General features: G+C 37.7%; 7 protein-coding genes and 1 long non-coding RNA gene across 16 annotated transcripts; 6 read left to right on the top strand and 2 right to left on the bottom strand.

The window, feature by feature from the left end:
• The first annotated feature begins 32,012 nt into the window (after window positions 1-32,012).
• On the top strand, window positions 32,013-32,798 carry LOC141641721 (transcription factor MYB73-like). The gene has a single exon (XM_074450373.1). The coding sequence runs from the start codon at window positions 32,013-32,015 to the stop codon at window positions 32,796-32,798; it is 786 nt and encodes a 261-aa protein (XP_074306474.1).
• Window positions 32,799-41,937: 9,139 nt separating this feature from the next.
• LOC141643514 (cytochrome P450 81Q32-like) lies at window positions 41,938-44,201 on the top strand. Its single transcript, XM_074452699.1, has 2 exons — window positions 41,938-42,796; window positions 43,491-44,201. The coding sequence occupies exons 1-2, from the start codon at window positions 42,776-42,778 to the stop codon at window positions 44,109-44,111; spliced, it is 642 nt and encodes a 213-aa protein (XP_074308800.1). The 5' UTR covers window positions 41,938-42,775; the 3' UTR covers window positions 44,112-44,201.
• Window positions 44,202-45,170: 969 nt separating this feature from the next.
• Window positions 45,171-47,658, top strand: LOC141643512 (cytochrome P450 81Q32-like). Its single transcript, XM_074452698.1, has 2 exons — window positions 45,171-46,208; window positions 46,715-47,658. Exons 1-2 carry the CDS (start codon window positions 45,306-45,308, stop codon window positions 47,333-47,335), a joined length of 1,524 nt encoding a protein of 507 aa, XP_074308799.1. The 5' UTR covers window positions 45,171-45,305; the 3' UTR covers window positions 47,336-47,658.
• Window positions 46,301-51,165, bottom strand: LOC141643516 (uncharacterized). Of its 3 annotated transcripts, none has more exons than XR_012543719.1 (3): window positions 51,093-51,165; window positions 49,842-49,915; window positions 46,301-46,521 (listed from the first exon to the last, which is right to left on the bottom strand). It is a non-coding gene; the product is annotated as an uncharacterized LOC141643516 (long non-coding RNA). The 3 variants fall into 3 exon arrangements; XR_012543720.1 differs by lacking the exon at window positions 51,093-51,165 and adding an exon at window positions 50,001-50,130; XR_012543718.1 differs by lacking the exon at window positions 51,093-51,165 and having other exon boundaries at window positions 49,842-50,130.
• LOC141626805 (cytochrome P450 81Q32-like) lies at window positions 47,618-49,392 on the top strand. Its single transcript, XM_074440444.1, has 2 exons — window positions 47,618-48,508; window positions 48,582-49,392. Exons 1-2 carry the CDS (start codon window positions 47,618-47,620, stop codon window positions 49,197-49,199), a joined length of 1,509 nt encoding a protein of 502 aa, XP_074296545.1. The 3' UTR covers window positions 49,200-49,392.
• On the top strand, window positions 50,224-51,631 carry LOC141643515 (uncharacterized). Its single transcript, XM_074452700.1, has 4 exons — window positions 50,224-50,679; window positions 50,824-50,922; window positions 51,124-51,282; window positions 51,380-51,631. Exons 1-4 carry the CDS (start codon window positions 50,446-50,448, stop codon window positions 51,416-51,418), a joined length of 531 nt encoding a protein of 176 aa, XP_074308801.1. The 5' UTR covers window positions 50,224-50,445; the 3' UTR covers window positions 51,419-51,631.
• Window positions 51,632-57,854: 6,223 nt separating this feature from the next.
• Window positions 57,855-120,246, top strand: LOC141643517 (uncharacterized). Of its 7 annotated transcripts, none has more exons than XR_012543722.1 (3): window positions 58,020-58,385; window positions 58,928-59,331; window positions 120,096-120,246. XR_012543722.1 is itself a non-coding variant. In XM_074452706.1 (2 exons), the coding sequence occupies exon 2, from the start codon at window positions 62,682-62,684 to the stop codon at window positions 63,831-63,833; it is 1,152 nt and encodes a 383-aa protein (XP_074308807.1). In that variant the 5' UTR covers window positions 57,855-58,010; window positions 58,928-62,681; the 3' UTR covers window positions 63,834-63,850. The 7 variants fall into 7 exon arrangements, 5 of the variants coding, with proteins under 5 accessions (XP_074308807.1, XP_074308804.1, XP_074308806.1 ...); XR_012543721.1 differs by lacking the exon at window positions 120,096-120,246 and adding an exon at window positions 81,609-83,246 and having other exon boundaries at window positions 58,021-58,385; XM_074452706.1 differs by lacking the exons at window positions 58,020-58,385; window positions 120,096-120,246 and adding an exon at window positions 57,855-58,010 and having other exon boundaries at window positions 58,928-63,850.
• A 14,973-nt stretch (window positions 120,247-135,219) lies between these two features.
• LOC141641722 (uncharacterized) lies at window positions 135,220-136,236 on the bottom strand. Its single transcript, XM_074450374.1, has one exon. It carries the CDS (start codon window positions 136,234-136,236, stop codon window positions 135,220-135,222), a length of 1,017 nt encoding a protein of 338 aa, XP_074306475.1.
• Window positions 136,237-144,179: the final 7,943 nt, after the last annotated feature.

Raw genomic sequence — 144,179 nt, forward strand, 5'->3', positions numbered from 1 at the left:
CGGAACCCAACTGAGGGGTACCCACAGCCAGCTGCAGAGCAGGCGAGGACCCAAAGGAGACGAGGAGGAGGGAGCAGGAGAGGGACCCAGACTTCACGGTGGTGGACGCGGAGGACGACGGTGACGAGTAGCTACTGGTTTACTCACTTCCCCGATTTTATGGCTGGTTTGGGGAAGTTCGTGTTTTGTATGTACATTCTTGCTCTTTTATTTATTTTGTCTCCTTTTTATTTATGGTTTTTCATGCATTTATTGGTTGTTTTTACCCCGTTCCCATATATATCTGCTGGTGTATGCTGGAGGACAACGAGGGCGTTGTTCGTTTTGGTTTGGAGAGGGTAATGCATCCTTTGAGTCTGTATTTTCATTTGTTTTTACATTCACGTTTCCTTTTTTTTGCTTGCATTGTATTTATTTTTTCAAAAATCATAAAAAAATCCAAAAAAAAAAATTAGAAAATTTCAAAAAATCAAAAAAATATTCACGTTTCATTTTGCATAGGTTGAGTCGGAATGGTAGATTTTTCGTGATGATATTGCACTTTAACTTGTCATTTTTACTTGAGCCTTGCATTTAATTGACAGTAATTAGCTTAGTCTTGCGCATATCTATGAGTTTTTGTTCAAATTTAGCTAATTGTGTAGAGTTGACCTGATAAATTGGCAACCTACTTTACAATTTCTGAGTTTTAGAGCCATATAACTGGTGACATTCATGACCAGTTCATTAGAAATTGAGAGTAGTACTCCTTGCATAACATGTTTATCACTTTTGCACATTTATGAAATTCGATTTCTTGTCAAATGCATACATTCGGGTTTGTGGTCGGTGTCACGTGTAGGGAGGTGCTTGCAAATTTTCCCTTTCTATCATTTTCACCCATTAAGCTCCATTTTAGCCAAATATAGCCTTTTTGACCCATTAGCTACACCCAAAATTTAGCCTGCCTGGTCAAGCTAGTTTAGTGTGACTTTTGTGGTATGTTTATCCTTGTGCTTGTTTGGCTCGTTTTTATTGTTTGGAGTTGGTGAAATGAGAAGGAATGAAAAAAAAAGGAAAAAAAAAGAGACGTGAAAGAAAAAACATGTGGAAAAAAAAATTGAAACTTCCGTACGTGATGCAAGAAGAAGAAAAAGAAAGAAAAAATTGAAAAAAAAAAAAGTTAGTTGTATTTGATGAAAATGAGACCATATTAAAAAAGGGAAGATTGTGACGGTCTCACTCCTCTGTTCTTATTTACATCTTTTTGAGGAGATAGTGTATTTGGTTAGTGAGTTGTGTGCCAATGAGGGGCACTTGCGCTTTATTTTCTAGTCAGCTGAGATTTGGATGGTTTTATTTGGTCTTGTTTAGGAACTGGCTTGACGCTTTACCTCCACATTTCCATAATCTGTTTTGCCTTTTCTCACCTGTAACCTCACTTTCCCATATTATTTTTAAGCCCTCGGCTGTGACGGACGTTGTTGGTTGGAATGTGTGCGTAGTACTTGAATCGTCTATCATTTTTGTTGCATGTATGTTATGTAGGTCGCAGTTAGGTGAGTGACTGTATTCTCTTTCTCTCTTACACAATTTATTCACCATTTGCTTCATGAGAGAAGAGTGGCCCCGTGAGAGTCCGATTTTGTTGGTCCTGCAAGGTTGATAGGTCAGCTTTATTTATGGACATCATAAAACTCGTTTGCGTATTGATTGTTGTAGCTATGACTGTTAATTTTCATTTGCATTAAACTGGTTCAAGTAGACAAGTTATAGCTAGCTCCGAGTTTTCATTTCCGTTCCATTAGTTTTCATTTAGTTTACTCGAGGACGAGTAAAGGTTCGGTTTGGGGAGATTTGATACGTGCAATTTATATAGTCTTTTTAGCCTTTTATTGCACGCATTTCTATGCCTTTTTGTACCGTTATGTATTACAAAATGTCCCGAATTGACTACTTTGGTTTGTTTTGTCTAATTTGCAGAAATGAACCTGAAAGTTGTGAAATCGTGCCTTATTCGTCCTGTTCAGCATGCATTATAAGGAGACGGGAATATTGAGTCATACCTTGGAGTGCGTGAAGAAAGGTCAAGGAAACTGCCAAAGACGAGTTAGAGGCTGATATGTTGGACATCCACTCGATCGAGAGGATTTATGGTTCGATCGAGTGGTTTGGTTGGACAAGTGGTCGATCGAGTGTTTCCAAGAGCTCGATCTGTAACGCCCCGTAAACAACAGGAGTACAAAATGGTATATTTTATTATTTGCATCGGAAATTACAGAGCGTTACCGCCGTATTTCCCCATACAGAGAAATACAAGGCTTACATTATTCTTTAATACAACCAAATAACTAGTAACAAGTCTTATTGATAAGATTATATTATTATGATACATTCTTCTCATTCTATTTTCTTGGGTCAACCTCACTCATGCCCTTCCCTGTTTCCTGTACCTGAAAAAGATTAATAAAATAAAGGGTCAACCAACCACAGGTTGAGTATATTTCCCGTAACCTCCAACTCAAATTAATATAATTCGGGTCATTATTATTGAACAGGGCCACATTACGGAGCCGAGACTCCATTAGGCTATGCCCTCCTCCGTGTACACAGGATAACCATCTTTTTCTCTTTTTCTCTTTTTTTCTTTTTCTTTTTTCTTTTTCTCTTTTTCTTTCTTTCTTTTTATCCGGATATAACGGGGCGGAGCCAATTGCCGAGCTCCCTGCCGAGCCCACTTCAGAGCTCACATCCATGTACACGGGATAAAATAATAATGTGGTCCGGTCCCTTCCAATAATAAAGTCCCAGATGATACATTGGCCAAATGTATATTTTAGCACTGGTATTTTAACATTAACATTATCATGTGAGAATTTATAACGTCAATTATTAACACAAACAGTACCACAGACATATCTCACGTAAACCACATTACGTAAAATATACAAGTATAACATAACTTTTATCACATAAACAATAATTCACGTACATTATAATATCAGTTAAGTAATTATAAAAATAATATACTTACTTATTATATTAACTTAAGACTAAGGGATAGGAAATATACCTTTTGCAATTGTTCAACTACTCCGAATACTCGTCCTTATGCTCTAACTAGCTAGTTGGTTATTTTTGTTGTGTGTGCATGCATTTTCAGAGGGCTTTACGTCCTTTTATAGTGAAAATAAGTCGGTGGCAATAGTGCCCTACCTTCCTACCTATGCCTTACGTGTGTTTTACCCTAGCCAAGTAAAACCTATGTACCATTCTACATTTGTACGTGGAAAGCATTCCAACCATGCACATATCTTATATTTTTTTTCCAAATTTGGACATGTGACATAGAAAGTCATATAATAAGCTATAAACTTTGTAAAATATCTAGATATTTTACTTTACGGGTTATTTTCTTTGAGATAGGTCTAATAAAAATTCTACGGGTGAAGTTATTATTGAGTTGGATTCTTACCGAACTATTTTAATTTATTCTTATTCTTGGGTCTTACCTATACTAGGTTATTATGCCTTTCGAATTTTATTAAGTCAATATCTCCCTCTAGGATGGATTCATTTCATTTGTGTACCTTTTTCGACTCTACTTGATAAAAAATTCTTTCCCTTTTCAAATAAAGAATTTTCTTAAATCTACTAGAAAATAGAAAATTTATCCGGGTATTACATTCTACCCCCCTTAAAATAAGTTTCGTCCCCGAAACTTGGATTATTACCTTATTGGAACAAATAAGGATATCGACTTCGCATTTCCTGTTCTGTTTCCCAAGTCGCCTCTGTGTCATCGTTATATGATCACAAAACTTTTAGCAATTCTTAAACCAGGTTGAAATCAAACAAGACGAACAAAATACAGAAGTGCGCATATTTTGTGATGCTGGAAGAATTCTTCGACCTCTTTTAGTTGTTAAAAATCTAAGGAAGATAAAGTTATTGAAAGGGGATGAATTTTCTTTTCAGACCCTTCTGGGCAAGGGGATACTTGAATTAATTGGGGTTGAGGAAGAAGAGGAATGTCACACTGCATGAGAGATCAATTATCTCTTTATGGGTGATAAAGGAAAAGGCCTTGAGAAGTACACTCACTGTGAACTTGACATGTCATTTTTATTAAGTGTAAGCTGCGGAACCATTCCATTTTCTAACCACGATCATGCTCGAAGGGTTCTTTACCAACTTTTACTAGTGGGATAACTTTTTTACGGAGAGCCTTTTCCTTATGATCTGAATTGAAATTTGAATCGGTTTCTTTTCGTATGTTAGATCCTCTCTAACTTGCACCAAGGATAAGTTAATGATGTGACTAGGCTCGGGACTATACTTCCTTAAGAGTGACACGTGAAAAACATCTTGGATTCTAAAAAGTTCTATTGGAAGGGATAGTTTATAGACAATATTTCCAACTCTATCAACTATCTCAAATGGTCATATGTACCTTAAGAAAAATTGAATCACCTACTTGAAATACCACTTGTCGTCTTTAAGGATATCTCAACTACTTTGAACAGTTCCCATTTTCCATTATATGATTTTCACTTTGTCTGAAGTTTCCTGGTTTGATCCAATGACCCTCAATTCATCAATATCAATTCAATATATTAGGGGATCTACATTTTCTCTCATATAAAGCCTTGAAAGCATCCATTCCAATGCTAGAACGATAATCATTATTGTATGAAAATTCTATCAAGGGCAAATATTGTTCCCAAGACCCCTGAATTTCTAGAACACATGCTCTCAACAATTCCTCTAAAGTTTGAATTGCTCTCTGTGTTTGTATATTGGTTTGTGGGTGAAAAGTATTGCTATAGTTCAAATGAGTACCAATGGCATTTTGGAAACTTTACCAAAATTTCGCTAAGAAGTTTGTGTCACAATCCGATACGATGGTTTTGGAAATTCCGTATAATCTTGCAATCTCTTTTATATATCTCTTTGTTAACTATTCAGAGTTCCACCTGGTTTCGGTTGTGAAAAAGTGTGTAATTTTGGTTAGTCGATCTAAGTCGTCCATATCTCATTCATTCCTTTTGGTGTCAAAGGCAACATTATCACAAAGTTCACTCCTATCAACTCCCATTTCTATGATGGAATGTCTAAAGGCTGTAAAAGTCATCCTTGCCTTTGACGTTCAATTTTCGCTTGCTGGCGGGTTAGAAATTTTGCAATGAATTCTAGCGCCTCGTATTTTCCTATGACCCCATCACATGTGTTAAATGTTTTTATACATATAACTTCCTTAAAAGGTGTACTAATATAGGGTACATGTGTATTATTTTCTCCTTCTTTCAAAATTTCCACTATTAAGTACACTCACTTCTCTCACAATCATAAAACCCGTCATCATACATAATAAGTCAAACTATTTTTTTTTTCTAATCCCGTATCTTTTTAAATCTTCTAAACATACAATACTATTTAACTAAATATAATTTCCCCTATCATCATATTGAATCCCGAATTGTCTAACTAGGGGTAGGTAAACAATAAAACAGTTACCACTAAGTGCCTTTACTACCACATATGTCCTACAAAGGGGGTATTGAATTCCTATATTACAAGCCATGAGAAACTTCGACTATTTTACCTCGTCTCATGCAAACCTCCCTTTCTCTTTTATCTAGGTAAAAAATTCAATAGCCTTTTCTAGTTTGTCCAAGAATCAACCAACTTCTGGTTAAAGGCGTCACTGTATAGCTTAGCTTCTATGCCTAGGAATAGGCGCACTGAATATTAAGTTCAAACCAACTTCTTCTGCCTTGTCCTAATTTATACATTATCACTTTATATAACTTAATTTATTGACTGTATAAATAGACTGTCTACTTATTTACGGTTCCACCGACAATTACTGTTCACTGACGCAACAGTACCCACTGACGCTACAGTAGTACAATACCCACCGACACTTTTTTTTTTTAAAAAAATATATTTTTTTTTCTATAAACACCACAAAAATTAACCATTTTATCCACCAACTTCATTTACTTCTTATCCATAATCTCACAAAAATCTTCTCTCTAAATTATGGATAAATCATCCGGTAATTCATCCAATAAATCACCCGATATCTCCTCCGATGGGCTTTATAATTCCGTTACAAAGTCCCTTAATGAAGTCAAGACGCTCATTAGCATGCTAATGATACTAATATGTGTATTAGTAGCGGTATTTGCAATAATTATAGTTTATATTACGAAATAAATAATTATTGCTTGTAATCCTCTCTTGATATTATTAATCATGTTACTAATCTAGTGATTTGTATATTCTTAGAAGTTTTATTATCGCCTTAACTATTTGTTAAACAAATAAACTACACATGTGAATCATGTTTAAAAAGATAAAAACTGGATTTTTTTTTTTTTTTTTTGCATTTATTAGAAATCGAACCTCGGATTTCTTAAACGATATGAGATTCTTGGACCACTTAGGCTCCTTTCCCAAGTTGACATCTCAACTACAAAATATTACGATATTGTCTTATGCTAATACTGTTTCAACATCGATACTTCAAAACAGTAAATGGCCAGCTCATCTCAACTGGGCTCTTTCAATTTGTGCTTCATAAAATATTCAAATGTTCCCCAATTAAAACATCATAAATCTAATACTCAATATTCCATTAATCCACAATTCCTTAGTAACCCACATTAATAATCCCTAATAAACCACTAATCCCACAAGATACATTCACTCATGTCTACTATATGATCTATAGATCCATGAAATAATTAATGTAATCACATGATATCACGATCTTATCATCTTATTCACAAGTAACTTACAAAAAGTGCATTCACTAATCTAGTACTTTCTTTGAAGCAAAACTCTATAATCCAAATTTCACCATCACCAGCATATTACCTAATTCCTGTCAACAACCAACAACTTCCAAATTTCAATCCCCAAAATCACAGTCATTCTCAAAATACAAATTAAAACATGAAAATATTTTTATCCTTTTCTTTTACCTCTAAGTATCTCAATTCATGTCAATCTCATTAGCATAATCCAAACGACTTAAGTACAACTCTATTAGCCATAAATCCCTTTATAGTATCATCCAAGTCCTCAATCCACAATATCTTCAAAACTCTAATAAGACTTTGTGACGCTCACTAATGACCCCCAAAGTCATTAATCCAACATTCTCCATAACCGAAATAATTATTCACTTCAACATTACAAGCCCCTAAAACTTTATACCTTCAAACCTCAAATTTGTTTTTTTAACATACTTAATATATTGGCTTGAAACCACAATATTCTGATCCAAACTTTAAAATTCTTCCTCCTTGTGTCTACCATATCCATGCCTCTAAAATTCGAACTCCGTTATGACTTACTTTGAATTCATCCTACTCAATTTCTTTTTTTTTTCCCACTCTTTTTCTATATGCCTCCAACGGTAAGCTTGACCAATCAAATAAAAATCGCATTATTCACTTCTTTTCTATACTCCTAACTCCTGCCTCTCATTCCTCTACAAAGTTAGGCACAACCTTTCTTTTCCCACAACAAATACAACAAACCCCCCCTTTTTTTCCCTTTTCCAAGTCAGGATTTCGAAAATCATGACAACCACATGACATAGTTCAAATATTACATCTCCTTAGTTAGAATAAACTATATCCTCTCAAACTAAATAAACTATTCTATTAACATACTCGTACTCAGACATTAAACTTTCACAACTTTCCTATTGAAAAACATCGACATTTTCTATGTCGTTGTCGTTAAGTGAATCAAGTGCACTCTACTTTGGACTATATCCATTAATGTCGGGCACTAAAATAAATTTATCATACCTCTATAATATTATATTTTTCTTGGTTAGGGACTCTAAATGATTAAAGCATAGTATCTCTATTTCACTCTGCATTTATGGAATTAGACTATATTTCTCACGCATCCTCTAATGTCTCTAACCTTGGGACATGACAGTAAAACTGAACCTAGTAGTTCTTTATACTTTTTTTTTTTCTTATGTAACCTATGATCTTAAAAGTGTGCACATATATAGAAATATATGTCCCCAAATACCGTATAAATAGTGCACTAACGATAAATACTAAAAGGACACAAACAATATCCTTAAGTCAAATAAAGTCTTCTTCACATAAGTTAACAAGCAAATAAATAAGATAAAATCCTATAAGCTACCCATGATTCCTAGGACGTCTACCCATCTCTCTCTCAATTTATGTTTTTTTTATCCATATATATTATTAATTAATTTTTTTTTCATTCTTTAGCCTAAGCTCTGATACCACTTTTGTAACGCCCCGTAAACAACAGGAGTACAAAATGGTATATTTTATTATTTGCAGCGGAAATTACACAGCGTTACCGCCGTATTTCCCCATACAGAGAAATACAAGGCTTACATTATTCTTTAATACAACCAAATAACTAGTAACAAGTCTTATTGATAAGATTATATTATTATGATACATTTTTCTCATTCTATTTTCTTGCGTCAACCTCACTCATGCCCTTCCCTGTTTCCTGTACCTGAAAAAGATTAATAAAATAAATGGTCAACCAACCACAGGTTGAGTATATTTCTCGTAACCTCCAACTCAAATTAATATAATTCGGGTCATTATTATTGAACAGGGCCACATTACGGAGCCGAGACTCCCTTAGGCTATGCCTCCTCCGTGTACACAGGATAACCATCTTTTTCTCTTTTTCTCTTTTTTTTCTTTTTCTTTTTTCTTTTTCTCTTTTTCTTTCTTTCTTTTTATCCGGATATAACGGGGCGGAGCCAATTGCCGAGCCCCCTGCCGAGCCCACTTCAGAGCTCACATCCATGTACACGGGATAAAATAATAATGTGGTCCGGTCCCTTCCAATAATAAAGTCCCAGATGATACATTGGCCAAATGTATATTTTAGCACTGGTATTTTAACATTAACATTATCATGTGAGAATTTATAACGTCAATTATTAACACAAACAGTACCACAGACATATCTCACGTAAACCACATTACGTAAAATATACAAGTATAACATAACTTTTATCACATAAACAATAATTCACGTACATTATAATATCAGTTAAGTAATTATAAGGGTTTTTTGTCAAAAACTACCTTATAGTTAGGGGTATTTGTAAAAATACTACCTTACATTATTTTTTTTGTTTTCGACTACCTTTGGTTTTCTTATTTTTGGTCAATAACTACCTATGCTAAGAGTCTAGACGGAATTGGCCAGATTTCTGGCTTTAACCTATCCCGCATGAGTCCTTTATGTTTCAAACTTGCTTAGACTCTATTTTGGGAAGTCATGATGTACTTACGCTTAACTTTAAGAGATGTTCATAGTTATTATTGAAATGTGAAAACATAAATTATGCTTATTTGAAGTTAAATTGTGGTTTGAACGCACTTGATCATTGTTGTTTTGTGTTAAGAGAGTAATGTGAGATAGGTTAATGTCGTTAAATCAACCAAATTTCGCCATATTTTCAGCATAGGTAGTTTTTGACCAAAAAAGAGAAAATAAAGGTAGTCTAAAACAAGAAAAATAATATAAGGTAGTATTTTTACAAATATCCCTAAATATAAGGTAGTTTTTGACAAAAAATCCTAATTATAACAATAATATACTTACTCATTATATTAACTTAAGACGAAGGGGTAGGAAATATACCTTTTGCAATTGTTCAACTACTCCAAATACTCGTCCTTATGCTCTAACTAGCTAGTTGGTTATTTTTGTTGTGTGTGCATGCATTTTCAGAGGGCTTTACATCCTTTTATAGTGAAAATAAGTCGGTGGCAATAGTGCCCTACCTTCCTACCTATGCCTTACGTGTGTTTTACCCTAGCCAAGTGATAGATGAACCATCTCAACCAAAAACTTAAGGTGATGGTTGAGGCCCAACTATTATAAATATTCCTATTACGCTCCCTCACTCAAATGCCCGTTGGGCTTGAAGAGTGGTTAGTTGTGCACCGGCTCCCCGCACCGTGTCTTTGGGTTTCCACTTCGAGTTTTTGAGGAGTTTTGAGGTTGCCAGGATTTGAACCCGTGACCTTCGGTCACACTGGCTCTGATACCATGATAGATGAACCATCTCAACCAAAACCTTAAGGTGATGGTTGAGGCCCAACTATTATAAATATTCCTATTATAAATATTCCTATTACCAAGTAAAACCTTTGTACCATTCTACATTTGTACGTGGAAAGTATTCCAACCATGCACATATCTTATATTTTTTTCCAAATTTGGACATGTGACATAAAAAAACATATAATAAGCTATAAACTTTGTAAAATATCTAGATATTTTACTTTACGGGTTATTTTCTTTGAGATAGGTCTAATAAAAATTCTACGGGTGAAGTTATTATTGAGTCGGATTCCAACCGAACTATTTTAATTTATTCTTATTCTTGGGTCTTACCTATACTAGGTTATTATGCCTTTCGAATTTTATTAAGTCAATATCTCCCTCTAGGATGGATTCATTTCATTTGTGTACCTTTTTCGACTCTACTTGATAAAAAATTCTTTCCCTTTTCAAATAAAGAATTTTCTTAAATCTACTAGAAAATAGAAAATTTATCCGGGTATTACACGATCGAAATGGCGTTTATGGGAGTTACTCGGTCGAGAGCTTTAATTGCTCGATCGAGAAGAATAGCTGGAGAAGATCTCGATCGAGTGATCTGAATCCACTCGATCGAGGGGTTTGCTGATATACGCGGGTTTAATTAAGCCTGTGATAGTTTATTTTGTTAAGTATTACGTTTCCCTATATAAGGAAGTCGTAATTAGGTCATTAGGCCAGCTTTCCCACACTATTTTACTACTTCTTAACTTCTTGTAATACCCGAAAAAAAAAACAAATATATTTTACTAGATAACTTTTAGTGTTGTAAGAATATTTTAGCCAAGATATTTATATATTTAGATAAGTTTGATTTTTTTTTTGCCATATTATCTAATATGGAGTAATAGGATTTGTATAAGTTACTTGACTTAGTGCCTAAGAAAGGTGTAGCAAAATTCAATTTGATGAACACTAACATAAACAGACATCATGTTGGCTATATAGCCACACCCCTCATCTTTTATTATTTTTTTTCATATGTTAAAAAATAAGAGTGACGAGAGAAAAAAGAGAAGGGAAGAGGGTACCAAGTACATACACACCACCTTTATTATTTCGTATATAAGAATAAGGTATGATTTCGGGATCTTTCATCGTAGAAATAAGTAATAGTGTAGTGATTATTATATATTACTATCGACCGCATAATGTTATATTATCATTATGTTACTCATATGTTATATTAACTGTCCTTATATGAAAATGTGACTGTCATGTCAGTACTTCTGTTATAATGTACTATTGGCCAATGGTAGCATTCGGGATACGATTACGGGAGAGAGAAGACATTATAAATTTATCCTGTGTACATGGAAAGGGGCACGTCCCCATGTGAACTACGGTTCTGATTATTACTGGTGAAAGTGCCAGGGGGTTTACACGGGTCTTAGACCTGGGATCCTGTGTACATGGAGGAGGGCTTAGCCTAGGGGAGTTTTCTACTCCGTAATGTCTATCTATTCAGTAATAATAGTCCGGTATAATTGTAAAGTGAGATATTGCATTTTAAAATGACAGGTTGTGCATGTCTATTTATAATTATTCGATTGTGTTCATGTGACTTATTTTTATACTTGTGCGACCAGAAAGAAGTTAAATATTAAAATGGAGGTAAGTAGGGCCGGTGGAGGTGACCGAAGTCATACTCAGCCCGTGGTTGGCTGATTCCGTTACCTTCATTCTTTTTCAGGTACAAGTGTCGGGGAAGGACAAGTGTGAGGAATTTCAGATAGGATTAATGACCTAATAATTGGATGAATAATGTAATCGAGTTATTAGTTCTTAGCTTTAACTAACAAGTGTATTTATCTTTATTCTTGTAAAAAGTCTTGTATTCTTCGAAGGGGGAATACGGCGGTGACGCCCTTATAATTCCGCTGCTGTTTATTAATAAAAAGAGTCATTTTGAGTTGCCTGTCTGCTTTTCCGGGGCGTTACACTTCTGAATCTCTTAATTACTCTTTCTTTACTGCTTAATCTCTCTCAACCTTTTGCTTTTCGGATTGTTCTTTACGCCGGAATCTGAAGATTGTAATCATTCTTCTACTCTTAATCTTAATACTTTGTTTGCATTAATATTTTGTTCATTCATTATTGTTCTTGCCCTAGTCTTGTTTATGCTTGATTGTTATCGTTTCATTATGCCTTTAATTAGCATGCTTGTTGTTATTATTGTTGACAACTCTAAGAACATGAGTAGCTAATCCTCTTTATGTTAGGACTAGGGAATCCATGGTAGTATTGGGACGATGTAGCGAATAGGCTAGATAATATACATGTGAGAATCTGTCCCCATATCAATTTAACTGTAACATCAATTTAGTTGAATGCACGTTTCTAAATTACATTAATCTGGTTAACTTTACTTCTGGATCGGAAGATTGGAATAAATAGACCAGCTATGAACAGTAGACTACCCTAATGAGGACGGAAGTTAAGTTAGTGGAAATCTAGGATAGAAAGTGGACCGGAAGGACCTTTCCCTTATCCATCTCGCAGTAGATTGCCTAGGCTATTTGCAGCTGAGTCGATGGACTACCATGGTGAACCGAAATTCTGGCATACCTTCTCTTATTTGATCTCTCTTATCATATTTTCTCACTCTTATTGCTCTTTCCTTTATTTCTCTTTCCTTTAAATCTTGTGTAGCTTAGAAAATCAAATTAAAACCCCCTATATTGTGACTTAGATAGACGAACCTTTAGACAGATATCTTGCCTCCCTGTGGAGAATCGACCCTACTTATCACTAGCTTCCGTTAGTATATTTAGGTTTATTTTTGGTACACAAACGACAGTATCAGTAATATATTGTTACTTCTGTTCTTGGGTTTTTTTTTATGTAATGTTGTTCGTAATCGTCTTATAATTCGACAATAGTCAGTACCTTGTTTCTTCACTAATTATGTTCTTCATAAATGTTGTATTTACCTTTTAAAGTAGCAATATTTCTCTTGTTGGACTGTTACGTGTTGCTTGAGATGTACCGCGAAACTATAAAGTTGCGCGGAGGGGTCGACTACCTTCTTGACAGCCATCCTCTATCGACAATTTAACATATTTTCCAAAGTTAAATCTTATCGTTGTAATAGAACTATATTTTTAAATCAATTAATAGCAGGGTGTAAGTCAATTCATAACACACATGCTACATATGGCTGTCAAGTTCTTATTATCAACTGGCATTATGAACTCTCCAAATCAAACGTTCAACTGCTAAATCAGTATTTTGTAGGAAAACATAGGAAGTAAGCCTTACACAAAAGAAAACCGACCACACGGCCAAAATATGAGAAGCTTTTTGTATATCCGTGTTCGTTTCATCATGCATGGTTTTTGGTTTGACAAGTTTATTGATCTTATAATACATGTTTATTAGTATGGGTGTCCGGCTCCGCCCAGGCTACCTCTATTTAGCATTAAAATATATTTTCAGTTAACTAAAACTACTTTAAAGTTGCATCACTCGTAAATTTATCATTAATATATTTTTCTATGATACGGAGTATGTCTTAAAATTACAATAAAATAAATTATGAGACAAATTTACTACTCCCACTATTAATATTTTACTTAAATCGATTAATTAGCTAATTTTTCATATATACTTCCTTTTGTTCATAGAATTAACTTTTATTACAATTGTTATTATTACTTTTACTTTCACTGCTCCCGCCGTAATTATTATTACTTTCACTACTTGTACATTAATATTGATAATTCCACTACTCCCGTTGTTATTTCGGTTACTTTTACTATTCTTGCTCGCTTCTAATTTTGTTACTTTGACTATTCAAATGAGTGATTACTATCATATTACTATATCCAATGTTACTACAATTCTTTTCACTACTAATATAATTACTTTTACTAAGTATCCAATGAGTGATTTACATATATGCATTAAACATATTACATATATGCATTAAATTAATTAAGTCGAAATAATTATGGAGTATTATATTTTTGGGAATCTAGCTTGATTTATTTACTTTTTAATAGTTTCCAAAATATAATATACTTATATCATATTTGTTTATGTTAAAATAATTAACATCTTTATACTAATTAATACCATAAGTGGGACATGTTTATTTTAAGGAAAATCATCATATTCCGGTGTTCTCTAAATTTATATTTCAACCAAAACTATATTAATTAAGACATGTTTTATTTAAGGAAAATCCCCATATTCCGGTGTTTTCTAAATTTATATTTCAACCAAAACTATATAATATTTACATTGAAGTCCCTTGTTCAGGTCCATCACACAGTGCTATTGATTTAAAACTATATAATATAATTAATTTGTATAAATTTATTTAATTGCATTGAAGTCCCTTGATTTCTGGAATTAATATATAATATTGATTGTTCCGAGTTTGGTTGTTTGGTGTGTGAAAGAGGTGGTTTATCGAATAATCAAGCATTCATAGCCCTTAATTGATAACAAAGGCTAAACGGTTTCGTTCTAAGTAATATTTCAAATATGAATGGTGGACTTTTACATCATTTTTGTTGGACCTAGCTTAATACTTCACAGTAACCAAAATTTGGATTATTTGTGAATTAACATGATGTTTCTTAACATGTAAGGCTAACTATATGTGAGCTAGCTAAGGGCCGAGCCATTTAATTTTGATGATGTTTGAAACTCGTCAATTTAGGTGTTTTATGTACACTACAGTGTTGCATATGTGTGTAGTTCCGCAACTAAATATCCATTTCTATGCGTTTATATGTGCTCGCTTCAATGGTTTTCCAAATTGCGGTCCCGCACCTGGTGCATCAACTAGTTTTTAAACAAGTTTGGATAAACAATGCACATTACCAAGTACCAAAGTACGTAGTATTGTATAACATGATTAGGGGGAACCAACGTATCCAATTTGATCCATTTGGTTCAGGAAAATAATACTGTAAGTTACAAAAATAGACCAACACATTGATCATTTGGATAAGGACCTAAAACTGATACTTTGAATTTAGGCGATTCCTCATTTCTTCAAGTACAATTAGAAATGATGAGTACGAAGATCCACAAATGTGATTCGGCAAGGGATTAGGTCGAACCATTATTGAGGTTACCTTATAATTAGGGACATTTTCCAATCTTGGGACCAAATTCATGATTCAACATACATGAACCCATGCACCCGCTAAACATGTTTTTATATGGAGTATTTCAGTTTTGCATTAATTTTGTTTGTTTTGTCTCGATTGATAATCTAGATACCGGATCTAGCCAGTCGCTAGTAGCGACCACGTAACAAAATGAGGTTGAGTTAAATTTATATAATCTTCACGCTAATCATAATGCTATATTTGGACAATACTCTGTTGGAATAAAATCGTAACAACGGAAGAAAGACAGAACAAGACGGAAACAAAAACAGGAAGAGAACTTATCGAAACAGAAAAGCAGTGCCGTGGTAATGAAGCCACTGACTTGAAAACAATATCGGCACGACTCCGGTGGTTATCGCCTACACGCCGTATGTTTCCCAAGGTTAACACTGCAGCTTTCGTACTTGACCACTAAAGCAAGAAAGCTTTGGAACAAACAGATACTGTACCCGGAAGCACTCAGAAGCAACAGAAGGAGAGCATATTTGAGAAGAGAGGAAGAGAAGAGAGTATATAGATGTGTATATTCTGTGAAGTGAACAGCTCTATTTATAGGGGAAAATAGAGCTGTTACACAGACAAAATCACAGTAATTAAGAGACGTAATTAAGGGATTAATTACGCTCCCTTAATCTCTGCAATCAATAGTCATAAAAAGATTTGACTGTCACAAATACACTGAACCTGGACAAAGACCAAAAACACACAGCCCAAAAAGAGAATAAAAGAGGGCCTTTGGCCCGCCCCGCAGGGGCTCTACCCGAGCCCGAGCCCGAGCCGGCGCGCGCGCGCGTGTGTTTGGATCAGACTCACAGGCCCAACACTCTCAACAAAAGCCTCCTTGGTCCAACTCTTATCCACTTGGGGAGAGAGTTGATATATAAATATCAACAAACTACTACTCCCCACCGATGTGGGATGAAGGCAAAACTCCAAATGAGTTTTTGGCTTTACAAGAAGCCATTACTACCAACATACTCCGTATAAGGTGAATCCGACTTCTTATGCATTTCTTCATTTTACGAATGCTAGAACAAATAGTCTAACATATAACTTACAATTTTTTTTGAATTGAAACTGACTAAACTGAACTGAATAGATCTGAACTAAATTTATAAGGAGTACAAAATTAAATTGAACTAAACTGAATTGATCTGAACTAAACTGAATTTATAAGTCAAAAACTAAACTTCGCTGTTAAACTAGAGGTTTAAGGAAAAAATAAATGAAAATCTTATGTTTAAGACCAATTGAGCAATTATTTTACCCATGCTTATCAATAACCTTGCTACATGACATAGGAGTAGTAGTCAAATGATTAGAATTGTGTTAACGCAATCAATTATTCAATTTGTGTTGTTACATAATGAAGTCGGTAAAGGACGGCAGAAGACAACACACCGTCCGGAGTTCCAGTCAAAAGATTTTGAAAAGTTAACGAAGTAGACAAGTAGTGAACCAGTGACACACAACTACCAAATACTCCACTAAATTAGTTATTATTTGTGATGATACTAGAGGAAACATTGTGATTTTTAGTTAATTTTGAATATGATTCTATCAACTCCTAATGAAATTTGGCTCAAACGCGATGCGCATATTGGTACTGAGTAATAGCGGATTTAGAATTTATAATATGGTGTAGCGAAATTATTACTTAATATTTTAGAGTATCAATGCAGAAGGTTAGGATGTTGATTGAACTTAACTAATGAAAGGTTAAATCTCTAGCATTTGCTACACATTCGATAAGGTGGACTTTCTCCTAGTTGTACACGCTTTTGTTATCGCAAAATAAGAGTAGTTCTTATATCTTATCTCGTTATTGTATAATTTATCCCCCTTACCAATTTGATAGCGCATATGCAATACATATGACTAGTTTTACAAAAAAAAAAATGTATTATAACACTAAGCAATATTTAATAAATACTTATGTACAATTAAATAATTTATACTCTTACAACCCGGTTATTTATTTAACTTTTCAACCTTTGCGTGTCGTATGCATTTGTTTACCTTTCGATATTAAGATTGTTTTTTTTATCGGTAATGTAATCATCCACTTGTATTGTTCGCTTATCATTAACCCGTTAATTTTATGTCGGATTAATGCTATTGTTCCGGGTGTAAATCCAGAGCAGATGTTTGATACCACTCGTAGCTAGTAGAATGATGTCCTTGCTAGAATCCTTCCTGCGGTCTCCTGAAACGATGAACAAACTGAGGGCTCGGCTTCGGCCGAGCGTACTCACTCCGACGCTCAAGTCAGTAAACTTAGAGAGGTAAGTCGTTGTTACTTGGCTAAGAGTGTATTGTAGAGAGATAAGGAAGATATTACCAGATGAATAGTGGTTATTAGGTCAATTTGTGGATCCTTTCCTCAATGAAGGTTGAGGAGTATTTATAGGCATTCACCTTTTGTCACGTAGTGGCCAAGTGGCCAAGTGGCTCATTAGGTGGAAAGACCGTTTTACCCTCGGCCGATGGACCTGAGGAGGCTAGCCGAGGGTCTTGGATATGAGTACGCGGATATGCGTCCGGTGGCTAGTTGTCCGGCCGAGACCCAGTGTGACAGCCGATGGATTGTGTCGGCTAGGGTTGTCTAAGTCGTTGATTTTGCTATGGATACCCTTGACCTTGCTCGATATGTTGACTTGGTCAGCGGTGCAGAATATGCCCCATCAATTTGCCCCCAGCGTAGTCTATGCCGTGGCATGGGCTCCGATGTATGTTGAGCGTATATTCTGCGCAAGTATTTTGCAAAAATTTTTGCGTCGGCTTCTTCTGATGCATCGGCTTGATCATTCGTAGGCCTACTATATCCCCCCTCCATATGGATGCGTGAAGGGTATCCGATGTGGGAAAGAATGATGATGCCGGCCGAGACCAGGGTGTGTGAGTGCGGTTATTTCGATTGCCCCGGCCGTGCTTCATGGCTTGGTCGATCGTGTGGCCGCGGAGAGCGGGAACTTAGGAATTTTTCGGGGGAGATGAACAGCGGAGAGATGTGAATGGGCGTGTTGAATACGCTTGGTAACTGTAGTATTGATTGACATTCCATGGTTGCATGTTCGACACGTGTTTGCTTGCTGATTGGTTGACGCTTCATGGGTCGTGCCCCGATTGGTCCTTCTTCATGGGCTTTTTCCTATAAATAGGGCAGTTATTCCGTGATTTTGGCCATTATTTTCATTTCCTCAAATTTTCGAAAATTTTCTCCCAAAATCTTCATCTCTCTAAACTCTCAAGGGCTTTCTATTCTTCAAATCTTCGGTTGTCGATCCGGCGAGCGTATTTCTTCGAGGTAATCAAACAACTTTTCTTTTATTTCGTTGGTAATTCGTTGTGAACATGTCTTCGCGATCTTTGGACCTAGCATACCTGCGTCGGGGGGCCCTAGGTCTCCTTCTCCTGAAGTTGATCCTCAAATTCTTGAGGAATGGGAGGATTCTGATTCCTATGGTGACCTTGGTGATGATTTTGGTGATGAAGTGGAAAGGCCTCGTCGTAATGAAGGGAGGCGATGCGTTATGGATCACGGCGACGCTGTAAGGCTCGTCTTGACCGTGCTTGGACTCATAAGCTCGATTGTTCAGCGACAAATTTTTCGAGGGCCATTTTTTCTTCGGTAGGGGATACGAAATAGTTATCCCCGAGGAGGGTCAGGCCGTCTGTTGCCCTCCACCGGGCCACACCGGCGTATATATGCACCATCTGGAGTATGGGCTCCGGTTTCCGCTGAATGGGTATGTTATGGCCATTATTAGAGCCATGAACGTTGCCGTTGCACAACTGCACCCGTTGGCTATGAGGACCATAATCGGCTTTGTCTGGCTCTGTCTCTTCAAAGGGGAGGCTCCAACGGTCAATTTATTCCGCCGGCTTCACCATCTCAAACCATTTTCTGGCCGCGTCGGATGGTACAGTGTGGAGATGGAGCCGGGTTATGTCTCCGTCAACAAACTTCCTTCTTGTAAGGACTGGCAGGGCCGGTGGGTGTACGTTAAGGTGCCGGATGACTATCCGCTCGCTTCTTCCAAAGACCGAGTTAACTTGCGGTGTGAGACTCAAAGGCGGAGCATGATAGATGGGTTTCCGGAAGAAGCTCAAAATGGATGCTAGCAAAGTGTCTACCTTCAATTGAATGAGAGGTGGCAATGAGGCTCTTCGAGACGGATAAGAGTGGGGTACCGAAAAAATGGATTCCCGACGCGAGATCATCCTTCGGGATGAGCCGCTCTGCCACGTGGGCCTCATACCGGCCCTAGCACAGGGTGAGTGGGGTCGGTGTGAGGCCCATCGCCGCTCTTAATGCTCTTGCTCCTTGGATTTTGGTTTATTTCCTCCTAACTCTTGCTTTGTTCCTTTCGCAGACCACTTTGGAAAAGACTTGTCTGAGGATCTTCTTCTTGGAGAATGGGACCGCACAAAGATGGGACCGTTGCTAACTTGCATCCGAAAGCTGTAGCCCACGACCGTAGGAAGTCGGTGAATGACCTTATGGAACAAAGGCTGAAGAGCTTGAGCGTGGAGGAGGCTCAGGCGAGGATCGTTAGCGGTGTAGTGCGTCGGACGCGAAAAACTCCATTGACCCCGGCTCCATCTCCTATCCCTCCCCCCAAGAAAGTGGAGATTGTTGATATTCCTTCTGAGGGGGACTCTGATGGGGAGGGATCTCCTCTCATCCGTAAGAGGAAGAAGACAGCCCCTCTCTTTGGCGAGGAGTTGCCTCCTCCGGTCAAGAAGGCCAAGCATGGTAACTAACTATCTCGTGACTCAAATTCAGTAGGGCTTTTCGATATGTCGATACGGGTTGATATCGATGTCTTTATTAAATTCTTGAGACCAACCGCGATCGGCTCTTGGTCTCGTTGGGCAGCAGGTAGGGGGGTCCTCTGCGCAGGTCGGTGATCAAGGCGTCACCGTCAACCCTTCATCCCAAAAGGCTTCCTCCTCCCAGCCGCGGGCTGGTGGTCAAACTGTCACCACCGTCCCTTCATCCCAGAGGGCTTCCGTCTCCCAGCTTATGGAGGAAGGCACGAAGTTGATTAGGGAGCTGGCAAGGTGGAACGTCATCACGGTGCTCGTCTCATGGAGCAAGAGAAGGCCGTGGCTCGAGCTGTTCATGAGCGCAATGCCACTAAGCGGGTGGCTGCGTCGGCGAAGCTTGATCTCCTCAATGAGCGGAAGCTTAGGGAAGATGCTGAGAAGGCGCTCTTGGCTGAGAGAAAACTCAGGGAGGACGCTGAAAAGGACGTCCTGGCTGAGAGAGCCAAGACCGAGGCGGCGGCAGCCGAAGCTGCGAAGTTGTTGGAGAAGTGTAACTTTGTACAGGGGCGTGCTGACCTCTATCTCCAGCAGAGGAACGAATCCGAGGGCCTGTTTAAGGCCCAGGCGGGGGTGATTCGGGGCAAAGAGGCCGTCATCAAGCAGAAGGAGGAGGACATTGAGATGCTCCGCACCGTCATGCTCCCCAATCTCGTGCGCCGATTCCGAGATCTGGCTGAAGGAGCCGCCAGGGAAGTGATCGAGGAGCTTTTTCCTCTTGAGGATGCCTTTCCGTGGGTCAGATATAACGAGCTGCTCGATGATAAGCTGGCGGCTAAGGAGAAAGCCATGGCGGAGAAGGCCCAGGAGGCGGTGAGGGCGAAAATTGAGGAAGAGGCGGCCGCGGAGAGAGCTGCTCTTGCTGAGAAGGCTAAGGCGGCCAAGGAGGAAGCTGACAGAATGAGGGCGGCTGATGACGCCGAGGCCAGAGCTGAGGCTGCTAAGAAAGCTGCTGGGTTGCCCAATGAAGAAGACGTGGCTACCGCTGCTGATGGTAAGCAGCAACAGGCATAGGGCTGCTTGATGAGAACAAGTTTACAGCAGATCTGTTTTAGCTGCTTGGGAGTCAATTGCTAAACCCTTCTTCCCTGTTATCCTTTGGTGCTTCAAATGATGCTTGTAATTTTTGTTTTTTCTTTGTATTTTGTACAACCTTGGTAGGTTATGTTTCGGCTTACCCCAATGGGGACGGCCGTTGTCTGCATTCTTTCCACCTGTAAGCTGTTATTATTAATAAGAGTTTGCTTCCTTTGCCTTCGGTATGCCGAGGTCTTTTCTCGTTTTTGCCTGAGTTGCCTTCTGACGTCTTAAATTGAGCGTCTCTTTTTGTTTTCGACTTAGATTGGCCGAGGCGGTTTAGAGTGTTTATCTCAACTTAACGTTTCAAGGTATTTTGATTTGTTTATCAAATGCGCTGGCCGCGTCTGTCGCGGTGTCTGCTTTCTGATGGAGACTGCCGCTCTTGTCGGTACGACAGTAAGAGTCGGCGTCCGGATAGCGTATTACGCGGCGTCAACCACTTTACGTGACTGCCGGAGTGTCTACTATTTGGGGTGACTGCCCCAGCACTACATTTCTTCATGGTGTCCACCGCTCTTGTCCAATCGACAGTATGAGACGGCGTCGGCTTCATTCTTTATAACTTTGCCGCTCTTGTCAATCGCTTGATGTGAGCAGCGTCGTCGTTTTCACAACGAACGCCGCTCTTATCCAATCGTATGAGGACGGCGTCGGCTTCATTCTTTATAACGATCGCCGCTCTTGTCCAATCGACAGATGTGTGAGCAAAGCGCGTCGTTTTCACAACGAACGCCGCTCTTATCCAATCGACAGTATGAGACGGCGTCGGCTTCATTCTTTATAACGACTGCCGCTCTTGTCCAATCGACAGTGTGAGCAGGCGTCGTCGTTTTCACAACGAACGCCGCTCTTATCCAATCGACAGTATGAGACGGCGTCGGCTTCATTCTTTATAACGACTGCCGCTCTTGTCCAATCGACAGTATGAGACGGCGTCGGCTTCATTCTTTATAACGACTGCCGCTCTTGTCCAATCGACAGTATGAGACGGCGTCGGCTTCTTGATGGCGCCTAGCCTGAAAAACTGAACATTTTGATGAAAGACTTGGTCCCTTTTTGCATTCGATATTAACATGCGTCGGGGTGCCCACAGCTGTTTTGGGCACCTCCGGCGCTAAACAAAGTCTATTAGTTTCCTAATGCCTTATTTAGAGGGATTGCATGCTCTTCCCACGTCAGCCGTCGGTTGCATCCATAAGGTCGCCTTTTGGTTGTGAGGATGAGCCTTTCCCTTTCTCCGACTGCTTCGCCACTTTGAGGGATTGCATGTTGCATCCTCTGGCAGATATCTGGATGTTGACCACCTCGTCCTTCTCGTCTTTGGAGACGAGCTTATGTGCTTCCCCCCGGTCCGAGACATACATTAGTGTCGGGGCCGGATGGACATCAACTGCGTCGGCATCGCTCGAGTAACACGGCCTATCGGGCGTTGTAGGCGGATGAGCCGTCGATGACGACGAACTCGGCTAGGACATTCTTGGCCGCATTCCCCTCGCCGAACATCACCGGGAGTCTGATTGAACCCAGGGGTACCAGGCCAGCCCCGGAGAAGCTGTACAGTGGATGGGTGCAGGGGCTCAAATCCTTGAGTCTAAGGCCGAGGCTGTTAAAGCACTCCCTAAACATGATGTTCGTGTAGGCGCTGTGTCAATCGACACCTCTTTACCAGGTGGTTGGAAATGTCCAAGTTGACTACGAGCGGGGTCGTGAGGGGCGATGACTCCCTCGTAGTCCTTCCCTCCAATAGTCATATCGGGAATCGGAGGCGGGGGTCGTTGTGTTGGGCACAAAGTTGATGGCCTCGATACGGCTCGTTCAGTGCCTTTTGTGCCCATGAGCCGACCCGCCGTTCTCGTTACCTCCGATGACTACGTGGATAACTCCTATCCGTTGAAAAACGGATTTCTTATCCGCCGTGGCGTCGTCTTCGGCCTTTGGCCACATACTTGTCGAGGCACCCCTTTCGGATTAGCTCTTCAATGGCATTCTTCAGTGCGGCGATTTGTCGATGAGGTGGCCGGCGCAACCGTGGTACTCGCGATCTTGGTTCGCGTCACCGTCTCCTTTTGGCTTGGGAGGCCGTTCCCACCACGGCCCTCGCCGCTCGGGCGAAAACACAGGCGGCCGATGCGACGAGAGGGGTTTTGTCATGGTAATGCCTTTGGTAAAACATCCCCGAACTCCCCCGGCGCCCGTCGAATCTCGCTTCTTGGTAGATCTATCGGACCGTGACTGTTCTTGTCACGGCGTTTCTCATCGATCGCGACCTGTTAGTGTCGCGGCGTCTCTCATCCGGACTGTCATCCCGGCGGCTTTTCTTCTCTGAGGGCTTGACCTCGCTGGGGCCTACCCAGGTCTTGTGGTAATCTTCCACCTTGATGGCCTGATCGGCCATCTTCCTTGCGGCGTCCAGGCCTAGGCCCCCGTGCTTGATGAGCTCGTCCTTTAAGCTTCCCTTTGGGAGGCCCTTCATTAGTGCGAACGCCGCCAGTTCGGGGTTGATCTCCCGAATCTGCTGGACTTTGCCGTCGAACCTCTTCACATAGGCACGTAGAGACTCGCCCTCCTCTGTTTGATAGTCGGAGGTCCGATGTTTCCACGGCCTCCTTTTGTTACAAGAGTCTTGGCCAAGAAAGCGTCCTTTAGGTCGGCGAAACAATATATCGAGCCGTCAGGAAGCCCCTTGTACCAACTCTGAGCCATCCCATGCAGAGTCGTTGGGAAGACCCGCACCGGACTTCATCGGGCTGCTCCCATACCGACATGTGAGACTCAAAGGCCTCGGAGTGGTCGGTTGGGTCGCTATCTCCTTTGTATGTGAGCGCGGCAACTTCGACTTGGGTGGCACGGCGGTGTCTAGGACATAGTCGCTTAGGGGGCGCTTGACCACGTGTCGGATGACACGCGGCGATCGACTCCTTGCATTTCTGGTCCGGCTCCTCTCCTCGTAGCGAGAAGGACTCCTTCTTTGATTTGGACTTCTTCTCCGACTCTCCTGAGTCGGACTTCGCCGGTTCCCCGGGGTGTGCCTCGTCGGTGTTGCGGCGCCATTTGTCCTCTCCCGAGTGCGAGATGGACTTATGTTTACCACGACCACTTTGGGCTCCTCCGGCGTCTTGATATGGTCTGCTTCTCCCAGTGCTCCGTTCAAGTTTCTTGGAGTCACGTTCTGGGCCCTGTTCTCCTGGACGGCTTCGCCGCTTGTGTTGGCGTACCGTGTGAGTGGTGTACTCCCAATCAGGTCAGGAGTGTCTTGATTTCGCTTATGTCAACCACCTGTCCCATGATGGTGACCTGGTTGACTGGCGGCGGTGTGTCCGGTAATGTTGGCATTCCGAATTCCGGTTGGATTACTCCGCCGGTGGAGGGTTGCACTACTCCAGAATGGTGAAATGTATCATCTTGGTGTAGCTCGGTTTCGTCGGTCACGACTACTTGTTGCTTTGACATCTTAGCTTTTGGGGTGGGTTTTTCTCGTGTTTTTGTTTTTGTTGTTTTGGGAATGAATGTGACTAGCTTTTAGTGAGCTTTCCCCACAGACGGCGCCAATTGTTCCGGGTGTAAATCCAGAGCAGATGTTTGATACCACTCGTAGCTAGTAGAATGATGTCCTTGCTAGAATCCTTCCTGCGGTCTCCTGAAACGATGAACAAACTGAGGGCTCGGCTTCGGCCGAGCGTACTCACTCCGACGCTCAAGTCAGTAAACTTAGAGAGGTAAGTCGTTGTTACTTGGCTAAGAGTGTATTGTAGAGAGATAAGGAAGATATTACCAGATGAATAGTGGTTATTAGGTCAATTTGTGGATCCTTTCCTCAATGAAGGTTGAGGAGTATTTATAGGCATTCACCTTTTGTCACGTAGTGGCCAAGTGGCCAAGTGGCTCATTAGGTGGAAAGACCGTTTTACCCTCGGTAGATGGACTGAGGAGGCTAGCCGAGGGTCTTGGATATGAGTACGCGGATATGCGTCCGGCAGCTAGTTGTCGGCCGAGACCGGTGTGACAGCCGATGGATTGTGTCGGCTAAAATTGTCTAAGTCGTTGATTTTGCTATGGATACCCTTGACCTTGCTCGATATGTTGACTTGGTCAGCGGTGCAGAATATGCCCCATCAGCTATATTTTCGTGTCATGTCAATATTTGGAAAGTATAAAAATATTTATGTAATGAACGACCAAGAAAAATTAAGATTAATTTAGTAATAAATTATTCATGTTTGGTTCATGTTTAAAGAGTTCAACTCAAATCCGACCAATTATAAGCCTCGTGTCATATTCATATTGACCCAACTACATAAATAATTCATTAAACTTCAACCCAAACCCATTAAATTTCCACAAATTCTTGTTTGTGACGGCACATATCCGTCACTCTTGAGTGACGGATACATTTTACCTCAAAAAGTACCTACTTTTTCTCTCTCTGCAACACTATTTATGTGGTCCCCTTTCTCCACTAACCAATTTTGTTACCATTTTAACTCACAAAATATCCGCCACAAATGATAACCCGTCACAAGGGAGACCAATTGTTAAATTTCATATCGGGTTTATATGGCGTCATTATTTACCAAGAAGGGCATACAAGTTGCACGACGGTGAGCTGGGATGGTAGAAGGGAGGTCAAACTCCGTACAGAAGGGGCGGTAAACAAGGTATAAGACACGTGGAGGTAGTTGAGAAAATCAGGAAAGCAATCGTTATAAACAGGCTGGAATGTCAGGAAGCTGTAGAACATTATTCGCCCTTATATTTGGCGTACCTCTTTTCGTCCTTTTAACTCTCTCTTTCTCTTTTGTTTGTTTCTGTTTATTGCTCATGTCCACCGAGAGAAGGAACCGTATCTTTTGAAATATCTTTTGAGAAGTTGGGCTCCAGCTTGGCACTAATCAAGTACGTCAATGTTGACCGTTATTACGGCTATACAGTAAACCCACTCAACTATTATTGACCACCCTACTTGTGTTTTTCACGTGTTAACCTCCCCTTTTTGTTAGGGTGAGCAAAACCGTCTACCCGATACACTTTTTAAAACTATATCACGTATACGGTTTTAAAAATCGCAAAAATCACTATATGGATTCGATTTGGTGACAAATGCCTAATTAAACTTTGTAATTATTTAAGAGTTAATAACTACCTCTAAAATGACCACCTCTTATAAATGGCTGATTTTTGTTTATTGAGATAAGTTAGTAAAAAAGTCGTAAAAAAACATTAAAAGAGTGGAGTTGAAAGAGGAACTTTGCATTTTTTATTTTTTTTTTAAACAAAAACTTCAAACCGTGTCAGAAACCGTATACACAGTTTCGTTTTTGCCCGATCCGAATACGGTACGGTTTTTATAAAATCGTATCGTGTATACGGATTTTCGTATCGTATATACGGAAATTCGTATAACTCAAACCGTATACCGTATAGAATCCGTATTATAAAACCGTATCGCATATTTTTGCTCACCCCTACTTTTTGTAGCTCTCCAGTCTTCACTCTTCACACAGCCCGTTTTACTTGTAACGGACTAACGGTCACATGCTTGCGATCTTTCCTACTTGTTCCTTCCATTTGTTCCTTTATCTCACGTTACAAGCTTGTAACGAATTTTATTCGTCACAAACGAGAACTTGTGATCTTTGCAATCTTACTTCAATCATCAGCTTTACTCATCCAACTATAAATGTCATCCCTCTTAAATTAACACATATTCTTAGTTAAGACGGGTACATTCATCTTAAGTTTTACATGGGGAAAATTGTTAGAAAAAATAAGGAAAAGCAGAATTTAAGACTGGTAGATATTTCATTCTAAGGAAGACTAATTGTAAATTTAAAACGAATTAGATAGTATTTCAATTTTCAATTAGCTTCCGGAGTTTATAATTAATTCTTATGTATTTATTTAATCTATTCTATCAACCCTTTTCAAATTTGAAGGGTGGACTCTTCTTAAATATGAATTTATAATTTTTTAGCGGATCAAATATCAGACATAAAATAAAAATAGAATGTATTTAATATTAGCAAAAATTTTTGTCACATTTATGCAATTGGAAACTATTTAACTCGTTTTATTATTAAAATGGATATATTTATAATAGTTGGGACTCAACCAAAACCTTAAGGTGATGGTTGAGGCCCAACTATTATAAATATTCCTATTAATTCATATTAATGAAGACCTATTTATCTATGAAACGGATATATTCGTTTTAAGGAAACTATAATTTATGATTGAAGTATTCGATTTTTGTAGCAAATGAATAGTAGACAACGACAAAAAACAATGGAATACGAGAATCTATGGCGCTCCAAATTCTAAAGATCGCAATTAATCAAGTTACGTAACGTATATGAAAAAAATAATTAAAAAACACAAATGTCTCCTTAATACTTTAAACTTTAAATTTTCTTTTTTCTTTGCAAAGAAAGCAGCACTGTTCCGTATAAATTATGCAAATAATTGGACGATAAGAAACTGACGCGTGTCTAACATACAGCTGTATCCCAAAACTCCGTCCAGTCCCTACCTTCCAACCAACCGACCGTTTACTTGCTACAATCGGTGACCCCATACAGACTCTCTTCCCTTTTAAATCCCACGACTTGCCCCTTATCTCTTTTAAAATCGAAAGTCTAGTGTTTATAACCACAAAATGTTCATATACTCGATTAAAATAGACGCCAAAATAAAAAAGTTTATGAGAGAAATATCTTAAGGAAGATTAATCGTTTAAAGTTGTTCTATTAAGTTAATTTAAATTATACTCTCTCCGTCTCAGTCAATTATTATTTATTGTTTTTGACACAAAGAAAAAAAAAATAGGTATGAATGAATTCAGACCATACAAATTACATAGCCCCACATGCAATGAAATGTAATCCACAAAAGGTTGCAAAAAAATGGAAATAGATAACAATTCAATGAGACACCAAAAAATGGAAATAAATAACTATTGACCGGGACGGAGAGAGTATTAACAGATTAAATAACATTTCACTCAACCGTCAACATTCACTTATTTTATTGTTATCTCATCTGTATATTTAACTCGTTTTAAATTGAAGACCATATGATCATGACAAGAATTTATATATGATACTGTTGTTCCGGGCGTAATTCCAGAGCAAGTATTGTTACCACCCGTGGCTTGTAGAATGACGTTTTTACTTGACTTCCTCCCTTGACCTCCCCTGAAACAATTAGCAAACTGAGGGCTCGGCTTTGGCCGAGCGTAATCACTCCGACGCCCAAGTCAGTAAACTTAGAGAGATAAGTTGTTGTTACTTGGCTAAATATATATTGTAGAGAGATAAGGAAGATATTACCAGATGAATAGTGTATTTAGGTTAAGTTGTGGGATCCTTTCCTCAATGAGGGTTGAGGAGTATTTATAGACTTTCACCTTTTGTCACGTAGTGGCCAAGTGGCCAAGTGGCTAGCAGGTGGAAAGACCGTTCTACCCTCGGCCGATGGACCTATGGCAGGCCGGCCGAGGGTCTTGGACATGAGTACGCGGATATGTGTCCCGGCTGGCTAGTTGCCAGGCCGATACCCAGGTGACAGGCCGATGGGTTGCATCGGCTAGACTGTCTAAGTCGTTGACTTGCTTTGGATATCTTTGGCCTTGCTCAATATGTTGACTCGGTCAGCGGGTGCAGAATATGCCCCATCAATTTGCCCCCAGCGTAGTCTATGCCGTGGTATGGGCTCCGATGTGTGTTGAGCGTATATTCTGCGATCATTTTTAATAAAGCTTGTTTATTTTGCCTCGGCTGGCGGGTCTTTATCTCATTTTCATCTGAGTTGTCTTCTTACGTTATTAATTGAGTGCTTCTTTTCTGTTTCTACCATCGGCCTAGCCGGGGCAGTTAGAATGCGTATCTCAACTGTACTTAACGTTTTTAAACATGTTGGCATGTCGGTGGCGTCCTCGTTCAGGCTCGGTCTTAATTAGCCGAGGCGTCGGATTTGCGCTTCCCAACGGTCGTTGTGAACATGTTAGCGTATCGGTCGTTGTGTCCCATTGCTTCCGGCCTTGGCCGAGGGAATCGGGGTTCGGCGCGACGGCGTTCGTATTTATAGACGATATTGATCGCGTCCTCGTTGACGCTCGGTCTTAGTTAGCCGAGGTGTCGGATTTGCGTCTGTTGTACTTATACGTTCTTAAGCTCGGTCTTAATTTGCCGAGAGCAAGTCGCATTTCCTCGTCTCGTTCCGGCTTTGGCCGGCAATCGAGTTTACGTTCGATTCCATTGCAAATATCTAGGCATATCGGCTCGTTCCCCGTCGCCCTCGGTCTTAATTAGCCGAGGTGATCGAGGTTTTGGCGCTGTCTGCCGTCGTAAATATGTTAGCATGTCGGCTCGTTCCCCGTCACTCCGGCTTTGGCCGAGGTGATCGAGGTTTTGGCGCGATCTGCTTTGTTGTAAATATCTAGGCATATCGGCTCGTTCCCCGTCGCCCTCGGTCTTAATTAGCCGAGGTGATCGAGGTTTTGGCGCGGTCCTTGTTGTAAATATCTAGGCATATCGGCTCGTTCCCCGTCGCCCTCGGTCTTAATTAGCCGAGGTGATCGAGGTTTTGGCGCGATCTCTTGTTGTAAATATCTAGGCATATCGCTCGTTCCCGTCGCCCTCGGTCTTAATTAGCCGAGGTGATCGAGGTTTTGCGTGTCTGTCCGTCGTAAATATGTTAGCATGTCGGCTCGTTCCCCGTCACTCCGGCTTTGGCCGAGGCGATCGAGGTTTTGGCGCGGTCTGCTGTTGTAAATATCTAGGCATATCGGCTCGTTCCCCTGTCGCCCTCGGTCTTAATTAGCCGAGGTGATCGAGGTTTTGGCGCTGTCTGCCGTCGTAAATATGTTAGCACGTCGGCTCGTTCCCCCGTCACTCCCGGCTTTGGCCGAGGTGATCGAGGTTTTGGCGCGGTCTGCTGTTGTAAATATCTAGGCATATCGGCTCGTTCCCCCGTCGCCCTCGGTCTTAATTAGCCGAGGTGATCGAGGTTTTGGCGCTGTCTGCCGTCGTAAATATGTTAGCATGTCGGCTCGTTCCCCCGTCACTCCCGGCTTTGGCCGAGGTGATCGAGGTTTTGGCGCGGTCTCGTCGTTGTAAATATCTAGGCATATCGGCTCGTTTCCCCGTCGCCCTCGGTCTTAATTAGCCGAGGTGATCGAGGTTTTGGCGCTGTCTCGCGTCGTAAATATGTTAGCATGTCGGCTCGTTCCCCGTCACTCCGGCTTTGGCCGAGGTGATCGAGGTTTTGGCGCGATCCGCTTTCCTCGGGGATGGCCTCGTTGCCGCATTGCCATTTTGTCCTCTCCCGCGAGTGGGGGAAGGACTTTGGTCGGCCACTGGCAGTATGGGCTCCGCCGGCGTCTTAGTATGCTCCGCTCCTTGCACTGCCCCCGACAAGTTGTTCGGGGTTACTTTGTGGGTCCGGGTCACCTGCGGGTGTGCTGCCGTCACCGTCGTTGCGGCGGGGGTGATCGGCGTATTACCCATCAGGTCCAAGAGTAGCTTCGGTTTGGCTGCATCGACCACATGTCCCATGATAGTGACCTGGCCGGCGGGCAGCGGTGTTTCTGGTAGTATCGGCATCCCGTACGCCGGTTGAATTACTCGGCCGGTGGAGGACGGCCCGATCTCAGAATTAGGGAATGTGTCGTCCTGGTAGAATGCGGTTTCGTCGGTCACTGTTACCTCTGGTTGTTTTGACATCTTCTTAGCTTGTTGGGTGGGTTTTTGTTTGGGAATGAATGTGACTAGCTTCTAGTATCTTTCCCCACAGACGGCGCCAATTGTTCCGGGCGTAATTCCAGAGCAAGTATTGTTACCACCCGTGGCTTGTAGAATGACGTTTTTACTTGACTTCCTCCCTTGACCTCCCCTGAAACAATTAGCAAACTGAGGGCTCGGCTTTGGCCGAGCGTAATCACTCCGACGCCCAAGTCAGTAAACTTAGAGAGATAAGTTGTTGTTACTTGGCTAAATATATATTGTAGAGAGATAAGGAAGATATTACCAGATGAATAGTGTATTTAGGTTAAGTTGTGGGATCCTTTCCTCAATGAGGGTTGAGGAGTATTTATAGACTTTCACCTTTTGTCACGTAGTGGCCAAGTGGCCAAGTGGCTAGCAGGTGGAAAGACCGTTCTACCCTCGGCTGATGGACCTATGGCAGGCCGGCCGAGGGTCTTGGACATGAGTACGCGGATATGTGTCCCGGCTGGCTAGTTGCCAGGCCGATACCCAGGTGACAGGCCGATGGGTTGCATCGGCTAGACTGTCTAAGTCGTTGACTTGCTTTGGATATCTTTGGCCTTGCTCAATATGTTGACTCGGTCAGCGGGTGCAGAATATGCCCCATCAATTGTCTTACATTATAACACGATCAATTTATATGATTTATTTATTTTATTAATTAAATAACACTCTTATGATAAAGCTAATTAATAAGAAGAAGCATATCAACCTTTAAATAGTCTATTATCACAAGTTCGATTTAAGAGAGAGAGATATCCGTTCTATTGTTATAGCGGGTTTAAAAATAACAAACTCTTGTCCCGTGTACCTAAAAAACATAATACTTTTCCTTTTTAATTATAAAACAGATACCTTACGGATCTACTCCGCATTGAGTATATAATTTGTTCACTCCCTTTTTCTCTTTTTACCGGCTCAACCTGTCATGACTCTGTCTCCTCTCTACTTTCAGTTACAAGTATAAAACCACTTCTCCACTTCCTCAATTATCCGTTCACTTCTTATTTCCCCTTTCAACTTCTCTCAATTCCACAAAACAACCCTCTCCACTCTCCATCTCACTACATAAATTCAAATAAAAATGATATTCGGCGGTGGAAGTATCAACAATAACCCAAACCGGAAAGAGGTGGACCGGATAAAAGGCCCATGGAGCCAAGAAGAGGATACGGCTTTAACCCAATTAGTTCAAAAACACGGTCCAAGAAATTGGACCTTGATCAGTAAATCCATACCCGGTCGATCCGGTAAATCGTGCCGGTTACGTTGGTGTAACCAGCTCTCTCCCGTTGTTCAACACCGGGCTTTCACTTCTGAGGAGGATGAAACTATTATCCGGGCCCACGCCCGATTCGGTAACAAATGGGCCACCATTGCTAGGCTCCTAAACGGTCGGACCGATAACGCGATTAAAAACCATTGGAATTCTACTCTCAAACGAAAATTCTCAGTCACTAGCGATACCGATAATGATAATAACAACAATGATATTGATCGCCGGCCGATGAAGCGATCAATGAGTCCATCCGGTTCGGAGAATAGCGATGCAAGTCCGGTTTGTGTTGAACCGGTGGTGGTGGCGGCTCCGGCGACGGATTTATGTCTGTCGTTACCTGGGTCGGATTCTTCGGAGGGAGGATCGGTGACTAACTCGCCGGTTGAGGAGACGCCGGTGGCGGTTGTGAAGGAGGTGGCGATGCCGGTAGCGGCGGCGTATAGTGAGGAGTTTAAGAGGGTTATGCAAGAGATGATAAGGAAAGAGGTGAGAAGTTATATGGCGGGATTAGAGCTTAATTGTAATTATAATAGCAATGGGAGTTATGGTGGTGGGTATTGTTCACAAGCGGTGATGAAGAACAGAGCGTAAAGAAGGAAACCCCTTTCGCTCAAGTGTAAGGAGATTCTGAGAGGGTGGTATCGAGACTCGTTATGACTTCGTCTCATCTCTTTTTTCTTTGGATATTAGCTCAAGTAGTTCAAAGCGGGAAATAAACTTTTTGTCGCTTTCTTAGAAGTTGTCAAGTTTTAGTGTATAGATGAATGTGGTGGAAGCTGGAACGAACCAATGCATTAGTTTCAATGTTAGATGATGATGATGAACAAATGAAAATAGCGCAATTTCTTGTTTAAGACAGTTTTAACCTAATGATCCTCACGTTAGATTAAAATAGGTGACAATCAAAGAAGGTTATGAATGGTCTTTAACTCTCTCAATTTAAACGATTTTAAGCAATACAAACTGGAAATTGGACGGTGATGATCTAAACAAACTTGCCAAGACATATCGATCATAGTTTAAACTTGAACAGAATCGAACTTTAAAAAGCAAAAAGGTTTATGTTTTTTTAGTTTAATAATAATGTCCAATTGTTGTCTTGTTGACTAGCGATTAAATTAAGTGTGACAGCTAAAAAGATGAGCAAACTTTAATGATGATGCGAAATGGAGTACTAGTAAGAAATTTATCGGAAATTGAGAAACGAAGATAAAACAAAAGGAAAGAAAAGGGGAAAGACGGAAAGCAAGGCAAATTGGTTAGGGAAAGCGACAGAAACCTGTTTTATTGGTGATTAACAACTGGATTTTGAATGCTTTTATGATCGAACATTCATGATTGATTGCACCCTTCCTTTTCGGATTGGTTTGAAACTTGAATTCTGTCCACTATCGTCCAAACTACATTATGTGACTGACTTACATCCTACGAGTAGTGTTGATTTCACATCCTAAAATTAATTGATGAAACTAAAAACTCCGTCCACTATCGACTATCGTCCACATCTAAATATTACTCATGCCATTTTATTACTAATCCTTGACAAGTTCACGCGGGCCATGGCCCATTTGGCCTGCGCTAAGCTTCGTCTTTGCTTAACCTGCCTGCTAAAGGTCGTCGACAAATTACTAAATATCGTCGACAATTTTAATGAACTTCCAATTTTGCCCCTCCCTCACACTCCCCCTTATATTTTCCTTTTTATTCAATAACAACCTTTAAAATTCGAAAATTTGAAAACAAAAAAAACCCGACTCAAATTTCAACAAAAAAACGTATCGACCGCATAATTTCCGTCACGAATTCAAACATTCAACAAGGTATGTGATTACTATTAAAAATTTTTTTGTAGTATTTTGTTAAGGTTGTAATTTTGTGACGGAATTAGGATAGATGCCAAATTAGTGACGGAATTAGGATAGGTGCTACGATTTCAATCGGATTTAGTCGTGTTACGCGAAAATCAAACGGAATTATCGTAATCGAAAAAAAAAAAAAAAAAAAAAAAAAAGGAAACGTGGCAAAATTGGGGACGAGAGAGTTCTTCGTCAAGACCAGGCCCGCACGAAGGATTCTCCAAATGTCTGTCATGGGCTTTGGACGAAATTTTCTTTCGTCTGGGCTTGGTGATGGACGAAGAATCCCCACGCCGGCCCAATTTTTTTTTTTTTTTTTTTTTTTTTTGTTTTAGAAATTGTCGATACTTTTTTTTTTTTTTTTTTTTTTTTTAAAAAATAAATTTTGTTCCGTCTTATTTTGTTATCGTTATAAAGTAATAAATTATTAATAATAATTGTCGTTCGTGGCGAAGTCGTTGTAAATATATATTTTTTCCGTCTCGTTTTGTCGATGTAAAATATAAATTAATTATCACTAATAAACTTCTTTTGGGGATATTTTGTTTTTTTATTTATTTTTTAATTTACATAAACTTATATTTATAAATTCTTTGTTTTATTAATTTAAGTAATCAAGTTGTTGTAAATATAATTTTGTTGCGTCTCGTTTAGTTTACGTAAAATATTAATTAATTATTATTAATAAACCCCGTTCCGGGTTAATTTTTTTTTTTCTTTAAATTTTAATTTACTTAAACTTATTTTTTGGAATAGATGGCCGGTGGAGGAAATGACCGTCACGTTCGAGCTCGAAAGGGGCTCCAGTTTGAGTCTGAGGTTGGAGATGGTAGTACCGATTCGTGGACTGATGAGCGGGTGGAGGAGGAGCTGGTTCGGTCTGGTGATGTGATAGGTGAGGAGGAGGCGGGTATTGAGCGAGTGCGTAGGGTGCCACGTAGACGGAATGAGGAGGGGCGTTTCGAGCGGAGGTCGGATGGTAGTTCTAGTAGTGTGGTGGCTCCGAAGAAGAAGTCGGGTAAGGATGTCTCTTGGTTGATCGATCATCGTGTTCCTGGTGGTCCTGACTTTCCCCACGTGATTCCTAGCTTCGGGGGCCACATTGCCAACACCATATGGGCGACTCCTAATGAGGTTGGTCGACCAGTTTTGACGGGTTACCACCGGTTTGGTAAGACGGGGTTGTTGAGTTGTTGGCGACTCCCTCCGGGCGTTAAGACTATTTATGACGGTACTGGTCTTTCTCACCTATTAGATTCCATGGCCGAGAATTATAACATGCCCCTTATTTCTGCTTTTGTTGAGAGATGGCAACCCGACACCAACGGTTTTTCGCATGCCTTTTGGGGAGATGTCCATACTCCTTCACGATGTTGCGCAGATCTTAGGCATTCGAGTTCTTTGTAAGCTGTTGTAAGGTGGAGAGTAATGACGGGACGTTGGCGGATCCCCTTATGTATGTATGTGGCTTCTTTGGGATTTCATCGAGAGCGATTGAGGTTGCCGTTAAACTCTACTAAGAAGGTCCCTATTTACAAGAGTGGGGGTATATTGGTAGATGCAGTTTGTGAAACGGCGAGAGCTAATTGTGATGTTGTTTTTGCTCAGGGGTTTTTGGCTGTGGTGTTGGGGTCGACACTTTTTGTCGACAAATCAGGTGATAGGATACGTCCTCAGTTGTTTCCTTTAGTGTATGATACTGATGGTGTACACGACTACGCTTGGGGAGCGGTGTACTTGCCTTCATGTACCGACGGTTGGGGGTGGCTTCACGTCTTTGGTGTGAAGACTATTGGTGGTTGCTTGACCTTGTTGCAATCGTGGATCTATGAGTATTTTCCTATGTTCGGACCCGGTCCACCTTCGGCAATTGACCCCCTACTCGGCCTCGGTCGTGTTCTTGGAGATCCGTTGGTCCTTTCGCTCAAAATGCGGAGAAATTGTTGGAGTATCGGAGGTTGTTAGATGGGCTTACTTGTGCTTCCATTAGGTGGGATCCGTACGGGCCGCGTCAGGAGGAGTATTATCCTCGTACTTTGTATACCGGTTGTATTCGTTTCATGGACATAGCGGAGCCGTACCGGCTGATCGGTGTTTGACGGTTTGGGTATGTGCGAGATCATACCCAATCCCATTATGAGATTGACGGCGCATCGTCCGCCGGGGATAGGGTACGAGGTTAGTGTTGGGGTTGGGGAGACTGATCATCTTTGGGATTCTTTGGCGGGATCACGTGGTTCGACTTTCTCGTAAATCGAGACCGTTAGCTTCCGGGTGAGACGGAGCGAGTATGAGGCTTGGTTTAATGGGAATTCTCACCCGTTCATCATTGATCCCGACCACCATGATGCCCCCCCGCCACATGAGGATTTTGATATTCCTGCTGAGGTAATAATATTACTTACAGTTGTTGTAATAATCGATATAATTTTCTTACTGTTCCTCGATAATGTTTATAATGTTTTAGTTGTTCTTGTCAATTTGCAGACTGCACGTGCTGTAATGTTTCAGTTTTACGAGGCCAAAAAAATTAAGGATGACAAGAAACAGCTTGCCTTCCTCCGCCAGATGATGAAGAACGTCGGCCCATTGATTGAGAGGGCTGGGGATATCATACGTCAGCGAGGACCTCGTCAAACACCCGGTGATGTTGTTCAGCGTAGATCAGATGGTGTGTACACTGATAGCGACCAAGAGGATGATAAGTAGTCGGGAGACTAGTTTGTGTTTGTTTTCATTTATGTTGTACGGTTTTGAAGACATTTTTTATGTTGGATGATTATGTTAGTTGACTATTTGAACGTTGTTTATTTCAAAAAACATGACGGTTTTAAATTCTGAAATTTCTTAAATTTCTTGAATACATAACAACTGATGCAAATTCATACATTTCTGGAAATAGTAACTACTTCATGACAATGGCCAACATAATGAAAACAAACAAATACAAGATACACTTGAAATAAAACTTCATCATCCTTGTCATTTCCGAAATCTCCTTTTTTATACCTATCACTTGCTCTTTCATGACATTTCCACTTGATGCATCATCACCTTCATCTTGACATGCTATATTCAACTTTTTTGTTATTGTTAAATGATCTTCAGTCAACCACGACACAAAACGATTGCAAGGTACGCACTTAAAAAATGCTTTCTTCGGATTAGTAGCTGTCCCGGAAATCATGATGATAGCGTTTCTTTGACAACGATTGCAAATTTGATTCTTAAAATCAAGGCCTTGAATTGGTCGGGTTCCCCACATTGAGGATGATGTTGACATAAGTAAAGATTTGAAGAAGAAAATGGAAGATGATGAAGATGATTGGAAAATAGAAAAGGTTGAAGATGAGTGCAAAATTACAACATTATGTAGATGTTTATATAGGGAAAAATGTGACCGTTATAATTCAAAATAGCCGTTATAATTCAAAAATAGCCGTTATAATTCAAATTTTACCGTTATAATTCAAATTTTACCGTTATAATTCAAAAATAGCCGTTATAATTCAAATTTTACCGTTATAATTCAAAATAACCGTTACAATTCAAAAACAGCCGTTATAATTCAAATTTTACCGTTATAATTCAAAATAACCGTTACAATTCAAAAACAGCCGTTATAATTCAAATTTAACCGTTATAATTCAAATTTAACCGTTATAATTAATAGGTTATAAATAGGCCATTCTATGTCAATTTCAATCACAACATCCAAATCATCTTCACTCACTACAATACTAATTATTAACTCACAACATCCAATTCCAAAATGGTTCTCACAAATGCTCAAAAAACCAGAGTTTATCAAATAAGAATCGATTTAATTGTTCAAAATTTACCAATTCTAATTGAGCGTCTTGAATCAGTGGTTCCCAGTGACACTGTATGGCACATGCTTGAAGAATCTCCAATTGGGACCCTTTGTATAATTTTACAAGGAAACCCGGATCATGTTCTAACTCCAGCAGTTAGAGATGAGGTTGTTTCTGATGAAGTACTAAACGAGAAGATGTGGGAGTTTCGTAGGTTGAAAAGTGATATCTTTACATATTTTGAGCGCATTCTCACCGTGATCGATTACCCAAGACTATCGGACTTATGTCTTTGGTAGAGTCTTAGGGCAAGGAATTCTTTATCTCTACTTGAATGATTTGTTGACTCAATATATGTCTACCCAACCTGAAGAAATTGAGATTCAAGATCATGAAGAAGACAAGGAATCGTCATCTTCATCATCGGAAGATAATTAAGTTCGGGGTTTGGGGTTTGGGGTTTAGGGTTTGGGATTTGGGGTTTGGGGTTTAGGGTTTAGGGTTAGCTATTTAGGGTTTGGTATTTAGGGTATGGTATGTTTTAATTATGTTTTTATTGGTTTATGTTTTAATTATGTCAAAACGCGTTTTAAGTAATGTTTTAATTAAAATATGTCAAATTGTGTTTTAAGGATTGTTTTAATTAAATTACGTTTTAAGTCATTTAATCGGATGCAGAAGATAATAAACTACAATAATCGGATATCAAGGTATAAGTTACGTGCTTAGCCCAACTATCCTGATCCGTGATATCAAGTGCTTTCGTCTCCACGTTAGAATATATATGCCAAAGACATAGCAAGTGAGACGAATCGGGAAAAACAATGGGGATCGCGTTCAACAAACCTCCCTCGCAATCAGTAACAATAGCAATAGGTTGAACGGCATCATTGAGCAGGGCCTTCAGTTTCCGTAGTACCCACATATATTTCTCCTCGGACTCATGCGTCACAAGAGCATACGCGATGACAAAGCTCTTCCCGACGGGTGTGACTCCAACCATCTCAACAAGCGGAAGACGGTATTCATTTGTCTTGTACGTGGAATCGATCTGTACCACATAATAGTATGATCGAAACATCTTAACGGCTTCCGGATGAGCCATGAACACGTGGGTTAGCTCATCGGTCTCGATCGTGACCCAATAATGAACGTACTTATCTTTGAACCGCAAGTGCTAACATCTGTTGTGCCGGGTTTCTCCCATCTCTTTCCTCGGCCCTTACTTTCTGAGAACGATTGTAGATTTGTCGCCGATTAGGTCTTGACTTTTCCGGATTCCGCTGATGCAAACCCGCACTAATAATTGCCGGCCTAACGTGAGCTCTAACTTGGGCATCGATAAAAGCCAACTCCTCGTCATCAAGCTTTGCAAAGTATCTGTCGCCGTCACAATACAACGTTAAACCATGATTATGAAACCCGGATCTCATCACAAGCCGCCACTTATTCTCTTCTAATTCAACAACTTTCATTGAAAATTTGCAATTGCACCACGCGGTAGTGTGTTACCCCTCATTAAAGAATCGGCATCCTTATTTACGGGACCTTTTCCACCCATCCGACAAACAAAATAACGTTGTCTCAAATTCGTGTTACGACCAACTTTCTTGTTGCTTGCTTTTTTTATACCAAACCCGAGTCGGAGCCCGATCTCATATGCCCAATTAAACGCTTCAGTACTAGATGCAAAAAATCTGGTTGTCGTAAAATGATCTGAGTAATCAACACCGTCTCCATCGTTAATCACATGCGCACGCATTTCAACAAGTTAGTTATTAATTCAATTATTTGCTACGGGACTAGTCGAAGTAAATATAAAATAATATAAAATTAATAAAAACACGGTAATAAGTTATTTTTTACAAAACGAGTCGGAAATGTTAAAGATAAAAATTTCATATAAAGACGGTAATTAATTAATTCAATTGTTTTATAATACAAAAACGGCATTTAATTATTTTGTACACAACGAGTCGGAAATAACGGAAATTAATTATAATTATTTGAATTGTCAGAAACTATAAAAAATAAAAATTTTTAATACAAAGACGGAAATTAATTATTTTATACAAAACGAGTCGGAAACAAAAAAAAAAAAAAAAAAAAAAAAAAAAAAAAAAGTAACGAGAAACTCTAAAACAAAAAAAAAAAAAAAAACAAACAACAATGGGCCGACGAAGAATTCCTTCGTCCAACACAAGCCCAGCACGAAGGAATCCTTCGTCCAAACCCAACATGAGACGCAGCCCCCGCTTGCCCGGGATGGCCTGGGACGAAGAACCCCACGTCTCGGCCAGCCCGTGTTCTTTCTTTTTTTTTTTTTTTTTTTTTTTTCAATTGCTTTTTCATATAAATCCGTCACAAATTCTATCATAATTCCGTCTACATTCATGGCATCTATCCTAATTCGGGATTCAAACGATAATAAAACATAAATTTTTAACAAAACTAAATCGTAAACTAACCTCGTTACTATCTTCATTGTTGAAATCGTTGTTAAAATCGTTCCCGTTCATGTTGTTAATTACAAAACCCGACTTTTTTTTTTTTGTTTGAAATATTTTTTGTGAGACGGTGACTTGTGTTTTAGTGAGACGGTAATTTCATTTCTGTTTTGAGACGGAAATTGCATTTTGGTGAGACCAATATGGAGTCATGATATGGAGGGCAAACTTGGAATTTTACGTTAATTGTCGACGATATTTAGTAATTTGTCGACGATGTATAGCAGGACCCTTGCTTAAACGCTCATTGACTCGCTACCTTTTTACGCGTTTTCGGGTTGGCCTGGCTGAAGGAGAGGGATTATGGGTGTTTGGTTTAAATAATAAAAGTATGTAATATGAGTTTGGAATTAGTCAAACTCATACCAAGTCTTTGTTTGAGATTTATAAAAGTTTAATATCCATACCTCAAACCCATGAGATATGGGTTTCTCATACTCAGGGAGGGGGTGACGGGTGGGTATGAGATTGATACCCATGGATGTCAAATTATAATGAGTAAAACACGTGAAAAAAAAATTATGGCATATTGTAAATCAATTTTTTATATACTTATATGAGCAAAAAAATTATTTGCATGATTTATAATATCAAAATTTTTTATTTTACATATTTCAACTTTTACCGAGTTTCAAGATGTAGACGGGTAAAATAATAATTTTATTTTCGGAAAATTCACGTGATACCCTCGAACTTTGTCATTTTGCACGTGGTATCCAACTTTTTAAGTTTGTGTACATGATACCCTTTAGGTTTGATTTTCATGCACTACATGCCCTTTTTGTCGCTATAAAAAAACTCAATTGCGCATATATCATAGACCAAAATTCAGAATTGGCCAAATTTTTTCCCCAAAATGATTTTCTCGTCATAACATACGATTTGAGAAAAAAAATTGTCGACTGACATTTTATAGGGTTTTTTTTAACGAAAATCTCAAATCAACCATATCTTCGATCTTAAATTTCCGATTGACCATTTTTATTTTATCAATTTATAGATCTCAAAGAGGTAATCAATTTGAAAAAAAAATAGTCTATTCCGATTTCTGGTCTATGATTTATGCTCAATTAAAAATTTTAAGAACGATAGAAATGGCATATTGTACTTGAAAATCAAATCGCAAGAATATTTTGTACACAAACTTAAAAAGTTGGATACCACGTGCAAAATGACAAAGTTCAAGGGTACCGCGTGAATTTTCCGTTTTATTTTTGCATGAAAAGTAACTCCCACTATTTTACATATTTTTGCATGAAAAGTAACCCCACTATCATCTACTTTTCATGCAAAAATAAAATTATTTGACCCGTCTACATCTTTAGACGGATATAAATTTTTTATTTTACATATTTCAACTTTAACCTCATACCATTCAGGTATGATTCCTGATTCCAAACTCATGCCCATGCGCGAAACAAACTCCCCCTTATTGATTAGGCAATAAATTCACAAACAGAGTTATGTTCAACTTTGACAAACATAAAAAACCTTGGTGAGTTTGTAATGTCAATATGAAGATGACAACCAAATCAACAGTTCATAGTCACGGCGCTTGAAGTCTTGATGTCAACTCTTCAACCCCCAACAATAACAATAACACAATTCCTTGATATTTCCACTTGTTGTATCGAATTTTTACGTTTGATTAAAACATTGCTCAGCTGAATATAAATGTATTAGCATAAAATGAGACAGAGAGTAATTGAGAAATCATTGATACACGATTGCAACTGCGTATTTCCGTCGAATTTAGCGTGGTCATCTATTAAGTTGCCATGAGCAATTTCTCAGATTTTTGTTGTAGCCTGTTGTTTAACATTTGCGTATTGAGTATTTGCCTTCTAGGATTGAATCATTACTTTTCGACTGTAACATTAATGAAATTCGTACATAGGCTTTTTTCAAATTATTTAGGACCGAACTTAATTTAGTCTCGAGCGAGGAAAGTTATTGTTCCTTTCACAGTTTCACCAAACTTACCTACAAACTCCTCCCTCCACATATTAATAACTCTCTCATTATCTTGAAAGAGCTATAACAATGGAAGACCTCTGGTTGTACTCTTTTATTTTTACATTAATTTTCGCAACGTTGATCTTCAAAACATTAGTTCAGAAAAACAGGAAATCCAATCAAAACCTTCCTCCAAGTCCACCATCTCTTCCATTGATAGGACATCTAGCGACTATGTGGCGGTGCTGAGCTGGATTGATTATGGTGGTTATGAGAGACGGATTAAAAGACTTGCAAAAAAGGCAGACGGTTTCTTCCAAGGTTTGATTGATGAACATAGAAGAGGGTCTCCGAAAGTAGAAGGTGAAGAAGAAACTGTGATTAATCGTCTACTGTCTTTGCAGGATTCAGAGCCTGAGTATTACACTGATGAGATGATTAAAGGGCTTATAATGGTGAGTTTATTTCGCTTCTTATCTTATGTCAGATACTCAGATGTAGAATTTGTTTGAAACATGGATCAAATGTTAAAATAAATCATGTTCAAGTTGGGAAATTCAGTAGTCTGCAAGACGATGAGATTCAAAAGATCACCAGTTGTTCCTGTGATATACCTTAGTCTATCAGTAGATCACCAATATCGACAATAACAATAATAATACTGTCCCAGCATTAGTGACGGAGCGAGGATTTACTAATAGAGTAACTAGAAAAAAAAATCAAAAAATTTAGCTAAAAAAAATTCACTGTTCAGGGGAGGCGAACGCTCTTCCCCACAGATCCACCACTGCTGGCCAGTATCATAGGTTCCACCAATGGCAACATAGAACGGGTCAAACACGAGAAACCTTATTCTTGTCCGACCAATTCATGAATGCTATTTCAGAATAATCCATGGCGTGCATTCTGTTGAGAATTGCATCAAATGATACATGGTTCACAATAATGAGATAAGCAGTAGTACCTTTAGCCTCTATATTTCATTGTAATCAGTCTTTATTCCAAAAAAATTTAAAGTTTTAAACTGTAGGCCATTAGGATTCATAAACAAGGCTTAAAACCCGCCTACATCAATATTGCCCTTCTCGCTTCTTTGGGTACACAAAAAGAAGATTATTCTCAAATTTTTTATCAACACTTTGCATGCAGGTTTTCATAATTGCTGGAACTGATACATCTTCAGTAACACTAGAGTGGGCAATGTCACTGCTTCTCAATCATCCTAATGTTTTAGACAAGGCTAAACTTGAAATCGACTTTCAAGTTGGAGAAGATCATTTAGTTGATGAAATGGATCTTCCTAAACTACAATTCCTTCAAAATATAGTCTCCGAGACTTTAAGGATGTTCCCTGCTGCCCCGCTTCTGCTACCTCACATGTCATCCCAGGAATGTACCATAGGCGGGTTCAATGTACCACGTGGCACCATGTTACTGGCTAACGTATGGGCCGTTCAAAGGGACCCTAACCTGTGGAATGAGCCTGAAGAGTTTAAGCCAGAACGTTTCGACAGTTCAGACCCTGATCAGTACAAATTGCAATTACTGCCCTTTGGGTTAGGAAGACGAAGTTGTCCTGGAGCCAGCTTGGGCACCCGAATGGTCGCGTTGGCTTTAGGGTCACTGATTCAATGCTTTGAGTGGAAGAGAATGAGTGATAAAGAAGTGGATATGACAGAAGGAGAAGGGCTTAACATGCCCAAAGCACAGCCTCTTGAGGCCATGTGTAAGGCGCGATCAAACACCACCAAAATCCTTCAATTTGCTTGAGTTAAGTTATTGTATATAATTCTGAAAATATACTCCGTGTTGAATTGAACAATACTTATTCTCGAGCTCTATCGAATTATGTTCAGACTCGAAGCATGACTATATGTCAGCTTATATTAAAAGCAGGGTATGAGTGGAGAATGTTCGTCTATATCTTACATTAAAAGGATTTTAATCTGAAAGTCGACAAAAAGAAAGCCGCTGATGGTAGATGTTCTGTTTGGACAATTCCTGAGCAGAGTTGTTGCAGTATCTACATAATCGTACCTTATATTTTCAATAAGAAGACGAAGATGCTGTTTCCAGAGCGGTTTATGATTATTCTAGGCACATACTGAGTTGAGACAAACAAGAAGGGTAGCATACTAGCATGCCACTGTTGGTTCCCTGAATCCTCATGCATAACAACCTGCAACTACACTCTAGGATATTCAAAACAAGAAGCGAGCAATGGCAGTTATATTGTTTGTATATATGCTTACTGCTAGTGACCGATACTTTACATTATCGTAAAATGTATGAAGTGTCTTGAAGAAAACAAAGTTTGTGCTGATATCCTCAATTCCTCATCATTTAATCTCATCATAAGCTTCCCAATATGATACTTGTTCTCGAGCTCTGTCGAATTTAGTTGGGTGTCAAGGCATGACTATATGTTGGCTTACTTCCTAATACAAACAGGCAATACCCAGTCAATGAGTTGTTGCTTTGATGGATGGATATTGAAGATCTAACTATAAAAAAAATTAACTCCAATCTTCCAATTATTGTATTTTCCATTTAAAAACTCATTTCCCTAATCAGAGCACGTTAGAGAAACCGATTTTTTTTATTATGTGGTGGTACTTTACAAGACCAAGCAAGAAGATTAGAATGTCCTCCCTCCGTTCCGGTCAATTGTTGTCCTTTAGTTGTGGTACAAAGACCAAGGAAAGAGGAGGGAGTCAATTGTTAGATGACAAGTTAACCAAATTGATTGTGAATGACAAATTGCTCATCAAATGCATTACTAAAATAGAAAGGACAACAATTAACTGAGATCCCAAAATAGAATAGGACAACAAAATGAACGGGACCGAGCGAGTATTTAATAATGAGTATCACAGTTCATAGTTCATAGTTCATAGTTCATACTTTGAAGATCAAAGTTTAAACCATTAAAATCCTTACTAAAATCTTGTAAGTAACATTATAATGGAAGAGCTGTGGCTGTATTCTTTTATTTTTACCTTAATTTTGGCAACGTTGACCTTCAAAACATTAGTTCAGAAAAACAGGAAATCTAATAAAAACTTGCCTCCAAGTCCACCTTCTCTTCCATTCATAGGGCATCTACATCTCATGAAAAAACCAGCTCATAGACATCTGCAAAAACTATCAGAAAAATATGGTCCTGTGTTTTATCTCAAATTCGGTGTTCGACCAGTCGTAATTGTATCCTCCACTTCAGCCATTGAAGAATGTTTCATCAAAAACGATGTGGTTTTCGCAAATCGTCCTCTATTGTTAATGGGCAAATACCTTGGATACAACTACAATACTATTATTACTGCTCCTTATGGAGAGCATTGGCGAAACCTTCGTAGGATAAGTTACCTTGATATGCTGTCGCAAACACGATTGAGCATTTCTTCAGGGATCAGAAAGGATGAAACCATAGAAATGGTCAGACATCTGCACGACATTTCGAGCAAAGATTATGCGAAAATGGAGCTTAAAACTGTATTTAAGAATTTAATGTTTAATATTATCTTGAGAATGTTAGCTGGGAAAAGATACTTTGGTGAAACTGCGGAATATTCTCACGACGCAGTTCAGTTTACTGAAATAATTACAGAGGTTATGGAGTTTGCTGGAACTGCCCGCCCTGGCGACTACGTGGCTGTGCTGAGCTGGATTGATTATGGTGGTTATGAGAGACGGATTAAAAGACTTGCGAAAAAGACAGACAGTTTCTTCCAAAGTTTGATTGATGAACATAGAAGAGGGTCTCTGAAAGTAGAAGGTGAAGAAGAAACTGTGATTGCTCGTCTACTGTCTTTGCAGGAATCAGAGCCTGACTATTACACAGACGAGACGATTAAAGGACTTATATTGGTTAGTTTTTCCGCATCTTAGCTTATGTCAGATGTAGATTTTTTTTGAAACATGGATCAAATGTGAAAATAAATCATGTTCAAGTTGGGAAATTCAGTAGTCAAGATTTACTAATAGAGTAAGGTATACAAGAAAAAACCCGAAAATTTTAGCTAAAAAACAAAAACTCCTTGTTCAGAGGAGTCGAGCACTCGAGCGCTCCTCCCCCCAGATCCACCACTGCTGGCCAGCATCATAGGTTCCACCAATGGCAACATAGAACGGGTCAAACACGAGCAACCTTATTTCGGAATAATCCATCATGTGAAGAATTCTGTTCAGAATTGCATCAAATGAAACATGTCAGTCTTTTTCCCAAACAAATTTCAAATTTTTGAACTGTAAGCCACCAGGATTCATAAACAAGATTCAAAACCCGCCTACATCAATACTGCCCTTCTGGTTTCCTTTGACACACTAAAAACCAGAATACATTCTAAATTTTTTTATTAACACTTTGCATGCAGGTTTTCATAGTTGCTGGAACCGACACATCTTCAGTAACACTAGAGTGGGCAATGTCACTGCTTCTCAATCATCCTAATGTTTTAGACAAGGCTAAACTTGAAATCGACTTTCAAGTTGGAGAAGATCATTTACTTGATGAAATAGATCTTCCTAAACTACAATTCCTTCAAAATATAATCTCGGAGACTTTAAGGATGTTCCCTGCTGCCCCACTTCTGCTACCTCACATGTCATCCCAGGAATGTACCATAGGCGGGTTCAATGTACCACGTGGCACCATGTTACTGGCTAATGCATGGGCCGTTCACAGGGACCCTAACGTTTGGAACGAACCTGAAGAGTTTAAGCCAGAACGTTTCGACAGTTCAGACCCTGATCAGTACAAATTGCAATTACTGCCCTTTGGGTTAGGAAGACGAAGTTGTCCTGGAGCCAGCTTGGGCACCCGAATGGTCGGGTTGGCTTTAGGGTCACTGATTCAGTGCTTTGAGTGGAAGAGAATCAGTGATAAAGAAGTGGATATGACAGAAGGTTTAGGGCTTAATATGCCCAAAGCACAGCCTCTTGAGGCCATGTGTAAGGCGCGATCATACACCACCAAAATCCTTCAATTTGCTTGAGCTAAGTTATTTGTACAGAATTTGGAAATTTGTATTTCATGTTAGCTTATTTTCTAATATAAACAGCCAAGTCAATGACTTCTCGCTGTAGCGGCGGTATAATGAAGAATGACAGTAGTTTATTCTTGGCAGCTAGTTAGAAGAATCATTTTCTATTATTTGGTGCTGTTTTACAAGACCAAGCCAGTGGATATATATGATAAAATATCAGATAGATGACCATAACAAGTAAACAAATTCCAATACATACTTCAAAGTTTGAATCTTGAACCATTAATAACAATGGAAGAGCTCTGGCTGTATTCTCTAGTTTTTACCTTATTTTTCGCAACGTTGACCTACAAAAAATTGATTCAGAAATCCAATCAAAACTTACCTCCAAGTCCACCATCTCTTCCATTGATAGGCCATCTACATCTTCTGAAAGAACCAGTTCACAGAAGCCTGCAAAAACTATCAGAGAAATATGGTCCTGTGTATTACCTCAAATTTGGTGGTAGGCCGGTAGTAGTTATATCCTCCAGTTCAGCAATTGAAGAATGTTTCACCAAAAACGATATCATTTTCGCTAATCGCCCTCGTTTGTTGATGGGGAAGTACCTTGCATATAATTTCAATACAGTTCTTACTGCTCCTTATGGGGAGCACTGGCGAAACCTTCGTAAGATAAGTTCACTCGAAATGCTGTCTCAGACCCGATTGAGCATTTCTTCTGGGATTAGAAAGGATGAAGTTAAAGAAATGGTTAGACATCTCCACGACCTCTCGAGCAAAGAATATGTGAAAGTGGAGCTTAAAACTGTGTTTAAGAATTTGATGTTTAACATTATAATGAGAATGTTAACTGGGAAAAGATACTTTGGTGATACTGCTGAATATTCTGAAGAGGCAGCTGAATTTACTGATATAATTACAGAGGTTTTAGAGTTTGCTGGCGCCGCCCACCCTGGCGATTATGTGGCAGTGCTGAGCTGGATTGACTATGGTGGTTATGTGAAAAGAGTTAAAAGACTTGCAAAAAAGTCGGATGATTTCTTCCAACGCTTGATTGATGAACACAGAAGAGGGTCTCGGAAATCTGAAGGCGATGAAACTATGGTTGGTCGTTTGCTATCTTTGCAGGAATCAGAACCGCAGTATTACACTGACGAGACAATTAAAGGGCAAATATTGGTGAGTTTCTTGGCTTCTTATCTTTTGGATGTGTTTAGGCTGAATGAACATGTTGCCATCATTTTGTATGCAGGTTTTGTTAGCAGCTGGGACGGATACTACTGCAGTAACACTAGAGTGGGCAATGTCACTGCTTCTCAACCATCCTAATATTTTAGACAAGGCTAAATCTGAAATAGACAGTCAAATTGGAGGAAAATTAGTTGATGAATTGGATCTTCCTAAACTACAATACCTTCAAAATATAGTCTCTGAGGCGATGAGGATGTTCCCTGCTGTCCCACTTCTGCTACCTCACATGTCATCCCAGGAATGTACGATAGGCGGGTTCAATGTCCCATGTGGCACTATGTTGCTGACTAATGTATGGGCTGTTCACAGGGATCCTAACCTGTGGGATGAGGCTGAAAAGTTTAAGCCAGAACGTTTCGACAGTTCAGACCCTGATCAGTACAAATTGCAGTTACTGCCCTTTGGGTTAGGAAGAAGAAGTTGTCCTGGAGCCAGCTTGGGAACCCGAATGGCCGGGTTGGCTTTAGGGTCACTGATTCAATGCTTTGACTGGAAAAGGGTCAGTGAAAAAGAAGTGGATATGACAGAAGGAAAAGGGCTTAACATGCCTAAAGCACAGCCTCTGGAGGCAATGTGTAAGGCGCGGTCAAACACCAGCAAAATCCTTCAATTTGCTTGACCTAAGTTACTGTATATAATTTGGAAATACGTCAAATGAAAGTATCGGATAGGTCCCAGGTTTGACTCCCTAATTCCTCGTTTGAAGTGGCTTCCGAGCTTGTAAATAAGACTTTGAGCCTGCATAAATTCTATGATGTTGTCTATCTTATGTATATCATATATGAATATTATGATGCAATCTTAGTTCAATAATACTTCATTTTGATTGTGTTTCTTATCAACACGACACACTTTTCCCTACACGATGTCTCTTCGGCATTTCATCTTAGGTCAAAATATGAAATTTCCTCCTCAAAATAGCCTTATCCGAGACATGCAGCAATGACCATATCACTTACTGAGAGTCTGAGACTGTAACATGGGATGTAGTTGGCATATGTGTCGAACAAAGACTGATTTAATTTGTTTTCAGTTTTGATGATATGGAATAAAATCGTTGACGATCCTCAACAAGAGTTGAAGGCAGACCGAAAATAGAGCTATTTGGACAGTCATTATGCTGGTAACTGTGAGTGATAATACTCGAGTCTTCAAGACTTTCAAGTGGATGATCAATCCAGTGATATACTGATATATGACTTCCAAGTCTTCAACAGAATACAAAAATTAGGAAACAATGAAGTAATTAAACTACTAGTACCTTAACAATTTGGCACCAGTGTCATCGTCAGATGTACATTTCCAGTTGCTGCAACTCGCGAGCGTAAAATAATCCTTCACATTAAAAAAAATAAAAAAAAATAAAATCTCAAAAGAAAAAGAAAATCAGCTGATATGATAACTAGTTTAAGGCTATTACTCTCATAAAGCATATTCCAAATCCAATAGACATTTGACATTGGAGATCAGGGAGTCAAATCCCACTTAAAGTTGACTAGATAATCTCAACTCTTCTACTTTTCGTATTTCTGCTTCAGTTGTTCTTGTATAAGACCGTTGTATGCATACAATATGAGTATAAGTCACGTATGTTAAATATGGTGTAATACATAAAAGGTGTCTGTTGTTATCGATTATGGTTTCATTTTGAGTTATCTTGATTTCAGGTAAATGTCATTATCACAAGACGCCCCTAGTTTTCTCCCTACTCCCTCTGTTTTGCCTAATAAACAAATGACTTGATTACCCTTTATTCCTCATGACAGGCCATTTCTACCTACAATCTTAAATCTACCCATTTTCCGACTAGCACAAGCAAACCCCAACACATAATAGAGGAGAAGAACGGGAAAACGAGAAAGAAGATGACGGTAAACAAGCCAAGCAGGAGCGACGAAGTGTTAGACCAAGACCAGCAACTCCGAGTAGCTGATGAGGTCCGTGCTCACTTCGAGTCCATCACACCTAAGCGGCCTATCAAGCCCAATCGCAGTGAACCTGATCCCGATGCTGATGCCTTTCTCAGTACCCATCATCAGGCCCACTCCGAGACTATTCCTGAGCTTAACAGGCTGCACGACCTCAAGTCTCAATCTCAGGTTTTACTCCCTTCTTTCTCAACTAGTACTAGTATTTCCTTCATATACGGAGTACAGAACTCAGAGTCCGGGCTGTTGATTAGTAAGTTCAAAAGTTTAGACAGTTTTGCAGTCATATTTGATGAATTCTTATGTGAAATTTAGACAGTTTTATCCGTGGAAGGAGGGGTCCCCGTGCCAGAAGAGTTTGTAGAGACCGAGTATTACATGCATAAGGAAACTGTTGACAAACAACATCATACGGTATACTCCCCAACACTTGGTCTCCTGTAAGGCGGTTTTTCATTGTTGTTATGTAAAACGGACTCTGCCAATACAAAACATAATCCACAAATGTTAAAAAAAAAAAAAAACCTACTCCGTAGTTACTAAAAAGATCCGTTTTACTATATACTTGTGTAAGACTGGCTTACCAAGGTGCTTGTGCTTTGGTAAATGTTGCAGACAGGGACCGGGTTTATAAAGATGGGAAACGGAAATGAGAGGGGACAGAAGAATGAGCAACAAAGATCATCTAAATATGCAGGAACAAAAGGTGATTATAAGATTAAGAGTAACCCGGCAACAAATGATTGGACTCCTAGCTCTGAAGGTGATGATCAGGTATAGTATAAAAGCTACATGATTTTCGCAATCTAAGAAATCATTACTACTAATTAGTCTTTGATTAATGATTGAGCTATGATGTTTGGTTTTCCAGTATGTATATGTTTCGAACAAGCCAAGTCGCAGTGGTTAGAGGTTGGACTCCGGACTACTTTGATGGTGTCAGTTTCGGTATTTCAAGTGCAATTGTGTATGATTATGATAAGAAAAAATAATATGTTCTTATTCCTAATGGTACTAATAATTGCCTGACTATCCCGGTTGTCAACTCGGACTGTATTCATATATTTGTACAGTGTTTCATATTCCACAGAATTGAGAAATAACTACTCAGTAGGTTTCATTATATGCGTGCTGTTAGAAGATCCGTAAACAGGAACAATAACTCAAGAAAGAAGAATTACCCAAATGATATGATATTGTTAGAATATAAAATCGATTATGGGACTTCAACCAAAAGCTTATATCATAAACTCCGTGATATATCGACCATCATTGATTTGACGCAATTGGAATTTGCAAACGTTCCTAATACATTTATGTTGTGTGCATCTAGTCAAAATGTTTAATGAGTGGAGTCTCCTCATCGGTCCCAGCATCATCCTTATCGCGCCTTTTCACAACCATGGTGAACCATCAAAATCATTTGATATCGGAAAAAAATCACTAATGATTAACACAAGAAAACAAAGGGGTAGTGAAGAAAACAACCGAAATATGAAATTGGAATTGAATTATACAATTAAGCCAATTTCAATGTTTGGGAAACCTTGAAAATATAATTGGTCCAATTTCTATTTGATTTCTTTTCGATTCCAAATTAGTTGAGAGAGTGTTCCTCCCAAATTTTAACATAAAGCTTTTTTTTTTTTTTTTTTTCACAAATACTACGAAGTACTTCCTCCATTCAACTCCAAACTACCATATTGGTTTTTGCATACTATTCACAAATGAATCTTCAATTGCAATTTTCTCTCAATATATAAGTGAAAATATATTCTTGTGGGATCTTATTTGATTCGTCTTTACGAGTACATTAAAAATATGTAACTTTTATAATTTTTGCATATACGTAGCTAATGATATTTACCGCGCAAAACATGCGTTGGCAAACGTGAAAAGTGTACTATGGTAGTTTGGAATTGAATGGAGGAAGTATTATACAACATAACCAATTTTTTCGATCTTTTATAATTTTTGATTTATATTTTAATTTTTTAATGTCAAAAATTAAAATTTACTGTATTGGTTCTATAGAATAGAACCCAAGCTTTATAATGTGTGTTTACTTGAGCTTAAATATATAGATCTCGAGCTTTATTTGAAAGAATCCGAGCTTTATTATAAAAATATTAAGCTTTAAAAATTATAATGAAAACTTTTTAAAATACTAAAAAAACTTTAATCCGTTATTTTTAAATGTTTAATGTATGCATTTTTTATTAATTTTTTTTGCGATAATTTGTCAAACTTTTATCATAAACTCCGTTTACTCAATGTTAAATACAATTCCTTTAATAAATTTATTTGTTAGAAAACTCAAATTTTATGAATATTTTATGAACAATTTACAAAATTTAGGGTACCAATGATGCCTTTTAAAACAAAGGGCTACCACGTAGAAATCGAAATGTAGAAACTTTGTTTGCTCCCTTTTCAACATAATAATTGGACTTTTTGGCAAGCTTAATTGTTTTCTATTATCGGACTATGGTCACGTAAATCAACTTTATCACTGATGCAAAAAAAAATATACCTTGGTAATCCAACAATTTCAATGATGCCATAAACCACTAACAAATGTTGTCAAGATGATACTACTGCGTCTATTAGGTGTCATGTGCATCGCACGAGCTTTTCAACTATTAATATACAGAGTATAATTTTTACTACTCTTCGTCTCTTACCACTTAAGCTAAACTCTTGTTCTTTTTTATTTTCTACAATAGATACATGTTATTGTCGACAATTTTTAATGCCAGTAAAAGGTATTTTTTCTCAAAATTGAATCAAACAAATGATCTTAAAAAACTTCATGAAAATAACGATACGAGAATGACTTGAATTGTCATATTATGTTTTCACCTAAATTTTACAAGAGAAAATTTCTATTTGGCTTCTATTATAATCGAAACAATTTTAATTATCTTTTGTATTTACTTTTTGACGTTTTATTTACAAATTAGTCTTTTCTTTGGAAAAAAAAGTGGTCGATATTTATAATTTGTTTCTTTTTTCTAAAAAAATTTTAAAGAACAGAAGAACAAAAAGTTAAGATATTTTTTTGCATAAACTATAGATACAAGATTTGAAGATATTAAAAATACAAGATTAAAAGATTATCTCTCGTCCTCTTCACTATATTTTTCGAATCAATAATTCTTATATAAAGCCGTATTACACAAAAATTATTGTAAACCAAGTGATTATTTACCTAAAAAGCCCTCACTAAATTAACTTCAACCAATCATCACTTTCTATAATAAGAACATCAATGTCTTTTGTTATATCGTTTTACAATATGATTGTTAAAATGTTTTACAAGCGACCTACTCTTTTCGAATATATCTCACATATTTAGCCACATTTTAAAAGTTTGATAGAACAAGAGTTAGCTCAAGTGGTAAGAGTTCTCTCGCTCCCCAATTCTCCAAATTTTCAACCATGAAGTTGGGGAGAATATACAGAGTAATATTTAAAAAACAAAAAACAAATTATTGTTTAAAACGAACACTACTTGTCATTAAGCTTACGGTTTTTCTAACCTATGCCCACTAGGCATATGATAAGAAATCAAAAAAAGAAAGAATTAAATGCTATTTTTATGGGAAATTGCAATATCTCATCACTTTTACTTTTCTTAAGACGGGTCAAATATACCTATGTGGAATGAATAAGACAAAGCATAATGCATTGACAAAGGCAAAAAAATTGTCTTATATTATACCCATGTGAATGAACCCGCTTTAAATTTAAGGCGAAAAAACGGAATGTCGAATATGAGTACCGTCTTAAATAAAACTTGGGTTTTTCCCATTTGTGCCCCCGTGATTTTCACTTTTCCCATCTGTACCCCTTCGTATGACAACTTATTAACTGTGCCCTTAAACTTAATTAATTAGACCCATTTGCAGCTAAACTCAATTAGACCGTCTGTTTTAAACGTTAAGTGCCAAGTTGGCGTCTTACTGGGCAGTAACTTGACTTTTCTTTTTTCCCTTTTTTTTCCCCAAAAAACTTTCTCCCTATTTTTTTTTTAATCTTTCCCTCCATAACTTTCCACCATTACTTCCTCTATATAATTCATTCAACCCTCAATCTTATTTCATTATTAATCCTCCAATTTCATTATCGGTTATATGGGATTATGGAATCGATTTTTTTAAAATGAAAACAATTCGTGTAAGTCAAGAAATAAGGAACATAAATGATATTTACAAGTGTTAATTGACAAGAATAATCCAAACTATGAGCAACCTTCTTATAATAATCTCAACTTTAATTAATCCCAGAATAAATCATACTATTAACTTTATCTTCTTATAATACACTCGGTAACTTGGTACCTGTTTATCAAGTCACCCTTAATTAAGAAAAATAAATTCTAAAAACATTAAACCTATGATTGTACATTAACCTCCTCCCTTCCCCCTTTTTACTCCTTCATCACCAAGACACCAACCATCAAACACACAAGAACACCATATGTTAGCACCACGCCCTAAAAACTGCACCACTTCACCGCTCAACACCACCGAACCACCTAAGTATCACCGCCAGTACTTCGCACCATCAGCCACATCTCCGTACTCCAATCCTCACCATCACAAGCACCTCCCTTCTTCCTCTTCGCACCCTTCTCAGGTGCAACCACCAACGCCACTTCCTTCCTCCCTCCTCACGGCATCTCCGCCATACCGCCACATCCCAACAACAAAATGAACTCATCCGAGTACCTGACCCGACTAACATCTAAGTATACGTAGCGGGGTCACATAATGCGTAGATCTTTAACCAGAGGGGTAGATTGGTCATATTGCTGCTGCTTCGTTTTGACAGAATCGATTGTACTTCCATTGCTGTGGACCGCCGCATTTGAGCAGCAACTACTATTTATTATATTATATAAATTATATTTAGGATCCAATTCCGAGATCAGTTCGACAATGAAACTCTTCAAGCAATGATTTTATCTATATCCATTGTACTCGTAGTTTGACTTTTAGGAGAAATAAATTATGGATTTGAATGATGGGCTTGGTGAGCTCTAAATTTGCACTAAAAAATACAGGAAGATCAAGAAGTTGTGCAGGAGGATTGGTGATAATTTTTGTTTTTTTAGGAAAGATGGAAATAAGGTTGTTAATGGAGAATTAATTGAAAAATAGGGGTTACCTGATACTTTACCTGATATTATAGGTTAAAAATGGCCTAGGTGTAATATGAGAAGAGGAGGACATTAGTGTGGTTTATTTTGAGTTAAAGTGAAGTTCGGATTATTACTGGAAGATGGTCAATAGTTTGGATTATTCATATCAAATAACCCTATTTACAAAGTTGAAATTGAAGAATTATTGCAAAAAATACAATTACTCTTCATCAGATGACTAATTATGCTTCATCTTCAACCAAAATCCATCTACTTTTGCCTATTCCACAAGTGCACAGTATAACTTTCTTCTTCAATCTGCTTAAACTTGTCATTAATCCATTGCAAATGGAACTCATTCCCACCCAAACCCAATCCACTACATAAAACGCCGGTGAGGGTAAAATTGTAAAATTCTTTTGTCATTCTGATCCCATAGTTTCATTTAGTCTCTCAACTACCCTTGATACTAGGTAAGGACCATTATGCCCCCATTTGTTGCCATCGAAAGTTAGGACAAATTCCTCGACGAACTTGCTCAAAAGAGGGTGTTTCTTGTCCAAAATTAGCAATGCATGTTCAATCTACTCCATTTCTTTGTCTTTGGATCAGTTATTTGTGCTCCTATTGAATTCTTCAGCTTATTTAGCCAAGTCTGGGGGGATGGCATAAAAGGATTAATAATGAAATAAGATTGAGGGATGAGTAAATTATATAGAGGAAGTAATGGAGGGAAAGATTGAAAAAAAATGAGGGAAAAGTTTTGGATAGTGATAGGGCGCCACCGGGTGGTACCGAATCTCGGCGCCACCATAATTAAAGAAAAATAAAAATAAAAAATTAATATATTAGTTTTCGTTCTTGCGCCAAAATTTTAAGGGTAGATACGTAATTTTATATGTATTCATATGTATTCAATTAAAATTAATTTACCATACTAAATTTTATCAAAATTTTAACATCAAAACAATTTATTTAGCCTAATTTATACGGGTACTATATAAATTCATCGGTCATTACATTTCTTCATCGTTGTATTGTGTTCATCATCTACTTTTACATCTCCCGAAAGACGAGTCAAAGTAGAATGCACACAAGCTTGACCTTAACAAATCAATTTACATAAATCTTTGCCGGTGTGGTTCGTTGTTTATTATCTTATCAATTCCCTACCATGTAACCATGTTGCCTTCTTCACAAAACAACCGTGACTTCATCACATCACCATGGCCATGGCTAAAACCGCAATTGCCACCACCAAGGTCACCCGCACAAGAACTCTGTCTAGAAACGTGGCACTACTAAATACTCTGTCTAGAAACGTATAGCACCACCAAACTAAAGCTCTGTGTACTATCATTTCCATACTAGCTAGCAACATGCCTAGGTGTTCCTTGAACAAACGTGTGGGTTGTTTTTTTTTTTTTTTTTTTTGTTTCAACGAAGCGCGCACTTAATCGCATTACAATAGGGGGAGGGGGAAACGAACCTGAGACCTATTGTCCAGGATATCTCCGTCTTAACCACTAGACTAAGACATCTTCGGTACAAACGTGTTGGTTGTTGTAACTTCCGAATATCTCCACAAAAATGGGCAAAAAGTTAAGAAAATTCAACTGATTGGTTTTACTATTAATTATGATTAGTTATAAAAGGTTAAGTTCCTAAATTACCCTTTATTATTAATTAGTTTGAAATTTTAATTTTAGTTGAGGGAAATGAAAATAGGTATGTAACTTACGATAATATCCCGGTGGCGCCCAATTTGAGTACCACCCGGTGGCGCCATCTCATTTTCCAAAAGTTTTTGGGGAAAAAAACAAAAAATAGCCAACTCACTGCCCAGTAAGACGCCAACTTGGCACTTAACGTCTAAAACAAACGGTTTAATTGAGTTTAGCTACTGATGAGTCCAACTAATTAAGTTTAAGGGCACAGTTAATAAGTTGTCATACGAAGGAGCACAGATGGGAAAAGTGAAAACTACAGAGGTAAGCCACCCGAGGGTGACAGACTCGAAGTCTATTAAGCATGGACTCAGGCCAAGAATGCTCCACAAGATTTTGCAACCTGGGTCTCTTGGATTTTCACCCAAGTTTTAACCACTAGACTCCAACTTTGCGGGCAAAAAAAAAACCCATAAAACTATATGAACACTTTTTTCTTTTTTTAAGGTAATAAAACTAGATTGATCCAAACAATAAAAACAAAATATCACTTCCATAATTTTGTCTTTCTTATGGAATTATTGATTATTGCTGTTGATTAGTTCAAAAGGAAGGGACTGTACTCTGTAGACATCATCACTTCCGTGGAATCTTACTTTTTTGTTCGCCATTTTACCTCCAATAATTAGGTCATTCATCTTCTCTCTCCCTTCCCAACTCTTTTTCAACTTCTTTTCCATCCGTCATTTATTACTTGAATATGCATTTTCTGCCCAGAAATTTATGTAATTTTGTTTAGACATAATTTGTTTCCCTTAATATGCTTGTTAAAAAAGATTAGGAATATGGTGTTAGGGTCATAGCTATTGCAGGTGATGCAGAGGTCTATACGAAAGCGAAACTTATGTAGAGCAATGGTGATTAGCGAGTAATCAATCAGAAATTTGCTAAGTTCCTTTCGCCCTTACCCCAACCCGAATGATATCCTCCCTGACCCGAAACATTGCAAATTCAAAGTAAGTGACCCAACCCGATTGACCCAGGTCTACACAAGGGTAACAAGGGTATGGCTGCCTACACCCGATCTCAGTTAATGTATTATACAACTGGTTGTATATACAATTTATTCAATGTCGTTAAGCTTTGTTATAAAGTTGTCGAGTTTTATTAACAAAATTATCGAGCTATGGTACAAAGTTATCGAGCTTAACAGAATAATTATTACACTCAATAACTTCATAAAATAGCTTAATAACTTGTAAAATAGCTCAACAACTTTGTGTAAAAGCTCAACAACTTTGAGGCGGTTGTACAATGTTATTATACAACTGGTTGTAGGATAGTATTTGTGACCCGATCTCCCCTTGCCCCTTACCCTAGCATTGGGGTAGTAGAATTGTTTATAAGTGTTCTACTGATGGCAATTTGGTTACTCCTTGGGTGTTCTATTGTTAAAAAAAGGGACTCTAATACTTTGGAAATGGAAGTTAATTTGAATAATGTTCGTGTTGGCAACTTATATATTCTTCTTTCTTTCTTGCGGTCTTTATCAAGTTGTATACATTTCTCAAATTTCCACATAATAGTTTTTGCTTATATTTGGCAGAGGATAATCTTATTCCTACAACATTTGGATGACTGGATCTTATCACGGAAGATGTGGACGAGTTATAGCGGAAGGTTAAAGAGGAAAAGTTGAAGGAAGGACAGGGAGAAGAAATGAGAGAAGAGTGTGATCGAGAATGAAAGAGAGAAAAATATTAGAAGGATGGAAACACTATAAGAGAGAGGGTTGCTACAGCAGGTAAAGAGAGGTTGAAAATACCGGGAGATAGAAAAATATGGGAAGAGGGAGGAGGATAAACTGTGAAGCAGGAAGAGGGAAAACCAGGGAAAAGAGAGGGATGAAAATGCTGGTAAAGAGCTACGAAAGAGCTGAGCCTGAGCTGCAAGATGGCCCATTTGACAAAGAACAAGTTGTTAAACATGAAGACACTCGCTCCTGTCTAGGTAACTAACTCTCTTACGTCTTCATTACATTTACATTCTCTTTGTTAAAATCGTTACTCTGGAATATTGTGTTTGTGTTTCAGCCTCTTTTTCGTTTCTGTTAACTTATATAGAGATCAAAATTTTGCTTCAACTCATGCTTGAAGAATATTTCTCTTTATCCTTTTGTCACTTCATCTCTTTGGTTCTCTTTTGAGTCTTGACTGCTTCTTTGTGAATGTGACAACACTTTTAAGTCAAGCAATATCTGAATGCCTGTTTTAGTAGGGTTAACCAGCAAAAAAATATTAAAATTAATAATGAGAAGTTGATATTAAAACAATATTCAAGAGGAGCATCGATAAGGTTCACTCATACTGTGTCTGTTTACACTATTTAAGTGTTGGTAAGGTGCTTGGTCAGCCCTGGTTTAATCCGTTGGTAAGCCGTGTCTAGGTGTTCCCGGTAGGGTGGTCCCACTGTTCCCATTTACATAGCGTCTGCATTCATTGGTAGGTTTAAACTTAATTCATGCCAAACTGGTTAAGAAAGGCGTTCCAAGTAGGAACAAGGAGAGATATGTCAATAGTTCAAAGTCATAAAATCAATGTTCCTGTTGATTTCTCAAATTAGGATATACCCAAAGAAAACCCAACTGAAATATACAAAATAGGATCATTTGATTTCAAAACTGCATTTTCAGTAAGAACTCATGAAGAAACTAGAAGTATCGATAATTCCACAGAAACTTTACATTTACTTTCTCATACTAGTATAAAAGAATATATTCAAAAGAAATATGGATTTATTCATTTTGGCCTTGTTCAGGTTGCAGTCAAACCTTTAGTTCATAAGGGGGTTGATTGTCCTATATTCATGGCCTTAAGAGATAATAGGTTAAAGGCATACAAAGACTCTTTGCTTGCTGTTATTCAAACCAATGTCTGTAATGGACCTGTGTATTTCAAGCTTTTCCATTTTTTGTTGATTTACAAGATCCATTAATTCAGGACTCTTTAATTCTTGATATTCATATTTTGGATAATAAATTCAAAGACTTTGCAAGAAATTTTGCAATTGTTTTAAAAATTTATTTCAAACTTATGACTTCCAAAGTCAGTCCCAAGTTCATTCATGAACCTTCTTCAAAAGAAGAAACTATTTTCCTAGAAGTTCATTCAAAAGATAGCGGGACTAAGTCCTTAGTCACTACTGCCAAAAGTCTTCCCTGGAATAAGATTACCGTTCCGGAAGAACTTCAAATTCCTAAAGAACTACCTACTCCAAATATGATAAAAAAAAGATCTTGATGAGATAATTGAAGATGATAAAAGGGTTATTATGAGATTCAATTCTTTTAGAGAAGGATCGTCATTTTCTTCCCCTGGTATATCTTCCTCAAGAAATCTTCCAAGAAAATCATTTTCTCATGTAGAATCTTCAGATATTCATTATAAGATAAATTTCAAATCTCCCTTACCTGAATATGAGGCTACTTCTTCAAGTCCTCGGTCTCCTACTCCATCAGATTTTCAGTCTGTTAATACTATTACTCAGGAGTTTGAGATAAATAAAGATTTTCTTCGAAAAGATTTTGATTCTCCACAAAATAGTCAAAATAAATCTTGGTTTCTCTCTTTCAAAAACGAATTTAAAGATCAAATACGTGAATATTGGTATGCTGATATGAAGCACCATGCTATCAATATTCCTTTCTTTACATGGTTTTCTCTCTATTGTCAAAAGAGAGGTATAGAGAACCCTTATAAGTTATCTTATATTCAAGTTCAATCCAAATTATCACAAAATTGGAATATGACGGATGGTCGAACAATTACTTTGGTTCATCCTCCTCCAACATCATTCAAATTTGATGCAGGTGGAAAAGAACCGGAAGCCGCCCCTTTTAAAATAGGTCGCTGTGATAAGCCTCGAGAATCTATAATTATTGAAGATATTATAAAGGTATATCAACAAAACAATTTTACAAATCAAATTCTTCAAACCATAGCAAATCAAACAGATCATATTTCTACTAAATTAGATTATGTCAAACCAATAGAATTGACAAATTCCAATCAAAATCAAATTCCGCTTTCATTACCCAAATTTCCTAATGAAGTATCTTCACAACCACACATCAAACCTCTAGATTTTCCATACTCAATAATTCAAAAAATAGAAAGCTCTTCTAGCTCTTCAAAAGATATAAATCTTAAACAAAATTTGTCAAAAATTTCTTCAAAGATCAATGTCATTCAAAAAAACCAAATCGCTTCTGATTCAAATACCGAATCAGATGATCATATTGATCAAATTGAAAATCAATTCATAGAAAATCCTCAAATCAGCAAAATTAGAAACCCATGGAAAAATAATTCCACAAAAAATTACTATCCTCGACCAACTCCTCCTGATATCCAATACGAAGAAAGATCCAAGTTCCAAGCTCATCAATATCATCCAGATACCATTCATGAATGGAATATCGATGGTAAATCAGAATATGAAATTCTTAATACCCTTCAAGAAATGGGTATGGCTATGGCCGCTTACAAAACTCGAGAGTCAAATGAACAAGTTGTTTTTGCAAAACTTATTCCACCGGGCAACTTAAAAATTGGTGGGATAATTACTTATCTCTCCAAGATCAATTAGATATTCTAAATCATACAATTCATACTGAAGGAATTGATGGTAACTTAGTTGAAGTTACAGATTGTTGTAGCTTTCTTCTTGTTACCATAGGTATGTATTTCGTGGGAAATCCCCAAGAAGAATTATCAGCTCATAAGATCGTTTTAACCAATCTTCGATGTCCTACCCTAAGTGATTATCGTTGGTATAAAGACATGTTCTTAACATACGTGTTAAGACGACCAGATTGCAATGAGGCATTCTGGAAAGAAAAATTTATTTATGGCCTTCCGAATCTTTTTGCTCAAAGGATATTCAGAAAACTTAAAGAAGTGATTGGAACTGAGGTAGTCCCCTATAAGGCTATTACCTATGGCCAACTATTTGTCTTTGTTAAAAATGAAGGTTTTTCACTCTGCGAAGAACTCAAACTTCAATCCAAATATAACTCTGAAAGGAAACAATCCAGCAGAGAGTTGGGGTGTTTTTGTGAAGCCTTTGGCCTCGAAAAAATTCAAGCTCCTTCCTCGAAACAACGCAAATATGCTAAGAAATTCCATAAATATTCCAAAACTAAACATACTTCTTATCAAAACCCACCTTCTTATTACAAGAAACATAATAAGCACAAAAAACAAAAAGCTTCTACATCTCAAAACCTACGAAAATTATCTGCTACAAATGTGGTAAACCAGGTCATAAAGCAAATCGATTTTTCATTAAGAAGAAGATAAATGAATTATTTAATGATAATTCAGCGCTTTGTTCAGAACTATCAAAGCTTCGTCTTCGGTCTTCCTCATCTTCTTCTGATGTGGAAGAGGACATCATGGAAATTCAAATTCAAAATTCTTCTAATTCTGAGTCCTATGGTTCAGCATCTTCTTCACCTATTCAAATCATTAATGTCATCACAGAAGAATAAAGAGTTTCTTTTTTATATCATTGACAAAGTTGATAATCCTGAAGTGAAAAAAGAGGCATTAATTCGTCTAAAATCTTTAGTCATCAAGGATAAAGATATGTCCACTTCTATTCCTACTACTGAACCATTTAGTATTTCCAAACTTTTCAACAAATATCCCGAAGCTTCGGTCAGAAGTAAAGCTTCATTAGACTTAACAGCTTCGCCTGTTAAGATAATGCAGCAAGAAATTAATTCCTTAAAGGTCCAAGTTAATGAAATTAAAAAATATTTGGAAAATCTTGAAATCAGAGATCATGATATCCAATCAAGATTAACTGCTCTAGAAGCACTAAAAGATGTTTCAAAGGGAAAATCTTCAGTTAATTCTCTTGAGTTATCTTTATCAGAAACACTTCAAGAAAGTCCTATTAAGATTACATCATTAGAACCTAATGAGAGTTTTATCAAAGCTATAGATAGAATCAATTTTCAAAAATGGTATTATGTTGTCACTTTCAAAGTTAAAGATTTTACAATAAATCTTATAGCACTCAAAGATAGTGGTGCTGATCAAAACTGTGTTAATGATGGAATAATACCACCCAAATACTATGGGAAAACCAACATCAAGCTCTATGGAGCTAATGGTAGTCCATTAAATATCAAACATAAAATTTCAAAAGCTAAAATCCTAAATGAAGATTACTGTTTTAAAAACTCCTTTACTGTTGTTAGAAACATCCAAGAAGATATCATTTTAGGAACTCCGTTCTTAACTCAAATCTATCATTTTCATGTAGATGATAAGGGCCTTCATACGAATATTATGGGTAAAACCCTATCTTTCAAATGTTTATCTCCTATAACTCAGAAGGACATAACTCTTCTACAATCATCCACTATCTATCAAAATATCGATTCTATTCATCAAAAAAGAAAATTAATTATGAATCTTAAAGAAGAAATTTCTTATGCCTAGATTGAAGAAAAACTTCAATCTCCAGCCATTCAAAAATAGATCTCAGATCTAGAAGATCTTTTTAAGAATAAGGTTTGTGCTGCGCTTTCTGGGAAAGAAAGAAACACGTTGTTACCTTATCTTATATTAAAGAATTTTCTCAAAAATTTATTCCTACAAAAGCTCGCCCTATTCAAATGAATTCCGAACTCCTAGAAGTCTGTAAAAGGGAAATTCAAACTCTTCTAGACAAAAAACTCATTAGACCCTCCAAATCTCCTTGGATCTGTGCAACATTTTATGTCATGAATACTGCTGAAAGGGAACGAGGAGTACCTCATTTGGTCATTAATTATAAACCTTTAAATAAGGTTCTTCAATGGATTAGGTACCCAATACCTAATAAGAGTGATCTTCTCAAACGTCTTTAGGATGCAAAAGTATTTTCAAAATTCGACATAAAGTCAGGTTTCTGGCAAATACAAATTGCAGAACAAGACAGACATAAAATAACATTTGCTTTACCATTTGGTCATTACGAATGGAATGTAATGCCCTTTGGACTTAAAAATGCTCCTTCAGAATTTCAACATATTATGAATGATAATCTGAACCCTTATTCAACATTTTCAATAGTTTTTATTGATGACATTTTAATTTTTTCTCAAAGCATAAAACAACATTTCAAACATCTTCAAACATTTCTCTATATTACTGAGAAAAATGGGCTAGTTGTCTCTACCCAAAAATGAAACTTTTCCAAAGCAAAATACGATTTTTGGGTCATGACATTCATAAAGGCACAGTAAAACCTATAGCAAGAGCAATAGAATTTGCTGACAGATTTCCAGATATTCTCGAAGAAAAAACCCAACTTCAAAGATTTTTAGGATGTCTTAATTATGTGTCAGATTTCTTTCCTAATTTAAGACAAAGCTGTATACCCTTATTTCAAAGACTAAAAAAGAACCCTCCTGCATGGCCTGAGTCTCATACGAGTATAGTTAAGTATCTCAAAGAAAAAGTTAAGTCTTTACCATGTCTTGTCATACTACACCCTGATGCATTCATGATAGTCGAGACCGATGCTTCTGACATTGGTTTTGGAGGCATTCTAAAACAAAACCTACGTAACAAAGAAAGTCTTGTTAGATTTCATTCAGGTGTCTGGACAGGACCACAAAAGAATTATTCAACTATTAAAAAAGAAATTTTATCAATCGTTTTATGTATTTCAAAATTTCAAGATGATCTTTACAACAAAAAATTCCTTTTAAAAATTGATTGCAAATCTACAAAAGAAGTTTTAGAAAAGGATGTTCAAAATATTGTTTCAAAACAAATTTTCGCAAGATGGCAGGCTATACTGTCAGTTTTTAATTTTGACATTGAATATATCAAGGGAGATCAAAACTCTCTTCCAGATTTTCGGACTAGAGAATTTTTACACGGGAAAAATGTCAAACTCAAACAAGAACAAGGGAAAGATTCAAAAGGGAGGATATCAATCCTCAGATGATTATGAGATGGATATTTAGATATCTAAACCATCTACTTCAAATATTCAAACCACTTAAATTAAAACTTCAAACCAATTCATCCCACTAACATCAAACTTTCCTGCTTTACCCTACTCTCAAGTAGTCCAAAATCAAAAAAAATTAACCAAAGCTCAAAAACAACAAGAAGAAGCAAAAAATAATTTTCCGCCTACTTCTGGATATTTCATTAAACAAGCAGTAGAACCCGTCTGCCTTACCAAATTCAAACATACCCCATCTGTTACAGAAATCAGGAAAAACAACTACAAAACCTTTCCTCAAAACTTTCATTGGTTTACTGATAATACAAATAAAATCCAACGATTTTACGAATTCATACTAGTAGATTCTGGCTATGCAGATATCAAACACGAGATGTCAGAATCCAGTAATAACATTTTATACTCAAAACTGGTTTTCAATAAAGTCATTTCTTCTGATGACTAGATTGAACCTCATGTCGAAAAAGAGTTTTCAAAAAGATTTATTCCTCCAACATATTCATATACCGACTATAAATTAGCATGGTCAAGAGCACTCCTTTTCAAAGACTTTGACCATTCCTGGTTTATCACATTCAACAAAACCTGTCCAAAGAATTTTCCTATTTGGTTTTACAACTGGTAGACTTAGGAGATGCTAGGATACCTTAGAGAAGTGCACGTTTCTAGGGTAGTCGGGCCTCTACCTTAGGATTCCGACCTCCGAGACCGAAAGGGAGGGGGGGTTGGGAGAACTAGTGTACTAATGCGAACCCGAGAGGGGGGTATTAGACGAATTAGAGCCATCTCCTCCTTACATATCACTCCAATAACTAGCTAAGGGAATCATGATGATGAATTATGAATTGTTGGTGAAAATCAGGTCCTAGGCTTTTAATTCCTTGAATTACATCACTTTCATTTTCTTGCTTTATTTCCATAATTAGTTCAATTGCATTTTAGTTTATTTAGTTTAGTTGAGTAGCAAAATTTCCATCTCAATTATTGTCGACTTAGCTAAATACAAGATTTAAAACTATTAATATTCTCCTATGCTCCTTGTGGATTCGACCCTCAACTAGTACAACGAACTCGTTCACTTGCGAGGTTTAAATTTGATAACCATCAAGTTTTTGGCGCCGTTGCCGGGGAGCAAAGGCTAGATATTAATCGTTTTATTCTAGTTTAGACTAGGTCTTTCTTTATTACTAATCCCTTTCTTGAGTAGTGGAAGGTGTTTTAGAAGAACCGGGTAATCTTGAGTTCTTTGAGAATCCATTTGGAATTCCCGAAGAAGCAACAATGGCCGCGGTTCCTATGAGAGACAAGTTGGCTCCAAAGAAGGTGGTGAACCCTAGTATTGTCATGCCACCTATACAAGCAAATAATTTCGATGTGAATGCTACTTTATTGCAACTAGTCCAAGGAAACCAATTCGGAGGGGGAGCTACCGAAAACCCCAATGAACACCTTAATGAATTCTTGGATAGTTGTGACATGTTTAAAGCAAATAGAGTGTCGGAGGATGCAATCCGCCTTAGGCTCTTTCCTTATTCCTTGAGGGGGAGTGCTAAGGAATGGTTGAAGAGTTGTGAGCCTGATTCTCTTAGGACTTAGGATGATGTCTTCAAGGCCTTCTTGAACAAGTACTTCCCACCACAAAGGACCGCAAGAATCAAGAGTGGACTCCAAGGCTTCACCAAACATGATGATGAGACCCTTTACGAGGCATGGGAAAGGTATAAGGGACTCCAAAGGTTGTGTCCTCACCACGGGATCGGAGATGATGAGTTGATCAACAACTTTTATGAGGGGTTGAGCAATGAAATGAAAATGAACCTAGATTCCGGCTCGGGAAAGGAGGCATTAGACAAAATTGATCACAAGACGGCTAATGAGCTTATAGAAGAGATGACATCCCGTACTTTTCATTGGAATAATGACCGCTACAAGAGGAAAGGGAAGTCCAATGTGGAATCAACAAACAATGTGGAAGCTAAGGGATTGATAGAGGAACTCAAGCAACAAATTGCTTTGTTGAACTCTAGTAACATCTCAAGAAACTCTTCATCAAATTGGTCTCAAGTGTATTGTTGTTAGATTTGTGGAAATTAAGGGCATCCACCAAATGAATGTCCTTTGATGATGGGAGAGGCAAATTGTATGGAGCAAGTGAATGGAGTGTGGGAATCAATTCCGGCTAGACAAGCATTCAACAACAATCAATACCATCCCGGAATGAGAGTCCACCCAAATTTTTCCCATGGCTCACAAAATGTCCAAAACCCCACTTTCCAACCAAAATCACAATTTACACCAAATTTTCAAGCCCAAAAGCAAAATCCCACCTTTCAACCAAGACCACCATTTCAACCACTTAATCAACCAACCAACCCACCATTTCAACAAAATTCCCAACCATTTCAACAAAATTCTCAACCCTTTCCACAATCCACCCAATCCAAATCAAACATGGAGCTCATGATGGAGCAATTGATGAATTCTCAAAACCAACTCGTCAACACTCAAACCCAATTCATCACTCATTCCAATCAAAAACAAGAGGAGACAACATCCTCTATCAACCAACTAAGAACCCAAATGCAAGCCTCCCAAAGAATGACGGATAACTAAATCTCTCAATTGGCCTCTCAAATTAGTCAATTGCAAGCATCAAATGGAAAGTTTCCGGGTAAAACCGAGGAGAACCCAAAGACCATTAATGCTATACATTTGAGGAGTGGTAGGAAGTTGGAAGACCGGGTGTTCGTAAAAAGGAAAAAGAGTCGCAAACCGGAATATGTGGTTGAAACACCAAAAGTGGTTGAAGATGATCTTGTAGAGGTTGTTGTGGAGACTCCCATGGTAGTTGATGAACCTACCAAGATTGTTGAAGAACCCAAGCAACAAGTCGTGAGAACATATGTGCCACCAATCCCTTTTCCCCAAAGGTTGGCAAGAGCAAAGCTTGAGCAAAAGTATGGAAAATTCATGCACATGATGAAAGGTGTGAACATCACCATGCCTTTTATTGATGCCACCAAGGAGATACCCGCATTTGGAAAATTCTTGAAGGAGTTGATTTCCAACAAAAATTCCTTGAGTCCAACAACAACGGTGAATTTGTCTAAGGAATATAGTGCAATCTTAATGAATGAGTTGCCCCAAAAGCTTGAAGATCCGGGTAGTTTTTCTATCTCATGCACAATTGGCTCCATTCAAATAGAGAGGGCCCTATGTGATTTGGGAGCTAGCATTAGCCTAATGCCTCTCAAGATTTTCAAGAAGTTGAAGGGATTTGAGCTCTCACCTACAAGAGTATCTTTGCAGCTTGCGGATAGATCGTTGAGGTATCCAATTGGCCTAGTGGAAGATGTACCACTCAAAGTGGGAAAACTTGTGATACCTTGCGACTTCTATGTGATGGATATTCCCGAGGATTCCAAAATTCCAATCATCCTAGGGCGCCCATGCCTTGCTACCGGGGGTGCAATTATTGATGTTAAGAATGGGAAGCTTTCCCTTCAAGTTGGTGATGACAAGATGTAATTCTCGTCGAAAAATCCATGAAATCTCCTTTTATAAGTGACTCTTGTTGTAGAGTGGATGTGTTGGAGGATTGCTTGAATGAGCATAATCTTGAGCCTTATATTTGGACCCATTGGAAGTTTGTCAAACCAAGGAGGGGGATGGAGTTGATGGTGTGTTGAGAGTTGATGTAAAGGAAGACTTGGGTAAAGATGACTCAAAAGAAGATGAATTTGAAGACCAAATTAATGATGAGATTGAATAATTCTTGAACTCCCCGGATTCATATAATCCAAGCCTTTTAGAAGATGCACCTTGGTTGGATAACTCTTCAAGTGATTGGGAAGCTCAAATTGATGTCTTGGAGGCGGCCCTCAATGGAAATAGTTCTGTTCAAAAGGAGAGTCAAGAAAATGGGGATAAAAATGACAACATCATAAACCTCAATGTTGAGAAGTTGACTCCTCCACCTACTATTTCCAACCAATCTCCTTACTTTGGTGACCAAGAAGAGAGTCTTCAAACAAGTGAAACTTATGAGATTCCGATCCTCCTACCACCTAACTACCATTCCAAATTTAAGGGGTCTAACTATCAAAGGGACCCAAGAAAAGGAGTCAAGGAGGGTAAAAGGAACTATGAAAAGAAGTGTTGGAAAAGAAGTTGGTTGTGGTATGCTATAGCTTGGTGCTACTTGTGCTTGTTTGAGGCTTTTGCTAAGGCCTTTGACCGGTTACTACGAGCTTTGTGTGACATGGAACACATCACCAAGGGATTCAAACAACAAAATTTTGGATGAGAGGTTTGGTGGAGTCCCTTAAGAACCACCATATTGTTAGTATTCTCTTCCCTTGCTTTATTTATGTTTTGCTTGCATTTGTATTTAGTTTACTTAATCGAATAAGAGTTAATCTAAATTAGCTCTCTTTGCATTCATGTAGTGTAGTTTGCACTGTCCGTTAAATTTAGCATATAGAATAATTCATGCATTACATTCATTAACCAAAAATCACTAAAAATTTGAAAAATTAAAAAATTCTTACAAAACATGTATTTTATTTCGAAATTTCCTCCACACATTTATTTCCATTTGAAATATGTAAATAAATAAGTGTGGGGAGGAAATTCCATCATTTAAAAATACCAAAAACATGTTATTTATTTTCAAATATTCAAAAAATCCAAAAACATGTTCTTACATTTTGGAAAATTCAAAAACCAACAAAAATATGTTATTTATTTTTCTTATTCTCTCCCTATACTTTATTCCATTGAGGACAATGTAAATTTCAAGTGTGGGGAGGGAAATATCCACTTTGTGCATATTGTTTATATTTGTATATATTTGCTTGTTAATTTGAGAAAAATACAAAAATGCCTAAAAATTGAAAAAATTGAAAAAATATTGCATTGTTTATATTATATATATTGCATTTGTCCTAACCATTTTGATAGGCAACACATGAATCATCGGAGAAGACGCTTGGTAAAATTCTTCCAATCCTTTCTCTTTTATCCTTCTTTTCCTTTTTTGTATATATAAGCATGGAGGAGGACGGGATATTTGATGTGGGTGTTCCTTTTGGGAACCGTTTTGGATGTGCTTGTGTTGTTGGTGTGTTGTTAGGACTAGAAAATGTGTGCATTTAGACTAGAAATGTATATATGTGTTCACTCTTCCATTCACATAGCTTGTTCATATGTGTAGTTTGCATCCATATACGTTTCATTTCGTTTGTAAATATTTGCATAGGGAATCTAAATGTGGAGGGCATATGTTGCCAATGATGATAATTTGTTTTGCCCGTGTCATTTCCCTTTTAATAGCTCGTACCTCTTGATGACACATGTTAGGGTTTTTGCTTGCAAAAACCCGGAAGTCTAGCTTAACAACGAAGTTGCGACCACCTTATGAGACCGTATTAGGCCCGAGACTTGACCTAGGTCCGACATAGCTAATAAAATGTGAGGATAGAGCCTCCATATAGCCGGTCCATCAAACCGGTCCCGTAGGTATTTGAGAGTAGTTCTCCTTACGTGGCATGTCATGTCAAAACGCACAAGTATGGTGCTCATTCCTTACCGTAGAAGTGTCGATGTGCATGTTGAGACAATTTTGTTCAAACTTATTTTTCACCCATTTGATCATCTTTCCCTTTTGTTTACCCAATTTGTGCCTAAGCCTTGTCATTTCAATTGCCAATAAAATAACTACATTCCATAAACATCTCACCTTGTTGAGTAGTTCGTCTTTGTAGTTGTTTGGAGGAGTATATAATTGGGTAAGAAATTTGATTCTTATTGAGGTGAACGGTCCGAAATATCACAAAAAGTGAAATGAAGCTTGATGGTTGACCAATTTTTGCACTATTAGGAGGGGTACAAGAGAATGAAAAAAGAAAGAAAAGAAAAAAAATGAAGAAGAAAAACAAATAGAAAAAGAGAAAAATGAAATGAAAAACAGAAAGAAAAGAATGTATATTTTGTGTCAAATAAAGGGTTGGTAATTTCCAAATTGAGTTTGTTTTGAAGAAGTATTGAATAATTTTTTGAAAATGACAATCTTGTCATATTTTGTGAAGGAATTCATTTGCATGGGTAGAGTTTAGTGGATTGGTTAGATGTGGCAACTACTCGATCTTTAGCCTCATATTTCCTAAAAACTGTGCTTGCACCAACCCCTTTTCACCGAACCCAAGCCCCATTACAACCCGGTTGTCTCTCTTGCATGTGCATCATTTGGCATTTCTCTTGCGGATATTTGATTGGGTACCATATTAGATTGCGGGCATGCTTCGCAAGTCGAGTTAGGAGAGTGATTTCGGTTACTTTTTGTCACAAAAATCACCCCGTTCTTTCATTTGAGTGACTAGTGAAACCCGTGAGAGTCGAACTTAGGTCTCCTTTGGTCAAGGGTTTTATATAGAGTCGAATCTTGCGTGTGTCGTGCCAATCTTGGGAGTATAGCTACGTACTTCCCCTTTCCCGCCTGGAATTTGTTTCTTTGGCATCCCGTGTTGTCAATGTTTGTTGCATGAGCTAGAATTAGGGAGTTGACACCTTGGTAAGACCCGGAGACGACATCCTCCACTAACGATTCTCTTTGTTCAATTTTTGAAAGAAAAACGGCCGCTTAGATGAGGAAAGCGGTTTAACTTTTTGTGGTGCATCTTATATGTTGATTCGTTCTTAAATGTTGGATTTATCAAAAAAAATTCCGCAAGCCCCCACTTGCCTTGTATCGAAATGCATACCTCATTGTATTTCAATGTGAGTTGAAGGGATGAAGAAGGCCCTTTAATTGCCTTTCGTCGGATATTATTAGTTTAGCTAGTCCTTTTATATTAAGGGTCCTAGTTTATTTGATGAGCTTACTCGAGGACGAGTACGGTTTAAGTGTGGGGAGATTTGATGAGTAGTATTTTAGTAATATTTTACCCCGCATTCACTCCTTATTCCGACTCAATTTTGTGTGCATTAAATGTTTAAATAGCTCATTTAATTACTAAATTATAATAATTCGTCGTATTAGTTAAATTTAATAATTCGTCGGTTTTATATAGTATTAGTATTATTACTATTATATTATTATTATATTATATTATGTATAGGTGAGACGGAAAGCAATGCAAGTAAATAAAGGGAAAGTCAACCTATTATTGACTTATCATTTAAAATTCATCATGATCAACAGTCATTCACCATTGCTGCCCAGTTCAACCCGCCTGGCATAGACCACCATTCACGTATCAATTCGTCAACCTCTATCACCATACCCCAAGCCCGAGTCTTCATTCACGCACCAACTTCATTTCACCATCCCCATTTTCGCTACCTGCAATGTCAAGCACAAAGCACAGAGCAGCCTGCACGCGAGCTTCGCTTGGTCATCATCATTCAAACCCGCACCATCACCTTCATCGCTCCATCAGCAAATAACACACAAACCCTACTCCATCACTATCTCCTTCAATCACCTCGCCCCCTGCTCCTCTGTTTTCGACCACCACCAATTCCACCAGATGCATCACGAGCAGCAGCCGCCATCATCAAGCTTGAACTCAGAATCAAAACCAAATCAAATAGGAGCAATTGGGTTTTAAGTCGGCCAACCGGCTGCCTCCTACCCAACCGGCTGGGAATACGCAATTAATTTCCCTCTATTTTCCAGAGAACTCCCAGACGGTCCTCACCGGCCGCCGGCAGCCCGACTCCCAACTCGCACAAATCTCAAATGTGCACTCAGCCGGGTGACCAACCGTTGACACCCCTACCGGCTGGGAGTATAAGATAAGTGTATTTTAATGAAATGAATTGTGTCAGATTACAATGTCAGCTAGGCTATTTATACTAATCTTAGGGAGCTAAATAAGGCTATTAGATGGAGCCTTGTACAAGACTTGAATATAATAACAAGATTATGATTACAAGATATTGACCAAAGGATTATGTGCATATGGTGATTGATATTTGCAGATTATGTGCATATTTGATTGCTTGAGGAGGATTCTTGAGATAATGAAGAAATACTGTTGATACGCCCCCGCAAGATGGACGTCGAGGAGAGGAGTCCAATCTTGTCTCGTAGTTCATGAAAGCGAAGCCTGGGAAGCGGTTTAGTAAGAGCATCGGCCAGTTGATCTTTGCTAGCAACGTGTTGTATGCGAATGCGGCCAAGCTGAAGTTGTTCACGAACGAAGTGAAAGGAGAGAGCCATATGCCTCATTCTGGAGTGGAAGACAGGATTTTTGGCATATAGTGTAGTAGACAGATTATCGCAATATAGTACTGGGAGTTTTGTGACGGTGACATGAAGCTCGGTAAGAAGATTACGGAGCCAAAGTGTTTCAGTTGTTACAGCTGCGACGGCCCGAAATTCGGCTTCTGTTGTTGAGGGAGAAAAACCTCGTTGCTTCTTTGAAGACCAAGAGATTGGATTGCGACCGAGGTAGAGAATATAACCAGTGGTGGAGAGGTAGTTATCCTTATCTCCTGCAAAGTCAGCGTCACAAAAAGCGTGTAAGCATAGAGGAGAGTTTTTATGGACTTGAATTCCATAGGTTTGTGTTCCTTGGAGATAGTGAAGTAGCCTTTTTAAGGTGCCCCAGTGGTTAGACGTAGGATGATGAAGGAACTAAGCGAGCCTGTTTACTGTGAAAGCAATATCAGGCCGGGTAAGGGAGAGGTATTGTAGACTCCCAACAATAGCTCGATAGTCCGAGTGGTTATGAATTGGTTTGTCATCTTCACGGATTAGATGACTGTTGGTTGCCATAGGCGTTGTGGTTGGTTTGGCATTTGACATGTTGTACTTTAGAAGAAGATCATGAACATATTTGGATTGGTTTAAATGAAGTCCAAGACTGTTTGGTGTGACTTCAATACCGAGGAAATAGGATAGCGGGCCAAGGTCTTTAATAGAGAACCAGTTTGCTAGTTGATTGATAAAATGTTGTAAATGTTGAGGGTTTGGTCCGGTAATGATAATGTCGTCAACATACACAAGCATGTATATACATATTGGATTTGTTTTAATGATAAATAAAGATGAGTCAGAGTGTGATTGCTTGAAATCGTAGGTGAGGATATAGGTTTTTAGTTCAGTATGCCAGGCTCGAGGAGCTTGTTTTAGGCCGCAAATTGCTTTGTTGAGTTTACAAACATAATCAGGTTTTGATTCGTCAATGAAACCTTGAGGTTGGGCCATATAAACATCGTCTGTTAATGTACCCTGTAGGAAGGCATTATTGACATCAAGTTGTCTTAGAGACCATGAATGAGTGACTGCGAGTGAGAGAACTAGACGGACTGTGGTGGGCTTTACGACCAGGCTAAAGGTTTCAGTGAAGTCAATGTCGGGACGTTGATGGAAACCTTTAGCTACTAGCCGAGCTTTGTGCTGTTTTAGGGAGCCATCGTGATTATATTTTATCCGATAGACCCATTTGCATCCAACTATATTCTGAGAGGGTTGGCGAGGAACTAATGACCATGTTTTATTCCGATCAAGTGCTTGAACTTCGTCTTGCATTGCTTGTCTCCATTGGGGTGAAACAAGAGCTTGTTTAACGGTTTTTGGTAAGGAGGTGGGTGTAGCAGAAGCAAGGACAAGGTTTTCATATCGCGGGTTTGGCTTGCGAATGTTGTTAGCAAGGCGGGTGACAACATTGCGAGTAGGAGGAGGAGGAGGAGGCGGTGTAGATGATACGTTAGGGGCCGAAGAAGGTGTCTCCGTGGTGAGTTGTGGAGCCGTGGAAGGGTTGGTGGCCGTGGAGGGATTGTCAATACTGAGTTCAGTGGAAGTTGTGGAAGAGGTTGGTGCGTGGGAGTTGCGTCGAGTATATACCTGGGTTATGGGTGGCCGTGTTGAGTGGGTTTGGGACTGAGTAAGAGGAGTTTGTGTTATAGGAGGTGATGGTAAGACAGGAAGAACAAGGTGACACCAATCATTCGGGTTAGTGTTGGTCAATGGTGATGGCGTGGTGGTAAGAAGACGAGTGTAAGCGAATTCGTCTTCTACAAATTTGACATGACGAGAGGTATATAAGCGATTTGTTTTTGGGTCGAGACAGTGAAAGGCACTTTGAGTGGAGGAGTATCCAACAAAGATGCAAGGTGTGGATCGGTAGTCAAGCTTGTGTTTTGTGTAAGGCCGAAGCCATAGATAGCACATACAACCGAAGTTATGTAGTTTGTCATAGTTGGGTTGTACATTATGCATTAAAAAATATGGTGTTTGACCATTTAGCGTTTTAGTAGGAAGGCGATTTATTAAATATGTAGTTGTACTAAAGGCAAATGGCCAAAATGTGGTGGGTAGGCCTGCGTGAGAAAGGAGGGCGAGACCCGTTTCAACAATGTGACGGTGTCGTCTTTCAGCATACCCATTATGTTCCGGGGTATGAGGCGGAGAAGTAAAGTGACTAATGCCATTATCTAGTAAGGTGGGAGTCATTTTTTGAAATTCTCCACCATTGTCGGAGAAAAATTGTCTTATTGGTTTTTGGAAATATTTTTCGACTAAGGCTTTAAATCGTAGGAATACTTGTATGATTTCAGATTTTTGTTTTATCGGAAAGAGCCAAATGTATTTGCTAAAGTGGTCAACAAATATGACGTAATATTTATATTTTTCGCGAGAGTAGACCGGACTGGTCCATAGGTCGGAATAAATTAAGTCTAGTGGTGCGGTGGTTTTAATTGTCGAAGTTGCAAATGGTAGCTTTTTACTTTTACTAATTTGACAGCTTTCACAATATTCAAAATTAGAGAAAATAGAAGGAAATAATGCATTTTTATTAATAACTTTCATAACATCAATAGAAGGGTGTCCTAATTTATGATGCCATGAGAGGGTAGTTGAGCCCTTTTGGTTTGAATAGACTTGTGGTTGCTTCAGACTCAACTCGTATATGCCGTCCTTAGCCCGACCATGATGGAGTGTCGCACCCGTCGAGATTGCCTTAATAATAAAATAAGATGAAGAAAAAATAGCGTAAGCATTATTATCCCGACATAGTTGCGAAATAGACAAAATGTTACGTGAAATTTTAGGTACGTGCAAGACATTATTTAATTGAATAGTTGAATTAGGTAATTGAAAAGAACCTGTATGGGCAATTTCGAGTGCGGAACCATCTCCAATTATCAGCGAATCAGGACTAAGGTAGGGTGAATGGAGGGCGAGTGTATCAAGGTCATGGGTTACGTGGTTGGACGCTCCACTGTCGAGCAGATAGTTGTTGTTGGGTGGCTGGGTGGTGTCGCTGTGGGCTTGCGGTCCTTGCTGGTGCTGGCGGGTTGGAGGGGCAGGGAAGATAATTGTGGGAAATAGCTTTCTAAACAGCGGACAGTCGGCTATTACGTGACCAACCTGACGACACCATTGACAGCGGCCTTTGAAGGGTCTAGGAGGCTGGTTGATGGAGGGTTAGCCATGGGACAGGTTGAAGGCAGGTGTTTGGGCAGTGGTGGAACGGTAATTGCCTCGGTGGTGATTATTGTGACGATAATTGAGGTTGGCAGTGGGTTGAAATGGGTCATTGATTGGGGTTTGTTTTATGAGAAGTTCATGTTGAAGCAACTTCTCGTGAAGTGCTTCAAATGTAATCGGGGTGTCTCGGGCTCGGACGGCGTCGACCACTGGTTTGAATAAGTTGTAATCGTGACCTTTTAGGACCTTGGATACAACATCCTCGGGGTCCAATACTTTGCCCATTAACGCGAGTTGGTCGATACACGCTTTAATGGCGTGCATATACTCGGTAATGGATTGGTCATCTGTTTTAAGGATCGAATCGAGACGATCCTTTAATTGGAGGATGTGAGTGCGAGATGGATTGGCGTAGGTGTGAGCGAGAATGTCCCACGCCTCTTTCGAGGTGGTTGCGCGGACAATCAACGCTTGTATTGTGGCTGATAAGGTACCCATTAGAGCACCTAAAATTAAGCCATCTTGTTTTCGCCGTGTGTGGTATGCGGGGTTGGGGGTTTCTGTTTTGTCAGCAGAGAGGACAGTGGGTGGTGGTTGAGGGTGGGTACCGTTAAGGAAGCCCAGAAGACTGAACCCGAAAAGGATGTGGGTCAACTGTAACCGCCATGAGGTATAATTGACGGAGGTAAGCTTCACACAGTGATTCAAATTGAGTGAAGTCATGGGTGTTTCAGCATCGTGGGGGTTGGGTACGAGGTTGTCAGTTTGAGTCATGATGGGTGGTGATTGAAGAGGGTTGGCAGCGGTGGTTGTGTGTTTTTTGAAGATGGCGGGTCGAGGACTAAAGTTGAAGACGGGTGTTTTGATGGATCGAAGGCTTTTGGATACCATATAAGATAGGTGTATTTGAATGAAATGAATTGTGTCAGATTACAATGTTAGCTAGGCTATTTATACTAATCTTAAGGAGCTAAATAAGGCTATTAGATGGAGCCTTGTACAAGACTTGACAATAATAACAAGATTATGATTACAAGATATTGACCAAAGGATTATGTGCATATGGTGATTGATATTTGCAGATTATGTGCATATTTGATTGCTTGAGGAGGATTCTAAATATATACTGTTGATAGGGAGAACCATCAAATTTTCACCAAGTTTCCAGGAAGTTCCTAGCCGGTGTCAAGCCCGGTCGCCGGTGGATCGGCAGAGGCTCCCTCGCCTGCGATTTTTGATTTCCCTTTTTCCTCCCTTTTGTCGTGTCTTCTCCATTCCCCATTTTATTTTGATTGTATCGATTGTTTTTTTCTTATCTGAACTTTGAGATTTAATAGCGTCGATCAGCTGTTTTCGAATAGCTGGGTCATTAAGTATTTCTTTGATGGTGTGATTGGTAAATTTTTGTTTTGAGTGGGGTTGTTTTTGAATTTTGGATTTTGATGAAGAAGTACCCTGATTAAATGCATGGATACTTCATTCAACCTTTTTGCTAGTTTCAATAAATGTTTGAACATTTTCAGGAGAACATAGTTCTACCAGAAATTTGTTCCACCATTTAATTTTGAGCTCTCTTACTAATGAAAGTTTATAAGGAGATGGAAGAATTTGTCGGAGTGTATAGCTCCAGCAAATAATCCACGGGATTTTGAATTCTGTGGATGGTTTACCTTATCTATTTGTTGAGAGGGTTAGGAATAACCTTAGAAATGGGTATACTTCTATTCCTTATGATAGCTATACGTATGGTAGTATCATAGGAACTTGTATTCAAGAAGGTTTAAACCTTTGCAATGAGCTTAAATTGAATCAGCAATTAAAGAGACAGAATTTACTGGAAAAGAATCAATTAGGTGAATTCTGTAACCAGTTTGGAATGGATGTCCCTATTCATCCTAAAAAGAAAAGGTATAAGCAAAGTTCTAGTAAGAACTTTGAGGAAAAACCTTATTATAAAAGGAGGAAGAAAAGGTTTTCTACGGAAAAATATGAGAAAAAGGCTAAAAGGAAAGCCTTAAGAAGGTCTAGTAAGAAAGACCCCGAAGTATGAAAAACCAATAGTTTGTTATAAATGTAATAAAGTTGGTCATATTGCAAGAAATTGTTGGACTAAGAATAAGATTTCTAGTCTGGATATTGATGATAGCCTTAAGGATAAGCTGTATAAGATATTATTAGTTTCAGATAATGAATTGGAAACTTCTGATTCCAGTACTGAGGAAGGAATTAAAGTTATGGATAATGATTCCTATTTATCTGAATCATCTGAATCTTCCAGTTCAGATTGTGAACCCTGTTCTAATAATAAACCTTGAATAAGGGAAGAAAATGATTTTTATAATTTAGTATCTCAATTTGAAGATAATAGAATAAATGTTATTGAAGCTCAGGATTGGGTTAAGATCCTTCAAAGTATTAAGGACTCTGATGCAAGATCAAAATTGATTGATATAATGGGTAAGGAACCCAGTAATTCTGGTACTCAAGCTTCTTGGTTAGGAAACCAAGAGAAGAATGAGCCCTACACTATGAGTGAAGTTTTCAAGCTTTTAAAGCAAAGAAAGATTACTGCTCAACCTACTTCTTTAAAAGATGTTCTTATAGAAATGGAAAACCTTAAGGAAGAAATTAAGATTATGAAGGAACAAACTAAGCAGCAAGATATTAGGATATCTAATTTAGAGGTGTTACAAATCCTTGGTAATGATACTAAGGAAGCAGATGATAATTCTGTTCCAGAGAATATGGATGGTAGTATAAACAAACACTTTATGCAATCTGAAGGAATGGTTCAAAAAGAGGAACCAGAAAAGCAAATTATTGCTTTGAATAATGGGAATGAATTTTTGCAGAATATAGAGTCTGTAATAAGTCAGAAATGGTATATTAAAGTCAGCTTAAAGATTGATAATTATTTCAAGAATGATCTTATTACTCTTGTTGATAGTGGAGCTGACTTGAATGTGATCCAAGAAGGTATGATACCTACTACTTATTTTCAGAAAACCTCTCATACTCTTTCTCATGCAGGAGGAGTAAAACTCAATATTGAGTTCAAAATTCCAAAAGCTTATATTTGCGTGGATGGTAAATGTGTTTCTTCATCCTTTCTTTTAGTCAAGGATAGATTGACTACTCCAATTATATTGGGAACCCCTTTTATTAACCAAATTTATCCTATCATTTATAATGACAAAGAAAAGATTATTGTTACGTATAGGCATGAACCTATTATTCTAAGGTTTGTCACCAAACCTATTACAAAAATTTTACACCATGTCTATGATCATCTTCTTAATAAGGAGAAACAATTAAATTTTTTAAAACAAGAAGTTTCTATACTAACTCTTGATGAAAAATTGCAGAATCCGAAGTTACAAGGTAAGATTACTCTTTTAAGTAATAATTTTGCTACTTCTATATGTGGTGATCATCCCTCTGCGTTTTGGGATAGAAAGAAACATGTTGTTACTCTTCCTTATGAGGATAACTTCAATGAAAGGAATATTCCGACCAAGGCAAGACCTTGTCAAATGAACTATGAGTATTTGACCCTGTGTCAAAAAGAAATAACATCTTTATTAGAAAAGAAGTTAATTACAGCTTCTAAATCTCCATGGTCATGTACTGCGTTTTATGTTAATAAACATACTGAACAGGAAAGGGGAGTCCTCAGACTTGTTATTAATTATAAACCTTTAAATAAAATTTTAAAATGGATTAGATACCCTAACCCCAATAAAAAGGACCTTCTAGATAGGTTATATGACTCTGTTATATTTTCTAAATTTGATTTGAAATCTGGATATTGGCAAATTCAGATTCATCCTGATGACAGGTATAAGACCGCTTTTAATGTTCCTTTTGGGCAATACGAATGGAATGTTATGCCATTTGGATTGAAGAATGCCCCTTCTGAATTTCAAAAGATTACGAATGAAATTTTCAATGATTATGCTGATTTTATCATTGTGTATATTGATGATATTTTAGTATTTTCAAAAACTATTGAAATGCATTTTAAGCATTTGAATATTTTCCAAAAAAATATTATTAGAAATGGTTTAGTAATTTCTAAGCCTAAAATGATGCTTTTCCAAACCAAGGTAAGATTTCTTGGTCATAACATTGAGAAGGGTAGTATTATTCCTATTAATAGAAGCATTGAGTTTGGTTCTAAATTTCCTGATGAAATTACTGATAAGACTCAGTTGCAAAGATTTTTGGGAAGTCTTAATTATATTTCCCCTTATTACAAGAATATTGCAGAAGACACAGCTGTCTTATATGACAGATTGAGGAAAAATGCAGTCCCTTGGACTGACGAGCATACTAATGCTGTTAGAAAAATTAAGGCTAAGATTATATCTTTACCTTGTTTGTCTCTTGTAAATCCCTATTGGGAAAAAAATTGTTGAAACAGATGCGTCTGATAAAGGATATGGTGGGATTTTGAAACAGATTGATCCTGCTACTAAACAGGAATTACTTGTTAGGTTTTATTCTGGAAAATGGAATACTGTCCAGTCTAATTATGCTACTATAGCTAAAGAAGTTTTAGCTATTGTTAAATGTGTTTTAAAATTTCAAGATGATTTATATAATAAGCCTTTTATTGTTAAAACTGATTGCAAGGCTGCTAAATATATGTTTACCAAAGATTTTAAACATGATGTTTCTAAGCAAATGTTTGCTAGGTGGCAATCTCATTTAGCCCCGTTTGACTTTCAAATTGTTTATAAAAAAGGTGAAGATAATCACCTTCCTGATTTTTTAACCAGAGAATATTTGTAATATGGATAATTTTATGCAGATGATTCCTGACTATCAAGGACCTTCGTCTTATAGAGGAAGAGGAAGAGGAAGAGGCAATTCCTCTAGAGGAAGAGGACGAGGAAATATCCTTGTTCATCATGGCAATAAAGTTCTTACTATAATGGAGACTGGTAATACTAGTTTTGCAATTCAACAGAATTCAGATAAACCTGAATCCTCATATTCATCAGTAATACAAACTAATACTAAAAAAGAAGATGAAATGCTGCCTAATAGTAGCAAAGAAAGAGTTATACTCTTGCTAAATAAAGGTGATGAAAAATGGGAAAATGATCCCTGGTATCTTCATAAGAGGTATTTGGGGGGATCTGGTTATACCCAAAAAACTTATAAACATAGACTCTTCTATGAAGAGATTCTCAAGGCCAATGGCTGCACAATTCAACATTTTCTGAACAATTCAAACAAAGAGACTTATAAGTTCTCTAAAATAATTATTGGGAATATATTTTCCATAACTGACTGGGGTATATCTCCATTTGCTGAAAAATCACTTATAGTGGGGAATGTTCAAATGAAATATAATTATTGGGATTATATCCAAGCGTTTAATAAAACGTTTTTATATGAAAATGATTATTTGAGCCATACATGGTTCATTAAACTAATGGTTAATAACCATGATTTACCCAATTGGTTTATTGACTGGTGGGATTTTTATGGGGCTAACCCAAAAATTTTACTAGAATTATTTATAGAGTTATTTCTTCAATGGCAAGAGCTTAAGCCTGCTACTCAGGATAATATACCTGAAAATTTACATTTTTTTCATGGACTTTTCCATACCATGGATTTGGAGAGCTGCTCCAGTAACGGGTTATACCCGAGGAATGTTGTGTCTCAAATATCGATCATATTCAAAGTTTTGGGACAAAATGCTTGAAAAAGATGAGGAGGGTGAATTCCTCTCTGCTCCTACAATTAAATTACTTAAGGAGAAAATTACATATTTTCTTGATCGAAAAGAGCAAGCTAAGGAACAAGCTGCAAGGAAGCAGAGGCATAAAGAAATTGATGCTACTTTGAGTTTATGGGCTAATGATTCCCCAGATCTTCAAGGTCTTACTGATGAAGAAATTACGGAGGCTTATCAAAAAGCCTTATGGGAAACCCTACAAAAGAAGAAAAATACTGATAAGGCATCTACATCCGATATCTCAATAAAGGAATCTAAATCTGATGCATCAATGACGTCGCTGCATAGTCAGTCTTCTTATGAAGATTTTATTTTAAATCCGAAAGAAATAATTCTGGATGATGGGAAAAAGAAGAAGGGAAAGGACAAAGGTCTATTCTAACTTTAATTTGGAATTGACATAAGTGTTTAGGTGTCCAGGACAGCTGTCTGTCTTTTGTTCTTTATTAAAGTTACTTTTGTAAAAGCATTCATTAGTGTGTCAAAACCTTTTATGGCAAACTGGCTAAGAAGAGCATTTCCAATAGGAACAAGTAGAGATTTAACAACAGTTCAAAGCAATGAAATCAATGTTCCCGTTGATTTTTCAAATTGGGATATTCCAAAAGACAATCCCACTGAAATTTACAAAATAGGATCATTTGATTTCAAAACGGCATTTTCTATAAGAACTCATGAAGAAACAAGAAGTATTCATAATACCACAGAAACATTGCATTTATTATCTCAAACTAGTTTAAAAGATTATATTCAAAGAAAATATAGATTAATTCATTTTGGATTAGTACAAGTAGCTATCAAACCTTTGGTACACAAAGGTGTTGATCTACCAATCTTCATGGCTTTAAGAGATAATCGTCTTAAAGCTTATAAAGACTCGTTACTTGCAGTAATTCAAACTAATGTTTGCAATGGTCCTGTTTATTTCAACTGTTTTCCTGATTTTTCAGTTGATTTGCATGACCCATTAATTCAAGATGCATTAGTTTTAGATATTCATATTTTGGATAATAAATTCAAAGAATTTGCTAGAAACTTTGCAATAGTCTTTAGAATTTATTTCAAACTTATGTCATCTACAGTTAGTCCAAAATTTATTCATGGTACTCCTTCAAGAAAGTTTTTTTCTAATATAAAAAATTCTGATTTGACTTATAAGGTCCATTTCAAATCTCCAATTCCGGAGTATGAAGCAATTTCATCTCCTCCTCAATCTCCAACCTTGTCAGATTTTAATTCTATCAAGGTTATTACTACTAAAAAGAAATTCCAAATTGATAAAGATCATCTCCGGGAAGATTTTATGTCTGAAGCTAATAATCAAAATAGAGATTGGTTTCGTCTTTTCAAAGAAGATATTAAAGATCAAATTCGTGAATATTGGTATGCTGATATGGAAAGACTAGCACTCAATATTCCATTTTTTACCTGGTTCTCTCTTCATTGTTCTAGAAATGGGATTAAAAATCCCTATGAACAATCTTTTATTCAAGTTCAAACACAAATAACAAAAAATTGGAATATGAAGGATGGAAGAACTGTCACTTCTATTCATCCTCCTCCTTCAGCCTTTACATTTTCGGTTGGGGGCTATAATCTTGAAGCTACTCCTTTTAAAATGGGTAGGATAGAACATCCTAAAGAAGCTGTAGTTGTGGAGGATATTGTGAAAGTCTATCAACAAAACAGCTACACAAATCAAATTCTTCAAACTATAGCTAATCAAACCAGCCATATTTCTACCAAGCTAGAGTCTAAATCTTCATTAGAACTAGCAAAATCCGTTCTCTCATGGGGTCTAGATTTCCCAGAGAATTGAACTCTCAACCATTATTCAAGCCACAAAGTCTTCCTTACTCAATTACTAATAAAACTAATCAATCTTTAGCCGAATCTTCCAGCAACAGCAAGAATGCTGATTTACTTCAAAAAATATCTCGAAGCCTTGAAGATATATCTTCAAAACAAATCAAAGTCATAAAGAAGAATGATTCTTGTGATTCTGACTATTCTGATTCATCTTCTGAATCAAATCTTCAGATTGATCAATTACAAAATCAATTTCAAGAAAATAATGATCTTAATAAAATAAGATCTTCGTGGAAATATACTTCCACCAAAAATTACTATCCTCGACCTACTCCTCCTGATCTTCAATATGAAGAAAGATCTAAATTTCAATCAAAAAATTATAGTCCGGATGCCCTCCATGAATGGAACATAGATGGCAAATCCGAATATGAAATCCTCAATACTCTTCAAGAAATGGGTATGGCTTCAGACGCCTATAAAACCCGAATAAACGATGAGAAAGTAGTTTTCAACTTCCTCATCTCTGGTTTTACTGGTCAACTCAAATATTGGTGGGATAATTCTTTATCTCTTCAAGAACAAATGTCTATCTATGAACATACCATAGAACTTGAAGATGAAAATGGTGACATAACCCTGGTATTTGATTGTATTAACCATCTCATGCTTACTATTGCTATGTATTTCGTGGGTAATCCTCGCGAAGAACTATCAGCTCAAAAATTTGATCTTACAAACCTACGATGTCCTACACTAAGTGATTATCGTTGGTATAAGGACACATTCCTCACTTATGTCCTAAGAAGACCAGACTGTAATGAATCCTTCTGGAAAGAGAAATTCATCTCTGGACTTCCTAATTTATTTGCTCAAAGAATCTTCAGGAAACTAAAAGAAACCTGTGGTACTGAAGATGTCCAATACAGAGAAATAACCTATGGGCAATTATTTGCCTTTATTAAGAACCAAGGTTTATCTCTCTGTGAGGAATTGAAACTTCAAATGAAGTATAATAATGAAAAGAAGATATCAAGAAGGGAATTAGGATGCTTTTGCGAAGCATTTGGTCTTGAAAAGATTCAAGCCCCTTCTTCTAAACATCGCAAACAAAAGAAACGATTTACGAAATATCGGTCCTCTCAAAAATTACCTTATCAAAATGCACATCCGTATTACAAAAAACGCCATCCATGTAAACGAAAGAAGCCTTCAACCTCGAATTCCAAAGAAAGTATCTGTTATAAATGTGGCAAACCTGACCATAAAGCAGATAAATGCTTTACAAAACAAAAAATTAAGGAATTGTTTCAAGACGATTCCCTGCTCTGTAGCAAAATTTCCAAGCTACTTCTCAAATTTTCATCATCCTCTTCTGGGGAGGAAGATGTGGTTGACCACATCCAAAGTTCTTCGGATTCTGAAGCTTATGATTCAGCTTCCTCTTCACCTATTCAAAAGGTTCAAGTTATAACAGATAAATATAGCAAAGAATTCCTCTTTGACTCAATTGATTCTATTGATAACCCTGAGATTAAGAGAGATGCTTTACAACGTCTCAAATCTTTAATCCTTAAAGATCAAAAAATCTCTACTACTGAACAATTCAGCATTTCCAAGCTTCTCAGCAAATGTTCTAAGAATCCTATCAGGGGAAAATCTTTTATAGATCTAACCTCTTCTCCTACTAAGCAAATGCAGCAAGAGATTAACTCTCAAAAGGTTCAAGTTAATGAAATTCAAAAGTATCTTCAGAATCTTGAGATTAGAGATTTTGAAATACAAACTAGATTAACTAATCTAGAAAAATCAAAATCTACAGAAGAACCAAGATCTTTTGAAGAAAGCACTTTTGAGGCAAATGCTAATTCTGATGACATTGGCTCATCTATAAACGATAAAACATTCATCAAAAGTATTGAAAGTATAAACTTTCAAAAATGGTATTCTATAGTTACCTTTCAAATAGGAGATTACAAAGCTAATCTTTTAGCATTAATCGATAGTGATGCAGATCAAAACTACATTAGGGAAGGTATAATACCTTTTTAATATTGTACAAAAACAAAAGCTCAATTGTATGGTGCTAATGGAAGCCCATTACATATTGAACATAAAATTTCAAAAGCAAAAATCATAAATGATGATTATAGCTTCAAAAATACTTTTATAGTCGTTAGAGACATAAAAGAGGACATAATTTTAGGAACTCCGTTCCTAACTCAAATTTATCCTTTTAATGTTGATAATAAGGGTCTCCATACAGACATTTTGGGAAGACAATTATCTTTTAAATTCATCAATCCTATGATGCAAAAGGATATCTCTCTTCTTCAATCCTCCACAATTTATCAACATATTAATACTATTGAACATAAAAGAAATTTAATATCTCAACTCAAAGAAGAAGTTTCTTATACTAAGATTGAAGAAAAACTTCAATCACCAGCTATACAGAAGCAGATTCTTGATTTAGAAGAATTATTCAAGAATAAAGTCTGTGCTGATATTCCTAATGCTTTCTGGGATAGGAAGAAACATGTTGTCAATCTTCCATATATCAGAGACTTTTCTGAGAAATTAATTCCAACAAAAGCACGTCTTATACAGATGAACGCAAAACTCTTAGAAGTTTGCAAGAAAGAAATTCAAACTCTTCTTGATAAGAAACTCATAAGACACTCCAAGTCTCCTTGGAGTCGTGCAGCATTCTATGTTATGAATAATGCTGAAAAAGAGAGAGGAGTACCTCGTCTAGTCATTAACTATAAAGCTTTAAATAAGGTTTTACAATGGATTAGGTATCCAATACCTAATAAACGAGATCTTCTTAAACGTCTTTATAATGCAAAGGTATTTTCGAAATTTGACATGAAGTCAGGTTTCTGGCAAATACAGATTGCAGAGGAAGACAGGTTTAAAACAGCATTCACAGTCCCCTTTGGACATATACAAAGGAACGATTAAGCCTATAGCCAGAGCTATATATTTTGCTGATCGTTTTCCAGATCAAATAAAGGATAAAACTCAATTGCAAAGATTTCTGGGATGTCTAAATTATGTTTCAGATTTTTTCCCAAATCTCAGACAATTGTGTAAACCTTTATTCCAACGACTCAAAAAGAATCCTCCTGCATGGTCTGAGTCTCATACCAGCATAGTCAAACATCTTAAAGAAAAGGTCAAGTCTTTACCATGTTTGGTCATCCCTGACCCAAATGCATTCATGATCGTAGAAACAGATGCTTCTGATATAGGTTATGGAGGCATTCTTAAACAAAAGAGTTAAAATGCCGAGTGTCTAGTTAGGTTTCACTCTGGAGTCTGGAATGGCCCTCACACAAATTATTCAACTATTAAAAAAGAAATTTTATCAATTGTTTTATGCATTTTAAAATTTCAAGATGATTTATACAATAAGAAATTTCTTTTAAGAATTGATTGTAAATCAGCAAAAGAAGTTTTGGAAAAAGATGTTCAAAATATTGTTTCAAAACAAATTTTTGCAAGATGGCAAGCAATATTGTCAGTCTTCGATTTTGATATTGAATACATCAAAGGGGATCAAAATTCTCTCCCTGACTTTCTAACAAGAGAATTTTTACAGGGACGCAATGTCAAGCAAGAACAAGGATAAGGGAAAAGCTCAACAAGGAGGATATCAGTCCTCTGATGACTACGAAATGAATATTCAAATCACCAAACCCCCCACTTCAAAACCATCTACATCAAACTCCCAAAATATTCAAATTAAAACATCCAACCAATTTATACCATTAACTTCAAACTTTCCCTCATTACCTTACTGTCAAGCAGTAAAAAACTAGTCAAACCTTTCAAAAGCTCAAAAACAGCAAGAGGAGGTAAATAACAATACCTCATCATCCTACGTCTCCAAACCAGCAGTTGAACCTCTCTGCCTCACCAAATTCAAACAAGTTCCATCCGTTCAGGAAGTCAGAAAAAATACCTACAAAACTTTTCCCACAAACCTTCATTGGTTTTCTGACAATACCTCCAAAACTCAACGATTTTATGAGTTCATCTTAGTTGATTCCGGATCTGCAGACATTAAACATGACAGATCAACAAATGGTGAAATCATCTATTCAAAATTAATAATCAAAAGGATTATTCCATCTGATGAATGGATTGTACCACACACTGAAAAAGAATTTTCAAAACGGTTTATCCCTCAAACTTACTCCTACACCGACTACAAACTGGCATGGTCAAGAGCTCTACTTTTCCGAGACTTTGACCACTCTTGGTTTATCACATTCAATAAAACCTTCAATAAAAATGTCCCAATCTGGTTTTACAGTTGGTGGTATTATTTCGGTCCAATACAAGACATTTACCCTATTTCATGCCGGAAGGGCTTTGAAACCTTTGTCGCCAATACTAAAGGCGAACTATTTCAAAAACCAATCAGTTTTCATGCTGAATTCAAGTTACCCTGGATTCTTTGTTGGAGTTATACACTTCGACAAATCCTTCCACCTCCCTATCCATTATCCCTGGTTAAAGAATTCAAAATAAAATGGTGGAACAAATTCATGGTGGAACTATGTTCCCCTAAGAACGTTCAATCATTTTTAACTACTGGCAAAAAACTTGAATGGAGCATCAATAATCTTAATAAAGATGCCTCATCCTCAAAACCCAAAATTACAAAAACTCCAACCTCAAAAATTGATGATCAACTCATCAAACAAATGATTAATGATCCAAACCCCATACGACAACTTATCAGCGCCATTAAAACTCAAAACTCTGATGACACTGTCTTCTCTGAATCCAGTACCTCAGAATTTTATGAGGAGTCACAAGACCCTTATGAATTTTAATTCAAAAATATATATATATATATATATATATATATATATATATATATATATATATATATATATATATATATATATATATATATATATATATACATTTTTAGGGGGGGATGGGTATAGTATTGAAGTATCGTATTGTGTTTTGTTTTATATGACGGTATGTAATATGTCTGTCAAATTTTGCTTCTGTAAATACGTGTATGTCAATATGTAGAGGTATGTATGTAGGAATACGTATGGTAAATTTTTACTAAATAGAAAACTACTAATTATGGTAAACTCAATGACCACTCCAAACACCCCAAAACGCCAATCCCAGGCTAACACGGGCAAACAGGACGATCCCATGAGTTTACTGTAACTAGTAATTAACAGGAGTTTAAACTACCAGCCAGATCTTACAAGGGGTATGAAAAGTATCATTATTTCAAGTATCATCATCACCAAGAGCATTATTACCAGGAAAGATAAAAACTAATTCATTTAGCTAGTCATAGTTCAACATAAAGGATTTAGCCTATAAGGCTCATCCTTAAACTTAAAATTTAAGTTAAAAAACAAAAAATAAAAAGAAAGAAGAATACTTACAAACACTTGGTTGTGCTCAGTAGAAGATTTATTTATTTGATCTAGGAGAAAATTTTTACAAGAGAATTTTTTAGAGAGAAGGCTTGGTAGGAAAACCGATGCCTTCAACTATGATACAAGCCCTCCTTATATTGACAGAGGGGAAAACAAAAGACAAATAAGAGTGCGTAAGCACTTACATCATAACCGACAACATTATTGCTGCTTTTACAAAAGTAACTTTATCTTTATAAAAGATAAAACTAATAATTATCTTAAACAGTATCGGACATCTGTCCTAGACACATGTCCTTCTAGATGTCTTTAATCTTTTTTACCCTCAATCCATTCGGCTGCTTTTTTATCTTCTTTACACAGCAAAATATCTTCATATGGGTCCTGAGCATCTTGCATCAGGTTGTTGTATGAGGTTTGGCTATGGAGTGAAGCCATAGATACATCTGAAGTTGAAGCTTCTTCATCTCTTTTTTTTCTTCAGAGTCTTTAATAAGGCTTTTTGATAAACCTCTTTAATCTCATCTTCACTCATTTCTTCTATATCCAGGGAATCTCCAGCCCATAGATTGACAACAGCATCAATCTCTTTCCCTCTTTGCTGTTTATCAGCCTTTTCTTTATCTTCTAAGTAAGAGTTTATCTTACTTTTTAATAAATTAATAGTGATGATGGAGTTAAGCTCACCATTTTCATCTACCTCCATCATGGTTTTCCAAAATTTTGAATAAGACCTATTTTTAAGGCAAAATAAGTCTTGGGTATAACCCGTTGTAGGAACAGGTCCCCATATCCACGGAATTGAAAATTCCATAAAAAGTCTCAAATCTTCAGGAATATAATCCTGTCCAGTAGGCTTAAGCCCTTGCCATTTTCCAAAGTACTCTTTAAAGAGTTCTGGAAGAATTTCTGGGGTGGTACCATAAAAATTCCACCATTTAATAAACCAAGAGGGGACATCCATATTGTCCACATTGATTTTAATAAACCACGTATGGGTTTGGGATTCATTCTCATATAATAATACCTTATCAAAGGCTTGGATATAATCCCAATAATTATATTTCATATAAACCTTATTTATTGTAATAGGTTTTTCTTCAAATGGAGATATACCCCATTCATTTATGGGATGTATTTTCCCAATAATAATTTTGGAGAATTTATAACTCTCACCAGTTGTATAAAAGTGTTTAATAGTGCAATCATTTGCTTTAAGAATCTCTTCATAGAAGAGTCTGTACTTGTATGTTTCCTGGGTATAACCCAGTTTACCAACATATCTTTTATGGAGATGCCACGAATTATTTTCCCATTTTTTATCGGATTCGTTGAGAAAGAGTATAACTCTTTCTTCCTTATCATTAAGGATCATATCATCCTCTTTTTTAATAATGGCTTGTACTGCTGATGAGTACGAATATGAACTCCCGGGTATATCCGGTCTCCTTTCAATTTCTGATCTATTGGCTTCCATTGTAACCAATCTTTGGCTCCCATATTGAACAAGGATATTAGGTCCTTGTCCCCTTCCTCGACCTCTAGAAGAGGTTCCTCTTCCTCTATAAGAGGATAATTCCATCTGAAATATTTCTGCATAAGAATAGGAAACAGACATAATTAAGAGTATATGACCATTTTTAATTACATATATAATATTCATCACTTTGTAAACGATATAGTTCTAAAGTGCTATACTTACAGTCTAAATAATAGGCTGAAAGCCTTTTTCTTAAGGATTGCTTAAAACTAGGTCTTGGCCTTAGGTAGCGATAAGAGTAACTTATCATTCTATTGCGACTTACTCTTTGTAAATAATGCCGATATGTAATGCTGATTATTGGTCTTACTCTTTGTAAATAATGCTGATATGTAATGCTGATCATAAATACTCTAGTTAAAAAATCAGGAAGGTGATTATCTTCACCTTTTTTATAAATAATCTGGAAATCAAAAGGTGCCAAATGAGATTGCCATCTCGCAAACATTTGTTTTGACACATCATGCTTAAAATCTTTTGTAAACATATATTTGGCTGCTTTACAGTCAGTTTTTACCATAAAAGGTTTATTATATAAGTCATCTTGAAATTTCAAAATACATTTAACAATAACTAGTACCTCTTTGGCTACAGTAGCATAATTACTTTGAGCCTTATTCCATTTTCCTGAATAATATCGAACAAGTAACTCTTTTTTAGTAGTTGGTTCGATCTGTTTTAATATACCACCATACCCCTTTTCCGAGGCATCTGTTTCTACAATTTTTTCCCAATGGGGGCTAGCTAAAGATAAACAAGGTAAAGATATAACCTTAGTTTTAATTTTTCTGACAGCGTTAGTATGATCCTCCGTCCAGGGAGTTGCATTCTTTTTTAATCTATCATATAAGATAGTTGTATCCTCAGCAATATTTTTATAATAGGGAGAAATATAATTAAGACTTCCTAGAAATCTTTGTAGTTGAGTTTTATCTAATATCTCATCCGAAAATTTTGATCCAAATTCAATACTTCTGTTAATAGGAATTATACTTTCTTTTTCTATATTATGGCCAAGAAATCTTATCTTGGTTTGAAAAAGCATCATTTTTGGTTTAGAAATTACTAATCCATTTCTAATGATAATTTTTTGAAAAATACCTAAATGCTTAAAATGCATTTCAATAGTTTTAGAAAAAACTAATATGTCATCAATATAAACAATAATAAAGTCCACATAGTCATTAAATATCTCATTCATAATCTTCTGAAATTCAGAAGGAGCATTCTTTAAGCCAAATGGCATGACATTCCACTCATATTGTCCAAATGGAACATTAAAAGCTGTTTTAAAGTTACAATGTTGACTCTTGATGAAAAATTACAAAATCCTAAATTACAAAGTAAAATCACTTTTATAAATAATACTTTTGCCACTACAATATGTGGAGATCATCCCTCTGTATTTTGGGACAGGAAGACGCATGTTGTAACTCTTCCTAATGAAGAAAATTTTAATCAGAAAAATATTCCAACTAAGGCAAGACCCTGCCAAATGAACTCGGAATATTTAGCTTTATGTCAAAAAGAGATAGCCTCTTTATTGGATAAAAAATTAATTACTGCCTCTAAATCACCATGGTCGTGTACGGCTTTTTATGTTAATAAACATACAGAGCAAGAAAGGGGCGTCCCTAGACTTGTTATCAATTATAAACCTTTAAACAAGGTATTAAAATGGATTAGATATCCTATACCCAATAAAAAGGATTTATTAGACAGATTATATGACTCTGTTATATTTTCCAAATTTGATTTAAAATCGGGATATTGGCAAATACAAATACATCCTGATGACAGGTATAAAACAGCTTTTAATGTTCCATTTGGACAATATGAGTGGAATGTCATGCCATTTGGCTTAAAGAATGCTCCTTCTGAATTTCAGAAGATTATGAATGAGATATTTAATGACTATGTGGACTTTATTATTGTTTATATTGATGACATATTAGTTTTTTCTAAAACTATTGAAATGCATTTTAAGAATTTAGATATTTTTCAAAAAATTATCATTAGAAATGGATTAGTAATTTCTAAACCAAAAATGATGCCTTTTCAAACCAAGATAAGATTTCTTGGCCATAATATAGAAAAAGGAAGTATAATTCCTATTAACAGAAGTATTGAATTCGGATCAAAATTTCCGGATGAGATATTAGATAAAACTCAACTACAAAGATTTCTAGGAAGTCTTAATTATATTTTTCCCTATTATAAAAATATTGCTGAGGATACAACTATCTTATATGATAGATTAAAAAAGAATGCAACTCCCTGGACGGAGGATCATACTAACGCTGTCAGAAAAATTAAAACTAAGGTTATATCTTTACCTTGTTTATCTTTAGCTAACCCCCATTGGGAAAAAATTGTAGAAACAGATGCCTCAGAAAAGGGGTATGGTGGTATATTAAAACAGATCGAACCAACTACTCAAAAAGAGTTACTTGTTCGATATTATTCATGAAAATGGAATAAGGCTCAAAGTAATTATGCTACTGTAGCCAAAGAGGTACTAGCTATTGTTAAATGTATTTTGAAATTTCAAGATGACTTATATAATAAACCTTTTATGGTAAAAACTGACTGTAAAGCAGCCAAATATATGTTTACAAAAGATTTTAAGCATGATGTGTCAAAACAAATGTTTGCGAGATGGCAATCTCATTTGGCACCTTTTGATTTTCAGATTATTTATAAAAAAGGTGAAGATAATCACCTTCCTGATTTTTTAACTAGAGAATATTTATGATCAGCATTACATATCAGCATTATTTACAAAGAGTAAGACCAATAATCAGCATTACATATCAGCATTATTTACAAAGAGTAAGTCGCAATAGAATGATAAGTTACTCTTATAGCTACCTAAGGCCAAGACCTAGTTTTAAGCAATCCTTAAGAAAAAGGCTTTCAACCTATTATTTAGACTGTAAGTATAGCACTTTAGAACTATATCGTTTACAAAGTGATGAATATTATATATGTAATTAAAAATGGTCATATACTCTTAATTATGTCTGTTTCCTATTCTTATGCAGAAATATTTCAGATGGAATTATCCTCTTATAGAGGAAGAGGAAGAGGAAGAGGAACCTCTTCTAGAGGTCGAGGAAGGGGACAAGGACCTAATATCCTTGTTCAATATGGGAGCCAAAGATTGGTTGCAATGGAAGCCAATAGATCAGAAATTGAAAGGAGACCAGATATACCCGGGAGTTCATATTCGTACTCATCAGCAGTACAAGCCATTATTAAAAAAGAGGATGATATGATCCTTAATGATAAGGAAGAAAGAGTTATACTCTTTCTCAACGAATCCGATCAAAAATGGGAAAATAATCCCTGGTATCTCCATAAAAGATATCTTGGTAAACTGGGTTATACCCAGGAAACATACAAGTACAGACTCTTCAATGAAGAGATTCTTAAAGCAAATGATTGCACTATTAAACACTTTTATACAACTGGTGAGAGTTATAAATTCTCCAAAATTATTATTGGGAAAATACATCCCATAAATGAATGGGGTATATCTCCATTTGAAGAAAAACCAATTACAATAAATAAGGTTTATATGAAATATAATTATTGGGATTATATCCAAGCCTTTGATAAGGTATTATTATATGAGAATGAATCCCAAACCCATACGTGGTTTATTAAAATCAATGTGGACAATATGGATGTCCCCTCTTGGTTTATTAAATGGTGGAATTTTTATGGTACCACCCCAGAAATTCTTCCAGAACTCTTTAAAGAGTACTTTGGAAAATGGCAAGGGCTTAAGCCTACTGGACAGGATTATATTCCTGAAGATTTGAGATTTTTTATGGAATTTTCAATTCCGTGGATATGGGGACCTGTTCCCATAACGGGTTATACCCAAGACTTATTTTGCCTTAAAAATAGGTCTTATTCAAAATTTTGGAAAACCATGATGGAGGTAGATGAAAATGGTGAGCTTAACTCCATCATCACTATTAATTTATTAAAAAGTAAGATAAACTCTTACTTAGAAGATAAAGAAAAGGCTGATAAACAGCAAAGAGGGAAAGAGATTGATGTTGTTGTCAATCTATGGGCTGGAGATTCCCTGGATATAGAAGAAATGAGTGAAGATGAGATTAAAGAGGTTTATCAAAAAGCCTTATTAAAGACTCTGAAGAAAAAAAGAGATGAAGAAGCTTCAACTTCAGATGTATCTATGGCTTCACTCCATAGCCAAACCTCATACAGCAACCTGATGCAAGATGCTCAGGACCCATATGAAGATATTTTACTGTGTAAAGAAGATAAAAAAGCAGCCGAATGGATTGAGTGTAAAAAAGATTAAAGACATCCAGAAGGACAGGTGTCTAGGACAGATGTCCGATACTGTTTAAGATAATTATTAGTTGTATCTTTTATAAAGATAAAGTTACTTTTGTAAAAGCAGCAATAATGCTGTCGGTTATGATGTAAGTGCTTACGCACTCTTATTTGTCTTTTGTTTTCCCATCTGTCTATATAAGGAGGGCTTGTATCATAGTTGAAGGCATCGGTTTTCCTACCAAGCCTTCTCTCTAAAAAATTCTCTTGTAAAAATTTTCTCCTAGATCAAATAAATAAATCTTCTACTGAGCACAACCAAGTGTTTGTAAGTATTCTTCTTTCTTTTTGTTTTTTAGCTTAAATTTTAAGTTTAAGGATGAGCCTTATAGGCTAAATCCTTTATGTTGAACTATGACTAGCTAATTGAATTAGTTTTTATCCTTCCTGGTAATAATGCTCTTGGTGATGATGATACTTGAAATAATGATACTTTTCATACCCCTTGTAAGATCTGGCTGGTAGTTTAAACTCCTGTTAATTACTAGTTACAGTAAACTCATGGGATCGTCCTTTTTGCTCGTGTTAGCCTGGGATTGGCGTTTTGGGGTGTTTGGAGTGGTCATTGAGTTTACCATAATTAGTAGTTTTCTGTTTAGTAAAAATTTACCTATCTGGCTGGATGAACCTTATTCTATGAATGAGCTTTTCAAAATATTAAAGCATAAGAAATTAAATTCTAAACCCACATCATTACAAGATGTTTTTTAAATATATATATATATTTTTGAATTAAAATTCATAAGGGTCTTGTGACTCCTCATAAAATTTTGAGGTACTGGATTCAGAGGAGACAGTGTCATCAGAGTTTTGAGTTTTAATGGCGCTGATAAGTTGCCGGCTGAGGTTTGGATCATTAATCATTTGTTTGATGAGTTGATCTTCAATTTTTGAGGTTGGAGTTTTTGGAATTTTGGGTTTTGAGGATGAAGCATCTTTATTAAGATTATTGATGCTCCATTCAAGTTTTTTGCCAGTTGTTAAAAATGATTGAACGTTCTCAGGGGAACATAGTTCCACCATGAATTTGTTCCACCATTTTATTTTGAATTCTCTAACCAGGGATAATGGATAGGGAGGTGGAAGGATTTGTCGAAGTGTATAACTCCAACAAAGAATCCAGGGTAACTTGAATTCAGCATGAAAACTGAGTGGTTTTTGAAATAGTTCGCCTTTAGTATTGGCGACAAAGGTTTCAAAGCCCTTCCGGCATGAAATGGGGTAAATGTCCTGTGTTGGACCAAAATAATACCACCAACTGTAAAACCAGATTGGGACATTTTTATTGAAGGTTTTATTGAATGTGATAAACCAAGAGTGGTCAAAGTCTCGGAAAAGTAGAGCTCTTGACCATGCCAGTTTGTAGTCGGTGTAGGAGTAAGTTTGAGGGATAAACCGTTTTGAAAATTCTTTTTCAGTGTGTGGTTCAATCCATTCATCAGATGGAATAATCCTTTTGATTATTAATTTTGAATAGATGATTTCACCATTTGTTGATCTGTCATGTTTAATGTCTGCAGATCCGGAATCAACTAAGATGAACTCATAAAATCGTTGAGTTTTGGAGGTATTGTCAGAAAACCAATGAAGGTTTGTGGGAAAAGTTTTGTAGGTATTTTTTCTGACTTCCTGAACGGATGGAACTTGTTTGAATTTGGTGAGGCAGAGAGGTTCAACTGCTGGTTTGGAGACGTAGGATGATGAGGTATTGTTATTTACCTCCTCTTGCTGTTTTTGAGCTTTTGAAAGGTTTGACTGGTTTTTTACTGCTTGACAGTAAGGTAATGAGGGAAAGTTTGAAGTTAATGGTATGAATTGGTTGGATGTTTTAATTTGAATGTTTTGGGAGTTTGATGTAGATGGTTTTGAAGTGGGGGGTTTGGTGATTTGAATATTCATTTCGTAGTCATCAGAGGACTGATATCCTCCTTGTTGAGCTTTTCCCTTATCCTTGTTCTTGCTTAACATTGCGTCCCTGTAAAAATTCTCTTGTTAGAAAGTCAGGGAGAGAATTTCTAAACCCCTTTGATGTATTCAATATCAAAATCGAAGACTGACAATATTGCTTGCCATCTTGCAAAAAATTGTTTTGAAACAATATTTTGAACATCTTTTTCCAAAACTTCTTTTGCTGATTTACAATCAATTCTTAAAAGAAATTTCTTATTGTATAAATCATCTTGAAATTTTGAAATGCATAAAACAATTAATAAAATTTCTTTTTTAATAGTTGAATAAATTGTTTGAGGGCCAGTCCAGACTCCAGAGTGAAACCTAACTAGACACTCGGCATTTTGACTCTTTTGTTTAAGAATGCCTCCATAACCTATATCAAAAGCATCTGTTTCTACGATCATGAATGCATTTGGGTCAGGGATGACCAAACATGGTAAAGACTTGACCTTTTCTTTAAGATGTTTGACTATGCTGGTATGAGACTCAGACCATGCAGGAGGATTCTTTTTGAGTCGTTGGAATAAAGGTTTACACAATTGTCCGAGATTTGGGAAAAATCAAACATAATTTAGACATCCCTAAATCTTTGCAATTGAGTTTTATCCTTTATTTGATCGGAAAACGATCGCAAAATCTATAGCTCGGCTATAGGCTTAATCGTTGCTTTGTATATGTCATGTCCCAAAAAATCGATTTTGCTTTGAAAAAGTTTCATTTTTGGGCAGAGACAACCAATCCATTTTTCTCAATGGTATAAAGAAATGTTTGAAGATTTTTGAAGTCTTTGTTTCAATACTGGGAAAAAATCAAGACATCATCAATGTATACAATTGAGAATGTAGAAAATGGATTGAATATATCATTCATAATATTTTGAAATTCTGAAGGAGCATTTTTTAGTGCAAAGGGCATTACATTCCATTCGTAATGTCCAAAGGGGACTGTGAATGCTGTTTTAAACCTGTCTTCCTCTGCAATCTGTATTTGCCAGAAACCTGACTTCATGTCAAATTTCGAAAATACCTTTGCATTATAAAGACGTTTAAGAAGATCTCGTTTATTAGGTATGGGATACCTAATCCATTGTAAAACCTTATTTAAAGGTTTATAGTTAATGACTAACTGTAGATGACATAAGTTTGAAATAAATTCTAAAGACTATTGCAAAGTTTCTAGCAAATTCTTTGAATTTATTATCCAAAATATGAATATCTAAAACTAATGCATCTTGAATTAATGGGTCATGCAAATCAACTGAAAAATCAGGAAAACAGTTGAAATAAACAGGACCATTGCAAACATTAGTTTGAATTACTGCAAGTAACGAGTCTTTATAAGCTTTAAGACGATTATCTCTTAAAGCCATGAAGATTGGTAGATCAACACCTTTGTGTACCAAAGGTTTGATAGCTACTTGTACTAATCCAAAATGAATGAATCTATATTTTCTTTGAATATAATCTTTTAAACTAGTTTGAGATAATAAATGCAATGTTTCTGTGGTATTATGAATACTTCTTGTTTCTTCATGAGTTCTTATAGAAAATGCCGTTTTGAAATCAAATGATCCTATTTTGTAAATTTCAGTGGGATTTTCTTTTGGAATATCCCAATTTGAAAAATCAACGGGAACATTGATTTCATTGCTTTGAACTGTTGTTAAATCTCTACTTGTTCCTATTGGAAATGCTCTTTTTAGCCAGTTTGCCATAAAAGGTTTTGACACACTAATGAATGCTTTTACAAAAGTAACTTTAATAAAGAACAAAAGACAAACAGCTGTCCTGGACACCTAAACACTTATATCAATTCCAAATTAAAGTTAGAATAGACCTTTGTCCTTTCCCTTCTTCTTTTTCCCATCATCCGGAATTATTTCTTTCGGATTTAAAATAAAATCTTCATAAGAAGACTGACTATGCAGTGACGTCATTGATGCATCAGATTTAGATTCCTTTATTGAGATATCGGATGTAGATGCCTTACCAGTATTTTTCTTCTTTTGTAGGGTTTCCCATAAGGCTTTTTGATAAGCCTCCGTAATTTCTTCATCAGTAAGACCTTGAAGATATGGGGAATCATTAGCCCATAAACTCAAAGTAGCATCAATTTCTTTATGCCTCTGCTTCCTTGCAGCTTGTTCCTCAGCTTGCTCTTTTCGATCAAGAAAATATGTAATTTTCTCCTTAAGTAATTTAATTGTAGGAGCAGAGAGGAATTCACCCTCCTCATCTGTTTCAAGCATTTTGTCCCAAAACTTTGAATAGGACCGATATTTGAGACACAACATTCCTCGGGTATAACCCGTTACTGGAGCAGCTCTCCAAATCCATGGTATGGAAAAGTCCATGAAAAAATGTAAACTTTCAGGTATATTATCCTGAGTAGCAGGCTTAAGCTCTTGTCATTGAAGAAATAAGTCTTTAAATAATTCTGGTAAAATTTTTGGGTTAGCCCCATAAAAATCCCACCAGTCAATAAACCAATTGGGTAAATCATGGTTATTAACCATTAGTTTCATGAACTATGTATGGCTCAAATAATCATTTTCATATAAAAACGTTTTATTAAACGCTTGGATATAATCCCAATAATTATATTTCTGATGGGGCAAATTCTGCATCCGCTGACCGAGTCAACATATTGAGCAAGGTCAAAGATATCCACAGCAAGTCAACGACTTAGACAAACTAACCGACGCGCTGCACTGTCGGCTGTCTCTTTGTGCCTCGGCTAGGACAACTAGCACCGGGGCACATATCCGCGTACTCATATCCAAGACCCCTCGCATGGAGTCAACGGGGCCCGCCGCCCGCCATGGGTCCCACGGCCGAGGGTACATCAGTCTTTCCACCTGCTAGCCACTTGGCCACTTGGCCACTACGTGACAAAATGTGAAAGTCTATAAATACTCCTCAACTCTCATTGAGGAAAGGATCGACAATCTAACCTAAAACACCTCATAATCTGGTAATATCTTCCTTATCTCTCTACAACATATACTTCGCCAAGTAACACACAACTTATCTCTTTAAGTTCACTGACTTGAGCGTCGGAGTGAGTACGCTCGGCCAAAGCCGAGCCCTCAGTTCGCTCATTGTTTCAGGAGAGGCCGAAAGAAGGATTCAACCAAAGACGTCATTCTACAAGCCACGAGTGGTAACAAATAACTGCTTCGGAATTACACCCGGAACAATTGGCGCCGTCTGTGGGGAAGCAGATACTAGAAGCTAGTCAAATCCCTTACAAAAAAAAAACACACACAAAAACCACCCAACAAGCTAAGAGGATGTCAAAACAGCCAGAAGCAATTGTGACCGACGAAACCGAATTCTGCCAAGATGATACCGTCCACAATTGGGATTGCGATCCCCACCGGCCGAGTAATTCAACCGGCGTTCGGGATGCCAATAGTACAAGATACACCGCTCGCCTGCCCGACCAAGTCACCGTCATGGGACATGTGGTTGATGCGAGATAAACCGAAGCTACTCGGAACTAATGGGTAGCACGCCGACTCACACCTTGTCACAACGACAAGAGCGGCGCACCCCCTGAGAGATCGGGGTCCCAAAAGTGACTCGAGAAACTTAAACGAAGCATTGGAGGAAGCGACCATGTCAAGACGGGGAGCCCAGAGTGCAAGTGGTAGACCGAGTCTTTCCCGCACTCGCGGGAGGATGTCGCCGCGCAAGACCGACGAGGCCTCGCCCGAGAGGAGTGAAAGAAGTCCGACTCACCGAGTCGGAGAAGAAGCCCGACTCACCGTAGTCGGAGAAGAAGCCCTTCCCGCCACGGGAAATGAGCCGGACTAAGGATGCGAGGAGCCGATCGCCGCGTGTCATTCGACACGTGGTCGATGACCCCTCGATGCCTATGTCCTAGAGGTCCCGGTCCGACTAAGCTAAAGTTGCCACCCATATCATACAAAGGAGAAGGCGACCCAACCGACCACGCCGAGGCTTTCGAGTCTTACATGTCGGTATGGGAGCAACCCGATGAGGTTTGGTGCCGAGTCTTCCCCACGACTCTGCATGGGATGGCACAAAGTTGGTATAAGGGGCTACCCGATGGGTCGGTATACTGTTATGCCGACCTAAGGGACACATTTTTTGCCCAGTATTCTTGCAATAAGAGGAGGGCCGTCGAGACATCAGATCTCCTGACTATCAGACAGGAGGGAGGCGAGTCTCTCCGAAGTTATGTGAAGAGGTTCGACGCCAAGGTTCGGCAGATTCGTGAGTGAGCAATGAGCGGCGGCCTTCGCATTGATGAAAGGCCTCCCGAGAGGAGACTTAAAAAACGAGCTCATCAAGTGCGGAGGCTCGAACCTAGACTCGCCGGGAAGATGGCCGACCAAGCCATAAAGGTGGAGGACTACCACAAAACACGGGTAGGCCCTAGCGAGGCAGGGCACTCGAGAGAAAGAGCCGCCGGGAGGACAACCCGGATGAAGGACGCCGTGACAATAATAGGTCACGGTCTGACAAGTCCGCCAGGAAACAGAGCTCGGCGGGCGCCGGGGGGAGTTCAGGGCCGTACTACCAAAAGCGGTTCAATGGTCACACCCCCTTGGTCGTATCTGCTGTCGAGGTCTTTGCCCTGAGCAAGAACGAGGGTCAGAAGTGGGAAAGGCCTCCCAAGGCGAGGGGGGACGGTGACACGAGCCGATCGTGAGTACCACGGCCACACCTGCAAGCAACTTAATCGACAACCGCCGACATCCGAAGAATGCCATTGAAGAGCGATCAGGAAGGGGAGCCTCAAGCAAATATGTTCACGGAGGCCAAAAGACTAATACCGGCGGCTCATTAAATAAAAAATCCGTCTTTGAACGGATAGGAGTAATCCATGTGGTCATCGGGGGCAACGAGAACGGTGGGTCCGCTCATGGGCACAAACGACACCTGAACGAGCTATATCAGGCCATCAACTTTGTGCCCAAAACAGCGATCCCCGCTTCCAACATCCCCGATATGACTATTGGGAAGAAGGACTACGAGGAGTCATCGCCCGCACAACGACCCACTTGTAGTCCACTTGGACATAGCCAACCACCTGGTCAAGAGGTGCCCGATTGACACAGCGCCTACACAAACATCATGTTCGGGAGTGCTTCCTCAACCTCGGTCGAAGGTTGAAGACTTGAGCCCTCGCACCAATCCATTGACGATTTTTCAGGGCCTACTGGTACCCCGGGGTCAATCGATGCACGGTGATGTTCAAGCGAGGGAATGCGGCTAAGAATGTCCTATCCGAGTTCGTGGTCATTGACGGCTCGTCCGCCTACAACGTTCTCATAGGCCGAGTCACTCTGAGCGAGGCCGATGCGTAATGTCCATCAGGGCCCGACACCGATGTATGTCTCGGACCGGGGAAGCGCATAAGCTCGTCTCAAAGGACGAAAAAGACGAAGTAGTCAACGTCCGGATATCCGCGGAGAGGGTGCAACATGCAATCCCTCAAAGTGGCGAAGAAGTCGAGAGGGGAAAAGCCCATCCTTACAACGGGAGGGCGACCTCATGGATGCCACTTTGTCGGTATGGTCGAAGGAGCGGAGACCGAAGAAGTGGAGATTGACCCAGGGCGCACCGTAATAGCGTCGGTGTCACAACTGGAGCCAAAATTCGGGCCGCTCTCCTAGACCTGGCCGAGGAAGAACAAAGACGTCTTCGCTTACTCGGCGAGATGCCGGCGTGAGCCGGGAGGTAATTGTTCACAAGTCGAACGTACTCTCCACCGCCGCCTGTCAAGCGAGAAGATGAGAACTCCTCGGTAGAGAAAGACGAAGCCATCAAAGCCGAGGTAGATAAGTTACTAGCGGCGGGCTTTATCATGCCTTGTACTTATCCTGAGTGGTTAGCTAATGTTGTAATGGTGAAGAAATCATCGGGGGCGTGGAGGATGTGTGTAGATTTTACCAATCTTAATAAAGCGTGCCCCAAAGATTGCTATCCCTTGCCTCGAATAGATAGTTTAATCGACGCCACGGCAGCTACACTATCCGAGCTCTGCCGGACGCCTTCTCAAGGTATCATCAGGTATTCATGGCCGAAGAAGACATGCCTAAATGTGCATTCATCACCGGTAACGGCACATACATGTATAAAATGATGCCGTTCGGTTTGAAAAACGCCGGCGCAACTTACACAAGACTGGTGGACAAAGTGTTCCAAAATAAAAAAGGGCGAAACATTGAGGCTTACGTCGACGATGCTATTGTAAAAAGCAAGTCTGACAGCAAACACTTAGCCGATTTACACGAGACATTCTGTTCACTGAGGAAATACAAAATGAAACTTAACCCAATGAAATGCAACTTTGGTGTCCGGTCAGGTAAGTTCCTCGGCGTGCTTGTCAGCGCCAGGGGAATTGATGCCAATCCAGAGAAAGTCCAAGCAATCCTGGACCTGCCGGAGCCGAGGAATCGAAAAGAGGTTATGATGTTGACCGGAAGGATGGCGGCTCTAGCCCGTTTTATCTCTCGGTCAGCCGACAAGAGCACCCCATTCTTCAAAGTGTTGAAGGGAAATAAGGACTTCAGCTGGGGGGAGGAATAGAGCACGGACTTTCAAGCAATCGAAAGCTCATCTTCAAACTCTCCCAACCCCGTCCGTGCCGATCTTTGGGGAGACGCTATATCTATACATAGCGATTACCTCGGCCACGGTCGGCCGTGATCATCGAGAAGAAAACAAACAAAGAACACCCAATCTACTTTGCGCCCATACATTGTTGCCGCCGAAAGAAATTACCCACGATTGAAAAAGCGACCTTTCTTTGTCGTCGTTGCCACAAGGAAATCAAGCCTTACTTCGACGCACATCCCGTGACGGTCTTAACCGACCAACCATTGGAGAAAGCATTGGAAAAATTTGAGCAATCCGCGGAGCTCATCAAATGGGCGAGAACTAGCCGGCCGGCATTCAATACAAGCCGAGGCCCTCGATAAAGGGACAGGCACTTGCAGACTTCCTGGCCCAGTGCACATATCAAGAAGAGCAAAACCCCGGAGTATGGGAAGTACCGACGGGTCCTCCACGGCGAACATCTCAGGAGCCGGCATACTTATCATCAGCCCAAACGGGGACGAGTTTGAGTACGCCTTGAAATTTACCTTCTCGGCCTCGAACAACGAATCCGAATACGAGGCGGTGATAACCGGAGTCGAGCTAGCTAGAGCTGCCGGGGCAGAACACATCATTTTGAAAACAGATTCACTTTTAGTGGCTAATCAAATTAGAGGAGAGTACGAGACTCGAGACGACGGGATGGTATGATACCTGGAAAGGGTAAAAGCTGACACTTCAAAATTGAAATCTTTTCAGATACAATGCATTCCCTGGTTTGAGAACAACCGAGCCGACGCTCTCTCAAAGCTTGCCAGCTCAACCATCAAGAATGTCAGTCGAACCGTGCTGGTGGACATCAGGAATGCCAAGAGCATCACTGAGACCGTCGGCATGGTGGGCGACATAGAGGCCGAGACGACGTGGATGACTCCGATAATGAAGTACAAACTGATGAATGAATTACCGGAGGACCGCAGTCTCTCACAGAAGATAAAGAGGATCGCAGCAAGGTACTTGGTGTTTGAAGGAGAATTATACAGGAGGTCCGTAATAAGGCCACTCTTGAAATGTGTCGGCCCAGCCGACGCGGAGCTAATACTGACAGAAATTCACGAAGGCATCTGTGGTCATCACAAGGGGGCAAGAACACTAGCCCACAAAGCTCTCCGAGCCGGCTACTTCTGGCCCACCATGCTTGAGGATTCCAGCAAAACCAAAAAGTGCAACAATCGTCAAATGCATGCTCCGGTGATACATGCACCTTCCCGAGACCTGCAGCCGTTACTTAGTCCCCTTCCTTTTGCACAGTGGGGGATGGATCTACTAGGGCCATTTCCAACGGCATCCGGAGGAAGAAATTACTTTTTTGTCGCCGTTGACTACTTCACCAAATGGGTTGAAGCGTCGCAGATGTGCCCAAGACGACGACGGCGGCCGTAAGAAAGGTAATCTGGGAAAATGTCATAACTCGTTTTGGGTTACCCCAAGTCATGGTATTTGACCACGGCCGAGAGTTTTGGAGTGACACAATAATGAACTGGTTGGAGGAACTTGGTATCAAATTTGCATACTCCTCCGTCTGCCACCCACAGAGCAACGGACAAAGTGAGGCGACCAATAAAACAATCCTCAACGGTTTGAAGAAGACGGTTGAAGACCTAAAGGGAAGATGGGCCGATGAACTACCGGCGTCTGTGGTCCCTCCGGACCACGGAGAAAGAAGCAACGGCATCCATTCCACTTAGTCTACGGATCCGGCGATCCCGCTAATTGAAGCGGCGGTGCGACATTGAAACGGCCACCTTTAACCTGATTGAAAATGAGGAAGGTCCGAAAGCCTCCCTAGACCTGGTCGAAGAAAGCCGAGATACAAAGACGCCTCAACTTGGCAAAGTATACCAAAACCGAATAAGAAGAGCCTACAACCGAAGGGTCCACAAAAGGGACTTAAAAGTAGGAGATCTAGTCCTAAGAAAGTCGGCCGCCACCAACAAAGGGAACATTCATGGTAAATTGACGGCTAACTGGGAAGGTCCCTACAAAGTGGTTGAAGAAATGAGGCGGGTACATACCTGGGTGACAGACATGGAGGGTGTGCCTTTGATGAGCCATTGGAACACTGACAATCTCAGGAAATACTTTGTATAGCGGCGGAGGTGTCCAAGACAATTGTTGGCACCCCGACGCGTGTTTATATCTAATAAAGAATCATCCAAGTTTTCCATCAAAGTGTTTATCCCCTTCGTAGTCATATCGAGGTAGACGCCACGGCCCAAGCCGGGCAGTCACCCCAAGAAGTAGACGCCACGGCAGTCACTACCAGCGCAGTTGATGCTCGCAAAAGCGACCAACATGCCTTAGGAACGTATAAGTACAGTTGAGACGCAATTCTAGCCGCCTCGGCCAACCGAAGGCCTGGCAGAGGAAGCGATCAATATGTCTACAGATCGATTTGTCGAGCCGTAACCATTAGCCGCCTCGGCCAACCGAAGGCCTGGCAGGGGACACAACGGTCGATACGCTAACATGTTCACAGCGGCGGTTGGAAAACGAAAATCGGACGCCTCGGCCAGACCGAGAGTGAAAGAGGAAGCGACCAACATGCCAACATGTTTAAAAAAACGTTAAACACAGTTGAGATACGCATTCTAACTGCCTCGGCCAGGCCGAAGGTAAAAACGAAAAAGCGCTCAATTAATAACGAAAGAAGACAAGTGAAGGATTGTGATCAAAGCCCCGGCCAAGCCGGGGGCCAATAAACAAACTTTACTGAAAATGATTACAAGGAGAATACAGACGACGACCGTCCCCATAGGGATAAGCCAAAACACAACCTACCAAAGTTTTACAAAATACAAGGAAAAGAAGAACAAAAGGTTACAGACATATCATTTGAAGCGCCAAAAGATGGCAGGGAGGAAAGGCTTAATAGTTGGCCCCCGAACAGCTGAAACTATCCGAGATGCCAGGTGAACCTGGTGACGACCGCCCGTCTCCCTATGCCTGTTGCTGCTTGCCATCAGCGACGTTAGCAGCATCGTCTTTGGTAGGCGACCCAGAAGCTGTCTTGGCAGCTTCAGCCTCAGCAGCATTAGCTGCTCTCATTCTCTCAGCTTCCTCCTTGGCCGCCTTAGCCTTCTCAGCAAGGGCCGCCTTCTCCGTGGCCTCCTCTTCCTCCTTCTTCACCCTCGCCTCCTCAGCGGCCTTCGCCTCCGCGGCCTTCTCCTTAGCTTCGAGCTTGTCATCAAGCAGCTCGTCAAATTTTTGCCACGGAAAGGAGCCATCAAGAGGAAAGAGCTCCTCAATCACTTCCCTGGCGGCTTCTTCGGCCAGGTCCCGGTATTGGGCGCACATGTTAGGGAGGATAACGGTTTGGAGCGTCTCAATGTCCTCCTCCCTCCGGGCGATGATAGCATCCTTATTAGGACCACCTTCCCCGGGCACGAAACATGGCCTTCCATTCGTCCCTCTTCTTAGCATTAAAGTCGGCGACTTTATGAAGGTGGTCACGCCCCTCCGGCCTTAGCGGCTTCGGCGCCGCGGCCTCGGCCTTGGCTCTCTCGGCGAGGATCGCAATTTCGGCGTCCTCCCTAAGTTTTCTCTCAAAGACGGACGCCTCTTGACCTCGGCTGGGCCCTCTCGGCTTCCTTGTTCGCAGCGTCGAGTTCAAGCTCGAGCGCTCGAGAGCGTGGAGCGGCTCGACCATGGCCTTTTCTTGCTCCACAATAAGAGCACGCCGTATCGGCCCACTTCGATAGCATCCTGGCCAAACTCGGGCCCTCCGACCTAAACGGACGGGGGTAGGCGGTAAGGAGGAGACGACGGTGTCATTATTACCACCGCGCGCAGATCGCTTCTCGGGACGCCGTTCAACATTGTGTCCAGGAGACGGCAGCGGTTGATCTACAAAAAATTCAATCAAAGCATCCGTGTCAACATGCATGGACATACCGGAGAGCTTTGTCATCGGAACGCCTAAAGAACAGCTAAGTCCGAGCCACGGGATAGAGATCGTACCAGGCTTGGCCTTCTTGGTTGGAGGACGCATTTCTCTGCCGGCCTCGGCAGCAGTAGCAGCAGTAGCGGCAGTAGAAGCAGAAGCATCAGCGGCGGTAGTAGGCTCTTTCCTCTTACAGAAGAGAGGAGATTCCACTGCCAAGGTGACCACCTCCTCGGCGGTAATATCAACGACCTCCACCGTCTCTTTACGGGATGAAGGGATGGGAGGTGGAGCTGATGTCGACGCCGTCGCCGCCGAAGACTTTGTTTTCCGCGTTCGGCGCGGCATGTTACCAGCAACCTTCGCCGGGGCCGCCTTCACATCTAGGGCCTTCAGCTGCTGATCCATGAGATCATTTGGCGGCGGTCTGCGATCACGAGTCTGAGCCTTAGGATGCAAATTAACAACTGTCTTGTCCTTGGCAAGTCCCATTCTCCTAAAGATATCTTCCGACAGGTCCGGGCCGAAATGGTCTGCAAAGGGAACGAAGCAAGGGTTAAGTAGAAGAAATAAATAAAAGTTCAAATAACAGAAACATTAAAAGCAGAGATGGGCCTCACACCGACCCCACTCACCCCATTCGAGGAACGGTATGAGGCCGACGTGGCAGAGCAGCTCATCCTGAAGAATGATCTGCGTCGGGGGCATCCATCCCTTCGGCGTCCCATTCTTCTCAGCCTCATCGCCCGCTCCTCATCCGCATTAAGAGGGACCCTGCTGGCGTCCATCTTAAGCTTACTCCGGGAGACCCATTTGTCATGCTCCGCCTTACTCTCGCACCGCAAATTGACTTGGTGCTGGAAGGACCGGGGCAGTGGATAATCCTCCGGAACCTCAACGTACACCCACCGCGCCTTCCAGTCCTTGCAGGAAGAAAGCTTATCAACGGAGACGTAACCCGCTCCGTCGCACGTTGTACCACCCAACGCGACCGGGGGCGACGGTAGAAGGTGATGAAGCCGCGGAATAAGTTAACCGTTGGGACCTCCCCCTTGAAAAGGCAGAGCCACACAAAGCCGACTATAGTCCTAATGGCCAACGGGTGCAGTTGGGCCACGGCAACGTTCATGGCTTTAATTATGGCCATAACGTGTTCATTCAGAGGAAACCGGAGCCCATACTCCGGTGTCGATGTACACGCCGATACTGACCGGAGGAGGGCAACAGACCGCCCGACCTTCCCGGGAATAACAATACTCATGCCGAAGGAGAAGTGACGTTCGAAAAAGTCGGGACCGAGAACAAGCGGCAAACTTGTGGGTCCAAGCACGGTCGGGCGGACCTTACAAAGGCGTCGCCGTGATCCATGATGTACGGCCTCTCCTCATTAGGACGAGTCCTTTCAACATCATCACCGTCATCATCAACATCATCATCATCATCCTCCCAATCCTCCAGAGCTTTTGGATCAACTTCAGGAGAAGGAGACCTAGGGCCCCCAGACCTTATCGGGATGGCGGCCAGTGCCTCCTCCTCATCAAGGCGCGATGGGGAACCCCCCGGCGCAAGGTTACTAGGTCCGGCATCAGCAGAAGACATTTTCACAACAAAAACTTAACAATTAAAAGTTGGAAAATATGTTTGTTTACCTTGAAGAAAAAGTGCTACGCCGAAGTAACGATTCTGAAGATTAGAAGAGAAAGAAACCCTTGAAAATCCAAGAAAGAAAATTTTTTTGAGAAGTTGAACTTTGTGCGAAAATTAAGGGGCATACTACTCTATTTATAGAGCAAAGCCCACGAAGACGGACCAATCAGGGCAAAGCCCATGAAGCGTCAACCAATCAACAACGAGACACATGTCAAGCATGCAGCCATGGGATGTCAATCGACAAACAGTTACAAAACTTCTCCAACACGCTCCTTGGCAGAATGCCAATGGACATATCTTCTTCAACATCGCCCCTTGGTATCTACTTGCCAAACGGACCGATGATTCAACCAAGCTTGGCAGCACCGGCTGGGGGCAATCAAAAGCACACGGCACTCACAACCTCGGTCTCGGCCAGCGCCACTTTCTTTTCCACATCTGATGTCCGTTACACATCCATGCGGAGGGGGGATATGATACGGTACGGCCTAAGCAGCACCAAGCCGAGGTAGAAGAAGCCGGGGCAGAAAATTTTTACTTGCGCAGAATACGCTCAACACTCATCGAAGGTCCATACCACGGCATAGACTACGCTGGGGGCAAATTGATGGGGCATATTATGCAAGTAACGAGTCTTTATAAGCTTTAAGACGATTATCTCTTAAAGCCATGAAGATTGGTAGATCAACACCTTTGTGTACCAAAGGTTTGATAGCTACTTGTACTAATCCAAAATGAATGAATCTATATTTTCTTTGAATATAATCTTTTAAACTAGTTTGAGATAATAAATGCAATGTTTCTGTGGTATTATGAATACTTCTTGTTTCTTCATGAGTTCTTATAGAAAATGCCGTTTTGAAATCAAATGATCCTATTTTGTAAATTTCAGTGGGATTTTCTTTTGGAATATCCCAATTTGAAAAATCAACAGGAACATTGATTTCATTGCTTTGAACTGTTGTTAAATCTCTACTTGTTCCTATTGTAAATGCTCTTTTTAGCCAGTTTGCCATAAAAGGTTTTGACACACTAATGAATGCTTTTACAAAAGTAACTTTAATAAAGAACAAAAGACAGACAGCTGTCCTGGACACCTAAACACTTATATCAATTCCAAATTAAAGTTAGAATAGACCTTTGTCCTTTCCCTTCTTCTTTTTCCCATCATCCGGAATTATTTCTTTCGGATTTAAAATAAAATCTTCATAAGAAGACTGACTATGCAGCGACGTCATTGATGCATCAGATTTAGATTCCTTTATTGAGATATCGGATGTAGATGCCTTATCAGTATTTTTCTTCTTTTGTAGGGTTTCCCATAAGGCTTTTTGATAAGCCTCCGTAATTTCTTCATCAGTAAGACCTTGAAGATATGGGGAATCATTAGCCCATAAACTCAAAGTAGCATCAATTTCTTTATGCCTCTGCTTCCTTGCAGCTTGTTCCTCAGCTTGCTCTTTTCGATCAAGAAAATATGTAATTTTCTCCTTAAGTAATTTAATTGTAGGAGCAGAGAGGAATTCACCCTCCTCATCTGTTTCAAGCATTTTGTCCCAAAACTTTGAATAAGACCGATATTTGAGACACAACATTCCTCGGGTATAACCCGTTACTGGAGCAGCTCTCCAAATCCATGGTATGGAAAAGTCCATGAAAAAATGTAAACTTTCAGGTATATTATCCTGAGTAGCAGGCTTAAGCTCTTGTCATTGAAGAAATAAGTCTTTAAATAATTCTGGTAAAATTTTTGGGTTAGCCCCATAAAAATCCCACCAGTCAATAAACCAATTGGGTAAATCATGGTTATTAACCATTAGTTTAATGAACTATGTATGGCTCAAATAATCATTTTCATATAAAAACGTTTTATTAAACGCTTGGATATAATCCCAATAATTATATTTCTGATGGGGCAAATTCTGCATCCGCTGACCGAGTCAACATATTGAGCAAGGTCAAAGATATCCACAGCAAGTCAACGACTTAGACAGCCTAACCGACGCAGCCTGTCGGCCTGTCTCTTGTGCCTCGGCTAGGACAACTAGCCAGCCGGGCCACATATCCGCGTACTCATATCCAAGACCCCTCGGCATGGAGTCAACAGGGCCCGCCGGCCTGCCATGGGTCCCACGGCCGAGGGTACATCAGTCTTTCCACCTGCTAGCCACTTGGCCACTTGGCCACTACGTGACAAAAGGTGAAAGTCTATAAATACTCCTCAACTCTCATTGAGGAAAGGATCGACAATCTAACCTAAAACACCTCATAATCTGGTAATATCTTCCTTATCTCTCTACAACATATACTTCGCCAAGTAACACACAACTTATCTCTTTAAGTTCACTGACTTGAGCGTCGGAGTGAGTACGCTCGGCCAAAGCCGAGCCCTCAGTTCGCTCATTGTTTCAGGAGAGGCCGAAAGAAGGATTCAACCAAAGACGTCATTCTACAAGCCACGAGTGGTAACAAATAACTGCTTCGGAATTACACCCGGAACAATTTCATTTGAACATTCCTCACTATAAGTGATTTCTCAGCAAATGGAGATATACCCCAGTCAGTTATGGAAAATATATTCCCAATAATTATTTTAGAGAACTTATAAGTCTCTTTGTTTGAATTGTTCAGAAAATGTTGAATTGTGCAGCCATTGGCCTTGAGAATCTCTTCATAGAAGAGTCTATGTTTATAAGTTACTTGGGTATAACCCAATCCTCCCAGATACCTCTTATGAAGATACCAGGGATCATTTTCCCATTTTTCATCACCTTTATTTAGCAAGAGTATAACTCTTTCTTTGCTACTATTAGGCAGCATTTTATCTTCTTTTTTAGTATTAGTTTGTATTACTGATGAATATGAGGAGTCAGGTTTATCTGAATTCTGTTGAATTACAGAACTAGTATTACCAGTCTCCATTATAGTAAGAACTTTATTGCCATGATGAACAAGGATATTTCCTCGTCCTCTTCCTCTAGAGGAATTGCCTCTTCCTCTTCCTCTATAAGAGGAAGGTTATTGATAGCCAGGAATCATCTGCATAAAATTATCCATATTACAAATATTCTCTGGTTAAAAAATCAGGAAGGTGATTATCTTCACCTTTTTTATAAACAATTTGAAAGTCAAACGGGGCTAAATGAGATTGCCACCTAGCAAACATTTGCTTAGAAACATCATGTTTAAAATCTTTGGTAAACATATATTTAGCAGGCTTGCAATCAGTTTTAACAATAAAAGGCTTATTATATAAATCATCTTGAAATTTTAAAACATATTTAACAATAGCTAAAACTTCTTTAGCTATAGTAGCATAATTAGACTGAGCAGTATTCCATTTTCCAGAATAAAACCTAACAAGTAATTCCTGTTTAGTAGCAGGATCAATCTGTTTCAAAATCCCATCATATCCTTTATCAGACGCATCTGTTTCAACAATTTTTTCCCAATAGGGATTTGCAAGAGACAAACAAGGTAAAGATATAATCTTAGCCTTAATTTTTCTAACAGCATTAGTATGCTCATCGACCCAAGGGATCGCATTTTTTTCTTCAATCTGTCATATAAGACAGCTGTGTCTTCTGCAATATTCTTGTAATAAGGGGAAATATAATTAAGACTTCCCAAAAATCTTTGCAACTGAGTCTTATCAGTAATTTCATCGGGAAATTTAGAACCAAACTCAATGCTTCTATTAATAGGAATAATACTGCCCTTCTCAATGTTATGACCAAGAAATCTTACCTAGGTTTGGAAAAGCATCATTTTAGGCTTATAAATTACTAAACCATTTCTAATAATAATTTTTTGGAAAATATTCAAATGCTTAAAATGCATTTCAATAGTTTTTGAAAATACTAAAATATCATCAATATACACAATGATAAAATCAACATAATCATTGAAAATTTCATTCATAATCTTTTGAATTTCAGAGGGGGCATTCTTTAATCCAAATGGCATAACATTCCATTCGTATTGCCCAAAAGGAACATTAAAAGCGGTCTTATACCTGTCATCAGGATGAATCTGAATTTGCCAATATCTAGATTTCAAATCAATTTAGAAAATATAACAGAGTCATATAACCTATCTAGAAGGTCCTTTTTATTGGGGATAGGGTATCTAATCCATTTTAAAATTTTATTTAAAGGTTTATAATTAATAACAAGTCCGGGGACTCTCCTTTCCTGTTCAGTATGTTTATTAACATAAAACGCAGTACATGACCATGGAGATTTAGAAGCTGTAATTAACTTCTTTTCTAATAAAGATGCTATTTCTTTTTGACACAGGGTCAAATACTCATAGTTCATTTGACAAGGTCTTGCCTTGGTCGGAATATTCCTTTCATTGAAGTTATCCTCATAAGTAAGAGTAACAACATGTTTCTTTCTATCCCAAAACGCAGAGGGATGATCACCACATATAGAAGTAGCAAAATTATTACTCAAAAGAGTAATCTTACCTTGTAAATTCGGATTCTGCAATTTTTCATCAAGAGTTAGTATAGAAACTTCTTGTTTTAAAAAATTTAATTGTTTTTCCTTATTAAGAAGATGATCATAGACATGGTGTAAAATTTTTGTAATAGGTTTGGTGACAAACCTTAGAATAATAGGTTCATGCATATACGTAGCAATAATCTTTTCTTTGTCAATATAAGTGATAGGATAAATTTGGTTAATAAAAGGGGTTCCCAATATAATTGGAGTAGTCAATCTATCCTTGACTAAAAGAAAGGATGAAGAAACACATTTACCATCCACGCAAACACAAATTCTCATTGAAGACATGACATATCCGTCACAAGCTGAAGACGGATACCATTTTACCTCACAATGTACCCACTTTTTCTCTCTCTGCAACACTATTTATGTGGTCCCCTTTCTCCACTAACCCATTTTGTTACCATTTTATCTCACAAAATATCTGTCACAAATGGTAACCCGTCACAAGGGAGACCAATTGCCACGCAAATATAAGCTTTTGGAATTTTGAACTCAATATTGAGTTTTTCTCCTTCTGCATGAGAAAGAGTATGAGAGGTTTTCTGAAAATAAGTAGTAGGTATCATACCTTCTTGGATCACATTCAAGTCAGCTCCACTATCAACAAGAGCAATAAGATCATTCTTGAAATAATTATCAATCTTTAAGCTGACTTTAATATACCATTTCTGACTTATTACAGACTCTATATTCTGCAAAAATTCATTCCCATTATTTAAAGCAATAATTTGCTTTTCTGGTTCCTTTTTTTGAACCATTCCTTCAGATTGCATAAAGTGTTTGTTTATACTACCATCCATATTCTCTGGAACAGAATTATCATCTGCTTCCTTAGTATCATTACCAAGGATTTGTAACACCTCTAAATTAGATATCCTAATATCTTGCTGCTTAGTTTGTTCCTTTATAATCTTAATTTCTTCTTTAAGGTTTTCCATTTCTATAAGAACATCTTTTAAAGAAGTAGGTTGAGCAGTAATCTTCCTTTGCTTTAAAAGCTTGAAAACTTTACTCATAGTGTAGGGCTCATTCTTCTCTTGGTTTCCTAACCAAGAAGCTTGAGTACCAGAATTACTGGGTTCCTTACCCATTATATCAATCAATTTTGATCTTGCCTCAGGGTCCTTAATACTTTGAAGGATCTTAACCCAATCCTGAGCTTCAATAACATTTATTCTATTATCTTCAAATTGAGATACTAAATTATAAAAATCATTTTCTTCTCTTATACAAGGTTTATTATTAGAACAGGGTTCACAATCTGAACTGGAAGGTTCAGATGATTCAGATAAATAGGAATCATTATCCATAACTTTAATTCCTTCCTCGGTACTGGAATCAGAAGTTTCCAATTCATTATCTGAAACTAATAATATCTTATACAGCTTATCCTTAAGGCTATCATCAATATCCAGACTAGAAATCTTATTCTTAGTCCAACAATTTCTTGCAATATGACCAACTTTATTACATTTATAACAAACTGTTGGTTTTTCATACTTCTGGGTCTTTCTTACTAGACCTTCTTAAGGCTTTCCTTTCAGCCTTTTTCTCATATTTTTCCTTAGAAAACCTTTTCTTCCTCCTTTTATAATAAGGTTTTTCCTCAAAGTTTTTACCAGAACTTTGCTTATACCTTTTCTTTTTAGGATGAATAGGGACATCCATTCCAAACTGGTTACAGAATTCACCTAATTGATTCTTTCACAGTAAATTATGTCTCTTTAATTGCTGATTCAATTTAAGCTCATTGCAAAGGTTTAAACCTTCTTGAATACAAGTTCCTATGATACTACCATACGTATAGCTATCATAAGGAATAGAAGTATACCCATTTCTAAGGTTATTCCTAACCCTCTCAGCAAATAGATAAGGTAAACCATCCACAAACTTAGACTTCCAGTGTTCACTGGAGGCTTCTGGTAATTCCATAACTCTACTAAGGAAAGTATCCTTATACCACCTAAAATCTGTAAGAGTTTTACATCTTAAATTCTGTAATAGGGTTCTAATATTCTCATTATTATCAGAATATCTCCCTGTAAAGTGTTCAACTATGTTGACTACAAGGGTATACACAGCATTTTCCTTCCGTATACCATCAGGCATATCAATCTTAGTATCGATAATCATAGTCCGAGCTTCTTGAGACAAACAATTGTCCCACCAACCTTTCAATTGGCCAGTAAATCCTGCAGTAATCATCTTGGCAACAACAACATCGTTATTACCAGCAATTTTGCACATAGTACTATACATCATAATCCTGTGGATCTGATTATAAATTTGTTTATCTGTAAAGCCATCTATGTTCCATTCATAGATGCATTTTCTACTATAACTATTATTCAAATGGTATTCCTGTTCCTCATGAAGAACATCTATAGGCGAAGGCCTATTGTAATAGAATAATCTTTGAATAGGCTTATCTGCCCACCTTTTATCCATTTTATTTAATTCATCCTTTATAACTTGTCTACGGTCATTTTCATTATCCGAAAGACTTTGTACAAAACCATTAAGAGTCTTTATAGATAATTTTTCAAATTTTTCTTTGAGCTTCAACTCAACTTGCTTATTCAAGTCTTCTTGCTCTTTGAGAGCTTTCTCCCAATTCAAAGGAGCCTTAGTTATAAAATCCTGTATATCATAAGGACTTTGTATATTTACCTTTGAAGGTCCTAGTCTAGAGGTACTTGGAATATTCTGGGGAATTACTCCCAAATTTCCAGTACTAACTATATCCTTTAAAGAAGTCACAACTTTTTCAATATTATTAACTTTCTCCTGTAAAGAACTTAAATGTTCTCCAACAATATGTAATATAAGATTAGCATAATTCCGCTGTTCAATCAACACATTCAACTGCGTAGCTTTTAAAGCTAGAGCATTATCAGATGACTGATAAATACTCGATATAGCAGTAAATTAACAATTTCCTAAATGAAATCCTTCCAAGGGAGGATAAAGACTTTTAACAGTTCTGTTTTCTGCTAATTTATATTGTCTTTCCATGACAGACAAATTTGGTCCTACATAGGTAGAGAAAAACCATGGAGCAAAATACATGATCTCATTTCTTTGTGTACATTCCTCATAAAACTTATTGTGAAGCTTAAATTTTTGCTCATTAGTAAAGCTTTTTAGGAACCAAGTTCTAAACTTTTCCCACTTATACAACTTAAATTCTTCCTGAATAACATGTCGAGCTTTGCTTCCAAAGCTAAAATCTATCTTTCCTTTCCTATCCATTAAGACAGTTAAAACTGGCTTGAGACAAAGTCTCATATTGAGGTTCACCAATTTGTCCTCTGAGAATGTTCTCTTTACACCTCTCTAAATTCTTTATTCTTATATCTTACTAATTATCACTTTCTTCCTCTATTTGAGAAGTAGAGGCCCTAAAAGGAGCAAGTCTGTCCAACTCATAATCTATAGGGGAAATAAAAGATCTAACTGAACTAGATCTGGATAGTCTAGAAGACTTATCCTTCAAAAGATTTGCTTGATTTTTAAAAATCAAATCTACAAACCCATCACCTGTCTGTAACACATCTGAAAGTTTTGTTGCAGCTTTAAGGGATGGAAGAAATTTTGACTGGAAAAAGTCTATTATGGGAATTATAAAATCTAGTCTGGCACATGGACCAGTTTATTTTGATGTTTATCCTAATTTGACTCTTTCGTTATCTGATAGTAATATTCTGGATGCTTTTACTTTGAATATTAAATGGTTATAATTATGCTCCAGGATCAGAAGTTATCTGTATATGTTACATGATTTATTATAAACCTTTATACACGATGAACCCTCATTGTAGAATAGCTGATAAGCCTCTAAATGAGACTATAATTATAGAAACCAATTTCCATAAGTCAGATATTACGATTAGAAGAAAAATTAAGTGGGAAGAAATAGACTTTCCTGATTATTATTATTATTATTATTATTATTATTATTATTATTATTATTATTATTATTATTATTATTATTATTATTATTATTATTATTATTATTATTATTATTATTATTATTACTACCTCATCTTTTTTACTAGTTAAAGATAAGTTAACTACTCCAATTATACTTGGAACTCCTTTTCTTAATCATCTTTATCCCATAACTCATGTTGTTAAAGAGAAAATTATTGCTACTTATAACAAAGAACCAATTACTTTCAATTTTGTTACAAAACCTATTACAAAGATTTTACACCATGTTTATGACCATCTGATAAATAAAGAAAAGCAATTGAATTTTTTAAAATAAGAAGTTACAATATTAACCCTTAATGAAAAATTACAAAATCCTAAATTACAAAATAAAATTACTCTTTTGAGTAATAATTTTGCTACTACAATATGTGGTGATCATCCCTCTGCATTTTGGGATAGGAAAAAACATGTTGTAACTCTTCCTTATGAAGATAGCTTTGATGAAAGGAATATCCCGACCAAAGCAAGACCCTGTCAAATGAACTCTGAATATTTAGCTTTATGTCAAAAAGAAATAGCTTCTTTATTAGAGAAAAAAATTAATTACCGCTTCTAAATTATCATGGTCATGTACTGCTTTTTATGTTAATAAACATATTGAGCAAGAAAGAGGAGTCCCTAGACTTGTTATTAATTATAAACCTTTAAATAAGGTATTAAAATGGATTAGATATCCCATACCTAATAAAAAAGATTTATTAGATAGATTATATGAATCTGTTATATTCTCCAAGTTTGATTTAAAATCTGGATATTGGCAAATACAAATTCATCCTAGTGACAGATATAAAACAGCTTTTAATGTTCCTTTTGGACAATATGAATGGAATGTTATGCTATTTGGGTTAAAAAATGCCTCCTCTGAATTTCAAAAGATTATGAATGAAATTTTTAATGACTATACTGACTTTATTATTGTCTATATTGATGATATTTTAGTATTTTCTAAAACTATTGAAATGCATTTTAAGCAGTTAGATATTTTCCAAAAAATTATTATCAGAAATGGGTTAGTAATTTCTAAACCAAAACTGATGCTTTTTCAGACTAAAGTCAGATTTCTTGGTCACAATATAGAAAAAGGAAGTATTATTCCTATTAATAGAAGTATTGAATTTGGTTCAAAATTTCCTAATGAGATAACTAATAAAACTCAGTTACAAAGATTTTTAGGAAGTCTTAATTATATTTCTCCTTACTATAAGAATATTCTTTCAAGATACGACTATTTTGTATGATAGATTAAAAAAGAATGCAACCCCTTGGACAGATGATCATACTAAAGCTGTTCAAAAGATTAAAGCTAAGATTATATCTTTGCCTTGTTTATCTTTAGCAAATCCCCATTAGGAGAAAATTGTAGAAACTGATGCCTCTGAAAAAGGCTATGGCGGAATATTAAAACAAGTTGACCCTACTAATAAGCAAGAATTACTTGTCAGATTTTACTCGGGAAAATGGAATAAAGCCCAGTGTAATTATGCTACTATAGCTAAGGAAGTTTTAGCTATTGTTAAATGTGTTTTAAAGTTTCAAGATGACTTATACAATAAACCTTTTATTATCAAAACTGATTGCAAAGCAGCAAAATATATGTTTACAAAAGATTTCAAGCATGACGTGTCAAAGCAAATGTTTGCAAGATGGCAATCTCATTTAGCTCCTTTTGATTTTAAAATTATTTATAAAAAGGGTGAAGATAATAATCTTCCTGATTTTCTAACTAGAGAATACTTATGATCCATATTGCCTAATGATTACTATGCAGATGCTTCCAATACAAAAAGGTGATTCCTCTTATAGAGGAAGAGGAAGAGGAAGAGGAAACTCTTACAGAGGAAGAGGACGAGGATCTAATATCCTTGTTCAATATGGAAATAAAAAGCTTATCGCTATGGAAGTCGGTAATACTGAACTTGAAAAAATCAATGTAACTGGATAAATCGGATTTTCATATTCACAAGAGTCCAAACTACTACCAATAAAGAAGAAGAAATGCTTCTTAACAATAAAGAAGAGAGAGTAATACTCTTGTTAAGCAAATATGATGAAAAATGGGAAAATAATCCATGGTACCTTCATAAAAGATATCTTGGAGGAATGGGTTATACCCAGGAAACATATAAACATCGACTTTTCTATGAGGAAATCCTGAAAGCCAATGAATGTACTGTTCAACATTTTACAAATAATGCAAATAAAGAGAGTTATAAGTTCTCTAAAATTATTATTGGAAAGATATTGTCCATGACTGATTGGGGTATATCTCCCTTTTCAGAAAAATCACTTATAGTGAAAAAATACTCAAATGAAATACAATTATTGGGATTATATCCAAGCTTTTGATAAAGCATTTTTGTATGAAAATGAAACTTTAAGCCATACTTGGTTTATTAAACTTATGGTTGATAACCATGATATTCCTATGTGGTTTATTAAATGGTGGAATTTTTATGGTACTAGTCCAGAAATTCTTCCAAAACTTTTTAAAGACTATTTTACTAAATGGCAAGAGGTTAAACCTGACACTCAGGATCATATTCCTGAAAACATGAAATTCTTTCTAGAATTCTCTATTCCGTGGATTTGGAGAGTCGCACCACCATCTTGGTTATACCGAGGGATTATTCTGTCTCAAATATCGGTCATATTCTAAGTTCTGGGAAAGAATGCTTGATAAAAATGAAGAAGGAGAGCTTCTTTCGACTCCTACTATTAACTTATTAAAGGGGAAGATTAGCTCTTATTTAAATCTCAAAGAGCAAGCAAATACGAAACAGAAAGAGAAAGATATTGATGCTACTTTAAATCTTTGGGCCAATGAGTCCGCTGGTATTCAAGAATTTACTGAAAAAGAAATTAAAGAAGCTTATCAGAAAGCCTTATTAAAAACTCTTAAAAACAAAAGAAATGTTGATAAAGCGTCCACATCTGACACATCAATGGCCTCAATTCACAGTCAGACTTCTTTCAGCAATCTTATGCAAGATGTTCAAGATCCTTATGAAGATATTATACTTCATAATGATGATGACGCTAAGGCATCCAGATGGATAGGAAATACAAAAGGATTAATCTAGAATAGCCAACTTAAGGACAGATGTCTAGAACAGGTGTCCATTACTGTTTTAGCTTTATCTTTTATAAAGATACTTTTGTAAAAGCATTAATAATGCTGTCGGTAATGATGTAAGCGCTTACGCGTGTTTATTTGTCTTTTCGTTTTTCCTCTGCCTATATAAAGAGGGGCAAAGTGCTTCACATTTGGCAAGGAGGAAGTAGCCACGAGAAACAAAAAGATAAAACAATAGCTTCAATTCTATTGTGAGCTTAGCTAGATAACGGGAGCAATAAGGTATATTTCTTACCCTTTCGTCTTAAGTTAATATAATGAGTAAGTATATTATAGTTGTAATTACTCAACTGATATTATAATGTACGTGAATTATTGTTTATGTGATAAAGTTATGTTATACTTGTATATTTTACGTAATGCGGTTTACGTGAGATATGACTGTGGTACTGTTTGTGTTAATAATTGACGTTATAATGCTCACGTGATAATGGTAATGTTAAAATACCATTGCTAAGAGGTACATTTGGCTAATGTATCGTCTGGGACATTATTATTGGAAGGGACCGGACCACATTATTATTTTATCCCGTGTACATGGATGTGAGCTCTGAAGTGGGCTCGGCAGGGGGCTCGGCAATTGACTCCGCCCCGTTATATCCGGATAAAAAAAGAAAGAAAGAAAAAGAGAAAAAGAAAAAGAAAAAGAAGAAAAAAGAGAAAAAGATGGTTATCCTGTGTACACGGAGGAGGGCATAGCCTAAGGGAGTCTCGGCTCCGTAATGTGGCCCTGTTCAATAATAATGACCCGAATTATATTAATTTGAGTTGGAGGTTATGGGAAATATACTCAACCGGTGGTTGGTTGACCCTTTATTTTATTAATCTTTTTCAGGTACAGGAAACAGGGAAGGGCATGAGTGAGGTTGATGCAATGAAATAGAATAAGGATAATGTATCATAATAAGATAGACCTATCAATAAAACTTGTTACTAGTTATTCGGTTGTACTAAAGAATAATGTAAGCCTTGTATTTCTCTGTATGGGGAAATACGGCGGTAACGCTCTGTAATTCCCGCTGCTATTAATAAAATATACCATTTTGTACTCTTGTTGTTTACGGGGCGTTACAAAAGTGGTATCAGAGCTTAGGCTAAATAATGAAAAAAAAAAATTGAGAGAGATGGGTAGATGTCCTAGGTTTAATGGGTAGCTTATAGGATTTTATCTTGCCTATTTACTTATTTTCTTACGTGGATGCATATACTTGATCTAATTATGTGATTACTTGTGTATTGTGTTGATTTAAGATTATGGCGGCACCCTTTCGAACCCCCATGAAATTGCTATGAACCCCAATGACAGAGTGAGCGACCACATAGAACGCCTAAGAGTAGCCATGACAACCTACAACTATGCGTTTCCCCATTTTGGCCTTACTGTTCCGTTCCAAGCACAATGTCTCGTAGAGACGTTACTCAACGTTGTCCCATGGACCGGAATCAAGGAAAAATATTCCGATTTAATTGTTAATGGGTTTCCAAACCATGAGAAATACCTATATATTGGAGGGAGACTGAATTGTCTATGGTATCCCACATTTGAAGACATAGCTGCAGAGTTAATTACCTTAGAAAGGAACAATGTGGTTTACTTATCGGATGCTGACTCCGCAAACGGGGATAATAATGAGAATGGTGATGCCGATGACGAAAGTGATGGTGAAAGTACAGTGTCAGAGTACACACCCAACTCCGGCAAGGATGACAACTGAAATATTCGCAATGAATGCCTAGATGTAACATATGTAATATAAGTGTGAAAAAAAAAGGTGTGTGAAATAAATAAGGGTAGAATAACAACTATGATAATAAACTACCCGACCCTTTCTCGGTATCCCACTAATATAAAGTAGGTGTGATATAATGTATAATAAGATGCTGTAAGATAAGAATGTTGTATGATAAGTTTGATATGATGCATAATTACTATGTAAGTAATTACTTGGGCCTATGCAGAATTATGTATAAAGTACCTAACTTTTTTTTTTTTGCATTCGTACGGTAGGATGTCTAACCCCGAAAGCTCGGAGGTGAATCAACCAATAACCCAAGACCAGTCAGACACCAGAACCCTTGTCGCCATGATAGCTAAAGCTGTGAAGGAAAATAGATCTAATGGGGAAGATGAGGGTATGAAATATTTTAGGAAAATGGCTAGCTATAACCCAAGAACTTACGACGGAAAAATTGACCCTGTGGTCTTTGAGGATTGGGTAAGGGGTATGGACAAACTTTTTGAGGCTGTAAACTTCCCTGACAAATGGAAGGTCGGGTTTGCTGTTTACTACCTGGTCGGCCAAGCTGACCTTTGGTGGGAAACAGTCAAGGAAAAGAAAAATGAGGAAGGTTTTGGGTGGGCCGAGTTTAAGGAACTTCTGAGGTCAAAATTTTACCCCGTGTCTCTTAGGCGACAGAAGGAAGAGGAATTTAATAGTTTAAGACACGGGTCAATGTTGGGCATTTCTGTAAACAATTTCAAGAAAATAAATTAATAATTGGATAAATTATTTAAGATTTCAGAAGTTATTTGTTAGTAGGCAATTACCAGGACCACTAAAATGGTGAAGGAGGGGATCAGCAAAGTCGCTCGTCCACCATTTCCATTTCATAACAAAGTTCAAAGTACAAGGGAATTTGTATTGACTCCTAATACCCCTCATACAGTGATCAAAGTAATGCAATACATGCAAATTTTGATGGCCCTCCCCTCGGTTTTACTAGGTTGACCCTGATGCCTTTCTCAATGGCACATAAAGTGTACGAAAGTTTTCGAAACGGACAAAACATTGTCGTAGACCAACCTTTGCCCGATTTGTCACGACAAGGATTATCGGGAAATGCCATTAAAGGGTTTCTTTTGAGCTTGTTTGGGTTCGTTTTCAGCTGCTGAAATTGTTTGTTGCAGGTGCTTTATGCATTCACAGGGAAACTTGAAAAATAAAGGGAGGTTTTGATGGGTTGGGATTGGTCAGGAGAGTGTGAGAGAGCGAGTAACTTAATTATTATTATATTAGTTGGGTGCCAAAATTGAAGGGTGTGTTGTCGATATGTCTAGTCTCACATGTGAACATATGACGGTTCTTTGCTAGTCTTAAATTTTACGTCTTAAACCTACTATAATTTAAGACGGAATTTATTACTATTAGCACTATTATTATTATTATCATCCGGTTAAAACGTATATTTGTATAAAGTAAGCTTTTAAAAATTATGGCTTTAATTAAATTTACTTTAAGTAATATAATGAAATTAACTAGATAAAGTAATGTAAAAGTATTATTTTTCTTTATGAAAATTATACGAAAAGGGCGGGTGTTACAGAACCAATGGACTCGTTTACTATGGCATTTCCCGATAATCCTTCTCGTGACAAATCGGGCAAAGGTTGGTCTACGACAATGTTTTGTCCGTTTCGAAAACTTTCGTACACTTTATGTGCCATTGAGAAGGGCATCAGGGTCAACCTAGTAAAACCGGGTGGAGGGCCATCAAAATTTGCATGTATTGCATTAATTTGATCACTGTATGTGGGGTATTAGGAGTCAATACAAATTCCCTTGTACTTTGAACTTTGTTATGAAATGGAAATGGTGGACGAGCGACTTTGCTGACCCCCATCTTCACCATTTCAGTGGTCCTGGTAATTGCCTACTAATAAATAACCTCTTAAATCTTAAATAATTTATCCAATTATTAATTTATTTTCTTGAAATTGTTTAGAGAAATGCCCAACATTGACCCCTATCTTAAACTATTAAATTCCTCTTCCTTCTGTCGCCTAAGAGACACGGGGTAAAATTTTGACCTCAGGAGTTCCTTAAACTCGGCCCACCCAAAACGTTCCTCATTTTTCTTTTCCTTGACTGTTTCCCACCAAAGGCCAGCTTGGCCGACCAGGTAGTAAACAGCAAACCCGACCTTCCATTTGTCAGGGCAGTTTACAGCTTCAAAAAGTTTGTCCATACCCCTTACCCAATCCTCAAAGACCATAGGGTCAATTTTTCCGTCGTAAGTTTTTGGGTTATAGCTAACCATTTTCCTAAAATATTTCATACCCTCATCTTCCCCATTAGATCTATTTTCCTTCACAGCTTTAGATATCATGGCGACAAGGGTTCTGGTGTCTGACTGGTCTTGGGTTATTGGTTGATTCACCTCCGAGCTTTCGGGGTTAGACATCCTACCGTACGAATGAAAAAAAAAAGTTAGGTACTTTCTACATAATTCTGCATAGGCCCAAGTAATTACTTACATAGTAGTTATGCATCATATCAAACTTATCATACAACATTCTTATCTTACAGCATCTTATTATACATTATATCACACCTACTTTATATTAGTGGGATACCGAGAAAAGGTCGGGTAGTTTATTATCATAGTGGTTATTCTACCCTTATTTATTTCATACACCTTTTTTTTCACACTTATATTACATATGTTACATCCTGGCATTCATTGCGAACATTTCAGTTGTCATCCTCGCCGGAGTTGGGTGTGTACTCTGACACTGTACTTTCACCATCACTTTCGTCATCGGCATCACCATTCTCATTATTATCCCCGTTTGCGGAGTCAGCATCCGATAAGTAAACCACATTGTTCCTTTCTAAGGTAATTAACTCTGCAGCTATGTCTTCAAATGTGGGATACCATAGACAATTCAGTCTCCCTCCAATATATAGGTATTTCTCATGGTTTGGAAACCCATTAACAATTAAATCGGAATATTTTTCCCTGATTCCGGTCCATGGGACGTTGGGTAACGTCTCTACGAGACATTGTGCTTGGAACGGAACAGTAAGGCCAAAATGGGGAAACGCATAGTTGTAGGTTGTCATGGCTACTCTTAGGCGTTCTATGTGGTCGCTCACTCTGTCATTGGGGTTCATAGCAATTTCATGGGGGTTCGGAAAGGGTGCCGCCATAATCTTAAATCAACACAATACACAAGTAATCACATAATTAGATCAAGTATATGCATCCACGTAAGAAAATAAGTAAATAGGCAAGATAAAATCCTATAAGCTACCCGTTAAACCTAGGATATCTACCCATCTCTCTCAAGTTTTTTTTTTCATTATTTAGCCTAAGCTCTGATACCACTTTTGTAACGCCCCGTAAACAACAAGAGTACAAAATGGTATATTTTATTAATAGCAGCGGAAATTACAGAGCGTTACTGCCGTATTTCCCCATACAGAGAAATACAAGGCTTACATTATTCTTTAGTACAACCAAATAACTCGTAACAAGTTTTATTGATAAGTCTATCTTATTATGATACATTATCCTTATTCTATTTCATTGCGTCAACCTCACTCATGCCCTTCCCTGTTTCCTGTACCTGAAAAAGATTAATAAAATAAAGGGTCAACCAACCACCGGTTGAGTATATTTCCCATAACCTCCAACTCAAATTAATATAATTCGGGTCATTATTATTGAACATGGCTACAATACGGAGCCGAGACTCCCTTAGGCTATGCCTTCCTCCGTGTACACAGGATAACCATCTTTTTCTCTTTTCTCTTTTTTCTTCTTTTTCTTTTTCTTTTTCTTTTTCTCTTTTTCTTTCTTTCTTTTTTTATCCGGATATAACGGGGCGGAGCCAATTGCCGAGCCCACTTCAGAGCTCACATCCATGTACACGGGATAAAATAATAATGTGGTCCGGTCCCTTCCAATAATAATGTCCGAGACGATACATTAGCCAAATGTACCTCTTAGCAATAGTATTTTAACATTACCATTACACTACTACACACACCTTACTTTGCCCACGCTTTATTGGGCTATTCCCGACGCTTAAAAGCGTCGCCATTTTATTTCTCGACGCTTTTAGAAGCGTGGTTTTTTGGGGCGTCAGGAAATTTTGACGGTTTTTAGCGTCAACCTTGTAGACGCTTTTATGTGTCGAGAGCAGCGACACTTTTAAGCGTCAAAGTTTATCTACACTTTTTCGCGTCGAAATTTTGAATTTCTCTACGCTTTTTCCTGTCACTAGACAAATTCACTAATACTATCTTCGTCAATACGATTTGAATTAAATCATATAAATTACCAGCTAATGACATCATAAATTAAAGTGTGTATAAATAACATTAATTTGACTAGAACCAAAACAAAATTTTATACCATAAATTAAAATTGCAATTATCAAATTACATGCTTTCAAAATTCAAAAAAAAAAAAAAAAAAAAAATATCGTAATTATTTCATCCGAACAATCGAACAATAGAAATAAGAAATATCCCTATTAATGCTTTTCAGCAAAAATAATAAATTGTTTCGAAACGAATAGATTTAAGCCAAAAGGTGCAACTAATCTACTCCAGAAAGTGAATTCAAGATTTGGTCCTTCTATCCGGATGCACCGCCACCATTAGTTGAGTCGGATATCTACATGCAAGGAAATTAAATATCATTAACAAGGCAATCAAGTAGGAAGTTGTGCTACTAATAACAAAAAGAATTCAAAATACTACATACTTAAGAAACCATACATTAAAAAAAAAAGATGATTACATGAACCTTAATGAACACTTAACAGCGCTAGCACTTATCTTACACTAACCGCTACAGTTGCTAGCTATTTATTACATGCCAAATATGTTACTCCCTCAGCTCCGACTCTGATTCTTACCATTTTCATATAAAGACTGGCCGATTGGGTTCACGTTGTTCTTAGTTTCAAATTATTCTTTGAATTTTGACCAAAAGCGCAATTTCGTTCACCAATGAATCAATAGTACCCTTTTACAAAGTTCGAACTTTAAATATGTTAAAAGAGTTGCTAAAAACTAATGTATGCATCGTATTAATTACAGATATTAGGATTTCGATAATAGAAAACGTATTCATAGGGTAACGAAATTTGTATTCGTCAAATTAACAAGACCTTCGAGATGTTAGGAGAATCATCTAGTCCATTCATCCACATAAAATCGATCACTCTAAAGCGCCATCGATTTTCAAGAAAACAAAACATAAAACCTTTATGGCCCTATCTAAGTAAAACATATGCCAAACCCTCTGATTTTACTCGCTTGTATGTTTGTTTAATGGAGGTATTTGTGGATGCTACTGTAATATCTTCATATATAAAGTCATCATTATTTTGATGGAGCAAGAAGCACACTGTTAAAATGTTGATGATATGTCCATAAGTACTTACTAACCACCACAATAATAACCGTGAATCCATCCATGAAACTTTGTATGTTAGTAACCACTCAATTGAAATTAAGAACTGAACATTAGCGATAGCACCGACTTAGATGATAGGAGGGGTCTTTTGCCAAAATAACCATTTCCATCAAAATATTCGCCAAAATAGCCATTACATTAAAGTATTGTCCAAATTAACCATATGGCCATTTTAATTACTAAAATAACCATTGAATTATTAAATTGCCTAGGAAAATAATATTAGCTAGGTTATGTTCGGTTCGATTTAATTTGATTCTACATTAGATTTACCACCCATTAAAGTTATTTCCTTAGAATTAAAATTCGCTAATTAAGAATGAAATACTCCATACAATTTTTCAAAAGACAATACTTTGATCATTATGTATTTCTCACTTTGTCATTTTTCAAAGTATGCTTTACTATATCTCATACAATTATGTTTAATCGTTTTTTCCTACAAAGCAACTAGTTGCATTTTAAAAACATAAAATCGAATGCAAGAGTTGGGATCCGCATAAAGCCGAGTAACTCAATGCTCAAGTATTCCTTAGCAAGCCCAAAGGCTTAACATTAGCAAGAATGAAATCCAATTGACAATATAAATCAACATAAATGGTTTAAAACTTCATCAAGAATGAAAGGCAATTAATTGCCAAAAAGTAATAATCAAATTCACAATTTATATATTATCAATAATTAGTAAACTTAATAAATACATGTCTAAGAGAAACTCACCAATTTTGATCAAAAATTGAGTAAGTGCCCTGATGAGATTAGTAGCTAGAGAACTTTGATAATTTGATTATGTGCGTTGGCAAGAAAAATTCACCAATTGTCTATGTAAATTAAATTATTGTCGAATGGGAGGATATTTCAAAGGTTTGTGTATGGTGATTTTTTCTAAATGAATTTTTCTGCGTTTAGGTTATTTGCTTGGTTTTTTTAAGTAAATTAACTTAGATATTGTTAGTTTGGGCAATACTTTAACGGAACGGCTATTTCGGTGAATACTTTGATAGAAATGGCTATTTTGGCAAAAGACTCTGATAGGAGTGCGAACAGACAGCATAAACATATTACCTGAACTTCAATGCCAAGAGTTGGAACCTTTCTAAAAACATCCCTCAGACTACGACGACCACAGACAACAAGTCCTTGACCTTCTCGAAGAGGCGGGGGGGGAGGTAACATGAACCTTAATGAACACTTAACAGCGCTAGCACTAAACCTAAGGCATATAACCGAGCATCATTCCTATAGAACCATTCAAAGATAGACAAAACTACCAAAACCGAATCATACTACGATTCAAGATACTATATTAAATTTAAAGACAACATAAATATAAAAATACCTTTGAGTTCAAGGATGATTTTACAAGTTGGGCTATCTCGGGCGACGGCATTCCCGAACTCATACCTTCCAAGATTTTATACAAGATGCTATTCGTCTCATTCAACTTGGTTTTGAGCTCTTCTTTGTCCTTAGTCAAACTTAGAACAGACTTTTCCATATTTTGCACCTTTTCCACATGCTTGAGTTCCAAAGAACTACCATCTCCAGAATTAAAAGTCTCTTTCCTTAAAATACTATGCACCCCAAATACATCACTTCCTTTCACGCCGAAACCATAGCCTAACGGGCGTTTAGGGATATCTTCCCCATACATTAGTTTCGAAAGCTTCATTTTGGATTTGCGCTTTGGGCTTGGTAGGATTAGTTGCAAGTTTAGATAGAACATAAGTATCGCATCCAACCGCACACATTAAAAAAATGCTTAGTATGTGTCAATTTACAAGAAATTTTAGAGTACATCAAACATTTTTATTATATATGAGTACCACAAATTCTTCCGTTATTGTATCTTTCACATATGACCCATCTTTCCTCTTATGAGTTTGCTTGAAAACCTCCAATTGATTGACTCCCTTTTGTTCTTTTCTTCCGTGAGTCATCGGTGAGTAATTAGCTTATACACCTAAGCTTGTATTTAATTCTAAATAAATGTAAAGATGGTGGTAATCATCAGTAAAGGATAAAATATTTACAAACTCCGCCCGTATATTAGCATAGCTTATTGACCCGGTTGTGTGAACATGATTTTGTGATGCACGGGCCTCTTTTCCGCATTCGAGAAAATTTCGCATTAAATAAAATAGACATTACATAGAGTCTTGACATTATGAAAAAATAGTGAAGATAATAAAAGCAACTATTTAATTTTGGGCAAATACCTTTCCCTTGTCAGAATACCAATAATCCACTAAATGAATCCAACTATCAAGAGGGACCCCTCCTGGTTTAGTTTGGTAGATTTCTTGTTTAGTTTTTTTCGTGGGTTTAAACAAAGTCTTCTTCAAGTCGTGCCTATATTATCTCACACTATTGCCTACACGCTTCAGAATACCTTTGTCATAGCCATCACCATCGGGAATAACAAAATGATCCTTCGAAAAAAAAAGGTTAATTTAAACAAAAAATATAAGCTGACCAAACTAGCACAATTATCCATGTTATGAAGTTAGTAACAACATACCCGAATACACTTGATGATTTCAACTTTGAAAATTTCAGGCACACGGTGCCAATTTGTCTCTCCAATTGGACAAAATCTTTCATTCCGAGCCATATCACCAATGAATTTAACGAGGATGTGTCCTCCCATTTTGAGTGGCTGATGAAATTCATTAAAAGTGACACAATACCTCCCTTTAGTACACCATACATCATGCGGTTGAATTGGACCGCTGACCTTTTCAATATTTCCTTCATTATCTACCAAAACACATAAATACATATGTTCATATCTACCAAAACACATAAACCCAGTTGTTGTTAGAAGGATGCCATGAACTTTCATTTTTTTTCATTTACTCAGTTATGAAGGTTAATTTGCACTACTAGTATTATCTCATTAAATTTGAACTGTCCAAGCTATGTTTGTGTTCTTTTAGTTTGGTACAATAAGCATTAAGCCTCTTGCTACAACTCAGGTTGATAACACTTAATAAATTTTTGGATGAATTTACCAGCTATTACCAACACTAACACTGACAACTCATCTACAGAGGTGATGTGATAATAATGGTTGTGTATACGAAACCAGAGATTCTCACATAGACAACAAAAATTAAACGAAAATAACTCAGAAAGCCAACCATGACAACAAAAATTAAACAAAGAGAACTTACCCATAAGTAGAACCTCCTCATTTTCGTCAAATTCTACATTATCAGGCCAATCGTGTACCACACTACGACGTTTCGGTTTGAAAGTTTTTAGACGAGTTACATTAGCATCTTCTTTGGTTCGAACTTCTTCATGCTCGACCGATGACTTCTCAATTGTGTTAGACCTATTACACCCATTGTTGGTCATGCTAATAAGTTCAGATGGTAGCGGACGACAAGTGGGTTGAGACATTGACAATAATGCAGGCTTTGCACTATTACTAGTGGACTTGAGAGTCAAAACTTGTGCTTGTTCCCCAAATTTTTGAGATACATCGGGCTGTTTGGCACAGAGTTGTGGGGCTTTTCCATTAGCAGAATCATGCGAATTTCGAGTGACATGGGTCTTTGAATGTAGGTGATTTGTAGTAAAAGACCAATCATTCATAGTAGAAGTTTTCCACAAAGGATCAGGTGATTTAACTCCTCCTACTTGTGCCTCTTTCCTCGTTTTTGAGATGCATCGGGTTGCTTGGCGGACGGTTCTTGGGATTTTCTAGCAACAAGATCATAAGAATTTCGGGGGACATGGGTCTTTGAAAGTAGGGGGTTTGTAGTAAAAGATCCGTCAGGTTTCTTAATAAGTTTAACTCCTCCTACTTGTGCTTGTTCCCCCCTTTTTTGAGATGCATCAAGTTGCTTGGCAGAGAGTTCTCGGGCTTTTCTAGCAGCAAGATCGGGAGAATTTATGGTGGCGTGGGTCTTTGAAACTAGAGGGGTTGTAGTAAAGGAAGTAGAAGTTTTCCACAAAGGATCAGGTGGTTTAACTCCTCCTACTTGTGCCTCTTTCCACGTTTTTTGAGATGCATCAGGTTGCTTGGCAGATAGTTCTTGGGATTTTCTAGCAACAAGATCATAAGAATTTCCGGGGACATGGGTCTTTGAAAGTAGGGGGTTTGTGGTAAAAGATCCGCCAGGTTTCTTAATAAATTTTTTGCAGAACGTACCGGCTGGTTTAACCCCTCCTACTTGTGCTTGTTCCCCCTTTTTTTGAGATGCATCAAGTTGCTTGGCAGAGAGTTCGCGAGCTTTTCTAGCAGCAAGATCATCAGAATTTGCGGTGACGTGGGTCTTTGAAAGTAAGGGGTTTGGAGTAAAAGCTCGGTCAGGTTGATCATATTTAGGTTGATCATATTTAGCTGCATGTTCTTGAAAAGTGTGTGAGATTTGGATTCTTGAACTTGGGTCATTTCGAGTTTTTTCAAAAGACGGATTGACCTGGGTCTTTGAAAAAGAATCCTTTGCAGCATAAGGCTCTTCAATATTTCCAGGAGGACGACAATCTTTTAGCGATGGTTGTTGCTGCGGTGCCTTAACAACTGCAGCTACTTTGTTTTTTTGAGGGCAAAATGGCAGCCACATTTCGAAGTTTTAAAAGAGGTGGACCTGTCCTTGCAACCATTCCGCAAATTCTTTGATAATCCATTCGTTTTCATTATTTTGGGTAACACTGAGATGGACCATCTCCAGCCGCTTGTAATTAAGAAATGCACTTTAAAAGAATTGGAAAAAAATCATTACCGGATTATATTAAGGATGGGTGCTAAATTATAAAACTTTGGAGTCATTTATACTTACTCAAGAACCTCTTTCATCTCATCAGAATGAAGCAAAACGTAGCGGTGAGCTTGTTGTAAACTTCTGTCATCTAGGCGTACTTTTTCAATCATACCAACAACTCTACCACCAGAGCGAAACAAATAATCACTCATGTCTTGAATACAATCATCATTCCTCTTCGATCTATTAAAGATAGTCTCAATATCTCCCAAATACCTTGAACAAAATGTGATTGTCTCCTCAAGCATGTACCCTTCAAACAATTGATCCCCTGGTGCGCTTTATTACTTACGTATGATTTTAAGTGAGCCAAATACCTTTAGAGAGTTCATAAAATCAGTTTAGAAAAAACACTTAAACATCCACTTAAATAGTCTCTGATAATTACCTTTCAATAGGGTACATCCATCTATCTTTGGACAGGACCACCAAGTTTCGCCTCCTCGACTAAGTGAATCAATAGGTGAACCATAATTGTGAAAAAGGTTGGCATAAACTCCATTTCCATACGACATAGTATTAGCACAATTTTCGACTGAAGTGCATTTAACTCGTCGTGTTCAAGGGTATGCGAACAAAGAGACTTGAAAAAGCAAGATAATTCCCCAAGTAAGTCAATAACTTTAGTAGCCTTGGATGCCCTCAATGCCACAGGAAGTATATCTTGCATTAAGACATGATTGTCGTGGCTCTTAAGATTAATGAGTTTTCTCTGTTTCATATTCACGCATCTAGAGATGTTTGAGCCATACCCATCAGGAGCTCTAATCTTTTGCAAGACTTTTAGAAATCGCTCTTTCTCCTCGTTAGACATGGTGTAAGATGCTGGAGGCATGTATGGTTCTCGATTAGGTCGATCTTGGAGCCATAGATGTTCCTTTATGCCTAGCTTCTTTAGACCTTTTCTCGCATTCACATCGTCTCTACTCTTATCCATATCTAAAAGTGTACCCAATATATTGTCGCACACATTTTTCTCAATGTGCATAACATCTAAATTATGTCTTAGTGGGTTGTGTTCCCAGTAGGGCAGCTCAAAAAATATACTCTTCTTATTCCACAAATTATGATTATTATCTTCACAGTTGCTATCATTAACCATGTTAGTCGAGACACCAACTTCCCTTGCTCTATTTGGCCTTTTCAATCGTTTTGTAGTCTTCCCATACATATATTCAATATTTTCTTGTTGTCTTAAGACATCAGAACCACTTATAGATTTTGGAGCGCAGCCAGACGCTATAGTTCCATCAAACAAATTGGCTTCAGAACGATAGTGATGATCTGGAGCCAACCAATTCCTATGTCCCACATAGCAAATCTTGCCACCAAATCTTCCGGAATTAGTTGAATGGGTACAACGTGGACAAGCATCATAACCAGCAGACTCCATCCGAAAGCATAGCATATCTTTGGAAAATCGTTAATAGTACTATGTAATCTTCGCTCAAGTTTGAATTTTTCACCTTCAAAGGCGTCAAATGCGTCAACACCGCTCCATAACAACTTCAACTCAGAAATTAGAGGTTGGAGATACACATCAATGTCAATTCTCGGACTGGATTTTCCGGGAATAATACAAGACAAAAGAAATGAAGAGGGTTTCATGCACAACCATGGTGGCAAGTTATAAGGAATCAAAATAACTGGCCATGTGCTATAAGTGGTATTCATCAAACGATATGGGTTAAACCCGTCACTAGCTAATGCTAACCTAACACTTCGAGGATCAGAGGCAAATAGAGGATACCGAGAATCAAATTGTTCCCACGCTAAAGCGTCTTTGGATGTCTAAGTTTTCCATCTTTTACACGATCTTTATGATGCCATCTCATATCTTCTGCTGTTTTAGGTGACGCGTAGATCCTCTCTAATCTAGGAATGAGGGGAAAATACCTCATCACTTTAGCTCCTTCACCCTTCTTAGCTAGGTTTTTACCTTTTTCACCTATGACTTTTTTCCATCTTGACGTGTGACAAACATTACACTCCTCCTTGTCACTGTTATCCCCCCAAAATAGCATGCAATTGGATGGGCAGGCGTGAATCTTTTCATACCCAAGTCCTAAATCATTTATTATCTTCTTACCCTCATAAAAGGATGATGGGAACTCTTTTACTTGAGGAAATGCTTGAAGTAGAAGTTCAAGTAACTTGTTAAATGACTCAATAGACCAATGAAACATACATTTAATATGGTATAAATGTAAAAGGAATGAGAGCTTTGAGAAAGATTGACAACCTTCGTAAAGTTCCTCGTTTGCAGCTTCGATTAATCTTTTATAGCTAATGTCTTGTTTATTGTTGAGGTCATCACTCGTAGGATCGTATGCGTTCTCAAACTCATTATCGGACTCACCAGAAGAACTAAACCCCATAGACACGTCATCAAATTCAACTTCTTTTTCTATTTCTACGGAGCCAGCAAAAGTATTATGATCATCAAAATCTTTAGAATGGTTAGGAATCTTAGTCCTATAAACTGCATTAAGTAAACCTTTTATATCATCACGACCTACCAAGGTTTCTTCCCTACTTTCTCCATGCAAATGATCAAGAACGTCCCTTTTACCATGCCAAAACCAATCCGTATACTTCTGGTAAAACCCTTTGAACAAAATATGTCCCTCTATTTCGCCCAACGTGAAGTAATAACGTAACTTACAATTCTTACATGGGCATTTTGTTTTCCCATCTACAAGACTTTCCTTAGCTAACTCAATAAACTCCCTACATCCATTTATGTAATCGCGATGGTCATTTGGCAAGGTAATCCAGCTAGTATCCATGCCTACACATCATAAAGATTGAATCAATATATATATTTTGTATTCTCAGATTTATTTTTCACATTTTTTCTATATTATTCTAACCAAAGTTTTTTTGTTTTTCTTTTAGAGTTGACACAATTTTTTTTTTGTAAGCGAGTTTTGACACATATTGAAAGCATTAATTCTTTAATGGGATTTGTTTTAGTTTTGACACAATTTTTTTTTTAAAGCAAGTTTTGACACAGATATTGAAGGAATTACATATTTAATGAGAGCAACTCGCATAAATCTCAATATGAGATCTCTACCGACGACGATAATCTCAAAGACATTAAATCACATAATCGAACATTGTAGAATAAAAGTTGGATAGCTTGGGAATACTCGGTTACTAGCTGGTATGAGAGTATGAGAATTAAGAAGGGGAGAGATAAAAGTAGTAAAAAGAATAAGAAGAAAAGGACCTCAGCCGAGTCTAAGCATGAGACTATGAGAGCGAATACAAGAAGGGGTAGGTTGAGACTTGCTTTGTGGTTTAAACCATAGTTCTTTTTCAACGCTATTAGGTTTTAATAATAAATAATAAATGAAAACTAAAATAGGAATTTGCAAAGTACTCACGTATAAACATCAAGTAGCGTCCTTTGTCCAAACTTTGGTCCAAATTCCAATTATCCGGATTCGCCTACGAAATTAAAGACAACCAACCGATAAATCAACGATCAAAGGTTAAGGTATGCTAAGAGAATGAATATTCTTTGTGGTTACGATCAAAGGTCTTAGCGCCAGTGACCGAGCACTAGTGTTAGAGCTTGCGATCCAGGCAGTGAAAAAGAAAGGGAAGACTCAAATTAAGGTCTCAAATTACTCGACCGAGAATGAACAGGACACCTATTCTCTTAATAGGCGGCAAAGCGGTTATGAAAAAGAGGGGGGTTTTGCAACTCGCTAATCCAATGCCCACCCCGCCTCACCCTTCTCCTTACTTAGATTAATTTTGTGCACGTCTCAAATGGCTTCCCCAATTTAGAAGAGCCAAGCAAGCTTAACCTTCCTGCCAATGCCCTCTCGCCTAGTTCCATATGGACAATTACAAAAAAAAGGTTGACTTCCACCACATTAAAAAATTGAGGGGGAGTTAGGACATACTGATATTGGGGTGGTTTAACAATGTACTAAAATTCTTATCTTTGTCATAGAGTATAAGATTAATGTTTATATTGACAAAATTATATGTTTTGATGAAGTAAATAGAATGAATTTATACAAGTGTTCAAATTACAAATTTTGTATGTGACCTTGGTTTGATCGATAGATATGAAAAAATTTGAGTAACGTGGACAATTGCTTGGTGATTGTGAAAATATGGATAGTCGACGAAAAATCTAACGCAAATTACCAACAAGGTTGCCACGGGGAATCGTAATGCGTTTTATTTCTTAAAAAATGAGGGCTATCGGGAAAAATAAGGATCAAATATAGGAAATGCTAATCGACACATATTGCGCTACCAAACAGTCCATGGAAAGATGATTCGGTATAGGAAATGCTAATCGACACATATTGTGCTACCAAATCAGCCAAATTCAAAACAGCTAAAAAATGCTAATCAAACAGCTAAAATCCAGAACCCTAAATTTATTAAAGCCCAGAACCCTAAAAATGATTAACAAATCGACTGTCCAGCAAAAATATTTGGAGATCCTATGCTTTGCAAATTGTCACAATAAAAAATGCGCAAATACTTCAAATTTTGAAAGTTGGAAACCTGACATGGAAGTACAACAATGAATTTTAAATCCAACTTTATCATAGTTCCCTCTTCTTTTCTCCCTTACCTTTTCCTCTCATTAAATTTCCATATCCAAATCATTTAAGGATTAAGGCTCAAGAGAGCTTAGCTAAGTTCTACTTCATGTACACCGAAATTTTCAACGCTATTAGGTTTTAATAATAAATAATAAATGAAAACTAAATAGGAATTTGCAATACTCACCGTATAAACTACTAAAGTAGCGTCACTGTCCAAACTTTGGTCCAAATTCAAATTATCCGGATCCTGCCCTGAAATTAAAGACAATCAATTGATAAACTAATATTACAATATAAACAACTGTAAGACCTGACTACTAAAGAATCACAGTAACCACTGATGTTAATCATAATTAAGGATTAACAAATACTTTCCTTGAGTATTTAACTTATGAATCTTCCAGATAAAATTTTAACGAATGACTCTTTTTACTGAACTGTGTGACCAGGACTATCAGAGATCAGCAATAAATAATGCTTTTGAGACTAAATAGCAACAATTCAGTGTGACATCCCCATGATTCTGAACTGTTGCAATCAATTTGCCTCTTTAACTCGTATCTTTGCACAATGTCACTCGATAAAGTTGTGATTAACATTAAAGTACAAACTCCCAACAGAGAGAAATTTGGCAGATTCTTGTTCAAATGAAAGATTCAAAATCGTGACTAATCGGTTTTTGCCGGTCTACTAATCACAAAGCCTTAGAGCACAAACCTAACTAAAATACCTACTCTAGGTTCCTACTCAGAGCCCAAAATAACTAAAAACCCGTTCCTAAGTTCCTACTATCTAACAAGAAGCTTAAAGCCTTTAAACATGAAAGTTGCCAACAATACCCAAACCCTATCTAACAGTAGAAAATTACTTGCAGATTGAGTGAGTCGTTTTAGTATGTAAGTTCCGCTTACACGCAGACAGAACAACTTCCCATGGGAGTCGACCGACTACCTACATTACCTGATTGTTACCAAAATCATGTCGCACACTGGAATTTAACAAAGCCCCTAGTCCTTTTCAAGATCATTCACATACTAAAAGTTTTGGACAGCTATAAAGCATCTTTGTAACACCGTGTTCATCATGTAGAAGGAAGCAGATATATCCTTTTCAAGATCTAAATATACTTGCCCTTGTAACATTTCAGCTAATGCATTCCAAAAATCTCTTTTACAGAAAAAATATGCATATTGCTTTGACTTTAACCCTTTTATACAAAAGCACATGGCTTTAGGGAAGGAAGGGCTTTATGTCTCAATTCAAGTTTTTTGTAACTCATTACTCAGACACATAACAAATTAGCTGGTTCAAGCCTAATTTCAATTGCTCAGTTCAACATGATGAGAAGTAGTATCACAATGGAACCGAATAAACAGAATTCCAGATTGACTACCGCAAGTAAAATTCGATCTGAACCTAAGCAAATCATAAAACTTTAAACTTACAATCTCCAGATGCTACCGAAAATAATTTAGAGTCAATTAACATGAATCATTATTCAAAACCGTTTTGCGCATAAATCAACCTAAGCTCTACCTAAACAAAGAGCAATCCGAAATCATTCAAAAATCATAAACCACAAGAAGTAAGTCAATTCGGCTAAATTGCAGATTGAAATCGGTACACAAAACCCTAATTTTGAAATCATACAATTAAAACACAACGATCAAATAATTATAGCATAACATAAACCACAAATACACAAAAAGATAACATAATTAACTAATCACAAATCATCATCTTTCGTGGATAACGCAATTAATTAATTCCAACATAATACTCTTGCAAGCATATACAAAACCCTAATCCAAAACCATCCAATTCATCAACATAACACTAAATTACTCAAACCAAACGTCAATTAAACCCTAAACTACACAAAACCCTAACGCAATGAATCAATCAATTATCATCATCTTTAGTCGAAACACCGTATTTCTCCTGCAATTTAGTAATCTCCTCTTACTTCTTCTTGTGATCAAACTTCTTATTCATCTTAGTAGGCTGATAATACAACACAATTAGATACCGATTTGCGACATTAAAACCCGACAAATGATCAACAGCGGTTTTCGCATCGTCGATGACGATGAAACAACGATTGAACAATATACAAACACTTGCGATGATGATGAAACAACGATCGAAAGCAAGAAAAAACACAAGCGTACATTAGGTTTTGATTAATTACATACCTATTTAGCTGATGACGATGATGATCAACGAGAGTCCCGATTCACAGATGAGCAATTGTTGGAGATGAATAATAGGACGATTGAATAGTAATGAATTAGGGTTTGATTAATTAATTACGATTTCTGAGGGAAATTGAGTGAAAAGTATCGAGGAGAAATTGATAGCTGAACATACAGGCGGTTTGATATTTTGGGGAAAAGTCAAAATATTTGGGAAAGGATTAGCGCGAAAGAATGAAACCTATTATCGTCAGCGGGATTTTTTAATAAAAAATTATTATTATATTAATAAAATAGTATATGGAGGGAAAATTGGGTTGACGCCTTTAAAAGCGTCGACCATAAAGCGTCGGGAAGGTAAGGGGTTTGTAGTAGTGTTATCACGTGGGCATTATAACGTCAATTATTAACACAAACAGTACCACAGTCATATCTCACGTAAACCGCATTACGTAAAATATACAAGTATAACATAACTTTATCACATAAACAATAATTCACGTACATTATAATATCAGTTGAGTAATTATAACGATAATATACTTACTCATTATATTAACTTAAGACGAAGGGGTAAGAAATATACCTTATTGCTCCCGTTATCTAGCTAAGCTCACAATAGAATTGAAGCTATTGTTTTATCTTTTTATTTCTCGTGGCTACTTCCTCTTTGCCAAATGTGAAGCACTTTGCCCCTATTTATAGTAAGTGTAATTTCGTGCCCCTAAGAGATTCCTCTTGAGTGGAGGGATTACCAGGTTGAACATAGCTTGTCCTAAAGTTTCTCCAGACGTGCGAAAAGAAATGAGGAATCTCTTAGGGGGTGTTTGGTTCAAATACAAAAGGTATGAGGTATGGGTTTGAAATGAGACAAACCGATACCACGTGTTAGTTTGTCAAATACAAGGGTTTTATACCTATACCTCAAACCCATGAGATATGAGTTTCTCATACCCAAGGAGGGGGTGGGTATGAGATTGATACCTATGAGTATCAAATTAAAACAAACAAAAATGTGAAAATAAAAATTATGGCAATATTGTAAATAAACTTTTATATAATTATTTGAATAAATCTTTATTTCATGATTTTATAATATTAAAAAATAAGGAAAATTCACGTGGTACCCCTAAATTTTACCACTTTGCATATGGTACCCAATATTTTATGTTTGTGTAACTCATACCCTCCATGTTTGATTTTCATGCACAACATGTTTTTTTGTCGCTACAAAAAAACTCAATTGAGCATAACTCCTAGACCAAAATTCAGAATCAAACAATTTTATTTTTCTAAAATGAATATCTCGTCATAATCTTTAATATGAGAAAAAAATTGATGAAAGAAATTTTATAGGGTTTTTTTAACGAAAATCTCAAATCAACCATATTTTCGATCTTAAATTTTCGAATGACCATTTTCGTTTTATTAATTTATAGATCTCGAAGATATAAATCTATTTTTTTAAAAAAAATTAGTTAATTCCGATTTCTGGTCTATGATTTATGCTCAATTTAAAATCTTAAGAACGATAAAAAGGGCACGTTGTGCTTGAAAATCAAATCTCAAGGATATTATCATGTGCACAAACATAAAAAGTTGGGTACAACGTGCAAAATGGCAAAGTTCGAGGATACCACGTGAATTTTCCGTGAAAAATATTAAATTTTACATAGAATTTCAAACCCATACCACTCGGAATTGAAACAAACACATGAAATGAGGATTGAAGTTCTAACCCCATACCACCTAGATATGATTCTGGATTCCAAATCCATACCTATGCGCGAAACAAATGACTCCTTAAATAATAGAAATGAGGAAAACTCTTAGATAATTTCAAAGCAGCAAATAAAGACAAAGAAAAACGTGCTCAAGAATAGAAGAAGAAATGGCATGACGTTTTTTTCCTTGTCTTTCTTTGTTGCTTTGAATTTATCTAAAAGATTCCCCATTTCTATTATCTAAGAATGAAGAATGTCCTCATTTCTTTTCGCACGTGTGGAGAAACTTTAGTACAAGCTATGTTCTTTCAATCTGGTAATCCCTCCACTCATTTTTTTTATCGCAAAATAAACATTTAAACTCTTCCTTTTATCAAGTCTAGTTCCAAATCGCCATGCAACGTCTTCATTGTTAGACATTTTTTAAACAATTTTAAGAAAATAAATTAATAATTGGATAAATTATCAAAGATTTCACAAGTTATTTGTTATTAGGCAATTAACAGGACCACTGAAATGGTGAAGGGGGGTCAGCAAAGTCGTTGGTCCGCGATTTCCATTTCATAACAAAGTTCAAAGTACAAGGGAATCTGTATTGACTCCTAATATGCAATACATGCAAATTTTGATGGCCCTTCCCCCGGTTTTACTAGGTTGACCCTGATGCCCTTCTCAATAGAGCACATAAAGTGTACGAAATTTTTCGAAACGGAAAAATCATTGTTGTAGACCAACTCTTACCCGATTTGTCACGGCAAGGATTATCGGGAAATGCCATAGTAAATAAGTCCATTGGTTCAAAGTACCGACCTTTTTAACTCATATTATCGAATTTTTGAACCACTTACACATCAACCAAGTAGTGGGGTGGGTATGACTAACATCTCAATCTCAGGTGGAAATATCGTTAACCCTTGCACCATTAATTACGGCGACGCACATTATAATAGTACATCTTATTATGATTCCGATACTAACTAACTCGAACCGTAGTTGGATGGTAACTCGAATCCCAACTAGTCAACATGGAGATTTAATGTTGGATCGTTATTTAACGGGAATCAAAATCAGAATCAAGATTATGAAGGTTCGCAACCAACTTGCCATTTATTCTTGATGTAATCGAATAAAGGAAAGCAACCACCCTTAGCACTTTATTTTATAAATAATATTTATATTACTTATAATTGTTATAAAATTGGCATACTGTTTGTATTATTGTTGAACTTAAATGTCACGCATTTCGTCTCCTTATGGATGGCAACCCACGTGATCTTTGTGTTTAGCGGCAATATCAATTAAAGTACTAGTACTCAATTGTCAAACATTTTAATGAGAATACTCCTGATATGTTTTTGTGGACATATTTCCTCATAATATAATACTAGTTGAAAAGCCCATGCATCCATTAGGATCATCTGTATAAATATATTCTATAGTTGATAAAAAAAAAAGTTCAATTATGTTTAAATATTTGATAAATAAAAGTTCGTGAATGGTTTAGTTGATCATCAATGAACTATTAGTGCTTTTAGCATAGAAGTTTTGTCATTTAATAGTTATCATTTCAGTTGTAAAACATCAAGTAACATTGTTAGAGGATGTAGTTAGTTTTTTCATTATTGTTATAGGCATCACTGATTTTTAATTAAATACAAAACGTTATCTTCATAAACATAGTGCAGCTTACCAAATGAACCGCCCTTAATAACTAAGACTGACCTTTATGAGTTTTGCAAATTATTTTAACCTATAACAACAACGTAAAACTAATTGGTATTACGTAAAGCAACATGTATCATAATTATCTATATTTAGTGTGTTTAGAGAAAATATTAGATATCTTATAGCATAAGTTTACCTTGACTATCTACAATTAAGAGTGTTTTGGTCTATATACTTATCGTAAAATCAAATCCATACTGAATTCCAATAAATTTAGTAGTCTCTAAACAACAGTAAAAAAGTATATGATTCTATTACATAGAATGCATGAGGCTTCCATTAGGATCATCTTTTACAATATGCATGATGAATGTTCTAAGAATTTCTTGAACAATAGATTGCAAACGTTGGTTTAATTTACATTGTCATGTTTTGATAGTAGAATTCTATTAAGTTGATAAAAAAAAAGCTTAACTATGTTTAAAATCGGAACTCACAAAACTATTGGGGTAATTTAGTTGATTATTGATGGATCACCGGTCCATTTAACATAAAAGCTACTCTT

Source organism: Silene latifolia, chromosome 2 (assembly GCF_048544455.1).
Source record: "Silene latifolia isolate original U9 population chromosome 2, ASM4854445v1, whole genome shotgun sequence".
Classification (NCBI taxonomy): domain Eukaryota; kingdom Viridiplantae; phylum Streptophyta; class Magnoliopsida; order Caryophyllales; family Caryophyllaceae; genus Silene; species Silene latifolia.

Bases quoted from the DNA above. Each gene is read 5' to 3' on its own strand.
- LOC141641721 (XM_074450373.1), top strand. From the start codon at position 32,013: ATGATATTCGGCGGTGGAAGTATCAACAATAACCCAAACCGGAAAGAG.
- LOC141643514 (XM_074452699.1), top strand. From the start codon at position 42,776: ATGATTAAAGGGCTTATAATG. The intron at 42,797-43,490 runs GTGAGTTTATTT...CTTTGCATGCAG, and splicing joins TGATTAAAGGGCTTATAATG to GTTTTCATAATTGCTGGAAC.
- LOC141643512 (XM_074452698.1), top strand. From the start codon at position 45,306: ATGGAAGAGCTGTGGCTGTATTCTTTTATTTTTACCTTAATTTTGGCA. The intron at 46,209-46,714 runs GTTAGTTTTTCC...CTTTGCATGCAG, and splicing joins CGATTAAAGGACTTATATTG to GTTTTCATAGTTGCTGGAAC.
- LOC141626805 (XM_074440444.1), top strand. From the start codon at position 47,618: ATGGAAGAGCTCTGGCTGTATTCTCTAGTTTTTACCTTATTTTTCGCA. The intron at 48,509-48,581 runs GTGAGTTTCTTG...TTTTGTATGCAG, and splicing joins CAATTAAAGGGCAAATATTG to GTTTTGTTAGCAGCTGGGAC.
- LOC141643515 (XM_074452700.1), top strand. From the start codon at position 50,446: ATGACGGTAAACAAGCCAAGCAGGAGCGACGAAGTGTTAGACCAAGAC. The intron at 50,923-51,123 runs GTATACTCCCCA...TAAATGTTGCAG, and splicing joins TTGACAAACAACATCATACG to ACAGGGACCGGGTTTATAAA. The intron at 51,283-51,379 runs GTATAGTATAAA...TTGGTTTTCCAG, and splicing joins GCTCTGAAGGTGATGATCAG to TATGTATATGTTTCGAACAA.
- LOC141643517 (XM_074452703.1), top strand. From the start codon at position 60,652: ATGAGATTCAATTCTTTTAGAGAAGGATCGTCATTTTCTTCCCCTGGT.
- LOC141641722 (XM_074450374.1), bottom strand. From the start codon at position 136,236: ATGGATACTAGCTGGATTACCTTGCCAAATGACCATCGCGATTACATA.